The following is a 129,048-nucleotide window of genomic DNA, read 5'->3' on the forward strand; positions in this document are numbered from 1 at the left end:
TCTAATAATTGCAATGCTTCCCCCGTTAGCTCTGGATATTAACCTTTAAACATCATTAAGACTTTAATCTTATGCAAATTAAATTCCATTTTAAGTGTGCCGTCAGCAGCAAGACCTATACCAGCTTTAGCACTTGATTTCTCAGTATTTTATATGGTTTTTAATAGAAAGAAAATTAAATATGTCACTGTTGAAAACACTCTCATGTTAGTAGTATAATAAAATTAAGGTTCTGGGGGGTCGCCTGGTTTATTTTACTCACAAAAGGGTCGCATATTAAAAAAGGTTGAAAAACACCCATTTAAATCATCAGTTTCAAATAAAAAGAAAGCTCTTTGTTGATTTTTCTGGGCATAAAACTACAAATTATTAGGGGCTGGATTTTAAACTCACAACCTTAAAACGTTTCAATTAACGAACACCTAAACAACATATTCTGTTGCTGTTTTAGTGCTACAATATTATGAAAAAGAAATACCAGTTTCTGATATTCTATATTCTGACATCAGAATTCAAAACAAATTTATCAAATTTGACACAAACATCCTATGCATTATGAAGTATTTACATACATTATTTAGTACCTATACATTTTGCACTAAAAAACAACATTTGTTCTTGTCTACAATGAGTACAAAGTCTTACATAAAACAGAAATGAAAGTTGATATAATATTATGTAATGTGAGATTCTACTCTTTAGAATATTCATTTTGTTTCATGGTTCCTTGATAAAATATATTTTATAAACTAAATGTGAAGATCCACATGGCTGGGTGTCAAATTTAAAACGTAATTAGTTAGACAACTAAAAAGCTGTTGGTAACACAGATATTGACAATCGAAATCTAAATTTAGAACATGAAATCACATACATTTGGTGTTACGAGTATTTTTGACACTTAAGACTAACCATAAACTAGAAAACATCTCGCACAAAGAGAATGATTAAAAACAATTAAGTAAAAACTTCATTTTAATAATATTAAATGCACATCACTTGTGCTTTAATAACTAAAAATATTTTTCACACACAGTAAGAAGACTCGAGCATAGGCGGACTTAATAAACTATTCTGATGTGGATTGATCGATTAACACTTTTCACACATCATAAAAATAAATTTTGACTTATGTAGCGGTATGATTGAGATGTTAAAATAAACTATATTAAAAAATCTCAAGTTAAGTAGGCGATTTTTTTTAAAAATAACCTTTGTAATCTTGAAGAAAAAGTTAGTCATTATTTTGATTCATTGGTACATTAAAATACAATTATTAAAATACATTTGCTGTTTTTTTGTAGATCAACATTTAAATGCTAGAAAGATGTTTTTGACCCGAAAAATGGTTTTAAAAACTATTCCAAAAGTGAATGAATAAAATTTTGTTGTAAAGAAATTAGTCAGGATTCTAAATTTATCATTTGGTTTAAGTGATAGGTTGTATGAATATATAGAGGTCACGTTAGGTTAGATAAATACATGTTTTGCAATTTAGTTATTCGTTCAGCATCAGATTAGGTTAGGTAATGTTAAGTTCGATCAATAACATCTTTTGCAAATGAGTTATTTATTTATCAATGTTGAAATATTTCTAGCATCAGTTTGAATCAACAACATATTTTTAAAACAATTTGTATTCATTTATCTATGTTGAAATGTCGCGAACATCAGATATGGTTAGGTTAGGTTTGGCAAAGTAAAATTCAATCTATAAATTATTTTATTACGAGTTATTTGTTTATCTATTGAAATGTTTTAAGCATCAGTTTCCATTAGGCTAGGCTGGATTGTATCAACAATATCTTTTCAAATGAGATATTTTTAAATCTATGGTGAAATGTTTTAAATCTATGGTTAGGTTGGATGAATAATATTTTGCGAATGAGTTATTCGTTCATCTGTGTTGAAATGTTCCTAGCATCGGTTTAGGTTTCAATACAGGCTTTCCCTCTGCGGCTGTAAGCGGCTGTCAATCCTCCATTGCGGTCTGAGACGGCTTCCGTAAGGCCAGGGGCTTGGCGGCAATCTGAGGCTTAAGCGAGCCCCCGGTCAGGGTGAGATCGGCAAACTTGGCGGCTACCCGCTGCGTGTTGCGCGGGGCACAGGGCTCTTCTGGCAGTCAGCACGGAGGGCGGGGGTGATAAGCTTGCTCGCTTCCGAAGACTCCCTCAATAGGTCGTCTTTCGGTATTTCTCTGGATGGCTGGCGCTCGTGGTGTGGTTCGGAATCGGCAGAAGTAGGTTCTCTGAAAAATAAACTCCATGAACAGCAAGAAATTTTGGTCGGCATTCCTGTTTGTTATTTTCAATTGTTTATCAAAACAACAAAATACCACAGAATTATATTGACGCAGGTAAAAGAGTAATTTATACTAACTTGTCTCCATCTCGATTGACCGTCCTCTTCTTAAGAGTATGCTGGTTGTGGGCAAATCTCTCAGCTGCAGTGACAGGAGACGTGCTGCCAGCATCGTCCTCTCCCCCCTCCCCGGGGGCGCGTCCCTCACTGTCCCCCTCGCCGCCACACAGAGGAGCAGCCCCCTCCACCCCGTCCCCTGGAAGATCCATCACTAGGTCGGGCGTGTGTTTCAGCTGGTTCGAGGCTCTGAAAAATAAATAAATATCTATGACCCGCAGAAGACATATTGAGCAAGTAAATTGATTAAAAAAATGGAGTTTGCCTGAAAACTGGAAAATTCCTTCTTCAAACTAAGTTATTCAATGATAACATCATAAATGTTGAATTATGTTACTTTGCTTATATCACAGAATACTCATTTATATAATTACGTTAAATATTTATTGTAGGTGTTTTTACACTAGAATATTTCTCAGTACCTCAAGGACGTTTTACAGGGTGATTCTATGAATATTAATTTTATTTTAACTTAAAGTTTACAAACAATGTTTTGAGTAAGTCCAAATGTTTGAAGACAGGCTGGATTTCCTCCCTTGGGAGTTATTTAGATTCAAATTTGTTGCAACAGAGACCTGTAAATGTCTAGACTTTAATATTACCTACTTAAAATTGTTTTCCCTCTCTGTTGCAACAAATTTAAAGATTAGAATTTATCATTTATATCTCTACAGCAAGGCTACAGTAATGTGAGCGAGTAGTATTGCAGTACAGTACTGCAACTTCTTGAAATAACTCGAAAACTATTACGCATACTAGAATGAGTCCTTGTTACGTAGGTTAAAATATGACAAATAATTAATTTCCAAGGTTTTCTCCCATAGCTATATATTTTTCTTAAAAATTGAGCTCGAATGATTGCAGTCAAATTTTTGCAAAATCTGACGAGCTGTAACTTGAAAACATAAAAAAAAAAATTATGAATTTTCTGTTTTTGTGTATAAAAATAAAATAAATGATTTTAAGTCGATTCAAATCAGTGTTTGATTTTAATATTAGAATCAAAACTATAATCATCATCATCATTCCATGTTCGCTCCCTAGTTGGGGCATATGGTGTCCACAAATAGCCTCTATGCATCTCTATCAGCTGCCAGCTCCTGTGCGTCCTCCCAAGTCAGGTTCTAGCCAAAACTATAATAGCTCTAAGAAACTTGTCAAGGACGAAAATAATCCTTTTTTTTTTTAACAAAAAGGTTTCCAGTATTTTTTAATAACATTTATGTAAACGTACTAAAAAAAATTCAAATGCATTTATGTTTACATCAATTCTTTACAATAATTATATCATGTACTTAAAATAAATCATTCTAAAATACATTTATGTTTATATCAATTGTTTATAATTACTTAAATCATAGAACACTAACTTATTGTGATATTATTAATAGAATAATCACAGTAATTATCTAAAGGTTTATAGATTCATTAATTATTTCACAATACATGTCTATAAATGCTTACTTCAGTTTTTTTTTTTTATATTGTAAATTTCTCCAAAACATAAATAGAAATACCTAAATTCCCTATTACTAAATAACACCTGGCCTTACCCCTAACTATTGGTTTTCCCCATAATTATAATCATTGTAGGTGTTGAAAGAATTATATAACTATACAAGAACCTTCAGTGCATTTAATCTTCACATTCGTTTGAAAATGCCCTAACAAGGCGGAACAATTGTCCGATTTTTTTGTTTTTGTGTTTGAAAATAAAATAAAAGATTTTAAGTAGACTCAAAACAGTGTTTGATTTTAATATTAAAACTTTAATATGAAGTCCTACAGAATAAAAAAAACTCAATAAATTTAACAGTTTTTCTAAAAACATGAAAAAACTGTAAACAGGGTCATAATTTAGGGTGAAGGGGAAAAAAATATTGCCTAAAAATAATAATTTTCTTAATGAAATTTTCTGGTAGGTACTAACCGTTGTTGCCATAACTCCCTGTTGAGAGAAAATGGGACCGCACTATTTTCTCCAGTACTGTGAGATTTCGTATGCGCCTTGTTGGCATCTCCCGACACAGATCCATTGATATCCGCAGCATTAGTGCGAGCCTCTTCACCTTTCTGTTAGAAATACAAACAATACATTGAACTATTATGTATAAAGAAACAACTTACAGGAATAATTACTTATAAAAAATAATATTCTAGTGTTATTCATACAAAATCCAAACAAACTCTGCGTATTCTCAAACAGCAAACTGAATCAGGTAATATTACTGGCAAGTGTTAATATTTCTTCAAGCCGATTAACAGCATTTAATTCAAATTTGGACAAAATCTGAGATAAAAAATTAACCCTTTCCTTAGCAATGTATCCTATAGGATACAAGTGATTTCATTTTTTCTCATGAACTAAAACAAGTAAAACATTAGTCAATCAAACCAAATTATCATATTTTTCATTCTCAACTGCATTATCACAATTCATGATAAACTTTGACTAAAACATAAAAATTAATTGTTTGGGATTCTGAATCCTTTTCAACCATCAAATGAGCGTTAGAATTAGAAGCAAACTTAGGAATCTCCATTGAAGGAGTTACTGAGATATTTGCGAAAAACTTAGAAAAAAGAATTGTGAGATTTCTAATTATGCTTCACCAACTCAATGGAGAATTCTTAGTTTGCGGTGTCAAATAGTATAATTGAAATCTGTTTTTTGCAAGATTTAGAGACGGTTTCGAATTACGCTATTATTCAGATAGGTAGGTTTTACGTATAGTTTATTTTGGCGTCAATAACTCATTTTACGTTTTTGGGGGAGATTTCTAAGTTTGCTTCTAATACCCTCAAATGAGTAAAAAAAAAAATTCATTCAGCCAAGATAAGGGTTAACCTAATTCTTGATAATGTATCGGATCATAACTATAAATTAATAAAAAGCGGAAAATCAAATCAAACTTTGCACAAACAATCACACCAAAAAAATAACAGTGACAAAAATTATAAAATATGTATACAAGTAGAGTCCATTCAAATCTATAATAACCTTAGCTCATGTGTACGGAACAGAAAGTTTTTACTTAGTTCACCGACAAACCGATGGCAAAAACGGGCTTACAAGCAATCAATCGTTTTTACAGGAGAGCAAAAAAGAAGCATAATCATATTTGTAATTAGCTCAATTTAGAAAAGTATTTTATGAAATAATCCCGTTTCGTGCAATTTTTCATTATAAAATGAGCCTGTTTTGGCCGTAACTTTTATTTTTTCCTTGGAATTTAAATGACAAGGAGCCAGATTTTGATATTCTATTTTATAGAACTCATTAAGGAGAAAGATATGGGATATCTTGAAAATTGAAAAAATTAAATGTTTCCGTTTTTGCCGTGTACCCTTTGTAGGCTTTTAAACATTTGAATGCACTGTACATATAAGTAGTAAATATGAGTTTATCATGCGCAATCATGTAGATTCAATCAATTCAAGAAGGCTATAAGTTTAAAATTATCACAATGAAAGAATGGTACATTTGAATTTCATTTTAAATCATATTGTTTTAAAAACGAAATATCTTTTCTATCCTTTATTCACGGCTCTTTTGTAAGTTTATAAGAATATTTTATTTATAAAGGTTAGGTGATTAGTTTCAAGCTTTAAGTGTTTCAGAATGAAATACTGATACCTGTTAATGTAAAATAAAATCTTAACAAAATGTGATGTGTAATTATTATTATTGTAAAAATCAAAAAAAAAGAAAGCCAATTAACAAGTACATATTTTTCATCAGATCATTCAGAGTTTCATCGATGTCAAAAAAAATATTGCATCAGAATTCTATTAAATGGCATTATGTAATATATTTTCATAGCACAATGGAACCTCTATATTTGTCAACCCTCATATTTGTGAAATTCAATAATCTTCACATTTTAATATCAACTTTTCCCTCTAATATTTGTTAGTATTTTCCGTATTCGTCGTCACTCCCAACCAAAATATAAATGCATTTAACAAAAATACTACCTCAGGAAGGTTTTACAGAGCAAACAAAAACAGACAACATTGGATAAGTTCTTTGTTAAATCGGGTGCTCCTGAATCATCGGCAAAACGGACCCCATGATCAGAATTGGAATTACTATTGGCTGTTTTGTTTTAATTGATAGCAACTCGTCTTCTTAACATTGACCTTCCTCCTCTTCCAAACATTTTTTTTTCATTTTCGTACCATTTTTAGGAGTTGGAAACGGGGTAATTGAATTTCAGTTTTTTCCTATGGGACAAAAATGTTGCTATATTCTTTAGACCCCCGGAGCAGGTTAATGTTGAATATAAAGGTTCCACTGTATAAAAATAAATTCCTGATAGTCAATGTGCTCAAGAAATTTATTTTCCAAAGTAAAACTTCGAGTTTCTCAATGTATTTACAGCAATTTCAAAAAGAAATTTAACTATGCTTATCCACCCATCACGTTAATAGTATGTTAGGTTAGTTAAACATGCGTGGTTCAAGAAAATGAGTGATAAATAGGAAAATAAAATAAAATAGAAACCAGGAGAGGACTACCCAATGACTTGTCCCAGTAATTATTACAAAAAATTGGCCACAGGTGATTAGTGCCAGAAAATACCACACAGGTGAATGTGCTTTTCAAATTACCTTCAATTCTCTGATTTTTTATTGAAAATCATTTAATCCAATCCTATAAATGTTCATCATGATAAATCACAGCCAAATTAGTATCGATTAATTTTAAGGATTCCATCTTGTGGTTATTTACTTGATAAAAAATATTAATATTAGTAATTTGATTTTTCTTGGTAGTTTAAGAATCAGTTAAAAAAAATTTGGCTTTTAAATTAGTTTTTTTGTTGTATTTTTAATTAAGCTTTGGGATAGTTGTTATTTTCAAGATTTTAATAAGTCGTATGTACAATTTGTTCAAAATGCAATACATTGTTAAGATTTGAACAGTTGAAGAAGATCGAATGAGAATATGGTAAAGTTGTGATGTTTTTAGTGAAGTGTCAGTAAAAAGTCGGGTAGCTCTCACCTGATTTTCTGGAGATATGACAGCTTGGGAATACTCGGCAAATAATATCCTCGCAACATTAAAAAGCGTGTGGATCCATGGGGTTTTTTAATGATGATAAAAAACTAACCGTGATCACAAAAAATACATACCGCCAATGCATTCTATATAACGATTATTCATATTTTTCATATGTATTTTATTCCACTTGACATGTTTATTTTGTAATAAATTATAATTTTTTTAATGAATCGAATTTGACGCTGCATTCAATAGTAAATGGTCTTGTGGGTGAAATAATTATCCAGAAAAGTATTTAATTGTTTTTGTATCTATGAGAGAAGGCATTGAACAAAATTTGATGAAGAATGGGTGGCAAATAAAAGAAAAATTGTAATGTTTTTAAGATATTGATTAATTTAAAATTACTCTTTATTTTGTAAGGGAAGAGTTTAAGAATTTTTTTCATTTAAAAATACGAATTATCACATCCTAGCAGTTTGTAATTCCATTATTTTTTTAATAAACTGAAGCTAAACAAATGAAAAAGTAAGACAGCTTTCATTTTCGGATGCATATCTATTTTTTATCTGTTTTTGTTTTAAACCCAGCTTACAATTACAGAATACAATTTCATCCGCTTAATGCATTAAAAAATATGTTTTTTTTGTGTCACGTCCGAATCAATGAAAATAAGCTCAACCTATTTGAAGATTCATTTTATTTGTAAAAAGTAATATTGACAAACAATAAGTATTATTAGACACAAATAAAACATTTGTTTAAATTAAAAACAACACAAATACATATAACACATTATATGAAACTACAACACACTTAAGGTTAAATTATTACAAGTAATGGATGCATAAATGGGTGGGAAAACTAAAAAGCCACAAAAAGAAGAGATATTAATTGATAGAAGCACAAAACAAGACAGGCAAAACATAAAAACATTGATTTATGAGTGTATATGAATTGCCTTTAAATAAATAAACTGAAGGATTCAAGTTTTTAAGAAAATTATCACTTTTTCAAACAATTATAAGAATGCTTAAGATATTTTCATACAAAAAATAACAAGGAATATAACTTTGAACTAATTATTAGGCTGCATTGTAGCCGGTACCTTTTTGCTTAAATCACAAACAAACTGAAAATGGATGATAATACATTTATGTTACTTCTTGTAAAGGTTATATAGAGGAAAATATTGTTGAAAGTACATATTGTAACCCCAACTTGTAAAACTCGCAAATCACAAATCACAAATACATAGTCAAAAATGATATTTTGGCGTTTTCTGTTCCAAGACTTCAAATAATCTATATGTTTGTAAAACTTGTATATCCGTACAGTATTGCTTTTTTTTTAATATCGAGAAAAACATAGTTACAATTTGCTACTGAAGTAAAAACTGTTTTTACTCTCCCCTGAAAAAAAGTTAGCTTGGGATTTACAAGTTAGGCCGACAATATTATATTTTAACTTTAATTGAAATATGTTTGCTTACAAGTATGGGAGACATTAAAAAATATTATTTACATTGTGGTACATGTTTCATAAATTAAATTTTATTTTCGTTAGATTTCCAACAAAAAAAATGTAGACTAATTTTTATGAACTTTTAAGAATAAATAAAAATTAAACCAGATTAAAAGCTAAGATTACAGAAAAAAAACTTATACATAGGTACATAATATACATACAATATATATATTATTTAAAACAAATTATATACTATCTTAAATGTATGAAGATTAAAATATATTATTTGTATTTGTCCCTTGTGAAGATAAAATTGTTTGACCTTTTTTGATTAGTTTTGTAACTGCATACTTAAAACAATAAAAGTCTAATATAATATATTTACAATTATTATTTCCTTTCCACACCTAATGGTACATAGGGCACTGCAGTGGTAAACCAACCGCAGCGTATTTTGATCATTTTTGTTACATGAAGGTTAGACGATCAGTCTTACGCTTCAGGTGTCAGTTCTAGGACAATGAAGTATTCTAGTTTAAAACACCTTGATTGATAAATGTTTCATGTGAACCATGTCGCGAATTGAACCCGAGACCTCTTGCATGGTAGGCAAATGCGCTGAACATTTGACAACGAGGCGGACATTTAAAATTCAGGTACCTAATTATTTTTATGTACATTTAACAAAGAAACACAAAACATGAAATTATTAAAAATACAATCAGGTATTATATTTAGAAAATTAAACAAAAATATGGCAGAAGTGCAGTTATGTTTGACAATTTAAAACTAAACTGAAAAACATGGGTATTTAAAAACAAATGAGTACAATTAACCCTCATCTTGGCAGAACTAAAAAGTATTTTTTTACGCATTTGATGGTTGAAAAGGCTTCAGAATCCCAAACAATTTATTTTTTATAAAGTTTATATTTGAAGCACTAACTTTGTGGTTATTCATTATAATAAAATAAATAAAACAACTTTGTTTTTAACCACTAATTTTTATTTTCCACGGACCAGTTTCAAAGCAAACAAGCTTCTTTGTCTTAGTTACGTAAACCTTGACGAAGAAGCTTGTTTGCTTTGAAACCGGTCGGTGGAAAATAAAAATTAGTGGTTAAAAAAAAAGTTGTTTTATTTATTTTATTATAATTTATTTTTTGTTTCGATAACTCAGTCAAGAATGCAAAATATGGTAAAGCAATTTCAACTTAATACTGCTTTAGTTCGTGAGAAAAATGAGATTTTATATGTATCCTATATAATGCATTGCCAAGAAAAGGGGTTAAAAAAACTTTAAAAAATAAGAAAAGTAATTTCATATACATATCCATACAAATAAAGCTTTGAAAATTAAGCCATGCATTTTCTAAACTCATATACCTAGTTTATGATTTTTTTTAATGGGTAATATTTATAAAGCATGCTCTATGGCATTTATATGTTTGTAAATGTTTCCATTGATTGTAAACATACTGTTACTGAGATTTTTTTTACAGTTTGTCATTATTGGGTAAAATTTCCCAAACTTTTATATGTAATTTGATAATAGTAAAAAAAAACATAAATATTGTCTCTTGGCATGATCCTGGTATCAGATTTTTTGGATATTTCAAAAACAATTAATTATTGAATTATAATAGCATTAATAACTATTATGACATAAGTCAGGAGCTGTGGCACAATTGGTTAGCCAGCCAACTATGAAACAAGAATCGCGGGTTCGATTCCCGCCAGTTATAAGGAAAATCCTTATTTTTTTACCCAAATTATTCGGAGTATCGTTGTGTGTTTTTAATAACTTCTTTCTATCCTCACTTTCCCAGCTGCTGACAAGCCTCAAGGCGTAGTTCACGTGAGGACAGGACAATACTGTCTTGTTCCAGCTTCGGGCCTAATGCCCTAGTGTGAACAGAAATTTGGAGGACAAGACAATGGACTGTGACATTGTTCTAGAGATAAATGTGCAGGCTATCTCCGCGGGACATTGGCTTAGCCCCACAACAGAGCGCATTATTGTGTATCCATTTTTGCAGCGTTCTGCATTTGAACTACAGTCGAATTGTCCGCCTATCTGGTCCTGCGCGGTCAAGGCTGTTCATGGAGCTGGCACAGGACAGTGTTGTCCTGTTTATTGGACTTGTATAAACTCTCCTCAAAAAATAAAGGGTCATTCCTTTAAAAAAAAAGTTGCTTAATGCAACATGACAATCGACAATATAATGGTTGTTTCTTTTTAATTTTATTATTACAACAACGTTTCGAGTATGTCCAAATATTTGTAGACAGGCTGGATTTCACTCCCTAGCGAGTTATTAAGAACTAAATTTATTTCAACAGAGACGGAAAATTTTGAAGTTAACTTCACAAAAGTTAACAGATGAACGAGTTGAGTAAATGTGGATACAAAGTGTGTAAAGTGGCCACTTAAACCATCCAATGACAGAGCATAAGCCCTGTAAATGTCTAGACTTTCATATTCCCTTCTCAAAAATGTTTTCCCTGTCTGTTGCAATAAATTTAGATAATTATTACAACTTTGATAAAGGTTTGTACATTTTAATTTTTTTTTTTCTACTCAGCAAAATCTTTAACTTACTTAATGACTATTTATCTACAAATCATGTTTTTCAAAATTTTCAGTAAATCTAAACTTAAGTTATTAATTAAATTTTAGTATTCAACATAGAATAGGATTTATAGTTTTAAATTAATTTATAGAGTAAACAATTTTTAGAAACTGGATTATAAATTAGAACTAACGACACATCTGCACCAAATTAATGTTACTAGTGACTAAAATATTTTCGATTAAGATAAACCATTTTCTATAGTAAATCTGCTGGAAATAAACCCGATGAGACACCAACAGTCTTGCAATTTTTATAAACATACAGATTTAGAAAAATGTCTTGCTATTGAATTCAGTTACAATAATCTTGTAAGATATTCAATATTGTGTAGACGATTTATCAAATAAATAAAGAAACTGTTTTCAAAATTACAATAAAAAAAAAACACAAAAATGGCAGCAATAATTACGATTATCGATTTAACTTACTAACAAGTTGGAATAATGATAGAGACTAACTTCAGACTCTTGTGCTGTGAGTTTTCAGTGGGGAATTGCATTTTTTTCCGACCAACTTGTTGGTATAACGATTAGAGCCTAACTTCAGACTCTCGAGTTGTCAAAAACACGAAAATGGCGGCAATAAATGTTCGCAAAACACATTTAACTGTCTTTGAAATGACAAATTTCGTAACAATAATTCCACTAACGAGCATTTACACGTGGTCGATTCGGGCCCATTCTGTGCCTACTAATTGTGAAAGATACACACGGTGTCTACCAGCGCCAGTGGCGGTCTACCCAGAATGGAAAAATTAAGAATCGGAGCTGTCATTCTGTCGCCAAAACGCAAGGATATACAAAAGAAATAGTTGAGGTGAGTCCTATCTTATCCAATCTTCATTCTTTCCCGACACACTGAAGACACTGCCGTTAGAATATTATTAGTTCATTAAAAACTGAACCAGCAACCCGCCAGTTCATATATTTTCATCTATAATATCATTTATTTATATATGTATATAACATCTATAAAAATTAATACCAATTGAGTTGTTTCAATTTGAGTCAAATTAGATTAGAGCCTACAAAATATCACTGAAAATTCATTGAAATTTTGAGAGAACTTTAAAGGTAATTTTTTTTTATCTTCATCCTCAGCATCATCATCGTTCCACTATCCTGCCCCGCATCTAACGGGATCTAGCGCACCGTCACATAAGTTTTTTGTGCCAACTGAACTTATGGCAGGTGTGGCTCTGCACCTATCAGCAACTAATGGTGCATGGGGCAATGGTTTGGTAGGCCAAATGCAGCGTATCTCAATCATTAGTTTTATTTAAAAAATAATCAGTCTGTTTCAGGTGCCAGTCCAAGGTTAATGGGAAATTACAGTGAAAAAAATTACCTTTTAAATAAGTATTTTACATTGACATTTCCTGCAATCAAATCTGGGACCTCTAGCGCAGTAGGCAAGTGCGCTGAGCACTGAACACGGCAGACAAAAACAGAAATCAAGTGGAGATAAGTCTGTCGCGTAGAGTACTGATTGAATTATTCGCGCCCACCAAGCCTGAGGTCTCGGGCTGGATTTCTGGCAAGGTCAACATGAAATATTGATTTCAACCTCTAAAAGAGTGAGTTTTTGAAGAAAATTTTTGACATCATACAATGTACGTACATACTCCTTTATGCATAAATTATTTGAGACGTAGGTACACGGTACGGCCATACTCGCTTAGAGGTTAAAGGTGGTTCTCAACTGCAATATTAAGTAGCCCCTAGATTTGCGCCTGAAACTTTTCCTAGATAATATAACAGATGATCAAATTACACTGCATTTGATGCATCAATGCACCATCAGGTGTGGATAGGTATGCCAATGATAAAGAATGATAGATGCAGTTAAATGAACACATTAATTAGGCAAATTTTTTCCTCATACGGTTGTCTCTAGCAATACCTCTTGGCGCGGCCAGGTGTGGGGGGGTAGGGTGGGCTGAGGGGAGCGAGCACCCTCTACACTGTCACTGTTGCTGGATGAAACTCGGCGCCGCAAAGAATCGCTGCTCACCGAGCAATGGAGACTGTCTTCATCCCTAAATATATCAAAACAAATCAATAATAGAAATTGATAAATTTTTAAAAAGAGAGATTCCCCAATAAATAAATAAACAAATAAAATATACATTTTCACACCAAAACACATAATTTATCAGTGGCAAGCAGTGATTCTTTTTATAAGTTAGCTACAAAAAACGACCATAAATTTGTAATTATATATAATTATATTATATGTAATATTACAATATTTTGAGTTTGTCTAAATGTTTGTAGACAAAAGACTAGATTTCACCCCCTAGGGAGTCATTAAGACTAACAAATTACAACAGGGATGGAGAACATCTTAGGAAGGATTATGGAAGTCTAGGCATTTACAAGGTTCTTACAATGACCTGTCATTAGCTGGTTTAAGTGGCCATTTTACACCCTGTGTAACATTCATCATTTTCCCTATCTTTGAGCATCCATATTTCTTCAATTCTTCCATCTGTTGATTTTATTGAAGTTAAAGAGCTGAAACCTTTAATGTTGTGAAGAGATTCGTGTGATCGAATTATTTCACATACTAGGCAATGCTTGAAAACAATTTTACAGTTTTAAAGTAAACATAAATGGCTATTTTTACTTTGTGATACAACATCATCTCTCTGCTTCAGCTGTTGAAAAAAGAAGATTATTACCATTAATCTATCAACAATTGCGATATAGCTTACTAGCTTCATATATTCTCCACTATTTTTACACAGCACTTATACAAAACTTTATTAAAAAAAAAACATAATGACATTCAGTAGATTACGATTATTATTATTATTATGATTGAATGTAAGCACGAGCCGATTCCTTCTAGAAATTAATAATGCCAAAAATAACCACGTTAAGCGTCACATGCACTGTGAGATGGCTGCACGAAAGTACTAGCGGTCATATGTCAACTGTACATATCAAAGGAAAATAGTATTTAGGAAATAATGTCGAAATACTATTTTCCAAATAGAGAACTTTAAAATAATATTTGTAATCCACAAGCTTGTTTTAGTATAAAAGAACCACAACTAGGTTTAAGATGTAAAATACAGCATACTTTTAGTATGAAGAAATAATTTGGAATAATTTACTAGTTTCTTCGTTTACTTGGCGCGCTTTACCAATATTTATATTTATTTTTGGGGAAAGATATAAATAGTGGCAGTGATTTATAATAAATATCAATAATTTTACAATAATTATAGTTCCTATAAAACATCATTATCGATAATCAAATATAATGATAAGCGATAATTGCCAATATGGACAATTCACCCCTGTTATTTATATTCATATACATAGTGAAAAATCTACTAAAGAATATTCATTACCTATTACCTACTTTGTGTATTTTATAATGGTTAAATTGCTTTCTGTCCTGGTGTGAAAATTATTGCAAATTTAATATACAGTTTGAAATGATTCATATCATTAATTGTAGTGCTTTCACACTTATAGATTACGCAGACAGGGTATAGTCTAAGCTTATAACCGAGTTACACTGTTTAAACCCGCGCTGTGCCAGCGGGTACCCTGCAAGACATCGGATAGATGTAAAGGCATATCAAAGTCAATACAAACAATAAATAATCACCGATGTCTGACAAATTGTTAGAGAGTTGGTTACTTTATAAAGAATGAGTTCAGACTAACTTGATGTGTATATCAGTATACGAATCCGGAGTATGGGGTGGTTCTCGCCTCCAGCAGTGAGCGGGTCTCTCTCCCGGACCCCCCTCCCAAATTATACCCCCACCAACATCGCCCAGACTCTCCCCACCATCACCCTCTGTAAATAAAATCAGAAAACTTTGTATTTGTACAAGAAATAAATGAAAAACATTCTACACTACCTATTTAGAATATGCAAAGAAAAACAACAATAGATTTAAAAAGGTTGATAAGTTTTTTAAATAGCCGGATAACAGAAAGCAGATAGCCAGATTGAGTAACATTGTTCATTGTAGTTATATATTTTACATAGTGTATTTGATAAATTATATTAACTAAGTTCTTCTTGTAGTTTTACATTCTTTTGTTTATATGCCAGTTTTACATGGCAATACATTTGCCTGTATGGCAGAGTTGGCACACGCGCCGGCGCGCGATCCATCTATTGTCGGTTTTTCATCACAGATCGAGAACAAACAGGCGGAACGATGATGAACGCGTCCCCGCGTCGGTCGAGCTTTTTGTGTGCTTTTGACATTCGCACATTGGCTCGCACAAACAGATACTGAACGCCTCGCCAACATGTGGGCAGTTTAGCGATTTCGTTGCCAGTGTGTAGCCCCTCTTGATGAACTATGATGCGTGCAAACATGCGTTCGTACTGTAATGATATCAAATGAGCTGCAAGAGGAATCCCGAATATCAAAGAAACAAAATTGTGGGCGATTTCAGGGAGCATCAATGCCATGTGCCATTTTAAGGAATCCCAATACTGTCGCTTATTTCATACACAAAATTGTATTCTTTATTCACCAGGGTACAATGCATGCATAATAGTTGGAAGATACATAAAAAATACTAACCATCTTCCGAAGGATAAAGAGATGCTTCCGAGTCTAAGTCGTCAGTACCCACCTCCAGGGGGCTTTCATCCACTTCTCTGTAAAATAAGAAAAAAACACAGACATAGAATCTTCTTGAAAAAGTTTGCACGGAGACAACTGAATTATGTCACTAGATCAATTATTTTTTTAAACACTAAACGAACTCTTAAAACAAACCAACCAGCCAAAAACCAGCTGCCAAATGAAAAAAATGAAGAAAACTTACTGGCCAGGTAATGTCTGGTACTTTTCATAAATAGGTCCACCATCATGTGGGAAGATTTCTTCATGTAGGATAATTATATTCTTTATCAAGTCGTTTATTTGGTTTTGGTATTGAACCTAGAAGAAAAAACCTTAATAAGGTACAGTGCACTTTAATGATTAATATAAAAACTTACTGTCACACACATATAATTCGAAGGTAATGATTTTAATGGACTGTACACACACAAATAAAATCAAATACAGTCTTACCTAATGAGGTAGGTAATTAGAAAATAAAATATTTTGTAAAATTAGGATAAGACAAATGATGTCACTGCGACCTGTGAAGATCTATTGTGAAGGGTCCCTGTGAATAGTTCTCGTCCGGTCTATAAAGACTATTAACATTTTACTATTGCATTCTCATTAGAAATTACTGAAGGAACCCCAAGAAATAAACTAAATTTTTAGACATTGCACCACGGAGGCCGTCAAGTTAAACAAACGTTTTGGAAAAAAAAAAAATCATTAGAGAATAGAAAAATTCAATAAAAAAATTGATACATTTCTCACAGAAGATCATAAAATAAAATAATGTATGATTATTTTGCATTTCTATTCTGTTGAAAAAACTTTTAAGATATCGTAACTTGAATTACCTGGTCTTTATCTTCAGGAACGGGTATAAGTGTGGGTCCGAAGCAAATAGCAAGATTCCAAGGATCCATCATGTTTTCTTCGGAGAACTCTGACAGACTATAAAGAAAAACATCACTGTTTTACTTACATATTAAAATAACGTATTTAATAAATTGTTTTTGTGGACATTTACATCAATAAGAAATATTAAAGATACAATTAAATGGTTCACAATTTATATGTATAACTTACTGATTGAGAAAAGCAAAGAGATATCGCAGAAGCAACATTGTAGAACGCGGCATACCACGTACAAATTCTCGCATCTTTTGTACAAATTCTGGTTTTGACTCCAATTCTGAAATATTCACATACATATATTATTAATAATTACTTTCCTATGGGCCAGTAAAGTGGCTCCATCAACAAAACATTTAAAAAGCATTTATGCTTTGCCGATGTAATTTTTGTTGTTGTTAAAAAAACATAATATATAGTATATGATTGAGCCTTGTAAAAAAATAAATTTGGGATTACAAAAAAATTAAATTGTTTACCACGGCCCCAATTACAATGAGAAGTTAACATTTATCTTAAATTTTAGTTACAAAGTAAAATTAAGTTTTCTGAACGAAAAGCAGAATATGCATTCATTTTTTTTTCTTTTAAACATGTTCAATTATAGGTTATTGATGAAGATACTTTAAATGTTCATGCAAATATACTCATTTTCGTACACAAATATTGACTTTTCTTTATAGACGGTCGAAGAAACTTTGTTACCTTACCATTGTAAGCGGGGCCCAGGTATTTATTATACCCATCGACCAATTAATACATAGAAATGCCCTAGAGAATAAATATTTTCAAAAGTAGTGATAATGTACCCATAGTTTACTGAGTTAGTTTATTTATACCAGGACTGCATTCAATGAGCATTCACAAACTATTCAAAATCGTAGGATTCCCATTTTTGGTATTTAAAAAAGTTTGTATTTTACATTCGTTGTAATATACATTATTTTTTGGAAGATCTCAATCAGATTACAGTATACAAATATGATAACTATTTTTGAAAAACACTGAAGGTGCCAACACAGAAAATTCAATGAGGAACTTCAGCCCTAAGGGAAATTGGATACAAAAAATGTTTTCTTGTAAAAATTAGAGCATTAAATTGTCAGGCAAAGTTTATTGAAAATGTACAAAAAAAAAACTAACTACTTTGAACGACGTCACTAATTCATATGAATCAACCAATGATAAGAGAGATGTGAAAGATATCCGGTTTACTTACTGTAAACGGACCAATTGGCAGAACTGACAGAGAGTAAATGAAAAAGAACCTCTGACATTACATGCGGAGTAATTTCAGAAATACAAAACTTTAAACAATCATAGTGCTGATTATATGATGTTTAAAAATTAGAAAAAAATGTTTTGGTTTAATTTAATAGTCTATCAAAAATAAAATAAAAATTTGAAAACCATTAAACTTCTTCATTGCGAGACTTTTTCTAAAAAAAAAACAAATCAGTTCAGTTTTGGGATGCGCAAAAAGGGACAACGAAACACCGATTTTGCTAGTTTTAGTTAGGCATAATCAGTCCGACGTGTAGTTCTCTTTTTTGCACATTACCGGGGAAGCATTTGCGAGAGGGACAAACAACAATGTTTAAATACCTATTCATCAAAATTGTCAGTCACCGCACATCCTCTTAATAGATAATGGAATGTGTCAACCACTATACAAAGAAGGGGTCTATAAACACTCGATTTTCTTTTTCATAAGTCTTTTTTTCTTCGTCCGTTCCACACACATATTATAGATATATTTAGATTTTTTTTAGACTCACGTGCGAGATCCATGTAGTGTTCAAAGTAAACAATAGGAAACAGTGGTTCTCTCAGCTCTCGCAGGTATAGCTTCAAGACTCCGGCTACTGAGTTGATGTCCGACGCATCGCTCACTGTGGCCAGGGGGTCAGCCCCCCGCTCAAACCATTCCCGTAGCGCCCCGATCTCCACCTGAGACCCTGATACTCGGAATATTCCCTGGTGGTGCAAACCTAAAGCAAAGAGTCGGAATGTATGAATAAGTATTGTGTTCCAAATATGAAAGAGAATTATAAATCTAGTTCAAAAGTTCACATTTACGTGTTTTCTGATGCCTCGTCATTTTCCACCAACTCAATACTCCAGTGTAATTGAAAAGATAAATGTTGACTATATCGCAGTGGAAAGGAAAAAGTTACGTTATATATAAGTTAAAAAAGGCAACTTAAAAGACTTAAGATTAAAGTTATTTTTTTATTATTTTTTAAAAATTATTTTTAAAATCTCGGGACAAGTTAATAACTACAAATTTTGAAAAAATGAGATGTCTTCATAAATGGTATCAAATAATCTTTGCTTAAAAAGTAAATGAAAATATTAAAAATTTTATAAATACAAAAAATAATATTTAACTTGCAGATTAATTTTAGTTCTTGATTTGGGATAAGCTTTTAACTTTAAAGTGCAATATCTGACTAGGTAGTTACCTAGATATTGTTTTGGTGTGATTCTTACATAAATCAAATAAAAATTTAAAATATTAATTATCAAAAAAAATAAAAATTATTGGCTATTCTGTAAAGTTGCTACATGTCGCTTGGTAACTTTTTCCTTTCTGCCGTCGATATTATATTGATAACCAAAAATAAAAAGTATTCACATTAAAATAATTTTGGGGTTCACAGTTATGCCTAGAATAATCATAAGATAGGTAAACACCCCAGTTCTAGAGTGATGATGTAATATAATGCTCAAAATATATTTTTTTATTATTTTTTTTATTCAGATAACAAATAAAAATACAATATTACTACCAAATACAATTTTTACATGAATTAAATACATATATTTACATTAACGTTACCCATTATGTAAAAGAAAAAAAAAAACTTGTGTACATAATGGGGAGTGACGTCTTACAATAGTTTGTTTATTTTATTTTTAATTATTAACATTTTTAAGATAACATATAAATTACAAAAAAAAATATTAAACTGTGTTTTCAATCAGTGCTACACAAAGAAGAATTATTAATGTAACGTTTCACTTATTTCTTAAATTCATTGTATTCCTGACTGTACTTTTTATTTTCTTTGTTCATTTCATTAAAGAAAAATATTCCTCTGTAAGTATAATGATGTTGTGCTGTAGTTGTTTTTGATTTGAGAATTAAGATATTACCACCTGTTCTAAGTCGCGTACTTACGTTTTGTGACCTAAAAACACTACTATTTATTTTGTCTTTATGTGTTTGAAGCAAAAATTATTTTTTTATAACAATTTTATATCTAAATCCTTAATTTTTTTTAATAATTGAACAGTGGGATATATTAAATATTTATTTATTAATTCATGGTATATTCTGACACTCATCCACACCAAATTATGTATAAGGCACTGCGCTGGATTGTTACATGTACCTATTACACACAAAGCTTTTCAATGTAGTAAAAAATGCAGTTATAAAGTAATAGAAGTGTGTGATATTTGATGTCTAAGTGATCTTTATGTCAGAATACGGAATAAAAAACACATTTGATACCTAAAATTAAAAATTTGCAAACCCTAAGACGGCCATTTTGTTTCCAGTGCGCAAGCGATACAAATTATAAATTCCTTTCTCTCCAAGGGATTCGTAAATGGACTCACCATACAAGTTGATAACTCGGATGCAAGATGTCACCACCAGAGGTAAGTCTTGTCCTGTAGCCTCGAGGTACTCCTCCAGCGATCCAGCAAACAGCCGAGGTTGAGATTGGCAAGAACTGCCTCTTCCTATTCGTTTTCTGGGACAAATAACAAACAATAATAATATCAATACTGGAAAATATTTATAGTAGATCATAAATAGATTTTTATAATTGGCTCACAAACTGTTTACCTCTTACGACTGAGTGTACGGTACAAATCTAAGGATAAGGATAATCTAACCCCTGTAAGTTTTTCTTGAATAATGTGTGTGTAAAGAGCCAAATTACACTGGTGCATTTATTTCTATGTGACACCGTGTCTGCCTCTACACTGCCCCCTTGCGTGGAAGATGTCACCCAGTAGAATAGCAACTGTAGACCCATTATCTAGCTATAGTAAAACTTTAAAACGGCAAGGCGTCGTTTATAGCACATATTATGTGAAGGAGGTAGTGTTCAATTTTAATGAATCACATCTGAGACGGTGGTTACTCAAATAAAAAACATTGATTTCAAGCTTGGTATTTAACTACGTTCAATACTGTGAACCGTCTGTCAAAATGTTCAGGAGGGACAAAAAACCTTTTGATTTTGGAAGAAAAATTATAAAAATAAATTTAAATGGGAATTATTTTGTGTTGTTGATCTATACATTAAATATATACATTTACATTTCATATATTTTCAAGAAGTTTTGAAGTACAATTGAATGCTCTAATTTTTGCCGCGCATTAGAAAGCATTTTTATATAGAACACTGAACTTCCTTATTCATAAAAATTAGGAGATTAGAATCATTAAACCATGTCCACTAGCAATGGAGATAGATTCCGGAGAAGGCCAAGGCCCACAACAGGGTGTAGCGCCATTGATGATAATGATAAGAATTTTCCGTTGTAATGTTACATTTACATAATAGATAAATACATACCGGTGCCTCGGCGCTGGATGGTGCTGATTGGCCGTGAGAGCAGGTGGAGCCCCTGCTCGAGCCGCACACCCGATCCTGCCCCTTAAGAAGCCCCCCTTGGACTCCAGGCGAGCTATCCGGCTGCTGCCCAGCAGATATTCACGGAATTTCTACAATTGTCATCATCATTATTATTATTATTTATTTAAACTTTTTAAGTAAATACATAACATCTAAATTTACTGCAACAGAGAAGGGAATATGGAAGTCTAAGCATTTACCCATACATCAGGGTCAGGACCAGAACTTGTGAACTGCTAATTTTGCCTCTTGCGACAAACATAAACATAGCTAAACAATTGTATTCATAATTATTTTTTTGGTCTCCTAAAAAATTGCACTTTTGCAATTATACTCTCATGTCCGCCCATCAAAGATTTGTAAAATTTGTATATTCGCACAGTGTTTCATTATTAAAAAAATACATTTAAAAAAAACCTTTGATACTAAAGTTTTACTCTCCCCTGAACAAAAGTGAGTTTGGGACTTACAAGCAAGGCTAACGAAATACGTATATAAAATTTTATCAGAGCTATTTTTGTGAAGTCCATTTGTTGCTGTATTTGCGGACCGAGACATTTTGAAATTATTGAATAACAAATGTATACAATTTGCTTACCGTGAGATAAAAGTCTTCAGTCTCTTGTCTGTCGGCCCTGGCCTTGAGGGCAACCTGCTCAGGTTGCTTAGGGGCCGGGGGCCCTGCGGACACCGTGCTGCTAGAGCCTATGGCCGACCCCCCGTTCAGCACGGAGCCGCCGCCCCCACTGCCGCTGCAGGATCCGTTCTGCTGCTCTCCGAACATCCAGCTGGTCTCCCAGTCCTTGGCGTCCACCTGATTACAGAGAGAAAATCGAGTATTAAATATACTGCTAGTTGTCATCATTTTATTGAAAAAACTGTGAGAAACGAGGGTGTTAGAAGCAAACTTTAAAGAAAATTAGTTATTGATGCCAAAAACCGTCTCTAAATCTTGCAAAAACAGATTTCAATAATACTACTTGACACCGCAAACTTAGCATTCTCCATTGAGTTGGTGAAGCATAATTAGAAATCTCACATTTCTTTTTTGAAAGTTTTTCGCAAATATCTCAGTAACTCTTTCAATAAAGATTTATAATTTTCGCTTCTAATACCCTCAAGCAGATTCATGGAATTCTAAAACAAGACAAGGACAGTCGAGACTAATAAGCCAGGGACTGAAATTATACAATAAACTACCAGATAAAACTAAACAAAAAAATATTAATATCAACAACAGAGTATGATTAATAAATATATTTTTGTAAAATGAATGTTATAATCCACAAGCGTTAATAAATAAATTTAAAAAATGAGAGGCGGATACAAGCAAACATAAATATCAAAGTGGAGAGATTTTATACCATAGATGCACAAGAGATGATTTATTTTTTAAAAATCCATTATAAATTAATTTAAAGTTTATAAGTTAATTTAAAGAAACAGCTGTAATTGGGTGTTTTTCTCCAAATTGAAAAATGAACACCAAAAATAAAACAAAATGGTAAAGAGGTGTGTAGATTTTCAGTCACTGTTATCAATTATTTATCAATATGTAAGGATGTGATAAAGTGTACATTGGACAAACAGGGCCAAGGGCACACAGTATATAAAAGAATTGACGAACTTAAAGAGAGCGTAAACTTGGGCAGCCTGAAAAATCTGCAATAGCGGTACACTTTATAGACACAGGACATATTTTCGCCTTCGAACCAAAGATTTTACATAAACCTAGAAATTACAGTGTACGAATAATAAAAGAGGCAATTGTAATACACTAATACCCAAATAACATAAACAAAGACGACGGGCTGTAAACTCAACATGGATCCCGGCACTACACGCTACAAAAATAACACGTAATGTGCCTGCTGCCAACTGCGACACGGTATAATTTACTAGTACATAAACACATATTTTTTAACAAAAAAGGTTATACGTCATTCGAAAGAAAATTTTCTGCTCCACAAGATAAGCGTTTGCTTTTACGTTACACATTTTACTTTATTTGATTTCAAAATGGAATGTCAGACAGAAGTGAGCATTTTCGACACCTCCTTCTGTTTGCGTTCTATTGAGGGAATTTATTTTATTTATTTACTTGAGTTAGTTAATATTACATTGTATATTAACTAATATATTTACAATTATAACAAATACTTATTAAATATTTCTTACATAACTACATTATTACAATAAACATAACATTTTATTTTTTTAATCTGTAAGTTTTCTTTCATTCTTCATACTTTCAGGCATCTCATCATACAGTTTTAACCCTTTATACATTAAGCTATTTTGTGATTTTGTTTTTTTCTTAAGTGGTAGTCTTATCCTATTTCTATTTCTTGTCCTATATTTATGTACATTTCTATTTAATATAATTTCACTTATAAAATACTTTGGCATGAGATTATTAAACACTTTATATATAAATACAAATACATTATACAATAGTCTTTTCTTTATTCCTATCCAGTTCAATTGTTTTCTCATTTTTTCAACACTATTATATTTGCTTTTTTTCAGTATAATTCTCATTGCTCTATTTTGTAGTATTTCAAACTTGTTTATGTCTCCCTCGTTAGCTAAATATAATATAGTAGAGCAATAGTCCCAATGAGGGGCAATTATTGTTTTGTTGCCAATGCTGCTCGCAATATTTGCTCAGTGTACGGTGAAGATGATATGAATGAACAGCTCGTCGATGGTTATTGCATTTCTAAGACGGTAGGACGATTTAAGATGGTGGTATACAGTCATGGAACTACACTTTATCTGCTCAGCCTATGAGTTTGGAAGGGGATTTTAATGAATAATATAGTTTAAGCGGTCCTCATCGAAGTCCACTGGTCGTCCAGAACACTCCATGTCTTTGAGGTCAAAATTACCGTATTTGAAACGCAAAAACCATTGACCTTTACCATTTTGTTTTACTTTTTGTGCTCATTTTTATATTTGAAAAAGAACAGATGCAACTTATGTTGTAACACCTAATATTTTTTTAAAGACATGGAAAACTTAGTTAAAGGAATATGAAAATCTAGGAGTTTATGAGGCATATGAGCTCCCATTGGCTGGTATAAGCGATCACTTTACACACAATGTAAAATTTAGCATTCTACCGGTTTGAACATCCGTATTCCATACTGTCTCACTTAATAAAAACCTACAGATGGTTATTAAAGCATCTGTTTTGAACATTTTTCTTTATTATGGTTAAAGTTATCAAAAAGCCTTTTTTTGTTTTCAATAAAATATATTTCGTTTTTTTTTGTTACCATCTGTAGAAGTGTGGTCTCCGCTGTCTCCAGGGTTTTCCAGACCTCGTCGGACTCCGTCCTGAGGTGGCGGACCCTAGCCTCCAGCTGCGCCAGCCGAGCCTCCATCTCTCCCCTCAGCGCTCGGGACACACTGTCTTCGACTCCGTCCTGGCCTATTGTTACTTCACAATCCTGAAAATTGCATCATTCCAGTTGTGGTCATGTGGTAGTGTCACAAACTCCTGCTCAGAGGTCTGATGTATGATCACAAGATTTTTAAAGACCTTGGCAGGAAAAACAAAACATTCTGCTTAGGAAAAATAAGCATTAGTGATAACTCCTGCGCTGGTATTCTGATTGCTCTTACGAGAACAGAGAATGCTTCGCTTGCATGTAATTTACATACTAATTACGCATTAACAAAGCATTCTATACACCCGTGAGAGCATTCTAAATCGCACTCCTGGTATTTATTGTAACTCTTCCAAAAATAAATTTCCTATTGAATTGAAACAATGATTCCAAAGAATCGGAAAAAGAAAAACTGGAAGAGATCCTAAGAATTTAATTCTATTACTAAAGTATTTTTTTTGCAAATAAACCTGCTAAATTTTTTTTCAATAAATGCCATATTTTGGCACTAAAACTGAAAAAATGAGTAAATTTGTATCTTATTGACCTTCTATTACTAAACATTTCAAAGCATTTACAGGAGTCCCACAAGCTCTAATTTAGGTACACTTTTATTTTCTGGAGATCTCTACCTTGGGTGATTGCTGCCTCCTCTAGTCTGATAATAATATACTAGATTGGGAAAGTGGAATAAATCAACTTTTAATATATCCATAATACTCCATAAATATATTATGTTTTATGGAATTTGATATTTTGTTGAATGTTTTTAAATTACTAAAAACCCCTTTACCCACCTACCCATCTATCTAACTCTAGTTGAAAATGGCACCGAAATTGATTGTAATGAAAATTAGAATAAAATAAATACATGTATTTAAAATAAAAATATTATGTCATCTTGAAATGTAAATAAATATAATTTTTTTTCCCCCAAACAATTTTTATCACCTATTTAGTTACATAAGTGGCTTAGTTGGTAAATAAAAAATATATAAATTATCGTGAATTGTAATACATACTTCATCACTCGGTTGCTGTCCTTGGAAAGCCAACTTCTTTGGAATGACAAATGCGGTGTGGTGAGCCTCCAGAAATTTCTGTTTATCCAATCTAGAGTCCAGTGCATTTATACAACCTGGAAAATATGTAATCAAACATTTTAAATATGTCAGAAAATGTAAAAAACTAAAAATAATTTATGTCAAGATACCAAAATAGATTGAATGGTCTAGAGTCTTATTTATTAATTTGCAGACCATTATCCATTTACAAAGGTAAGCCAGACACATTTTATATAAAGTCGAAATTACTAATATAAGAGACAAAACCAAAAACAACAGAGCTTTGACATAACATTCAACGATATCAAGCCAAGATCTGGACGATTTATCGAGTGCTTGTTTAAATCGTGGTAGACTTAAATAAAAAGTCCAAATCTTGTCATGAGTGTACAATATGACAAAAACGGGACATTGGCGCATGCCTGTTTTTGGCCATAGTTGGTTCTATGCTGGTCGAGGAACAGCACTTCATTGTTTGACTTGATTGATTAATCCCTATACAAAACAGTCTAGTTTTAAAAAGGCAACAAAAATAGCTCTTAGAGGTATTTTTGGGCCTTTTCTTTCTCCAATAAAAGCCATAAACATAGCCAGTAAATCAGATAAATCTATATCTATAAGAGACTTTAACGTGTTGGAAAATGATAACAAGCTTTATATTTCTGGGTAATTATGGTGCGTATTACCATTATAAATGCTATAGGTACTATCCCTGAAATACAAAACAAAATTTTAAATGAACTTCTGTAAACTTACTTGAAAGTGCATCAGCTCCTTGCTGCAACGCTCTCGCTCGCCCTTCATCCGCAGATACTTGCATTCTTAGTGCCCTTGATATGCAATTGTGGAAACCGAGATCCATACACTGCAAACGAAAAATACACTTATTGAATACATTGCAGTGCGGTTATAAACACTTCCAAAATTATTCATTTCAATTTACTTACATCAATCAAATCGGAGAGATCATCTACAAAATACTTGTGGATAGTTGTATTAGAAGCTTCTAAACACAGCAAGTATTCATTTCTTGCCTTCAATGCTTTCAATTTGGCATCGGTGTATTTAATTTTCCTCTGAAAAAGAAAAGAGATTTTAGCACTGTAGATTATTGGAACGCGGAAATAATTATATTTAATCTGGTTTAATCCTCGGGATTAGTTTGCAGCAAATACCCACCCCTCCTTCTCCATTTATTTCGGTCCTTGGTGGTACTTTTCAACTCGTTTTAATGTGATGTGCACATAGAGTGATTTGTCACGAGGACTTGTCAAGTGAGGTAACATTATACATGATAAATATAGTAAAGGCAATAAAAAGTATAAATGATAGCAGGACACCAATGCTCTACTCTTCAAGTAGATCGGAAGGTCTGTTGACGATGAGAATAGTCCGCCTTCTCCTGACGAGTTTTCGGTGGTTTCCTCGTCACTAGAGCAAATGCGGACAAGCTCCTAAAATGCATGTATGTAAACTGTATATGTATATATAGTATTTGAAAAAATAAATAAAGCAGTAAAATTAAATTCAATTAAAATCGTCGATTATGAAATTGAATTTTTTTAAAGAGCATCTCGTTTATTTTCAAAAAAAAATTGCTTTTTAGTATGAGCGAAACCGATAGGAAGACCCTAGGTTTTTAAAAAGGTTTTTTTAGGTATGTGGAGGGACCCTACATTCGACGGGGTCGTCATCTATAGTTAGTACCCATCCAAAATGGCATGCAGGAGATTTTTGCGGAGAAATTAATACTATCAACTAAGTAGTTTTTTAAGCGTAGTGGCTTACCTTCTCGACTTCCTTGTCCAGGGTGCGCGCCTTCTTGGAGGCGGGCTTGGGCGGCGCTGGGGCGGGCGCGGCGGCGGGCGCGGGGGCAGGCAGCAGCCGCGCCCTCTGCGCCTCCGCCCCCCTCAGCTTGCCCTCGGCGGCCCGCCACTCGGCGCCGTACTGTTGGAAGGTCTTCATGGCGGCGTGCAGCTCGTGCAGGACGCGGAGAATCTCCTCGTGCGTTTCGTACGCGACCTCGCGACACTGAAAACAAAGTGTTCAAGGATATTTTTCATTCGGGGCTCAATTGTTGCGAACTCCTGAAACATTTAACTTCAAAATTCCGAATCGAGTTACTAGGAGTACTGAGCTGTTTGCAACTACATACGTAATTACTAACAATGCACGACACTACCCGATTACGTTTTAGACAAAAGCATATTTTTAAGAGGAAAGGCGGTCTGACTTTTCTTCATTCAAACGTATTCTTGTATTTTCTCCCTGGATTATGGCACTACTAAGGTAGTGCTTTTTTTACACACTAGATATTTACCATTAGCGTATCTCTATCATTTTGATTTTTTGATAAATTGCTTCTTATGGAAACTAGGACCTTAGAGTAAAGGCTAGGACGAACTAATCTAAAAACCCAAAAAAGCTCCCAGTTTTATCTTGCGTCTTCGGACGTACAGTATAAAAATATTATAAATAATTTTGAAAAACGGAAAAGGTACCGATACAGAAAATTTCGTTCTGATACTCTTTCGAAAAAAAAATCGGTTCAATTTTGGGGTTCGGAAAACGGGACAACGAATTCTCGGTTTTAGTTAGGCATAATCAGTCTGATATGCAGTTGTCTTTTTCGCTCAATATTGGGGAGGCATCTGAGAGAGTGTGACAAAAAAACTATACTCAAATATCTCTATTCATCATATTTCTTATCGTATTTTATATGTTTCTGTTGAAATGATACGCAGTGCGTAGGACTCACCCTGCGATAAACTCGCTGCACGTCCTCCATGACTGTGGCCAGGCGGGCCACGAGGTGTGTGGAATGAAGGTCCGCTAGGGTGGCGTGGTCCCTGGCTAGGGCACGAGCTCCAGCCACAAGTTGTTGGTAACAACTGTAGGAAGAGAACAGCGGCCATTGCTCCCGCCTGGAAAAAGTCAAATGACGAGAAAATTAGTGTTTCAACTGCGTTCAGGACGAAGTCTTCAAACCACAATAATTATTGTAGGGTTATTTTCCAAAGTTGACTATTTCCAAAATATGGAAAGTCGAGTTTTATATCACATTATATAGATTTGGGGACGCAAAACATGTTTTTTTAAATTCTTTATTTGGATAACCAACAGCTGTATTTATCTTATATGTAAAACAAAACAAATTACAAATAAGCCAATTACAGGTTTTCATAAGTAGCATCACAGTAAGTTAAAAAATATTCTCGAACATAAAATTTATTTATTTCACTTTTTACATGACACTTTTTTTTTAATGTGAATACCTCACTGGGCACAACCCTTGTCGAGGCATTCATTTACATGATTGTAATAATTATGGTGTCTGAAAAATATATTTAAAATAATACATATTCATAATTAAATCCACACAGATATACATAAATAATAGTAAGAAAAAAAAAGAAAAAGAAAAAAAAGAAGAAATAAATGAACAGTAATCTAATGTAAATAAAAAAGAAGAGAGAAAACATTACAAATGAATTAAAAAGCAAACGCCGCACGTCATTATAATTATTTGCAAATAAATCTTGATATATGGAGTCGTCTAGTTCCAAAACGCACTAATTTGGGGTGATTTTGTAATTTAAAAATCAGTTATTTTTCAAAAAGATATGGGTATTTCCAATATTCACGTAAAAAAATCCTAAAAACTGACTATTTCCAGAAATTGGTTAGTTTTGGGAAAATTCAAAACAATAAAAAAAAATCCAATATATTTTTTTATTTAAACCAATTGACGGGTTATTGAATAAACCTGTTTGGATTGGTATTTAAACAGTTCATTTATTTGGGGTACAAAAAGTATCTATGCTCAAAACAACACAAGTAACATATCGCACACTGAGTAGAAGACTGTTGTAACTCTAAATTTATCGATTTTGGACACGGTCAAAACGTGAATTTCGTTCTGCATATTTGACTAAAACAGTCGTAATTCTATCACAAATACCTGAGAAGTTATACTAATTACTTCACTTTTCTTTTATTTAATTTTTTTAGTATGCATTTTTATGTATTCTATATTCTACCAAAAATACTTATACTTTCAATTAATCCTGATGTACCTACTACAAATACATTGTATAAAAAAAATACTAAAAAAACTATCATTTTTTCTTACGAAACTGAAGTTTTGCTCTCCTGTAAAATCAGTAATTTTGAGTTACAACAGTCTTCTACTCAATGTGCGATATTGTAAACCGCATAATATAACAAAAAATATAGGTACAAAGAAATAATTATTACCTCAGAGAGACATGAGATAAGAAATTGCATCGGTTAGTTTCATCTTTCGAAAGGGGAGCTAATTATTTATATTTTGTACAACTCTCTTTGCTGTTGGAATACATAAACCGGGCTGTCTTTGGACACTTAAATATCGGTTCCGGAAAAGTTCAAATTTGGAAATAGTCTGTTTTGGAAAAGAACCCTACAATTATGGAAAAAACAGTATATTTTTTGAAACGTGTAGGACTAATACATTTTCTGGCAAAAGTATTCAAACCGCAAACACCAATTGGTCCAACCATTTTGCCAGAATGTGTATAAGACCCACGTCATTGATTAAATAACAAAACCATTCAGGCCGAAATTGTGGTACGAAGTCCTAAACAAAGTCGATTTAGTATTAAACTGAGTTAATAGTGTTATTCTGGAGGCTGGCTCATGAAATATTTGTTTTAAAAGCACCACCCCATACGATTATTCCATACTGTAATACAGATTGAGCTAATGCAAAGTAAATTGATTTTCATCTATCAATAGATAATATAACAAATAAATTGTTGCCCGAATACATGTTCAGTAATGTTTAGCGCAATAACGAAAATCATGGCTGGGAAAGGTGAATGTTTCAGACTCCAAAAAACAAGAATCCGGGCAACTCAGAACAATATGTACCATTAAGGAATTGAGATGTTTAATGAGTTGCCAAAAGAGATTAGGGATGCTGGATATATCGCATCGTTTCGTGGGATGGCGATGGTCTTAGACAGGTAGAGTGTCATCAGAAAGCGTCTGGATTTAATAACCATGTTTTGTTTTCGAAATTATTTTTGTACGTAGGTAAATTGTTTATTAGTTAAGGTTTAATTAGTTGTTCAGTTTTTTTTTGTTGTATAAACTATCTAAAGTAAATAAGACATTACTTTACATTTCTTTATCGTTATATTTACAAGATTAAATTGTTCTTTCTGTTTTATATTTTGGTCAATGATTATGCCTAAATATTTGATACTACTATTTCCAGTTATTTAAAGGCAGTTATCATCATGATGCTGATATCCTTCATTGCATTTTGTATTGTGGATACACATATCCATAGGGGGTTTAACTTGTTCTTTAAATGAGAAAGGGATGTAAAAATATCAAACCATTATTTTATTTATTTTATTTTATTGTATTTTATTTATTTCGAATACCAACAGATGTACAGGTTATTATTTTTTTTAAAACTATATAAAATGTATACATAGTAGGGCCTGCCATCCAATTATATCTATTCACTAAATAATAAATGTAATAAAGCGACGACGGCTTGAAGTTTAAACTATATAAATAATAAATATACTATATGTTAAAATAAGATAAATATGGACAAAACAAGGAGATAGTGGAAAGGAAAAGAAGGAAATTGATAAGGAGTGGTAAAGGATGATCGAAGGAAAGTAAGAGTGGAAAATTGCATTTGATTTAATGATTAAATGAATTATGAATTATTATTATTTTAATTTATTAATATCTATATTTAATTTCATATTTATTTCACCCGATGAAGACTCCCTTATAACAAGAACTGAAGATAAAGGTGACGCGCATTCGAGCTGTGCAGTTTAAACTATTCATGACAAAAGTGCTACTGAGCGACCTTTTTGCATAGCTACATAATATTATTATCTTTGTCTGCGAGTATAAAAAAATACTGACTTGTTCCTCTGTTCCTTATGTCGCAGCTGCAGCCCTTTGGCCAACTTGTCCAGCCCGCGGCTGTAGTCCAACTCAACCTCCGCCCGCCTCCTGAAGAACTCCTGAAGTTCGGCAGCCAACGCCACTTGAGCTTCCACGCGCGCGTCCAGCCATCGCAGCTGCTCGTTGAGCTGAGCGCGAATATCTGGAAGAGAGAGGAAAATGTATTAGAAAATTACGGATCTTTCTGGTGATGGCTAACATGATCTCAAATCAGGGCAGCAGTGCTGATTACGGACATTCTTATCAACTTAAAACCTGAAAAACCGTGTTTTATTTGGTCTCATCATTATCATCTCTAGCTTTAATGTAAGATCCTGTTAATATCCGAGAAACATCTCCCCTCGACCCTGCATCCAATTATTTTTTTCCAGATTCTTATGCCCAAGAATGCTGAATTCTTCTGCACACAATCGATGACCATATTTTATAAATGTATTCGGTCTAGCGCACCAAAACTTCCCAAACAGCATATTTCTTCAAATCTAAGGTCAACGCATAATTTAAACTTACAAAATGAATCCAAATAAAAGTCTAACTTCAGTTACATTTGCTTTTAAATTCTTTAGAGAAACCCGCCAAAAATTTAACATATTGTCTATTTGATTCAAAAAATATATTTTTTTATATTAATATCATAATTACACAATATCACCATCAACTATGCAGCAAATAAGGGCAAAATAAAAAGGAGAGAACGTTTTCCTAATATTTATCGAGTTGCTTTATTATTAGAGATCACAAACACAACTTCATTATTTGTACTACGTATTGTCGTACATTTTCTTATTTTTATATGGCTACTGAATGAAGCTTATTGTAGTTTCACAGCCTATTTCCATTAATTACGTCTTCTGTCCCTTCTGTGTCCGACTGTGCAAAGTGTAAACGCTGCAGATGGGATATAAATTGGATCCCTCGGGCACGCTAAGTACTGCTATTAGGCGCTGTTGGTAAAGGTGCATACACATAATGCACACATAGTTGAGCTGGACGCAAAATGCACTTAAGGAGAGAGCTTCGAATTTATTGCAGTGTGAATTCCCTCGATACTTTACAGGTGCTTGTTTGAATCGCGATAAAAATATATTTATTGAATATCCCGTATTTTTAAAAGGGCATTGAGATGGCAATTTGAATGAATTTTTTGTAAAGATTTATTGGATTTTTTTAGTGTAGATTTAACAACAGGGAGATAAAAACATGCGAAATGAATTTAGAAAAAAAAAAAAAAAAATGCTACTAATACAAGTATGTATTTATTTATTTATTTAAGAAGGTAAACATGAACAGAAAATATAAAAGAAAAAATAATGAAACCCACTAAACTGCGAAACCGGCTTGTCAGCAGGTTTCTTATTTTTACAAAGAAAAAAGTTAAAGAAATTATATCAATTCATCATCATCATCATCATCAGCCGTCTTTTGTCCAATGTTGAACATAGGCCTCCCCCTTTAGTCTCCATATTTCCCTATCCTGAGCCAGCCGCATCCAACCACTTCCTGCAACTCGTCTTATGTCATCAGACCACCTTGTCTGAGGCCTGCCGACACTTCTTCTACCCGTTCTGGGTCGCCATTCCAGGACTTTTTTGGTCCATCTAGAGTCTGTGATTCTGGCTATATGACCAGCCCAGCTCCATTTCTGGTTGGCAGCCCTATGGACCACATCGGTGATCTTTGTTCTCGCTCTAATCCATGTATTGGTTTTTCTGTCTCTCAACGAAATACCCAGCATTCTCCTTTCCATGGCTCTCTGTGTCACTGATAATTTGTGTAAATTTTTTTTCGTGAACACAATAGTTTCACAGCCGTATGTCAGTACAGGGAGAACACAAGCATCAAAAAGTTTCTTCTTTAAGTAATGTGAATACTTCGGAGATTTTAGGATAAATGAGAGCTTACCAAAGGCGGCCCATGCTAAACCTCGCCTTCTTTCTATTTCTACCTCTTGATTATCTTTGCCGAGCTTTATTTCATGTCCTAAGTATATATAACTATCAATCTTTTCAATTAGTTCTCCATTTACTAAGATGTAAAATTTTATCAATGTAAGATTTATATCAATTTAAAAAGTAAAATTATAAACATTATTAAGAACTAAAAGCATACGTATTTTTCACGAACAATATATTTACAAAAATTTAAATAGTTAACAGTTAACATAAAATAATAATCAAAATAAAGCTTTGTTACATATTAGCCATTGAACTATTTTTTTCTTAAAAGTTTTGTAAACATTTTCTTTTAAAATCTGCTTAGGAATCTTATTGAAAATTTTAGGAATTGTATAATGGAGTGTTCTTTGGCCATACTTGTTTAAAAACCTCGGTACTGACAAGCCTTCACGTTGTGCTAGCCATGTATTATGTATATACCTTTTCTGGTAGGTACTATCAAACGGATATCTAGAAACAAATTTGAGCCATAGAATAGAATATACGGACAGGCACCCTTGTTTTTTAAAAAGCTTACCTACCTCTTCCTTATCAGTTCTAGCTGATCTGTTGATTCATTTTAGAGCCGAGTTTTGTAAAAATAGATTTTTTTAATGTTGGTTTTACAAGAAGGGCCCCAACTGGTAATAACATACCTAATAAATAATTCCGTTAATGATTGATAAACAAGTCTTAATGTTTTTATTGGAACAAAATATTTTATTCTAAACATGCTGCCTATACTGCCGTTATAAGAAAGAAGGACGTTTCTATATAAAACAAAAAACGGAGAAAATAAATATTTTGTAACTCGGAGATTGAAAAATTCGCTGTGTGAAAAATACTACAAAAATTAAGTATATTATTATGCGACAGTATGTATTATGGTTTGCCCTAACGGAATATATATATTAATTTCAATAAATTTTACGTTATATATTTAACAATTAACATTTTCAAGTTTTTTTTAGTAAAAAAAAAAATACAAGAAAATATGTTTTACTTCAATGAAAAGACGTTTCTAGCTAGAAACGCCCTTTTTATTTAGTAAGTAAGTAAACGTCTTTCTTTTTAAGTGCTAATATGCCGATTGATTCTATTCTATTAAAACGGAATGAAAGAAAAAATAAGTATTTTAATCAGTCTTTAATAATTATATAAGTCAGAACAGCATTTATATTTAGTAATCTTAAAGACTTTTTGCAGTTTAGTCTCATTTATTAGAGAAAATAATATGGTTGTGGTTATTTTAGGAGGATGTAATTTTTTATTTTTTTTAAAGAAATATTTGCATTCTTATGATTTACCAAATATTTCATTTTTAGGGCCATTTTCAACGAGTTGTAAATAACTCACTATTAGAAAATGGAAACAAAGTTGGAGTAGAGTGGGATTCGAACCACGGACCATTGGTCCGTGAGTCCGAGACACTAGCCACAGGACCACAACCCGATTAATTTAGTAGATGCGTATTTTTTACCTGATTCCGAATATGTATTTAACTCATTTTCAAAAAAAATGTTGGATGCGTCCTTCTTTCTTATGACGGCAGTATAACCGTCCTTAATCTTTTACATATTTTAATAATATGTTTATCCCATTTGAAAAATATATCAATAGTAATGCCCAAATACACAATAAAGGTTCATGGTAGGTAATTAATTAATCCGCCAACGCGATCATTATAACATTACATGCATATACAATAAAATTTGACTTTGAGTATTACGTATTACTAACATCGATTTACACGTTTTGTTTTATTAAAATATTTTAGATAACTATCCTCCCCAGCAATCAAAGTTTTCACTTTTTCATTTAACGCGCAATTGTGTTCAAATCGTTCGCTTCAGTTCGGCTGTCAGATGAAATGATGCAAGATTCTGAGAAAGGGGAAAAGTTTGTTCGTGCCACGGTTGTACTTAACTACTTACGAACTTCAGTTTCTGTAATGGTCAGTTTTATCCAGTCAATTACCCGTGCGATTGTCAGGAAAGAAGTGATATATCGACGTTTAACCATTAAGAACTGTTTTTTATTAAACTCGAATAGAATTTTTGTAATAACCATGCCCAAAATCTCATGTCACATGTGATTTATCACATTTTTGGATTTAAAAAAAAATCATGGTAACATTTCTTCAGACCTTTAGTCAGTTTTAAAATCAATATGGGATGTTTTTTTGGAAAATTTATTCTAGATGTTTGCTATGATTCTATCATCGTACTTTTTGTGGGTGAGATTCATCCGGCTGAATCAACTCACCTATTAGGCAACGCCTGAAAAAAAAAACAATTTTTATACTTCTTCGAAGATAGTTCAAAACATTGTTGAAGTAATTTAATAATGTTTTGAACTAACCACAACAAAAGTCAACAGGTGGAAGAGTTGAGGAAATGTGGATATTCAAAGATAGACAGAATGGTGAATGGTTTCAGTGTGTGAAGTGGCCACTTAAACCAGCCAATGACAGGTAAATTAGCCCTGTAAATTCCTAGACTTCCAGATTCCCTTCTCAAAAATGTTTTCCTACTCTGTTGCAACATTTTTTTTTCTTACTTTATTATTATTACTATTTCAATTTTATTTTTTTGTTTGCAACTTTTAAGTTCCTAATGTTTCTCAATTTTTAAGCTTTTATTTTGATACCTATAATGTAATTAATCAACAGCTTACATCACTGTGGAACATTTATTTCGACTGTTTTAACAATTTTAGTTTCTATATATTCTGGGCTATGTATAGCGTGTGAGCTCGCCAATATATGACAGTAAAAATTTTATTGTCTTTGAATTTCCTAGAGTTTTAACCATCGAAAAAAAAGAAGATGCAAATAAAATCAACAGACAATGGAAATTTGATGTGTATTATTTTAATAGATTGTTTATAACAGAAAAATACATAGAGAAATATGCATTTTTATATTTTGTAATAAAAACAGTCTAGTAAATTCGAATAAATAAAAATACGCTTTATATTAACAATATTAATTAAAATGCAAAAATAACATTGAATACTTGAAAAATAAATATTACTGAGTGTTACAAACATGATTTAAAAAACGGATAGCGATTAAAAATAAAAACTATCTTTAGTTTAATTCTTATAGCGATAAATACATAAACATTATAAAACAGGAGTTATACAAATACAAAAATAATATTGTAAGTAGGCGGCTACCTACACGGTTAAATTTCGAAACACCACGCAATTTCTTATCTCGGCTACGCCATGTAAAATGAAAAAAAATATTTAAATTAATAATTTCATCACGTCATGAAGTCGCCCCTGGGTAGCGCCTGCTAACGTCAATCAACAAAAACATCCTCGTTTTAATTACAATATTTCGGCTACGCCATGAATATCTTTTTTTAAATAATTTCTCACGTCACAAAGTCGTCCCTGGGTAGCGCCTGCTAACGTCAATCAGCAAAAACATCCTCGTTTTAATTACAATATTTCGGCTAGGCCATGAATCTCTTTTTTTAAATAATTTCTCACGTCACAAAGTCGCCCCTGGGTAGCGCCTGCTAACGTCAATCAACAAAAACATCCTCGTTTTTATAACAGTATTTCGGCTACGCCATGAATTTCTTATAAAAAATGTCAAAACGTCACAAAGCCACTCTCTGAGTGTCGCTACTGACATCATTTACAAAAACATAATTATTTGTGCTTTTTTCAGGTACGCAACATTTTTTTTAAATACACCTACCTAACCGATAAAATACTATTAGTAATTAAACCAAGGTGTGCTTTAAAGTTCCGTATGGCCAAATAATATTATTTATTATTAGAATATTATTGACATGTAGTTCAAGCATTGCTGCATTCACGTTGCTTTACTTCTGAGAGCTCAACTGCTATGTTTTTCTATGGTTATGTTAATGTCATCTGTCATGTATTGACGAGCTCACAGGCTATACTTACGCCTATATTCTTATTTTATGTATGGAATAAAAACTGTAGTTTTTTTCCCAATTAAAAAAATAAATTTCAATGCTACTAAACGATTAAACTAATTAATTACCTAAGTAATTTCTCCCGAACACGACGTGAGCGAATCCATAGGTAAAAGTTAGTGATTAATAATGTCAATACTGCACTGCGTATGTAATTTTAACATGCCGCCGTTTGGATTTTTATGATCGTATGAAATGGAAAATAAAAATTATCGACACGTCTGCGTGTTGTACTTTTTCTAGATCACATTGATATCATTTTAGCCGGAAAAGGAAAAGAAGCATCTCTTTTCACACTTTCAACTAATTTCTAACGGGATTGCTTCACTCGATAGCGCAATATGGCAACCGGAATTCTAATCAGAACAGGAAGCGAACAGCATTGCATTGGTAACGCATAGAACCCGTCCTTAATCAGACATAATACCTACTGAGTGTGTACTGTGTACTGTGTACTACACCACAATATACACTTTCTTGTTTTAGAAAATGAAAATAGAAAAATGTGCCAGTTAGAAAATTTTTGGAAGTCCAGTGTTTTTTTATTTGTTAATAGACTATTAAACTAAGCTATTGAATTTAATATTTATGTATAGTATTTTCAGCGCTATGATTTTGTAAAGTTTTGTAATTTTGAAAATACTTCGCGTGCGACGTCTCAAGTTCTCTTCCCCTTCTTCTTGATGAGTTCTGCTGATTCGTCAGTTGACTTACCGTAAACCGGAAACCTATCACAACCTCTCTAATTTAGAAGAACATTTTAAAAATCCTATTTCCCGTAGGGCTCAACTTCCTCATTATCAATTTCCAACCGGGTTGTAGCCCCGTAGTTAGCTGTCGCGGACTCACAGACCAGATACCCGTGGTACGAAACCCACTCTGCCGCAACTTGATTTCCATTTTTTTATTAGTGGGTTATTTGCAACTCGTTTAAAATGGCTACCAAAATTTTAATATTGGGGACTTAAATAAGTACTCGCTGTTTTTGTCCGACGTCTCTCGGCTTCAATTCGTACGGCACCCAATTGCCGTGCTTTTGAATAATTCCTAATGATTTTAAACGTTTGGCAACTGTTGTGTGTTCAACTCCTAATGATTCGCAAAGTTCATTTTGCGTCTGACATGGGTATTCATCGAGTAATGCTTTCAATTATTTGTCTTTCAAACTTTTTCAACGCGCAAGAGCGTTCTTTATCTTCAACATCAAAATAATTCATTTATTTTTATTTTTTATTTATAAATCATATAACACCAAGTATTTTACAATTATAATCCGTTGAATTACATTTCCAGGAGTTACAACAATTCAATTCGGGACATAAATAATATTAGCATTTAGAAAAAAACACATATTGAGAACAACAAAGAAACAAAGCAAGTTTAGCACCTTTATAACTAAATATACAACAACAATATATACGCCTAAAATCTTTTCTTACACAAGCAGAATAAATATACATAAAAAAACGCTTTTCAGAATAAAAAAAAATTGTGAATCCACTAAGGTCATTAATTATTTTTAAAGCGTCGAAACCAATCTCTGCATGTCGTTTCCGATAGAGCACGGTCGCCATAAGGCTTCGCAAGAATTCTATGTCCTCCCAGATGCAGATATTTATTTTGAAATAAGTAATGCAGTAACATTCCCCGAATATACTATTTTTTGACACGAAATTTGACATGTGTAACGTTATGAAAAAATATGTTATTTACACTTCGGCGGAATAACATATACTGTCATTTCAAGTCTAATGGAGGAGATTCGCGATGAAATTGGCTGTAATACTGTCCGGTGTAAAAAAGGCTAAGATAACTGAAGTTGGGAAACAGGGAGAACTTATTCGTGTAATTTTTTTTTTTCAGGCGTTGTCTAGTATGTAGGTGAAATAATTCAATTACATGAATATCACCCGCATAAATAAAGGTTTTAGCTTAGCTCTTTAAATTCACAAACATCAACAGATGAAAGAATTGAAGGAATATAGATGTTCAAATGTGGGCAGAATGGTGAATTTAAACCCGCCATTGACACTTAAACCCGCCATTGACAGGTCATAAGCCATGTAGATGCCTAGACTTCTAAATTACCTTCACTTAAATGTTCTTCATCTCTGTTGTAATATGTTAATTCTTACTTTTAAAATACTCATATATTATGTCCATTTATGTAAATACGTTAGTAGTAGTTGTACAAACTTATAAAAATAACTTTTTAAAAGTACTACTTTCATTTATGTTTTTTTTTCCTTCATTTTGCACTTGAAAAGATAAAAATGGTTAATTGATAACCTTAGATCATAGAATTTAAATTAGATATAACGATAATACACCTAATATGGAAACTTCACTGGTCCATTAGAGTTAAGTCTAACTGTATACACTATAAAACTATGTAATTGTACTGTTTGTTTCCTCAATAAAAGAAAAAAAAGTAATAAAAATTATAAGTAATTCCCTAATAATTTAATGAATTTATTCGATCATCGTGAGTCGTACACAGACGGGGTCAAAGAGCGTCCATAGTTTAGTAAACTCAAAATTAAGCAGAATGTTTGTCTATGAAAAGCCATGTGGTCTAAGGCCAAATTGCAGCGCATAGTAAGCCAAAAGCTATCTCAGTTGGCTGGAACTCTGCTCCAATTTGGCGCCTGATCAAAGTGTACTGGAGTATCCATCGCCATCCATACACTTACTAAATACTCGTATGCACTTCACGGTTAATAATTAATAATAATTATGGATAACTTATAAAGCGCCATTTTCGTAATATAATACCTCAAGGGCGCTTTACAAAGTGATTATATAAATTTTATTTTAGCTTTTTAATCTAAGAAAAATAATGTACTTTGTCACTTTTGTGCACAGTTGTGCAGTTAATTATACATAAACCAACAGAGTTTGTATTCCACCCTCTGTGGAAAACGTAGCCAGTGCAATTCCCGAAGTAGTGGAGTAATATGACTGAATTTAGGTTACAATGTATTTTACTGTTAACTATTAACAATGTCATATATAAGCAAATTACAACAGAGATGGAGAACATTTTAGAGAACGGAATATGGAAGTCTAGGCATTTACAGGGCTTATGACATTCATTGGCTGGTTTAAATGGCCACTTTGCACACTGTGTAAAATAGGAAAAATTGTTATCAGGCGTTGCCTAGTATGTGAAATGATTCGATTAGATAAATCTCTTCACAACAATAAAATTTTCAGCTCTTAAACTTCACTCAAAGCAACAGATGGAAGAATTGAAGAAATATGGGTGATAAACGTAGGCAAAATGTAGGTGAATGTTACACAGTATGTAATGTGGCCACTTAAACCAGCCAATGACAGGTCACAAGCCCTGTTAATGCCTAGACTTCCATATTACCTTCTCCAAAATGTTCTCAATCCCTGTTGTAATTTGTTAATATTAATGACTCCCTATGGGATTAAATCCAGTCTTTTGTCTACAAATATTTGGACAAAGTCAAAATATTGCAACAATACTATATATGGCCATAAGGAAACACCTATACACATTATATGTGAATGTGATGCTTTACATCATAAAAGGAGCCTCATCCTTTGGGGACCACTGGTTAAACCTGAGGGTGTTAAAGAGCTCTCTCGCCCCTTACCTAATAGCCCGATACTTTACGGATCTGGGCTTGGAGGGGGAGATTTAGCAAAATGTAAACTCTCGTCTTCCACACAGCAGCCAGGCTCTTTATAGACCTAGGCTTTGAGGGCGAGAAATATTCACAGGTCTAAATAGCACTGACCCCCCACCTCTAAGAATAATAATATTTGGCCAGAACATAAAATTTCAGGTATCATTATGAATAATATTGAATTATTATTTATTTAATTTTTTAACACGAATTATCTAAGAAGAAGCAATAATCATATCATGAAAATTCATTGAACTATTCCAATTTTCCTAAAGAAAATATGAGTTTACGCTATCCATATAAAATGGCATGGGTATACTATCGTTAAATCTGGGCGCAGGGCCCAGGGCCCATTTTATAATGGGAAGTTAATAAAGATATCTTCAACGGTTTAGTAAATAAAATCGAATTTTCCGCAAATGTAAATGAGGATGTTAAGAAAAAAATATTATATTAATAATTAATTTTGTATACCGATATTAGCTTCAGAGTTATCTTTAATAATCTACTAAGTAAAATTGTAAAAATAGCGAATTGGCGATGAACGAAAGTAAGTCAAAAGTGATGGTATTTGAAAGGGATAGTAAGGTTACTGACTGAATAATAAATGTAAACAACGAATGTCTCGAACAAGTAAAAGAATTTGTGTATCTGGGAAGAATGTTTTCAAGAGATGGAAGAGTAGAAAAAGATGTTGAAAGAAGAGTGAATGCGGGCAACAAAATGAACGGAGCACTGAGCACAGTAATTTATAATAAAATATGTCAATCGAAGCTAAACTGGCAGTGCACAACGGAGTTTTAGTCCCAACACTTATGTATGGAAGTGAAACATGGAACTGGCAGAGGAAGGATGAAAGCCGAGTGAACGCGGTTGAAATGCGATCTCTTAGACGAATGTGTGGGAAATCAATGTATGACAGGGTTACGAATGATGAAATTAGGCGAGAGTGTAAATCTGTGTCAAGTGTAATTGATAAGATTAAGAAAGGGTCTGTGATATAGTTTGGTCACGTAGAACGGATGGACGACGAAAGAATGGTAAAACAAGTATATATGGCGAAAATGAACGGCAACGTGAGACGAGGACGACCAAGGAAGACGTGGCATGATCAGATAAACCAAAATCTTAAGTCTGGTCATGTCAAAAGCAGACAGAACCGAAGGGCATGTATGAAAAGATGTATGAATGTGGAGGAAGCTAGGAATGTATGCCAGGATAGAGGTGTGTGGCGGTCCATTCTCTCTGCCAACTCCTACGGGGAAATGGCGTGATGGTATGAGTAGTAGTTACCGTTTTTGCTAGAATGATCGTCTAAACTTCAGTTTACTCCTGGAGTGACATAAAAAAGATTTGTCACGAGAAGACAGAAAATCTCTGAGTAAAAGTGGTAAGAAAATTAGCCTTTTTATACGATAGTAACGGGCATTAGTTTGTTATGATCGCATGTCAAGTCTACCGATAGCAGGAACAATAACGCACCATCTGACATCTGACGTCCGGCCCATATTTGGACGAGAATAATTTATAACCAGCGGATAAAATCGCCGGCGCCGGTTCACGATGTCTGCTTATCAATGATATAAATCGCCATACATAATAATCTACTGCAAGAAGAACGAGCTATCGCGACTTACAAGGATGTCCCATTCATGACTCTAAAATGGACAGTGGACTTACTTTGTACGATGTAAAAAAAGGCAAACAAACAAGAAATGGACATTTATCTCTTTAAAGACTGCGCTAAAAAATCCTTCTGGAGACGGTGCTGTAACGTCGTGTTACAAAGCAAACGATAGCATATTTTTAAATGCGGGTATTAAAAAACAAAAATTTAACACATATGTATTGTTCTGCATACTTTTTTCCATAATTTATAAAAATAATCGTAAAATTTCGGCCTGTTGTAGCAAAATACGATTTCATTACACAAAAAAGAAACACAAATCAAGTCTAGTATTATTATGGAGACTCGTGTGAGCCAACAAAGGTAAAATCGACTTACTTCGTTCAATATTAAAAAAAGAGAGGAAAAAATCAAGAAATGAACACTTAACTTTTTCAATTACACCGCGATTTTAATTGAACGTAACTCTATTGTTTTCATTGCCTCTTTCTTCGCTGAAATTTGGCATATTGGATGGGAGGCTTTTATTGGATAATGTCATTATTTATCATGACCATTGGTTACGCCACATGTACTTTATGAGTTTAGTGATCAATAATCCAATGTGTCGTGTTATCGCATATCAATATAAATTAGTGCCTTCCTAACCACAGGATCTGATCCTGCTTGCCGCGAGAGAAGTTCCGAATCAATGAAGTGCCAAGAATCCCATTACAAGGTAGGTAATTGCATTAATTTGTATTAGGGTTCAGTGGCGAAGAATGTAAAGATAACGAAAATCTGCGAACCTGTGATTCGAGCGTCCATCAGCTTCTGGCTAGTGGCGCAACCAACTATATTGCAATAACATGAATTTGCAGCAACAACTATAATAACTATAACAGCTCCGATACGTGTGACGTCGTAGGTAGTTATTAGTCCGCATGGTAATCAATATAAAAACGCCCGAGGATCCGAGTTCAATTCCTAACAGCATTGCAACATCGCCAACCAATCAATCTACATATTTTAAAGACAATGTTGGTAACTACTTCTCATTGCCAAGACTCCAACGCCCTCAACATTATAAGGGATTGGATATCCTTGAAGAATCTAGACAGTCATTAAAAAGGAAATTAGAAAAAAAACATCAAATCATGAATTAAAAATGAACGAAAATGTTAATTTCAGATGTCGTATGACTTGGTGGTGAAAATAATAAGCCACCGTATTAAAGTTTTGAAAAAAAGTTGACTGGTTATTAAAACTCATGGCCTCCCCAGAGAATTAAGGCCTCAGGTAGATAAAGCTGCATCTGCGTCGGGTTGCCTGAGAAATGTCATGTAGAGGAATAAAGATATCAGAACAGATAGCAAGATACGCATTTGCAAGCCCTGTGTGAGATCTATCCTCACATATGGCATTGAAGTGAAAGTGGATACTGTCAAGACCAAAAGTATGCTAAGGACAACCGGGAAGACTTTGCGTGATCGTGTCACGACATCCCGAGAGGTCTGAGGTTCGAGATGTTATCAGATGGAGGCGAAAGCGTCGACGTTACTGGTGCCAACATGTACATATAATAAATTCCACGAGAATCCCATACATACCTGAATACTGATGGAAAACGTCCACCGGAGACTCTAAAAGCGTTGAGGAGATGGCTGGAGTTTAGCATCACAAGAGAAAAATCCAGCAACAACAGCTCTTAGTCTACAGAAAGTTGGAGACGAAGTTATCAATAGATACATTTTTTCCATCGTAGTACTTTAATTTATTCAGCTAGGTTCAAGAAACCTTCAGATATACTAAAAAATTCAAAGGAAAAAGGAAAACATTATTAAAAAAAAGTTGGTTGCTAAAATCTTGAAGGATATATTTTGGCAGTAACTTAAAGAACTCGAGGACGTGCTAGCCTGTCTCTTAAACAAGCCTTTACAAATTAAATGAGACTGGCATAAAATTTTGTTCGCTTTTTTTTTACTGGAATATCTTGGTTTGTCTGATCTGGCATCCGCAGATTTAAACTAATCTCGTCTTATGTAACAAATGATCGAAACACGCTGTTCTATGCGGTATTTTATTCGCCTTTACTTACGGGTAAGGGTAAAAAGGAGAGAGTAATAGATAGCATTATTATGCGTTTCTATTTGAGATGATGCCGGAGCAAAATGACAGCGAATTATTCCTACAAATTGGACTGTCACCACTTTTCATGCTCTCCCGTGAATCAGAAGGGTGGAAAAGAGAACCAGAATGGAGATGCACTGATTTAGTGTCCCGATCTGAGGCGACTCACCCCCGGCCAACTAGGGCATGTGTCACGCTAAATGCGAACATGAATCTAGTGATAGCGTGGTATAGAATAATCTCCACAGAGAATAAAGGGTTCAAACGAGTATCACAAAGGATAAAATGTGCCAATTTACGATGTTTTGTGCGAGGTTAGTCGCCTCGCGGGATTTTTGTATTTTTACATAGAGGCATGAGACACAAATTTAAATTTGGGTTGTGGTCCCGTGGCTAGTGTCTCGGACTCACGGCTCAAAGGTCCGTGGTTCGGATCCCACTGTACCCCAACTTGATCTTATTTTCTAATAGTGAGTTATTTGCAACTCGTTGAAAATGGCCCTCAAAATGAAATATTTGTTATTTATTATTATACACGTGAGCGCTGCAAAAATGAATACACGACGGCGTTTATTACAGACGAGTTCATGAAAAATATTATTTATTATATAACAAGATGTACTAGAGTTGTTAAAGATCGAACCGAATAATAAAAAGGCTTTTTTCTGCCTCCATTTTCGGGAGAAAAAATATGCGGGAACGACACGTTCACGGTGGTGGGTGTATCATTGTTTCGCGGAGATAGCATGCTTGTCTATCTCAGTGGCAATGTCTGAAGACAATATTTTGTCCTATAAATTGTTGTTTACACGTGAACAATAGTCGAGTTCTGGGACAAAACAATATTGTACTGTCCACGTATAAACGGCCTTTAAAGGTTTGTAAACTTTTTTGGTGCAACTGCCCCTAAAATAGGATGAAAGAAAGTGGTAGATATACAGTCCATATGTTAAGTAAATAACAGCATTTATCGATACTATTACTGGCCGATTACCGTTATTTTCCATCCTTCCCTTGACCCATCCTTATGGTACCTACCTAACATGAAGATAGAAGAAATTTAAAATTAGAAGATTCGGATGTAGAATAAAAACAAAACAACATTTTTCACTTCACATAAAATCACATAAAAGTGCTTTGATTCGTCGCGCGTCGTCGAAAACATTGTTACATTTAATAATCCATTTCGTCATCCAGTACCCGAAATTGAAGAACATTCACATCATATTAAAGGTAGGTATCCATTCCATGTTCCTATCCTTTCTTCAAATATTTCCCTATCACAAAACTGAATGAAATTCGTTTTCAATTTACAGTCCGCCTTTACCTAGAAGTATTTAAACCCGAACTTGACATCGTTAAAGCTTCTAGAATTTCTCTTTGAGTTTCCTACTCGTATGTAAAAAAAAACTAAGATCAAAGGTTCCCTTAGTTTCTATCTAGCATGGCCAGTTTAGCACTCGAGTTATTTTTTGCAAATAGCAGAGTACTACAGTACCTGACCTCGCCCTGTTCATAATCATCGTCATCGTTACCCTTTTCGCACCTTGATAATTTTTTAATCAAATGCACCTTGATCATTTTTGTAACATGAAGATAAGATAATCAGTTTTACGATTCAGGTGCTAGTCCAGACACTAATATTCTAGTGTAAAAATACCTTTTCAACAAAACATTTCGCGTCAACTATGTCGGGAATCGAACCCGAGACCTCTAGCATTGTAGGCAAACTTGCTGACGTAAGACTAAGGGGTGGACAACAGCTCCGTTATGCAGAAATGTAAATAAATTTAAAACTTTACGATTTAAGTATTTTTTCCACGAAAATAACAAACGAACGCGGATCAGAATCCGAGGTTCGAACTCCGCTCTGTCATAACTTGATTCACATTTTCCGTTAGGGAGTTATTTACAACTCGTCGGAAACTGCCCCCGAAATAGTCAGTTAAATAATGTACATACATAATGTTTAAAAAGGCTTTAACAAATGGAGAATGGAGACGGGTAGAAGTAAAATGGTTTGTGTCATTGCGCCAAACCAATTTTGAACTACTCATATCTAATCCGTTAGAAATGATTATGTAAATGCATAGTTTATTTTCTTAAATACGTTTTGTAATATTCAACATATCTTTAAATAAAATAAAAACACTCACGGGCACTTATAGTCGTGTTAGCTTATACTAACATGTGTCCTATAAGCACGGTGATTTTATATTTTTTGTGCAACTACTATGGTATAGGTATATATGGAATTTGCATGTTAGTGTAACTTGTGTCCTGACGAAGAGACAGGTGCGTTTCGAAACCGGTTGACACAGAAAAGTGAAATGTTTAACCACAAAGGTAATGCTTGAAAATGAATAATAAAGGACCTAAATATTTATGTTTTTTATCAAGCGTTTAATTATTATTACGGATGATTATGGCACAACTTTCGTGAAAATCAACTCGAAGGCGATGTACGTTAATCATACTTATGCGTCTTGCAGCTACAGGTTTATTGAATAACCATTTTCCATTAAGTTTTTCGGATTAAGATTCCACTAATAAACCATTCGGCCTTTCATCGTTATTCTTTCTTGCGTCCTCCCCCATTAAATACATCAGAATTTTATCTCGTAAGAAAACAAACTGATCCTAAACCATGCGTTTGGCTGCCCCAACATCAATATTATAGAAAAACATTAGAAACGTTTGGAAGGGGGACAATCTAAACAGAAGTCAATTGCGACGAACAAAAATAACCGTTACATTAAAAATATCAAGAAAATAATGAGTCTGTAATACTAAAGACATATATATATATATATATATATATATATATATATATATATATATATATGTATTTATCTAACTATGCAAAAATAAAATAAGAATATTAATATAATTTACATTGACAGTCTAAATAGGAAAACTAACTTAGTTCTGTGACAGGGAATCCATTTCTAACAAATACGCTTCTCCGATTTCATCTTCCTTCAATAAATCTTGAACGTATTGTATGCTAATATCCTTATAACACGTGATTATGTACACTCATCATATACACAGCCGTGGTGCAGAAGGGTTTCCGCAAAATTTTAACAGCGTTAGAGCGAAACCGTGTTGTTGGAGATTGTGTTATAGGAGAGTTGCCTGTTATTAACTTTTTTTATGCAAAAGGCCTTTAAGTCATAGATCCAAAGTTAACTTTTGATTCATTAACATGACAACATTGAATTAAGCCCGTGTAATGAAGGTTTTGATTTGACTAAATATTTTGCTTTGTTAAATTTAAAATACAATATGTTTTAAAATATTTTTGTCGGGGGAGAACAAAGCACAAAGATAAAAGCTCAAATTAACCCTTAAATGAAGAATTTTTTGTATCACATTAATGCTTTATATCAAACATCAACTACTCCAGCTGATAAACGTTATTTAACTTCTTCTTCTTTTCCACATCCGCTCCTAAGTGGAGCATGTGCACATCACCAGCTGCCTCCAGGAGACCCTATCGCCAGCCAGCACTCTCGCTTCTTCCCAAGTCAATCCAGCGCCCCTTAATTCCGCCGAATAAAGTCTAAAGATCGTCATTGACGGCCTTCCAGGACGGCGTGATCCCGCAGGTTTAAAGAAGAGACAACTAGGGTTTATATTATTTCTAGAGTATAGTTATTTCTTAGTGTAAACCTGGTATAAGGAAATTTAATAAGTAAGGCCCTATAGTATTTGGCTATTTTAGTGAGGTGCCACGGTTCGCATTCGTAGAGGAGAACGGGTATTTTGCAGGCGTTATCTGATTTTCACTGAGTATCTAAATATTTGATACGAGTATGATAGAAATTTCCACCCGATACATTTAAGGGTTAAGATATTTCTTGTTCGCCAGGAAAAATAAATCACTATGCCGAGGGTGCGGAGCTGTGGGCGTCCGTACATGTACATACTCGTATTGTACGTAGCAGGCAGTAACAAAGAGAAGACGTTAGAAGAATATATAGAATCTGTAAATACACCTTCAGTCGTTAGGGAATGTCTATTCTGGGACTAGCAGTTGAAAATAGAACGAGTTGTTTCTGCTGAACTTCCGTTAGAGGCCAAAATAGTTTTCTCGTTTGACAATATTATGTAAATAACTTAAAAATTTAAATTAAAAATCGGGCTGTGGGCAGTTGTCCCGTGTGTAGTGTCGCGGACTCGCGGACCAGGGCCCCGATTACAATGGGAAGTTAACATTCATCTTCCATTTTATCTACAGAGTAAAATTGAGTTTTCTGTATGAAAATCAGAATATGCATACATTTTTTTCTTCTAAACATCTTCAATTATAGGTTACCGACGAAGGTACTATTCATTTTCACGCAAATATACTCATTTTCGTACACAAATATCGATTTATCTTTGTAGACAGTCGAAAAAAACTCTGTTAACTTCCCATCGTAATCAGGGCCCTGGGCCCTTATTCTGTAGGTAATGAGGAAGTTCAGTGTTTTAAAAAAAAATATGTATCGTATTATCAGCACTATGAGTTTTGTATTTTTAAATTACTTCACGTGTTTCATCTCACAAGTAGATGTGATAGATTACCGTAGGCCGGAAATCTATCACATCTATTTTTACTGTTTCTATTTTTCTAGACTTTCAATTTATAGAACTTTATTAATTTTTTTTTCATTGATTATTTTTTACTTTTTTTATTATTGTATTTTAAATTTGTTTTTGGTAAGATTGTAAGAAATTCCTAGTGGCAATAAACCCACCATTTAACCGTGTATACATTTGTTTTTTGAAATATTTTGTTTTGTATATCAAAGTGTATATATAATGGTTAATACAGATTTAATATTATAATCACTATCACAACTCTCTTATCATTGGTTGATTTGGAAAAACGAGTGACGTCACGAAAGTAGTTCGTTGTATTAAAATTATTTTTAGTTTGTCCCCTCCTTATCCCCCCCTCTTCCCTGTCCAAATCCCGCCCCATTTACAGTTTTTTTTTTAAATATATTTTCTTTACTTTGTACAATTTGTGGAAATCTGTTATTGGTTCTTAGTTTATACACTATATCTATTGTTTACAATAAATATGTATGTAGAACTGTTGGTTTCCCAAATAAAACAAAATAAAATAAAACAGGAAAATAATATTTCTAAAAAGACATGTTTTTATAATGAGTTCGTTGACTCGTATATCGTAGGTTGATAAACATATAATATATTTATAGTAAACATTAAATAATATAATGATAGTTTGTGAATGAAATAGTAAGAAAACCGTGTCAACCAGAGGTCAGAAGATATCAGTAAAATTAATTATGTACGCGAGAGAAAGGAAAACTACGGTAACTCCAAATATTATAAAATTGAGTTATTATTATGTCAAAACCAAAATTTTCGTCCTCTATTACGGGGTAAATATACGTATAACGAATGCTAATCTTGCATCTTTCGTAAGTGGTTAGCGGTAGTTGTTTTCTTGTCGGACCAGCCGTTTACTGGAAATAATGCTTTCAAATGAAAACTGACGACTTGGGCTAGTCGACTCAGCGGCATTGGGGTTACTCGACTCACCTAATTTGGGAACGCTATTTACAACCAATGCATAATCACAATAACTACTAATTGATATAATCTTTACCAACATATTACTACTAACTTTACACACACTGACTTTGTCTACTGGGCCACTTAAACCAGCCAATGACAAGTCATAAGCCCTATAAATGCCTAGACTTCCATATTCCCTTCTCAAAAATGTTTCCCTTCTCTGTTGCAATAAATTTTAATACGAACAACCCCCTAGGAAGAAAATCCAGCCAGTCTGCAAGCATTTGGACATACTCAAAACATTGTTGAATCGAAATATAAATCATGCCTTTTAGTATTTTTTACTTGATTTATCTAACATTATCCTTTTATTTTGGAATGAGTCAACTAATCCAATACTTTAAGTCTAATAGCCCCACACCCGGGGTTGGTCGACCCACCGGACGGAGTTTTCTGTAAACATAATTGCTTCCTAATAGGCAGATGTTTTAAGTTTTTTATTGTATGATCACATAATCAAATCTATATATTACAAAATTCGATTAATATTCCATCGGTAAGAGGCTTTTTTTCCCCCTTTTTTAATCACGAAGTTAAAGTGGGTCCACTAGCGCCGGTCTCCCCTACAATTGTTTACCTTCCATGCAAAAAAAAATGTGGTCAGCGACCGTTATTTTGAAATAAGTTTAATCCCAGACCCACCCAAATCAAAACCCTCCGAACAACATATGATCAGTGCTGCAAGTCAATCGCCAAGCTAAGGCGGCTACCGCAGTAGAATGCCGCAAATTTCAAAAGAGGAGTTTGACGTAAGATAGATCCTATCCTTGTTGTTTATTTATAAATATTCTGAACTTTATAATAAAGATACCAGTCTCGAAGACGTGGCGAAAGCGATGAAACCGACCATTGGTGTTTTTAAATATGCGGATTTAAGTATCGCGCGTCTTTTATTTCTATAATTAATTCAAAATATTAATTTTTGTTTTTTTACTTAGTGTAGATATGAATAATTTGTGTAACAGAAAAAAATACAGTATAAATAACACTTCAAATCTACAAATTTGTATGGCAATAAACTCATAAAAATTAAAACCTATTGTAGATATAAAGGCACAATTTTAACATTTTATTATTTAAAAAAACATTCAACCATATTATCATTACAAAAAATATTTGTATAATTGATAAATAAGATATATTTTTTACTTATTTATTATAAAATGATTTTTTTATCTAAGACAAAAAATGCACTTAGGGGTAAACAAATCTATCTCCATTTTGAAATAAAAACAAATTGGAGCATTAAGATGTATGGCAAAGTTTCCTAAAATTAGACGCAAAAAAATATTTAAAATATTTTAATAAAAACTAATTAATTTAAACGAAGTTACTGATTCATATAAATCTACCAATGATAAGAGAGTTATGTAAAATTTCCGCTTGCTTTCCGTCAATGGACCAACGGAAGAACTAATCGAGAATAAGGGAAGAGAACCTCTGACACGTGAAGTTATTTCAGAAACACAAAACTTTAAAAAATCATAGCGCTTAACATACGATACGATACATAAAATTAAAATAATAAAAAAATGCCTTACTTTAATAGTTAATTAGAAAATTATTGTTTAAAAAAAAAAACACCGAACTTCCTCATTATGGCCCTGGGGTGCTATTCTGAACCACTCTCGCGGCACGAGAAAACAGTTTTTCTCGTGTATTTAGATACAAAATATTTGTATGTAAATATACGAGATAATACAGCCGCGAGCGCGTTTGGAATACCAGCCCTGGTTGTACCTAGAACATCATTCGCCATTTTCCGTGTTGCTCCAAATATTTCTCACAAAAATATTAAAAACAGTTCTGCGGATTCCAGCAAGGACCCAGAACTGAGAGCCATCAAATAAATACGTTCAAGCATTCCATCACGTACATTTCCATTCCCAGAAAGAATAAACTCTATCAGCTGTGTCCGTGACTCAACCCTCTGGGTAATACTTTCTCGGGGGTTCCCGACCCACCCTAACATAGCGCTCTCGTCTCTCCTCCCCTCGCACCCCGCCTACACTAGCGTAGGTGGGGGGATGACGTCATGGGATAAGGGAATATAAAATCTCAAAAGGTGACGAGGGGCCAAACGTAACGAGCTTACAAAGAGAAAATTTTACTTGACTTTTTTGCTCTTACACAGATTAAAAACAATTTTATGAATGGTTGAATGTTCACCAGAGGCGCGGGGATTACCGCGTTTGGCTACAATTCCCGTGTTCGATCCACGAAAACATCAATAATAAATTAAAAAGGGGTTTTACACTACTTAATTTCATATTTTTCCTGGATGTTTAAAATCAGCCAAGGACGAGTCATGAGCCCTGTAAATGTCTAAACTTTTATATTCCCTTCTCTAAAATGTTGTACTATATGTTAATATCATATCAAGTAGTTGCAAGACATGTTGAAATGGTAAAGGTCCTTTATGTTTTTTTTTAGTTAGAAAAGGCGGAAGAAAATGAGATTCAAATATAAATCCACGGAAGCATTTCCTGAGCAATAGAGTTGTTGATGGTTGGAATGAGCTGCCACAAGAGCTTATCTCAATGTTTAGTGTCAATGGGTTCAAAAATGGATTAGATGTTAAAATCGAGTTGTGGTAGAGCGGGATTTGAACCTCGGACCTTCGGACCGCGAGTTTACAATACTACCACGGAACCACGAACCAGTTCTAAAGTTACCCTTCCAATGAATGCTACAAATATACGTCAGTATTTAAATCATCACAGAAACAATGAAATACTGTTCATCGATCAGCATAGAGCAAAATATGACCTTAATTCTCCAATGACCCGTCATTGTCGTATTGTTAACTAAAAACAATACCAGGACTTTTTTGGTTTAAGTTTACAACGATTCAAACGAGCACTAAATAATTAGTCCAGATTTTGTCTTGATGTCCCTTATGTTTGTCAATACTTCTTTCATTCTTTTTAAATATTTTTAACTATTATTATCATGTAATATTCATCCCTATAAATTTTATAAATGGACAATGTCCGTAAATAAATAATATTATTTAAATGCATCACGACGTCTATTTATTTAAAGCATCCATGGAAGAAGATACAAAAACGCGTTTTTAGTGGTTAACTAAAGTAAGATACAATCTAGAATTAAATATAAATCAAACTTAATTCATTCCTTGATTCATAAATCAGTGAAATTTCAAGGTATGTATTACAATATATGCTAAAGTACAATGTAAAGAAAAATACTTTTTAAGTTAAAGCACTCCCTCCAAATACCTAAAAATCGCTTTAAAGACATTGGGACTTCATATCGGTTTCCCTTGAGAAAAAAAGTAAAATACTCACTGAAACATTTTTTTCAAAATATATACCAGTTTCTCAAACAGCTATTAATTTCTAAGCCGATATAAAATGAAGAGGGAGTGTGTCATACAATAAGATTCCGAGGATTTGAACCCTTATTTATTTTTTGCTCCCCTAAGCCGCTGGGCTAACGACCACTCGTAAAATACACACATAGGTTATTAAGCGCTTTATGGCTGCGTATGAAGGAATAAGGAAAACTTCAAATATGAAAGGAAGAGAAATCTTTTCTTGATAAATGTACTGAATTTCGATAGTGTTCAAACCTATAAACCAACCGTAAGCATATTTTTTTAGAACATGTATTTATCTGAGGATAAAAAAATTAATCATAATTCATTAAAAAATCATCTCTCAGTGGTGTGTTTAAGAAGGATACTGTCTTTCTTTAGACATATTGCTAGACGTGAGCAGACAATCTAGAAAAGGCAATAATGTCTGGCCGAGTTGAAGGTAAGAGAAGCCGGGGTAGAATCCCATATAAAGGACTGACCAAATAAAGGTGGCTACGGGACTAAAATTTGATGAGTCAGTACGTCGGCCTGAGGACAGACTGGAGTGGAACAGAATAATCAGAAGTGTTCATGGTGATCACGATCCTCAGCATTGAGGGACCGACTTGGAAGAAGAAGAAAAAAATCATTTATATGGATTGATGACTGTTATGCTGTAATAATAATGGTAAAATATTTCATTGATTTATATAGAACCATTTTTATGAAAAATCACATCAAGGGCGCTTTACAATTGTATACTAAAACCTTGCATTTTATATATCTATATTGCTATCGCTACATCATATTAAACATTCTGATTTTAAAATTGAAGGTATGATAAACGAAAAAAGTGGGATTTTAGTTGATCCGAACTGACTAGGACAGGACTATCGATGATTCGCAGACGTAAAAGCAAAATGAAGTTCAGTTGTTTTTTCAAAGTTTTAAGTCGGAAAAAAAATATGTATCGTATTTTCATAATTAGGATTTTTTTAGAGTTGTGTAATTTTTTTATTACTCTAAGCGTGACGTCGCTAGTTATCTTCGGTGAGTTGTCCTGATTGGTGGGTTGGCTTCCCGGAAACCGGAAATCTATCACAACACTATAATTGGTTGATGTAAAAGAGCTTGTGACGTCATTTAAAGTAGGTAATTTTTATTGAAATCTTTTTTATGATTTTTTCGTACATTTTAGAGAAACTTCGCCGTACAATTAAATTCTGTAATTTTTACCGCGCGTATGAAACATTTTTATATCTTATTTTCCGTAGCACTGAACTTCCTCATTGGTTCCAGGCAGAGAAACCGGCTTCAGAAAAACGATCTTTGAACCTCGTGTTTGGGCTAAGCCGGAGTTCGACAAATTCTTCTCTGATCTAATCAAATGGTGCCCTAAGAGTAGATTTTCTTTGACATGTATTTTCCCTTAAACGGAAGTCCGATAGACATCTCGGTGCCATTTCATGAAGGGATTTAAATACTGTCCAACAAAACTCATATTTTTAGCCAGTGCAAATCTCGAAAATACTGCGAAAAGTGAGAATATTTTTTAACTCTCGTAATTAGCCTTGCTGACGTAATGAATACGGATTGAATATCATCAGTTTGTCAGTTTGTTTTTTGAGAGATTGGTGTATATTCCATAACAGTAATCAGTGTAATGTGATAACTAAAATCAGCGATGACAGGTCATTAGCCCTGTAAATAAACGTCTATATTCCTCACTCAAAAGTGAACGCAGTTATGTAGAAAGCAGCCAGCCATAGAAAAGTGAAACTGAGATAATAGCACCTTGTGAAAACAGTGAATAATCAAATCTACACAAGTTGGAATGTTTTTGACTTTGACAAATGATAAACAATTGATACATTAGTTTTTTTATACTTCAAACATGTATCTAATTACGTATTTTACCAGTTTTAGTAGTAGTTTCAAAGTACCGTAAGATTTTTCTAAAGCTGTGGGTGTTTTCTACAAATTGAGAAATGCCGATTTTGAGATCAACGCTATTTTTATAAGGTGATTTTTACAGTTTTTTTTATTTAAAACGGCATGGCTGTGTTTAACAGAACATAGAATTGACCTTACTGCACCCGATAACACCAATATCTCATTTTTTCAAAATTGAAGACTGGCTGCTTTCTACGTTACTACATTCAGTGTTCTTCATTTCTGTCATTATATATATATAAGTCGAAACTACAACAACAAACCATCACGCCGATTCCCCGTAGAGGTGGTAGGCAGAGAGGGTAGAACACCACATCACTCTGCATCTATATATATATTTATTTCGTATATTTTATTATTTTTCCTTTCCTATATGAACACATCACTGGGCATAGCTCGTGTCGAGGCATCCATTTAAATTCTTTATATATTATGTTCTAGTTACAGTAGTTGGTATCTATAATAATATATGCGTATACATACACACACATAAATTTATGCATAGATGTACACATACATTTATAAATAAATAATAAAAACAATAAAAATAATACTAATAAAAAAATCATAGTAGTAATATAATGCACATGGGTACTGTGCAGATATTGAGCCGAGAAGCATGCCACCGTCGCGGGCCATTTGGCTCCTCTACACCGGCCAGTTCCCAGTCCTTCGACATCCGCACAAATAACTATATACTTATTTGATAATAAAATTAATAAAACAATAATTTGTAGTTCAAATAGACTACTGTTTTGGTGTTTTGGCTTTGCATACAGACCTCGCTTCCTTTTCATTCGTACAAATCTTCCCATGCACGCACGCCGATTATTCCTACTCTTGACATGTCCATCGTCAAGTATTTGAGGGACTTGATTGTGCCATGTCTTTCTCGGTCTTCCTCGTTTTCTGCATCCATCAACATTCGCATCGTACATCCTTTTAGCCGTTATTTCGCTGTTCATTCGCTCTACATGTCCAAACCGACGCAGCACCCCTTTCTTGATTCTGTCGATAATGCTTGTCTCAGCCTTACACAGTTCACGGATCTCAACATTTGTGCGCCTATCATACATCGGTTTAACACACATTCACCTGAGAGATCGCGTTTCGATAGCATTCGTTTTGAATAAATCAAAAGAGAAAATAATTCAAATAAAAATGCGTTCTTATTATTTAATCAAATATTTCGATTTTGGGAACATTTTTCATTAGTCGGCAATAACTGTGCTTGAAAAATGGGAATCAAGTTAGAGCACAACGCGATTCGAACCTAGGATCTCTGATCCGTGAATTCGCGACTCAATCGTCGACGTATCTTCCTTGGTCGCTAACTTCACCTACATTGATAGAGGATTAAGCTCTTTTGCTTCACAAAAATCAACAGATGGAAGAATTCAAAGAGAAATGTGGATGTTTCTTAGAGTAATTACCTAATTAAGTCGCCTATACGGAGAAAAACCATTCTATGCTTATTGACCACGAACTTAGCTACAGATTACAGCAATACAACGGGGCATAGGTACTTGGGTCGAGAATTGCTAGCGCTTACCGAAACCGTCCGTTACACGCTTGCTAAACTTAAAACCAAACCAAAAATTTCGAACACTTTTGTTCTATGCACAAGAGCTTAAGGGCTTCTCTAGAGAATCATTACTCTGAGGGATGTTTAGACATACGATAGAATGGTGTAAATTGATCACTCAAACCAGCCTGTAACGGGTCATAATAGTTGTAAATCAACAATGTTTTGAGTGAGTCCAAATGTTTTGAGTGAGTCCAAATGTTTTGAGTGAGTCCAAATGTTTTAAGTGAGTCCAAATGTTTTGAGTGAGTCCAAATGTTTTGAGTGAGTCCAAATGTTTTGAGTGAGTCCAAATGTTTTGAGTGAGTCCAAATATTTGGAGGCAGGCTGGATTTCGTCCCTAGGGTTTGCTTTAGATCTTAATTTGTTGTAACAGAGAGAAGAAATATTTTTGAGAAGAGAATATGAAAGCTTAGGCATTTACGGGGCTTATGACCTGTCATTGGCTGGTTTAAGTAGCCACTTTACACACTGCGTAACATTCACCATTCTGCCCATGTTTAAACATCCACATTTCCTCAAAAGTTAGGGAGCATGTTACACAGTGTGTAAAGTGGACACTTAAACCACCCAACGACAGGTCATAAGCCCCGTAAATGCCTAGACTTCCATATCCCCCTGTTTTCTGAAAAAATGTTTTCCCTCTCCGTTGTAACACATTTATAGTTGTAAATGTAAATATTTCACAATTTAACTTTCTTAATAAAGTTTCGTTGTTAGTTGATATAAATGACTTAATTGCATGTTCAGTTATTGTGCAGCGTGTCATTCGCCCTCTATACTGACGTTTCTGATCGCATTGAAGTCCCATTCATCATCAGGGTTGATGTGATAGAATATGATAATGAGAATGCCGCAAAATGCTATTCTGAATCGACTCCATGTACTCAGCAATAACTATTCCGACGTTGCTGATATTTTTCACATAAAGTATACAAGTATACTTGATATAAATCAACTCTATTTAATCATTTCAAAGGTGGTGAACAGTAATTTACATTTGATAGATAATAGTGCTTTCTACGTTTACTTTTATATGGGTACTATTGTGTACCATATTTACGTGTTTACCTATTTTTTAAATTTGTTATTATTATTAATATGTTTTAATTATTATTTTTTGAGACAAAAGAATTTTATTGTATTTAATATGCTTATATGTACCTCTTAAATAAAAAATATATAAATTCTTTTCCTTTTAAAACTTTATCTGCGCACATTGTTTAACTATGTTTTTATATCTAAATATGTTCTTTATACAATACTGCTGTGTTATATTTAGTATTTATGTAACATAATACTTTTCAATTAATTTTGAAGTTTTTCGCAATATATTGAAGTGTTTATATTAATTTTAATGTGTATCTTTTTAATGTAAAAGGCACTGCGTGCCGTGTACATTAATAAATAAATAAAAATCAATAAAATGTGTCACAAAATTTCTGCAAACATTTGGACAAACTCAAAATATTGTTATAAAACCAACTGGTCCAAGAAGAAGTTTGAAAATTGTTTTCAGGCGTTGCCTAGTATGGGAAATAATTCGATCAGATGAATCTCTTCACAACAATAAAAGTTTCAGTTATTCAAGTTCACTAAATCAACATCAACAGATGGAAGAATCGAAGAAATATGCATGTTCAAACATAGGCAAAATGGTGAATGTTACACAGTGTGGAAAGTGGCCACTTAAACCAGCCAATGAAAGGTCATAAGCCCCGTAAATGCCTAGATTTCCATATTCCCTTCTCTAAAATGTTAATCACCCCTGTTGTGATTTGTTGATATTACAAAATTGATAAATTTGTACGAAATTTCAGATTGTTTATAAGCTTTGAGCAACCACCACCATCCACTCTCATTAAATTTATTCATGCTTCAACTTTACCAGTCGCAGTCATCAAATATTTTAATGATCCTTGCATTGTACAATGCACAGGCAAACCCTTGAATTAATGTTTTTGAAAAAACCTCCCCTAGGTTCCGAGTTCCTACATGTGTTTCGCATTAAATTTAAACTCTCGTTTGGCGTGTCTAATTAATATCTCGGTAATAATTTAAAATGCCTAAAAGCCCTCTGCAATTTACGCGATATGCTTGGGAGATATGGGTAAATAAAATATTTATATCAATATGGGGCGAGTTAGCGGAGCGTAGTAGCGTAGTAGCGCGCAAAGGGTTGTTTTTATTTATTCATTAAACAATTACATGCGAAAAAATCTGATTTAATCCTTTCTCCGGACATCAGTTAATCGGCCTTTCAAGCCTCGGTTAATTTGAATCTCGGGCACAAATAAATTTCAACATTTCGAGCTTCGAAATGCATTTTTTGTTGCCGGAAAACGTCGTGTTATCTACGAAAATTTACGATTTATTTATCAATAGAGTAAAAAAAAAAAAACATAAATGACCTTTTTGCATAAATGTTTTTGTTAAATGGTATATTTGATTTAAAACAAATAAAAAATATTATAAATATCCTAAAAATATTATGCAATCGCCGTGCGAGCGTGAAGCTTAAATGAGATAATATATTAAGTCAATAACCATACAATTTTTATATCACATATCATCAGATATAACAATAATAACACTGGTCTGCATGAAAATCGACTCTGACACCATTCACGCTGATTCTTTTGTAAAATGATCTTCTGCATCCGAATGTGACCCCCGTTTTCCCTAATAACCCACCGTATTGATTGGGTGGGTGATTCAGCTAATCGACAACCTCACGTCTCTAATTCTTTTCAGTTAAAATAATCCTGTTGAACCATCAAAATGAAATAAATGGCCATAAAATTACTATCGAAAAGTGATAAAAATAGGGGGGGGCTCCTCCAAAATCAGCGGGTGATGAGGAAAAACGGGGGCAATATTCGGATTCAGGAAGTCATTTTACATAAGAACAGCAGGAATGGTGTCAGGATTAGATTATTTTTTGCACCACAACAGGCCAGAAGGCCCAATTACAGTGGTGAATTACATTACAAAACAACCAGGTTTGAGAAAAATTTCATATTATTTTTTGTGTTCTTACCGGGAATCGAACCCGGAACCTTTCATGCGCGAGTCAAGCGTCTAGACCACTACACCACGGAGGCCGCCACTTTACTTTTTTTACTTCTGTTTATTGGCAATCGCGCGCCCAATTTACCTAAGCGGGTATGTTTAAAGATGGAAATGATCAATTATAAACGTAGATAAACGATTAATAAAATTTTTCCATGGAAAAATAAATAGTACAGGTAGATACATCTGTAAAAGTTTTCTACATAAATAATTTTCTATTATTTAGGATCGGCGGGATTGTACAGCTGGTCGTTCGGAAGGTCTTAGTCGTTTTACAATATATTGAATAGGGAAATATTACTTTTTATTACATTTTTAAAGTAATAAGAATCTATAAAATAGTGTCGAGCAAAAAAAAATTTTTTTTTGCTATTAATTAATAGCATAATTTATTTTTCAAAATTTGTAATAATGAATTCCCGCAAAAACAGTCATTGCTTTGGCCACGCCCCAAATACCACTTATGTTCCTGAACACTATTTTTTTTTAGAACATCGTCACGAATCTTAACGTCACAACTATTAATGCCAAACATGTCGCGTCTTTCTAGTGACATATTTTTTTTATATTTCTTTTCTAACGTTATATATGAAAACATTTCTCCACAAAATCCATATTGATTTTGAAAATACAATTTATTATTATAAATTCATTTCTTATATTTTTATCGGTATTCGTAGTATGTGATGTTTTCCTTTTGACAGCAACACGTCAACGTTGTTCGTATGTAAACACGAACATAAAACACTCTGCATATAAAAATATTTCACCATCGAAGGGTGCAATCCAAGGGGGATCAATTATATCAGTCCAGACAGGGGGGTGGTACCTACTATACTGCTCCAATATTCAGGGAGGGATTCTAACTTCAACAAGTCGACCGGGTAAAAGAAAAATGACAAAAAAAACTGCACTACCGCAACGCAGGCGTAAAAGTTAAATCAAATAATAGTTACGCTTTTGTCAGGATTAAAACAATGAGTTGCATCAACTAACCCCATTTAATGCAATCCATTTTGATGCTGACGTATAAATGTATCGCTACCGGATTTTCATTTTAGCCGGAACACGTATTGGCTAGCCAAATACAAAACGGCTCAGCATTGTAGAAGGGTCAATAGAAGATCAGCCATATTGCATTTTGGCTGAATAACCACACGCCACATTGAATAGTATATTTTTTGTTAATTGAATCAGCATTCACTTCGTAACACTTCATTATAAATTATTATGAAATAAAACTTTGTTGTTAGTGTTACACAATTTTTATTATTTTACAAGAACACTACTACAGTTTCGGGAGAGCACTCCTCCCATCGACGGGTGATATAAAACTAATATAATAAACACAGAATATCGTTCACAATGTCATAGAATTTGAACAAAAAATAAACAAATTAATCAGTGAAACTTAAAAATAAAAAAACCCCTAGCTCTAAGTTTCACTGATTAATTTGTTTATTTTTTGTTTAAATTCTATGACATTGTGAACAATATTCTGTGTTTACTATATTAGTTTTATTTCAACCGTTGATGGGAGGAGTGCTCTCCCAAAACTGTAGTAGTGTTCTTGTAAAATAATAAAAATTGTGTAACACTAATAAAAAAGTTTCATTTTCATAATAGTACCTATATTTTTTTCATTAATTTCGGCTGACCGAACGATCAGCCATAATGTTAACTATGTAAAGAAGGTTAGGTGAAGAAATACGTGAAAAGGCCCGATTGCAACTGGATGATGATTCGTGATTTAAATCAGCTGTTATTTTAACTCTTAAAAGACTGTAATAAAAAAAATCACTTGGATACGGCGCTGTAACGTCGTGTTACATTAAGCAAATGACGAAATATTCTGAAGTGCAGACATTTGAAAAAAAAACATTGGGACAAAAATTATAAACATAATTTATGCCTGTTACAGCAGATTAAATTTTAAATCAAAATTACGTCGGTCATTCTAGCGTGAACTCCCGCGCACTGCCAATAAACGACTGATTTGAACGAATGAGAAAACACACACGACTGATGTTTTCCTTGTCTTATGCACATAGTACACGACGTATCTATAGTGCTATCTGGATGCTGTTGTCTCATTCACACAAACACCGCCTACAGAACAGCGTCTTCATCTTCCTTGTTCTATAGTCGTGCTCTTTCTTATACAGTTAAACAGATTCGTCGTTGTATTGGCGACACTTTCATTCACATAATTATACTTCGCATAGCAAGAATAAATATTGTTCGTATTAAAATCCTGTGTGAAAATGTCCATTTGAAGATTACAAAAATTACAACTTCATAATTTTAAAAAACAAAACGGATATATCAAATCTCGTATCCTATGTAGACTCATGTTACATCATAGACACACAAGAATTAATAAAAGTCATTGATTTAACTAACTTGAATTTCAGTTGCAGGTAAAATAATGAAACAAATAAACGATAATTATTGAATAGAACCAAGTCGTGGTCCCGTGGTAAGTGTTGCGGACTCACAGATTAGGAGGCCGAGATTCGAACTCGGTGCCCATTTCATGAGAGTGAGCTGTATAAAACTCGATGGAAATGGCCGCCAAAATTGAAATGTTTGGGTCAATCATAAAAACGCAAAAAAATAAATATTATAAAAATATACGAGAACAGATATTGTATGGCACAGATGTCGTCACGTACTGTGTTGACCTTTTAAAAGATAATGTAATGAGGGTACTGTTAATAAGTTATTATGATTAAAGCGGAAAATATCAAACGGAAAAATGATTAATTACAAATTAACAATGAATTAAAATTTATGAGACAAACAGAAAATGTTTTAATACGAATAATAGTGAAGATGTCAAAATATTTTTCTTAACAAAACATCAGTAAAAAGATGACTAAATATGTATGATAAGTAACTTTTTAAAGCATATTAAGTTATAAATCAATTCATGGTTTACCTCATCGTTCTAATTCTCAAAGCACTCTCTTAATACCCATCCACAATTCGTCTTTCTTCTCTAACTCATATAGTATCCATGCCGCTCGACTGTGGAATCATCTCCCATCCACCATCAAAGATGTTACTACAGTATATCTTCTTTCTACTGACACTTCTTGGTAGAACTGCATTTTAATTATAATAATAAAAATACTTTATAGGCTACCAATATACCAGTCTGACGATGTCGGTCACGACGAAACCCGGTCACTGGTAAAAAAATTATTAAAAAAATATAAATAAAAGTGGAATAAAACTATAAAGTATTTTTATTATTATAATTACAGTATATCTGTTTAAATCACGTCTGAAGAATCATCTCCTTTCTCTTCCTTAATCTCTCCTCCTTTCCTCTTTCCTCTTTTTTCCCTTTTCCCATTTAATAATGGTATTGATTTAGGGTAATTTATACACAAATACATTTATTTATATTTTTACATATCTTTAGCTTTATTTTAATCTTTATTTTCTATTGAATATGTTTTAACTTGTATTATAAAAATGAAACGTTTATTTTATTGGTTGGTTGGTTGGTTGGAAGAAATTGCCATTTGGCAATAAGCCCGCCAATGTATTATGTACAAAAAGTTTAAAAAAATAAAAAATGTATATTACAATGTTTTGAGTATGGCCAAATGCTTGCAGACTGGCTGGCAAAAGTCAACAGATGGAAGAGTTAGGAAATGTGGATGTTCAAACGTAGGCAGAATGGTGAAAGTTACACAGTGTGTAAAGTGGCCACTTAAACCAGCCAACGATAGGTCATAAGCCCTGTAAATGCCTAGACTCCCATATTCCCTTCTCAAAAATGTTTTCTCTTTCTGTTGCAACAAATTAAAAATAAATATGCTCACCGGATTCGTCTCGATGAGATCTACAATCAGGCAAAAATATATATGTCTTCGTTTTATAGGGTTAGAGAATATCAGCCATGTCACTTTATAATAATATGTCTATTTTTATGTAAATAATACAGTGACAGCCAGTCGCATCTATGGTAGAGATATTTACAGAAAAAAACAAATAAAATATGCACATATTGTAGATCCCTTTCTTACACGAATACTTGCATGTAAATTATGATGTTTTTTTTATTTATTTTTTTATTGTTGAGGGCAACGCAATATATCATACGAGTATATCTTAAATGTAGCATAAATAGGAATAAAGTGTCTTTTTATTATCAGACAACAGTACTATGTATCAAACATATTAAAACGAAAATATTTCATGCACCTATTAAATTTTGCACTTGAAAAATACGGTCATTTATGTATAAAGATACTATATTTACTTCAGGGATTCAGAAGTAAAAACACAGAAAGAAGGAAAGTTCAAAAGCAGTTTCTTGCGGATGATTAAAGCAATCGGGGTAGATACAGGAAGTGCTGAGATCCGGTCCTGCTTCGCCCCTCAGACCGGAACCGCCCTCAGGGTCTCTCCTATCCCCTCTGTGACTCACCCCCGGTAGAGGCAGGGTGCGTTACCTACCTTAGACTAAGTATAATATAAAAGACCGAGCAAACTCAACTGCATAAGTGCAAGGGATACAGGCATTTGAAATAAAGATCCACGACATGCCATGGGTAAAACAGAGATAACATGTTTTTCCATTCATTACAGTAAAAAGAAAGCGCATTATAAAAATCCCCACGAGTGTCCTCTAGTCCACCTAGGGTTGATCAACTGATTCCCAAAGTTACAATTAACTGAGACAAAAAATGAAAATTTTCAGCATGCAACAGTTAGCTATTATTACTATCAGTTAATTTTTTAAAAAAAACATCAGTTTGCGTGTATGGTCTATGATGCAGTTAGTATGCAATGTCCGTTAACCCAAGCACACAATGACATACAGTATACATCCCAGTTTTATTTATTTATTTAATTTTACAATACGCCCAAGGGGCATTTACAAAAAATATACAGGAAAGTACAAACATAGTAAGTTATAATTTAAAAGATAAACAAACGCTTTTTTGTATACATGTAGAAACAATAAAAAGCATACTGCCATGCAAAATAAAAAGTGAAACTTTACATAGCAAAAAAGAAAAAAAAAGTATGGATATAAGAAAAGTAATTGAATTAAAAAGCTAATTGTAAATAACTTGTAAAGAATTTAAACAAAAATATGTACATATTTACATATACTTATACGCATATAAAAAAAATGGTACTAACAAATTATTGTGTGTGCAGCGTTCGAGCAATATCGATAATTATAAATACTAGATCTGCACTCCGCACCCACACTCCCCCTGCAAGGAAACTCGTTCGGGAACACACTGAAAACCGAATCCTGAATACAAGTCTGATTGGAAATGGAAATCGCATTTTTTTACTACGTTTTTACCCTTACGAGCTTTACTCACGGCTAGTCTGAAAGCATTGGTTTTAGTTACTGTTAACTATGCAGATACAAATAGGCAAACATCGCAAATAGATTCCAGTCAAAATTGTGTTCGTACATTTTATTTATTTTAAACGTCATTAGTGATTTTTTTACATATTAAATATAATACAATGAGGAAGTTCAGTGCTTTCTTTTTTTTATTACACTATTAAACTATTTTCAAGAGAGGAGTTAAGTACTGGATTTTCCTTAGTGGGAGGGATTTGAGTAGGAAACCCCTTGATGGTTTTCCGAATGTTTGAGTTTACTATTTGCCATATTGATGTGCCATATATTCGGTTTTTTTGCTATTGTTATGTTTTTGATCTTATACCTCTGTTTTGTATTTATTTATTTATTTACATACGAGTATATAAGGTTATTGTACATTATTTGAGACAGTAAGTCCCAACTCCATAGGACTAAAAGAACTGTGTTGAGATGGGACGAGCAATTATATGAAACAGACACATGAGTATATCACCACAAATATAGGATTAGAAACATAAAAAATAATTTTAATTATAATTATCTAAATACATTGAATTTCTTAGTAAAGATACCAGTCTCGAAGGTGTCGCGAAAGCGATGAAACCGGTCACTGGATAATCCAAATTTGTGGATGAAAGTATCACTCGTCTTTTATTTTCTATAATTCATCTGATAAGCCTATGTTAATGTGTCATGTCGGTGAACCAAGTAAACATACAATTTTTAGTTGGGTAAGCGCGCACATTTTAATAATTTATATGAAAACTTTATTAAAGATTTTAATGGACTGTACACGTTGAAAAGCAATTAAAATGTAAAAATAAATGTTACAGAGATTTTAAATAAAGGCTGGGTTAGTTTAATATATTTTTATCATAAAATATACTATTTTAAAGGTATTTTTATATTGTTTATTTTTAAAATAAATAAAAAATTGACCAGCTCTTAAATTAAAATAAATGCTAACCATACCGTTTTTGTAACAGATAAAAACCGTCAGTTGTAGAACGATAAGTCTTAATAATTTATCAGGGTTTCCTGAAATATTGTTTTTTTCTTGTAATTACAAAATTTACTTTTAATGTTTCTTTTTCACTTACAATATAATTATTATTCTTGTAATTATAAAGAGATATTAAAAATATTTAATTGATAACCTTGGATGATCTTGAAAACTTCATTGGACCATTAAAATTAAGTTATTTTTTATGCTCTAAAATTATGTTAATTATACTGTATGTTTTCCTGAATAAAATAAAATAAAAAAAGGTAAATTCAAATAATTAGAATAAACAACAAAAAAAAACTACTTATTTTCAAAGTACATTTATGGACATACCATTTTAAATGACAAAGAAATGACATTTAAAAAATAATTATAAGGTTTAAATTAGTTGTAACACAGAGGTAAAATATTTTTGAGAAGGTAATATGGAAGTCTAGGCATTTACAGGGCTAATGACCTGTCTTTGGCTTGTTTAAGTGGCCACTTCTCACACTGTGTAATATTCACCATTCTGCATATGTTTAATCATCCACATTCCCTTATACGTAAATAATATAAATAATAATACCGGAAATCACAATAATTAGATTGTTATCAAATTGTTTAATAATTATTTTGTATTCAAATTATTTAACTTTTGGTCTGCTTATATGATATAAGAATTTAATAAAATCTTTTGTATAAAATAAAGTGAATGTATCCAACCCTTTTGGCGTAACTTTCCGCCCTCTTTAGTTGGAAGGATATTTCGAATTCTATTTAAGGATTATGAATAATTTATCATTCCAGCTCTTGAAGCTCGCTCGATCCTTTCTCGTGTTTTTCTTATTGGATCCTTTTGTGAAGCAGAGTCAAGTGTAGAGAAAAGCTTAGGGATAAAGCCACAAAAGAATATCTAATTACACACTCGCCGAAGAACGGGGATATTTAAATTTATTTTTGAACGAATGCAACTTTGAGTAAAAAACACACTTGATTACTCAGTGATTTTAAGACCACTCTTGAAATTATTTTTATCGCCGCTCAAGTCGCTTTTGTGTTTTCTTTTGTGATAATAAATACTTGTGTGAATCTTCCTGTGAATTAAAAAAATTATGTAACAAGTAAATTTTAAGAAGAAAGACTATAATATAAATGACGCGTTGCGCTGTTGCGCATAAAACAATTTAATTTAAGTTAAATCTCATGTGCATATATCAGTGGTATATTATTAATATATATGAACATATATAGGTAAAATGCCAAACTGTTTCCAAAGTTATTTATTCATTAATTAATTCATAAATTCGATACTGTAGAAGGAAATCTACAAAACATCACACTTGTAATATACAAAATTAAATAATATGTATAAACTGAATAGTTCTAAAAGCACACGATTTTTCAGGGCCAAACCACGAAACTTCAGAGGAACATTCCTCGTGGTAAGCTTTTTAAAGAATCTTTATAAAATTTTTGGAAGTCATTTAAAAAAAAACCCATACAGGTCCAAAGCCCTGAAAATATCTAGACTTTCATGTTTCCTTCTCGAAAATATTTTCCCCTTCGTTTGCAAAAAAAAATCACGTTTTTATTTTTATTTTAAATAGCCAACGAAAGTAAAATATAAATTTAAATTCGTTAAGTAGCGACATACAACAATGTACGTTTAAGTTAGCGCCGGGTGCTGACGGTGCGTCAACTTCTGACTAAGAAAACTTTAGGATTATTCATCCCGTCCACACAGAAGCGCTCACTCGCAAAGCAGTCAAGCTCAATAACCAATAATGTCCAACAGGGCGGAAACGGGCGGAAAAAGATTTGGCGAGCGGAAAAACATCGCGGAATCGTTGAATTTTAACACACGCTAGAAATTTTAATGACCGGAGAAAGGTTAGAGTTTGGCCGATATATTTTTTAATGCATAAGTATTCCTTAATATTTAAAGCATTAACTTTGTGGTCAAACATTTAACTGAATATTTTAAATATTGATATTGAGTTGCCAACAGTAATTCCTGTCCACAGTCCTATCAACAGTTATGAAAATAATACTAATAATGATAATAAATGGAGAAGAATTCTTTTTGTAAATACTATATCCACAAACGTATCCAAAATTACACCAAATAATATCAAACCTGATTTTTATACAAATAACAATATTGGTAAATTATTGCTTAGTAATAAAGATGAAAACAGTTTATTAAATAATTCAGGTGTTTACCAATTAAAATGCAATTCTTGTCCTTCAGCTTACGTTGGAAGAACATTAAGAAATTTTGATATTCATGTTAAAGAACATATGAAATTGTCTTCACAATAATATTTCTCCGAATTCGCAAATCACCTAATCAGTTAAAATCATGACTAATATTCAGCTCTTTAACTTCGCAAACATCAACAGATGAAAGAATTAAAGGAATATAGATGTTTGAATATGGGCAGAATGGTGAATGTTACACAGTGTGTAAAGTGGCCACTTAAACCAGCCATTGACAGGTCATAAGCCCTGTAGATGCCTAGATTTCTATATTACCTTCTCTTAAATGTTCTTCATATCTGTTGTAATATATAAATAATATACAGGAGTTAAAATCTTACATCCAAATAATAAAGGGTTAGATGTAAATAATATGGAAATATTTCACATATGGAAAGCTTTAAAAAATAATGTTCCTTTGATCAATAATCAAACAATCTTTCAATATAGTCCTTTATACGATGTTCCAATGTAATGGTCACCCTAAACCTACTAAGCTCACCCCATCCCTCCATCCCTCCATCCCCTCTACCTTTTTTCAACTATTCCTCAAACAACATAGAATATTTTCATATATAATCAGTGCATGTTTGTCCTAATCAGTGCATGTGCTTATTGAAATGCATGTCATGTTGGTTTTATATTTTTTTATTTAATTTCCCGTGGGGCTAAAGTTCCTTATTATTAACACAAATATATAATTAATAATAAAATTAACAAAAGGTTTAAAAAGGAAGGAAACGGAGGAAATGGAGGAAAATTTCACATGGGTGCGTTAGAGAAAGCTTCGCCACACCACGTGTTATGTGAACATAACAAAAAATTCCCATTGGCAAGTAGACTGTAAACAGATTTTCCCGATATATGGTCTGAATTTGGAGTTACCGTATTTACTTTGCGTATAACACGGCAAACGTGAATACGTACCGGCTACATATCAAAATACACACACGCAATAAAACGTATTCGACATAATCCGCCCAAATACATGTAAATTGTTTTAGCGAAACGTGAATTGATATAAAATTGTGCGTTTGCGAACCGTATTCTCTTACTCCCCCCTACGAGAGCGAATCGCGCAAACTTCACAAGGGCCCAAAACATCAAAATGCCGAGTTTTGAGAACAGGTGTCTCAGAAGAATCTTGGGTGCGCGGTGGTTTGACGTTGTGAGGATAAAGAAATATAAAAACGGACCCAGCAAACTCCGGTGACAACTGCCATCAGGTGGAAGTGGTACGTTTTATTTTTTTATTTATTTCACATACTACTTTTTTTTTCTATATGAACACCTCACTGGGCATACCCCGTGTCGAGACATATATTTACATTATTTTTATATTATGTTCTTGTTACTGTAGTTGGTATCTATAACAATAAATATGCATAGAAATTCGGCTGGGCCATATACTGCGGATGCTTCCTGGGTTGGTACTCTTTTCTACCCCTAGAGAGTGATTAATTTGAATATTTTTTTATTTTTTTTAACTGACGAGACTATGCTCCACATAATGGTCACACTGATGATTAAACGTCAAAAAATATGAACACGTGAAATCAAACCTGACGATTTTCATTTTGAACATTATTGCGACCTTAAGCATACCCCAAAACACTTAATTAAGTTGAATTGACCGAACCGTATTCGATTTTTTATTTATTAAAAAAAATAAAAAAAATATTTGCATTCTTATGATTTACCCAAATAAATAAAAAAGAGTTGTAAATAACTCACTATTTGAAAATGGGAATCAATTTAGGGTAAAGTGGGATTCGAACCACGGACCTTTGATCCGTGAGACCGAGAAGCTAGCCACAGGACCAGAACCCGATTCAAATTATTTTATTTCCGTTTTTGCAGCAGTTTTATACACCATTTGACGTTTAAACCATCGGTGTGGCCATTGTGTGAAGCAAAGTCTCGTCACTTAATAAAAAATCAATTCTTTAAATTAATCACTCTCTTGGAGAAGAGAAGATCCAGAATAGAACCCCTGAAAGCCTTAACCTCGCTTGCCTACTTTACTTTACTTACTTTACCTACTTTAAATCGTTTCCTTACTTTTTAAATATAAGGCCTTTAGTACAAACATAGTATATGTATATAACATGATTTGTAAAATTCGATAGAAAGAAAAAAGTTATTAAGAGTTAAACTATTGATAGACTTTATTTTTATTTTTTTGATTAAGTATGAATATGTACAGCGTCTTTGAAGTGATTATTTACGAAAACGGCACTACAAAAATTGTCAAAATTTGTATTTGTTTATTATCAGGTTCTCGGCGTCTTGGACGTCCGCTGCTGACTGTTCGTCGGCAGTTCACGTCAGAACTACGGGACACGAACCTGACTTGGGAGGATGCCCAGGAGCTGGCAGCTGACAGAGATGCCTGGAGACTCACTAGGAGACCATGTGCTCCAACTAGGGAATGGAATAATGATGTTTGCGAAACGTGACACTCACATCACGAACAAAATGGAGATCCAAAATATGCTACAACATTTTGATGAAATCGATATACTTCTTTTTCTTTTCCCAAAAATCTAGTAAAAATCGTAAATTGGTAAGAAAAAAATCAATATAAACCACCCTAAAGGTGAGTTCTCGCAAAAATGGCGTTTCGCTCATTGAAAACACTTCAGAATATAATCTTAGGGAAAATTTTTAGCCCTTAATCATATTATAAATTTATCCCCCCTCCCCACTGAGAAAGTGCAGTTTTAGTATTTTTTGTTCAATTTTTTAATAGGTAATCTTTACAATTCTAACGTCTTCCTACAGAACCATCGCTCATTTAGATGATATATAGGTACACCTTCTGCCTAAATCACATTTAAATAAGCCCATATCCAATCTCCGCGTAGAGATCCAAGGGTTACCTAACATATTTGTTCACCACGCAAGAAATCATGATCGAGTTCTATTTCTGGGATGGTTAAGATGAAATATTTATTTTGAAGAAAGGTATTTATTATTACACAAGAATATTTCATAAGTTAGTTTTTTTTCATAGATTTGAAATCTTTATATTGGATTAGTTTCCAGTTTTACGAGAAAAATAAAAAATCCAGAACAGAGGGTAGTTTTTTTAAACTCTCATTCCTCGGTATATTTTTAGAGCTGTCAATAATACATACCTCCTTACATTCTTTATGCAGATAAAGTAACACGACGGAAGCTAATGTAGGGTGAAGTTTTAATAAAATGTAGATGAAATTCTTCGTTCAATTCGGGAACTTACCTGTGGAAAAAGAAAAAAAAGGAATTAGTTTTATGTTAGGTGCATAACTAAATAGTAAATGAACATTGGTTTTCATTTAAAGACTTGAATCTGTGAGATCAGATCTATTAACGATCGTTCAGCGAGTCAACTACTATGCACACTAAGAGAGGATTGTATTATATTCGCAATGACATAACTTTACTATTTAGAATAAATATTAATAGTTGAATTCGACTAAGTAGATTTACCGACTGTTTAATTGTTGTAAATTGTAATATTAAACATTTAACATTAAACAAAAGTATATGCAAAATAAATACGTTTTTAAGGACGCATTAAGAGCACTTATTTAAAATGAAATCAAAATTATTTAAAAATACATGAATTTACTGTGCAAAAGAAATTTACCTATTATTCACGTTGTATTGAAGAATCGATCGACGCAATGAGTGTTTTTTCAAAAGGCATTAAGAAATATATTTAAATGTTTTTTTACGTTTCCTCATTTATTTTACGTCAAAGAATTGTCTTAAACATAAAAAAATATTAACATAATGTATGTGTTGTATATGAAGAGTAAAATTATTTAGAAGACAGAATATAGTAAAAAGTTATAGAACAGTAAAAAATATGCATAATATATAAAAGTTCAATAAAAAACCATTGAATTAAATTTAGACAAAACATACTCGCAATCATCTTCAACACCCTCTTTCCCTTTCCGCTCCTAATGGTATATGGGGCACTTCATCGGTACATCAACCGCGGCTTATCTTGATCATTTTTGTTACAAGAAAATAAGATAATCAGTCTTAGGCTTCAGGCATCAGTCCAGAGACTATGAAATATTCTAGTGTAAAAATGCCGATTTTAATCAATATTTCATGTCAACCATGTCGGGAATCGAACCCGAGACCTCTTGCATGGTAGGTAAACGCGCTGACCACTACACCACTATAATGTTGTTTGTTAACATTAAAAAAAAAACTTGTTTATATTTTTTTACGGCACAGACTCAAATTCTGAACGGACATTAATTTATTTTTCATCCGAGACGAAAATTAGCAGTGACTTTGAACGTAATTACGGCTTACATATTTTAGAGATGGACGGAGTTATGCAGCAGTTAACCAACAAGTGTGACGAAAAATCTAAGAAAATGACAAAAGGTAAAAATAAAAATTTAAGTAAGTTCAGTATTTTATTAGTTTTAACCTAATAAAATACTATTATGCCATTTAATCCTGTATCAAAAGTAATGTCTCAGAACTGCCTTATTTACAAAGGAATACGGTTATTTGAGGAAATGCCAGAAAGCATAAAAAATGAAAAAAAGTGTAAATATATTTCAAATGAAATGTAAAGAGTATATATATAAAATATACTAGGTTATATTTATTTAAAATAGTGAACATACATAGGATAATATAAGTGTACATATAAAAGAACAGTTTAAATATTATAAATTAGGATAGTAAGTGAACAATAGCAATAAATAATGTTAGAATAAGTATAGATGTAAATATTGTTTTGTAAATATATATTATACTTGTTTGTAAAAAAAATAATACATTTTAGGAGATTAGCATAACAGTAGATTATGCAAAAAATGAATTATGATGATTAACAAAAAAAATATGAAAATAATATGCTCCTGGGGACCACAGATAGTTATACACCACCACCGCGATAATTTATTTTTTCTGGATTGGCCCCTACAGCGTACGATTGATCATCTTACCACCTTCATGCAACAGATGATCGAGATACGCTGCATTTTGTATATCAATGCTAGAGTTGCAAGGCGGTAAAATTACCTCGGTATTTTACGGGAACTTTACCTGATTTTAGTGAAATACGGTATTTTTCGGTATTTTACGGTAATTTTTAGTAAAAAACAAATTTGTCGTTCTTATTTTTATTTTTCGAAGATATAACAAATACGAGTAACTTTGTTTTAGGACACGTTACATGACAGTGAAAACCAGGTTCAGATCCACCTAGTGGTTGTCGAGATTTATTATGAGTATGGAACGTTCAAGATCACTCGGTATGTACGGTGTATCTTGGAAAGTGTTGGTCCAAAGAAAAGAAAAAAAATTACGATTTTTTAGTAAATTTTATTTTCTCCGACTTTCATATTTTTTAATCATAAAATCTATAGGGACGTAATTACAAGCAAAAAAACTTCTTTTTTTTTAAATCGCGGCATGAGCGGTGGTCGTTCAAGGTCACAAACTTAAGGTTTTACTAAGAACCCTATGTTCACCGATCCTGTTATGTTTCAAAACATAATAACCTTTTTTTATAAAAAAAAAAGTAGATGCCGAATGACCTTGGACGTCTCATATTCATAATAAATCTCGACAACCACTCGGTGAATCTAAACCTGGTTTTCACTGTCGTGTAACGTGTCCCTAAAACAAAGCCACTCGTATTTGTTATATCTTCGAATAATAAAAATTAGTACGTCATATTCGTTTTTTACCGAAAGTTACCGTAAAAAACCGTAAAAAACGGTATTTTACCGCTTCTTTTGGTAAAATTACGTAATTTTACATCCATACGCTTAACGCACGCTTCTTTCATTATTTCGGCAATGGGGCATAGTGATAATGATGATGTTGATGATTTATTTTATTGGGTGGTTGACAGAAAATGCCATTTAAATAAAAGCCCGTTCGTTAAACATAAAACAAATAAAATGTATAAAAAGTCAAATTTAAAAAAAAATGAGGGCTGATTGACTTTTGCTTAACGCCGTTTAGTGTTTCTTGTAAACCGTCACTCGAAGTGCGTGATAGGCACATACCTAGGTATTATCCGTAGGTACCGCCCACTTCATTGCACCACTCAAACGTTTGCAAATGTCGAAAAAAGACAACAATACGAATCTCGAATATTTCATTTGACAACACAGAAATAACACAAAGGCTTTTGATTCGTTTATTTTTATTAATTTTTGCGGTCAACGACCCGACGAAAAATTATACAAATATTAATGTTACATACAATACACGGGACATTAATAATACAATGCCATTTTATTTATTTATTCATTTCAATGACCAGGTGGATGAAGGTTTTTTTTTTTTAATTTTTCATTACATACACTTTAAATCCCGACAAACTGCGAACGCAGTTAACAATTTTTTTTTTATACTATGAAGTCCTTTTTAGGAAGCGAAATATGATTTTAAAAATGAAATTGATTTTACAGTTTATTTTGCAAATGATCTGTTAAGAACGGTTCTTTTACAAAGTTTACTATTTCCAAAATATGGAAAATCGAGTTATACATCACATCATATCAAATTCCGATATACAGCGTGTATGGTAAGCCCTATCACAACCGAAACCACATGATCGGTATAAGCAAGATGACCTATTAGCATAATAAAAATAAATTAGAAGCGTCTCAAAATTAAAAAAAAAACAAATAATTGCTTATATCTGCAGAGCGCAGAGCTAGCTACCCCCTCGGCATTCCTGTTTTCTCCACTGCAGAAGTAAACAACTATTCGGTTTAAATAGGTTTTTTTTGTTGTTACATACATCAATATGTCTTCTTTCTCCTACCGATCATCATGGTTTTGGGTGTGACAAAGTTTGCCATACATAAAATATTTTCACATTTAAAAAAAAAACTGTCTACTCAAAGAAATTAGGAAGTTGAGTGTTTTTTTATATTTTTTAAATTTATTCATATTTTTTGCTTTCAAACTATAATTAATAATAAAAATAATGTGACCCCACTGGGGTTTGCCGTGCCGAGGACACTTAACAATACATTTTTTTTTAATTACATTTGAGAATAAACAAAGAAGACTAACTTAAAAAAACGAAGATAATTAACAAATATTCAGACAGTTTTAAAAACCAAGGTACATCTATATTATTTATATTACAAAACACACAATGAAAATAAGAAAAACCTACCATAAGTATGGTATGGGCAATTTGGTAATAGACTATCAAATTAAGCCAATATTTTTTTATTTTCATGGATCGTATTAGCATCGCTACGATTATTCCAAATTTCATATTTTTTTTAATTACTCTACGCGTGACGTCACTAGTTCTCTTTACTGAGTTGTTCTGATTGGTGCGTTGGCCTCTCGGAAACCGTAAATCTATCACAACACTCTATCATTGGTTGATTCGGAAGAAATAGTGAAATCGTTCAAAGTAACACAGTAAATAGTAGTAGTCTTTATTAAAATATTTTTTATTATTTTTTTCATACATTTCAAAGAAACATCGCCCTACAATCAAATGCTCTAATATTTACAGAGTCTAAGAAAACATTTTTGTATCTAATATCCAGTAGCACTGAACTTCCACTGAAACATTTAAAACAGAATAACATTTTTTTTTTTAATACACCTTCAAACTTCAAACCTTCTTTAGTAAAAATACTGTATCTACATCTTACCATTTTTTACTTCAAACAGTAAAGTTAACAAAAATACCGATTTTTAAAAAAGCCCAAATTTGGAAGTGGTCAGTTTTAGAAAAGAACCCTACAATGAGGAACTTCAGCCCTACGGGAAATTGGATACAAAAATGTTTTCTTGCGCGCGGTAAAAATTAGAGCATTAAATTGTACGGCAAAGTTTCTTGAAAATGTGCGAAAAAAATTATAAAAAATATTTTAACAAAAACGCACTACTTTTTTTGTCGTCACTGGTTCATATGAACCAACCAATGTACCAATGATGTGAGAGCTGTGAAGGATATCCGGTTGGCTTACCGTAAACGAACCAATGGGAAGAACTAACAGAGAACAACCTCTGACGTCACAAGCGGAGTTATTTCAGAAATACAAAAAATTTTAAAAATCATAGCGCTGATAACACGTTACGCATTTTTTTTTTGCTTAGTTTAACATTTTTTTTTTTTTTAAAAACACTGAACTTCCTCATTGTTGTTTTCTTCAATACTAAAATAATATAAAATTACAATTAATAATAAATGTGCGCTTTTCGCAGCTGCTTAAAATAGATAAACAACATTTTTGTTGTGTTGAAAGTAACGAGATTCTTAGCCCTTAGAGCTGTCAGTTCCTGCCCTTGGGACGGGATAGGGATGGATTTCCCTCCCCTCTCCATCCTACACGAGACGCATCCATCATCTATCCATCTCCCTGGAAGAAAATTCCCCAACTACGGAAACTGCCTCCGGACAGGGGGAAGTTAGGGCAGACAATACACAGAAATAAAAGGGAGATAAAGATCTTAGGAGATTAAGCCTCAATCGAAAAGGACGTGACAAGTGATAATTTGAACCAAATATAACATTAAGGGATGTAAGAGTTTAGTTATAATCCCGGTGTTTACGTTTACACGTAGCATCGACGCACATCAATAAAAAAACAAACCTAAGAAAATACATGTATTAGTCGGCCTCATGGTGTGGTGGTCAGTGCGTTTGCACAGCACGCAAGAGGTCTCGGGTACGATTCCCGCCATGGTTGACGTGAAACATTTACTTAATAAGATGTTTTTACACTTTGATATTTCATAATCCCTGAACTAAGAGAGCTCTTCCAACCTCTATGACAACATGGACTATCTTTTCGTTCTAGTAACGAGAGAGCCCTTTTAATAGACTTTCATCGCTCTTATTTTCTTGCCTCCTCTTTCACAGTAGTAGCTGATCGATTGTGGAATAATCTACCCACTAATGTTAGAGACGCCCCTTCTTTATTTACATTTAAGTCAAGGTTGAAATGTCACTCTCTAAATATTTAAGTTGTTCCTTTATCCTTCTTCTTTCCTTCCCATTCCCTCTTCTCTCTTTACAGTATAGTGTTAATTTATATAGACAATTTCTTCCTACCTACCCAAACCGTTCAGTTTGAGAAAATTACAAGCACACGGACATATTGAATCTTACGATTTTATACAAAATTAAAATATATATAAATAATATATAAATAATATAAATAATATATATATTTAAATATATATTTTTTAAATTTTGTATAAAATCGTAAGATTCAATATGTCCATGTGCTTGTAATTTTCTCAAACTGAACGGTTTGGGTAAGTAGGAAGAAATTGCCTTAAGGCAATATGCCCGCCCTGATATGTATATAGACTGTATATGTATATAAAGTGTTAAATAAATAAACTAAGTACTGAAGCGCAACACTGATCATCTTACCTTCATGTAACAAAAAATGATCAAGATAAGATGCGATTGTCGTACCAATGCAGTTTCCTATGCACCATTAGATGCGGAAAGGGAAATGATAAGGCCAAAACAACGTAACCGTCAAAAACAATAATTTACAAGAGAATATTGTTTCATAACAAACCATCATGCCATTTCCCCGTAATCGCAGGCAGAGAGGACAGAACGCCATATCACACTCTCTTTGCATACATACCTCGCTTCTTGTACATTCATACATCTTACCATGCGCGTTCGCCGATTATTCCGACTTTTGACATGTCCATCTTCAAGTATTTATTGGATTTGGTCATGCCAAGAATATTTTGACTTCTTAATTATTAAGGAATATACAGACTTCCGGTGAAAACATTTTTTTCATTTTAGATTTTTTGTCACTTTTAATATTTACATTTATACTTAACAATATAATTTTAACTTTTTGTAATTACAAATCTGCGCTTTAATATTAGACATGAATGACTATGTTTTCTTTAATGAAAAATAAAAGAAACAAAATTTAATTTAATTATTAGTAATATAAAAACATTTTTTCATTTTGTGGTTTGACATTTTACAATTATTTATTTACAAATTTGTATAAACCACTTTAACTTATGAGTTTTACATTGACCGGTTTTGGGGTTACTTTCTCATCATAAAGACGTAAGCTCTTTTTCGTAATTGTAAACGATATTTTTTTTTTAAATAAAAACATTTCATAGTAAATTTTAAAAAAAAGAAAATGGAGGCTAGATTTCGTACCGTCCGCGTCCATGCGCTTTGTAGCTGCTAAACGTGATGCAATCCAGCTTCATTATGTTCTTAAAATCGATCATTGTGAAAAACAACCTATGAAAATGAGCACAACTTTCGGTCAACGAGGGTTGGTCTACTTCTCCATCAAAGTGTACAACCTGCTTCCATTGTCCATAAGGACAATTAGTAAATATTGTAACTATAAAAACGCCATTAAGAATGGATAATGGCGGTGGGATGCGCACAAATTTATGAGTGAATTAAGCCAAATAGGTAGAGATATGTTTTTAGTTATAGTTTTTTTATTTGTGAGTTTTATGTGTTTTTATTATGTATTTGATATTATGGTTTAATATGTTTAATAAGGCATATTTTTAAATTATATAAAATGTCTCCCACGGCACGGGACACCCCATTATCTTTAATGTAAAAAATGAAAAAAAAGATTTTAAAAATATCGTATTTTGACATATAAACCAGACGCCAAAATGAGATATGTTTGGCGAATCATATTTAGCCATTTACTCGTAGAACAAAAAACAAGCTATGTTTGACATACCATATTTAGTCATCTTTCAACAGACGTGACAAACCATCTTTAGAAATAGAGAAATGTTTGACAAAACAAGATTTGACTAATCATATTTTACCATCTAAAAAAAAAGACGGCAAAACATGACATATCATAAATTGTCAACTGTTACTCCATTTCTAAAGACAGTATGTCACGTCAGTTGTCAGGGAATGTTTGTTATTAAGTGAAATATCTCAATTAGCCTTCTTTGGAAATAGAACAATAGACATATTATAAAGTGACACGGCTAATATTCCCTAACACTACTAAACGAAGACATACCATATTTTGCCAGATTGCAGATCTCATCGAGACGAATCCGGTAATATATAACTCAATATGGCTAAAAAAGTGACATATCATACTTCGTCATCTTTCCGCTGATACATGACTCCAATGAATCAAAAGTTATATAAAAACCACTAAATATTCGTCAACTGTTTTATAAAATAAAAATAATAAATACCATCAGAAATGCGATGGAAAAAACTGCGGAATGGGAGCATTTTAACAGCGAAGTTAGTCACCGTTCCCGTATGATAAAGCTCCTTGAAATAAAAATATTACCGAAACTTTTCTCGGAAATTGCGGAAAACATCGTTCTGATACAAACACCAGATAGTTATGTACTGAAGATTCGCGTAGCAGGCCAGAGCCTCGGAACATGTGGCATTTAGCAATGTTAGCGCTGAATCACACTCGGCTATTTCAAGATCACACATTAACATACATCACCCGATTAACACACAGCTTTATGTCAATAAACGGCGAAATTAGATGGATTAGTGATGGAAATAATTCAATAAATCGCAATCGGTTATTTATTGATTGATTTATTTTTTATACGGCCAAAGCCAAATACAACAGATGTATGAAGAAGCATAATATGTACAAGAAACTGAACAAAAGGAATATAAAAGTATGTAGCAAAGACAAACGGGGGCAATAAAATAATGGTATACAATATATTAATAAACACGATCAACATATATATAAGACTTCGAGCTAAACCATTCCAATCCGATTCGTTCATAATGATTTAATTCTCATTTTACTCAACTTTAATTGTCTTCCCTTTTGTAAGGAATACACGTATAAAACATTGTAAAATTCTAGATGGACACATTTTCTGATTGATTCCAGTGGGGAAAAAATACGTATAAAAACGGCGACAAGAGATTTGTGACAAATTAATCAATTTACTATAATATTTTTACGGATATTTACTTCTAAAAGAAAATGTCCCAAAAATTGAAATATTTAGGTTAATCATGAACACGCGAATATTTTATTTTTATTAAGGTAAAATACACATATACTATATAGGTATGTCAATTTTCTCTTTTTTTCACTATATAAACTATTTCATTGACGATATGTACAGTTTGTAATGTTTCATGGTTTAAATAAAATACGAGTAAGTTAAGTTTATTAAATTTGATGATAACTTAATTACAAAATGCGTTCTAATTTATGTATGATATCTGCAATTTGCATCAATACTATAGGAACAAGAGCCAAATCGACTTACAAAAAGTTAATCTGAATATAACGACTAAAAAATATAGCAAAATTATTCGATTATTCGATTACCCAAATAGTTGAGTCCTTCGACTTTAACGTCCGATTTTTCACTTCACTAAATTGGATAATTTCATGTTGCAATCTAATAATTTTGAATGTAAACAAATTAAAGTGCCGTATTAAACAAGATCGATTAATAAAAATAAACATTTAAATCAAAAACGTTAAATTTATATTACAAATGAAAATTTGGCATTTGTAATTGAATGGTACAAGGCAAAAACAGGCTCATCGACAAATAATGAAAATTTTATTTGAGTAATCAGTTCATATTTGATAACACATTGGTATTTATTTCATGTAAAATATATTTTTATGTACAATCACAGTAAAAAAACTAATGAAAAGGTCTATTTCAAAACAGAAAAAAAAAACTTTCTTGAACCTACAAAAACTAGCTCATTCCTGCAATTATCGCATTTTTTCCTGTTATTTTGCTAGCCATGACCACATATTTTTATCATATATTTTTTTGGGCAAAGAGACATATTTTGTTAGTTTTTACAAACCATCACGCCGTTTCCCCGTAGGGGTAGGCAGAGAGGATAGAACGCCATAACACTCTATCTTGGCATACAGACCTCGCTTCCTCTACATTCATACATCTTCTTATGCACGCACGCCGATTATTCCTACTTTTGACATGTCCATCTTCAAGTATTTGATGGACTTGATCGTGCCATGTCTTTCTCGGTCTTCAAAATATTTAATTCCATTGAACTCAATCAGGAGAAAAAAGGAAGGGATTTATATCTCAAAAATCGTGAAAATGGAATAAGCAATTTTTTCGCACTGTCCCTTTCAATTGGTTTGAAAACATTACGGCGAAATATTGCGGCGGATTTCTGAAAATTCCCAAAGCAACTTTCATGTAACTGTTGTTTCTAATTATATTTCAATCCAAGCCACAAACGTCCGAAACAAATAATAATAATGTGTTCGTCGTGGCCTTTAGTACCTTATACGTACCGGTATACGTAGGGTTACCAACCCTCCCAGAATTACGGGATTCTCCGAAAATTAGGCTATATTTTTTTTAATCTCCTGACTCCCGGAATGCAGCTAAAATCTCCCGGAATCTTTTCCTGCATGATGATATCTATTTGCTGCTAAAAGTTCAAGCTGCCACTAGCGAAACAAAGGGGGTATTATTAATGTATTTATTTAATTGTAAAGATGAATGTGAAACAAGAAAAATATTGTTATCTATCAATATCAATAGCAAATGCCACAGTTTTACACATTTTTAGCGAAGTATATTAACCTCAGAGTAATAAGGCGCTGGTTGCTTAAATATATTCAATTTCGCTCTATTGCACAGAACAAAAGCGTTGCAAATTTTCGGTTAGCGACAACTTCACTTTGCTGGCGGTTATTATTGTTTGGTTGTTTGATTTGACAACAGACGCGAAACGGATGATTTCGTTGCTGTGCTTGGCTTTGCTCAGAAATTACGTGGAAATTTACTTATTATAAAAGAATTATAGAAATTTAAATTGGAATAACCCTGCTACGATACATATATAATGCATACCTTTTAAAGAAATAGGTATGGTTAAAATAACTAATGCAAATTAAAATCGATCAGGCAATTCTCTACCTAAGTACGGCCCGTTGTTTTGCTGCAAACTTTTGTTGATTCCGTGATTGAAAATCTAGTATCAATTTTTGTGCGTATAGGCAGCTCTATATGCGGTAGCGCGTTATTGCTCTGAGATAATAACTTTTGTGGAAAAGGTCGTTTTGATTCGGCGCGCAGTGCAAAATTTTTAAAGAAAACATACCTACTTGTGACATTGCTTTTTTACTAACAGAATTTTTCAAAATTATTCTAAAGAAAATCTTACTCGATTTGAGTTTTTTTTTAATTTGCCTCCCGGATTTTCGGTCGTTTGGATTGGCAACCCTGGGTATACGGATTGTAAATCGCAACTCGGCTGTAAAATTCACGTTTCTCATTCGGTAGCACTGGATTACAAGCAGTTACTTGTTTACGAGACTTAAAGTTCAAAGTAGATTAGGTTCAAGAGTAATAATTACGACTGCGTCGATAGCTCGCAGCTACGATTTGGTGAGAGGCGCAACCAAGGCACAACTCATAGAAACAGTCAATGATTTATGCAAAAGGTGCTAGCAGCGATTTAAAACCAATCAAAATTAATCACTGAACATACCACTTTTTCTCTGCTGCATTGACAAGTTTTAATACTTTTAAACTACTTTTAATTACTTATATTGTATATGTATGTATTTAAAATAAATATGTTGCTGCTCTTACTAAAATGTGTCGTTAATTTCCAAGTAGTTTTTTAAATTGACTTAAATTATCGTCTTATATTTCATTTAAAGATTCTTCTCATCGTTTCTTTAAATCCCATAAAATATGTATGTTAACAATATTTTAATTTTGTCCAAATTTTTGTAGACAAGGACTGGATTTTACTCCCTGAGGAGCTGTTTATATTAACATATTACAGATGAAAGAATTGAAGGAATATAGATGTTCGAATATGGACAGGATGGCGAATGTTACACAGTGTGTAAAGTGGCCACTTAAACCAGCCATTGACAGGCCAGATGCCTAGACTTCTATATTACCTTCTCTTAAATGTTCTTCATCTCTGTTGTAATATGTACATATGTATGTGTATATTTATGTTGTTCCTTTGAGAAAATGTTTTTTTTTTACATCTGAGCATGTTTTTCCTTCTTTATTTTAATTCTTACCTTTTAATTACTTTTACAAAAAAAAAACTTTATTTTCAATATTATTTCCATTTGTAAATACTAACTACAAACTTTTAAATGACTTTTTTTAACTTAATTTAAATTTTAAACAACTTCCACTAATGTTTTTTTTCCTTCTCTTTTTTATATAATTATTATACAATATGGAAACTTCACTAGTCTATTACAGTTTAGTCTAACAGTGTAAAATATAAAACTATGTAACTGTACTTTCCCGAAAAAGAAAATAAAATAAAAGAATAAATAAATCAAAATACCACACGATTGAAAATAATTAATAATTGCTTCTAATTACGAGAATCACGTACCATTCTGACATTTTTAATGCTATTAAAAACTAACACGATAAATAACTATAAAGACAAATAACAGACCGTCATTTGTACCGGTTTGAATACAACCATTTTTTTTAATGAAAAATAATGGATAACATCATGCGACACATTCCAATCATAACTTTCATAGAACTGACCAAACTGGTGTTTTTTTCAGGAAGTCAAAAGTTTAGAGATACTAAATCGCCGTCTTGTATCGGTCACGAATCATTTGGTTCAAGTGCCAAACGAACTCGTAATGATTGATCGCGGGGAAGAAAAAACTAGTCTGAGATGATCGAACCCGATTAGCTTTAAAATCACGAGATCATTAGATATAACCAATAATTAAAAATTATACCGAATTTATTATTAGTAAAACTTTATTTAAAAATCAGCTGGGTACTTAATTGATTGTGAGTTGTGAGCATATTATCCAGTAGGCTACAAGATAACCGAGAGATATCTATAAATAAATGTACACACACCTACTATTAGAGATAGACCGAAACAAGATTTTTCTGCCCAAGCCGAAACCGAATTTCAGCGTCTGTTCTAGTTTCGGCAGAAAACCAAATTGAAACTTGAGAGTATTAGAAGCAAACATAGTAATCTGTACAAAAAACCAGAAATTAGTTATTGATGCCCAAATGAACTATGCATTAAAAATATAGCTACATAAATAATAGCGTAATTAAAAACCGTCTCTAAATCTTGCAAAAACAGACTTATTTTAATTTTAATTTTACTTCTTAACACCGCAAACGTAGCGTTCTCCATTGAGTTAGAAATCACACAATTCTTTTTTAAAGGTTTTTCGCAAATATCTCGGTAACTCTTCCAAATATCTCCTTATTGTTTTTATTTATATTTTATTTTTACTTTTTATGTTTATTCATTTAAATTTGTTTAAAGTCTCTTATTATTATAAGTATTTACGCGTATGTTTAATTTTTCAATTATAAATTGTATATTCTCTAATTTATATTTGTCCGTCAATTTTTTTATTATTATCGGAATATTTTCGAATTTATATTTATGCTTCAATTTTTATTATTATCGGTATGTTTTCCAATTTATATTTATGTTTGATTTTTTAATTACTAATGCTATATTTTATAATTTGTACAATGCTTCAATTTTTATTATTATCGATATGCTCTCTTATTTATAATAATTATGTCTCATTTCTTAACTATTAATGGTATATTTTCTAATTTATATTATGATTCAATTTTTATTATTATTACCTGCATTCTAATTTTAATTTACATTTAATTTTTTTGATGTTATTATTATTTGTTGAATTTATTAAGAATTATTTCATGAAAGAAAAAACACACATGTAAAAATAAAGGTCCTTCTTAGGTGTTTAGACACAGGAATTTCTTAGCTAGTCGGGACCCGAAACAAAGAAACTCAGTACATTTTAAAACTGTGAAATACATAAATAAATAAATTGATATTTCTTAGTTTGCTTCTAATCACTTATTTGAATTAGTTAAATTCTCTTTTTTTTCTTTTAAAAAAATTAGAAAATTATTTTCAGGCGATGTCTAGTATGTGAAATAATTCGATCAGATGAATCTCTTCACAACAATGAAGGTTCCAGCTCTTTAACTTAACTAAAATCAACGATGGAAGAATTGAAGAAATATGGGTGTTCAAACAAAGGCAAAATGGTGAATGTTACACAGAGTGTAAAGTGGCCACTTAAACCAGCCAATGACAAGTAATAAGCCCTGTAAATTTCTAGACTGACATATTCCCTTCTCTAAAATGTTCTCCATCCCTGTTTTAATTTGTTAATCAAATGACTGCCTAGGGAGTCAAATCCAGTGTTGGTTTAACTGGTGTCCTGACGAAGAGACGGGTGCGTCTCGAAATCGGTAGACATAGAAAAGTCGGTAAGTGGTTATATACAAATATTTAATAACATTTAGTAAAATATTTGACCACAAAGTTAATACTTTAGATATTAATAATAGTATATTTATTTATTGTGAGCGTTTTTTGGTTCGTTGATATGTTATACGTTATACACGTAACTTATATTTATTTATTCATTCAAAATTAAATATTTATGAGCTTTATTAAGGCTTTTTGGGCTATGCCCGTATCAAGCCACAATAAATAACAATAAAAATACATAGTAAAATTAAATAGATCAAATTATTATGAGATAAAATAACAATCTAGAAAAAAAAGGTAAATGTAATAAATAATCAAATTCAAAAGAATACAATGCAAAAAAGATAATCAGAAATAATTTTTAAAATATAAATTATACAAATTAAGAATCACACATAATCAAATCTACAAAATAGTGGTATCAATAAAATCAACAAAATAATAGTAAAATATAGAAGTATTAAAAAAAAAACAAAATAAGAGTATCATTTAAATCAACAGAAAAAGAATATATATATAAAAGCATACTTGAAATGATAATTGAGATATGTATTCTAGAAACTCACTCAATACTATAGTAAGAAATATAAGAAATAGGAGCAATAAATCATATGCCAAATAATAGTACGTACTATATGTTACAGTTCTTAAATGTACGCTATGGGAACATTTACTTATTAACTATAAAGGTTTTAAAAAAATTATTAAAGATCTTAAAACTCGACAAATTAACTAAAAATCTACACTATACTATGAAGAGAGAATTCCACATCATCCACAAGTGAGTACCTAAGGTGGTTGGTCGGTTGGAGTGGGTACGCAGTAAGTATTGAATAAGCACTGTTGGGATGTAACGCGTTTAGGCGGGAGACTAATCCGTCTGGCAGGGCGGGAATCGATAGGCGGGTAGGGGTAGGGAACGGCGGTGGGGGCAGAGAGGAGGGAGTGGCTGGAGCGGATTAACAATTTGGTACAGCCATTCTTTATAAACAATGAATCTGACCAAATAAGATGGAACGGAACGTATCTCGATAATAAATAGGCAGGATAGACGATCAACAACTCATCGAACAAATCGATTATAAACCATTATTATCTAAATCGTAATGATTTTATTTATTCATCAATATTCACGGCACGTAGTGCCTTTTACTTTACAAAAAATACATATTGTTTAGAAATAAACACTTTAAATATTATATAGTAGATAAACGAGGAAAAAGGTATATATTCATTCAATGAACACGCTTACATATTGTGAAAAAAATAAAAAGTCATAAGGTATAAGGAATAAAACAAAATCAATAAAAGGAATATAAAAATTTAAAAGTACGAAAAATGTTTCAAAAAAAGATAATACAATCCTATAAAAAAAGGTTTCAACTAAAGTATTTTAATATATTTTTTTTAAGTATTACCGAAGGCAAAATTTTAAGTAGAAATTAAGGAAAATGTCACAAAAATGTATGTGATTTCAAAAACTTGTATTTTTTTTCAAAAACAAAAAATTAAAATTTGTACGCGGCCACTTTTATGTTAAATTTATTATCTTCAAATTATAACACTAAATTTTTGTTCAATACTTAGTCTTTATTGAGATCCCAGATACCTAAGTTTAGTCTAAATTTAAATGGCGTAATCTACCGGTCTAAAAGTTATTATATTTTAGTTACATAAAACTTTTAAGTATATTTTTCAACAGAAATACCTTTGAAAAATATTGTTTTTATCTAATTAATGTTTTTTTTATTATTGCGCGATTTAAAAAAACATTCGTTTTAAAATGGCAAAATCGGATGATTTCCTAATTTGCGTTCGTTTTACAAGACTACAGCCTTAATCTTTGATCATAATTATATAAAACAAAATAAATAGAAAATTACAAAATCTATGTTTAGGAAAAAAAAATAATTTAAAAGTTAAAAATAAGAATCCAATAAACATATAATATATGTTCACAAAAATACACAAAAATTTGAAAAAAAGTATAGAGAAAGTAATTAAAATATAGATAAAAATTATTTGGTTTAGTTTTATTATTTCTTTTATTGGTAGTACTGGTTCAGACAGTCTCGAAGATACCTACTTAGGCGAAGGCGCTCGTAAGTTGTCAATTTTTATTGTTATTTGATCAAAATCACTAATTATGCAGTTCTATCAAGAAATATCTGCAAAGAACATCATTATCATAAAATTCGGTATTTCAAAAAAATTACCAAACCCTTTCGATAGCGGTAAAAACGAGTGTCGATAACATGATACCGACGAGGATAACTTTATGTTTTCGATGTTCCTGATAATTCTGAGTTGATTTAGACGATAAGAACTTTTGAATTACATTGATTTCCATTTTTGGAATAGTTCTTCAAAATTCGTTAAAAATGGTTGCGAAATTAAAATATTCAAGAAAATCGTGGTAGCAAGAAATTTTAATAAATTTTATGGGTATTTTAAACTGTACAACCACCATGAAGTGTTTTTAGCGAAAACAGAGCAACATATTCACTGGATTTTATGGCATATTTTTTAAATTTAAAAGACATTCATATATGTAATAAAGCTTATAAATTGTTTAAAATATATTTCATGTTCAGAATTTTATAGTATAGGTATTAATGAAATTTTAAAAAATACTGTTATTCGTCAAAGAGCATGTAAAATGAATGTATGAGTACTATATTTTGTTTACGGAACTTAATTGTATTAAATAGTTCTTGGTATAAAAGCACGTTAATTAAAAAAAAAATTTACTGAATTCTATTGTACCTACATATATGTAAATATAAAAAAAGTACTTTGTAAAAAAAATTGTAAAATGTATTCCTCGGAACGGGATTCTCCAGTGAGGAATACATTATAACAAAAAAATGTATATTGTTATCAATTAAATACTTAAAATAATAATAAATAAAAAAATTTACATACCTCAGGCCCCGATTACAATGGGAAGTTAACATTTATCTTTAATTTTATCTACGAAGTAAAATTAACTTTTCTGTATTAAAAGCAGAATATGAATACATTTTTTTTCTTTTCAACGTGTTTAATTATAGGTAACCGATGAAGATACTTTAAATGTTCATGCAAATAAACTCATTTTCGTACACAAATATCATTTTTTCTTTATACACAGTCGAAGATAACTCTGTTAACTTCCCATTGTAATCGGGGTCCAGGGCCTCTATTAAAAGGGGAAGTTAACAGAGTTATCTTCAATTACCTTTAAAGGAAAACGAATTTTCCGAAATAAAATACGTATATTGGTAAGGAAATTATAAGTATGATCGTAGGAAACCTGTAATTGAACATGTTTAAAAATAATTTTGATTGTATTTAAGTATTAGATTTTTCACAGAGAAAGTTAACACAGTTATCTTTAATTGTGAATAAAATAAAACTGAATTTTCTATACCAAAAAATAAATATTCATTTAAATTGTGTTCATTTACAGGATACCCAACGAACATACTTAAAATGTGCACATACGGTATGTACATTTTCGAACATAAAAATCGTTGTTACTTTATAGACAATTAAAGATAACTCAGTTTAATAACTTACCATTGTAATCGGGGCCCCCACAGAGAATATATTCAGAACACCAAAGCATAAAAAAACACTATTTAAAATAGGTAATATTACTTAATTTTATAGGGGGTCCGTAAGGCATGCGTCCTAGCAATTAAACCACAGGGGCCCTCCATGATTTCCTGCAGTTATTATCAACGTTTATTTGATGTTTGAACTACGGTTCCATATTTATACTAGTAGCCTTCTTTAGTATAGGTAGGGGATCGAAAATATTGAATTTAATCTTCAATCACTTTATATTATTAAACCAATCAACTTTAATAAACACACAAAAGTCATAGAATTCGTCACTGCGGTTGCCACCCCTGCGAGGGTGGATTTCTCGCGGTTGCCGTGGAAACCGAGTTCACTACACCACTGCACAACACACATACACGCACAAACCCACGCGGAGTATGGCAGAGGGGGGAATCAACAAGTTAGGCTAGTAACGATCATCTCAAGGAAGGAGTTAAGATGACGGATGAGAGAGACTAGATGATAGGGAAAGAAGGAAGTTGATGTGGAAAAACGTTTGATATGGAGAATAGAAATCAAAATACAAAAACAGTGGATGAGTTCTACAATATTCGGAGCGTAAGGAGGTTTGAACATAGTCAGAATGAGGAAGTTCAGTACTACGGGAAATCGGATTTAAAAGTGTTTTCATCCAAGCGGAAAAACTAGACCACTCAATTATCAGCACTCATTAACGGCGAAGTATCTCGAAAACGATTTTTTAATTATTTTTTTAAAAAAAAGGAATAACTCGCTAAGCTTCTATTTTAGAGGCTTGTCAGCAGGTGGGAAAGAGGGGATATGGAAGGAGGTAGTGAAAAATTCACCAATTGAGAAAAAAATATTTAATGGATTTTTTTCTTGCAACTGGCGGGAATCGAGCCCGCGACGCCAGTTTCACAGTCGGGTGTCTAACCAACTGCGCCACGACGCCTGTCGTGCCCTGTCGTGACGAATGAAAAAAAAAATATATATTTTAGAAAAACGAACTACAGTAGAACTCCAATTATCCGAATCAATTGGGACCGGACACCATTCGGATAGTAGGAATAAAAACCACGACTGGTTGATGTAAAATATAGTTGTAATTTTTTGTATGGAGGAATAAGCTGAAGTAATTGGCTAGTTTCATCGTTCACTGAGAACGGGCTGGGGCGTTGGGCGAACTTTATATATATTTTTTTGTACAAAGATATAAACGGTGGTGGTGATTGATAATAAGTAATAATAATTTATCTTTTTAATTCCCATAAACATAGTTACAATAAAACATTATTATAGAAAGTCGAATATAATGGTAAGCTGAGCATAATCGCTTATTTGGACGATTCGCCCCTGCCATTAAAACATACCTTAAAAAGCCTGTCAAATGCGGAAAACGAGCGTCATATGGTAACCCAAACCCATAAATAAGAGAGCAATATTGAATCAAAAACACTGCTCAGAGTTCTGGTTCTATTTCACACACATAACTGTTTCTTTATCCGCTTTATGTTTTTTAATTTAACATTACCATCATTTCCTAACGGCGCATAGGGCACTGCATTGGTACACCAATCGCAGCGCATCTTGATCGTTTTTTGTAACATGAAGATAACATGATCAGTCTTACGCTTCAGGACCAGTACATGGACTATGAAATAATTCGGTGTGATAACACACTTCAAAATAAATATTTCAAATCAACCGTATCGGGAATCGAACCCGAGACTTCTTTTTGTTTGGTATGCAAACGCGCTGACCATTACACCACGAGGCCGACAATTATTTTTAAATTACAAGTATTATAATATGGTAACATGAAACCATTTCCTGTTAATTAAGCGATTCGTGTGTAGATAAATGTGCAGAAAAAAACTTGTTTGATAAAATATATTCGTACCTAATTGATGATTTAAATATGGTTACGAAGGTGGACCAAAGATTGGCTGTAGTGTCCAAAACAAATGGTGCTAATTCCATAATATGAAACTGGACTAATTGATTCATAATTAAAAACTACCCACGAGATATGGAGTTGGACCAGTGGCGGTACTTGGTTGCTTGAAAATCAAATTTGATATTTTTTTAACAAAAAAAGATAACTTTCTGAGAAAGAAAAATATGGAAGTCTAGGCATTTACACAGATGACCTATAATTTATCTGTTTATTTAAATGTTTTGACAACATACCGAGGTACGTTGTTTCATATCCCGACTGGGTAAGAAACATCCTATGTTTAGGCAGGACCTTTAAAAACAATTAAAATCAAAAACCAACAAGAGTGACACAGGAGGCATAAATTTGTATTGACCACACATTTGTTAAAACAATTACACCAATGTATCTGCTGTGCTTCGCACCTCTATTACTGATCATTACTAATCTTTATTTTTGTGTATGTGAATTAATTTCAGTTTATTTTATTACATCTTATATGTTCTTATTTTCTTAAAAAAAGGAAAAAAAAGTAGTCTCTTATGTTTAACTCAATTATATTTCTTTAACTTATTCTTTATTTTTATCTTTCACTAAACTTAATCTTTATTATTACTCAAATTGATTTTACACACTTATTTCATATAATTTATGAAAGATGGTGGAGTTCTATAATTGAGGATATATATAAAGAATGTAAGTAATGCTTACATAAAAAATGTATGTATTTTATGTATCCTTGTTGAACTTCCAAATAAATAAAATAATTTTTAAAAATAACATCACTGCAGTTGGTATATAAACCACAGTTCACTACCCAAAAAAGTCGATAACACGTCAAACTACAATTTTTAGTTCCAGAAATTTCGTAAGATTATCGTATTTTTATATATTTTTTAATGTTTTATTAATTTTCTTAAGACATCTGTATTATATATATAAATAAATGAAAATGCTGTATTTTATATATATAAATAAAACATAAATATGTCTACCTCAGAACAGGTATTTACTATACCTATTGAGAATAGACAGAGCCTAATATGTTTACTTATGTTTTAATTTTGCTATTTGTATATTTTTTACCGTCTTCACTGTTTTGCCAACAGCATAATATATTAATACTGAGCTTTGCTATATAAACGTCGATTTTCAGCTACGGAACAGAACTGAATAATAATAATATTAAAAATTAAAACATAAACAAATTACAAAACATACCAATAAATAAAATAATAAACATACATTACAAAATTAAATTAAATACATAATAACTAAATACAATCAAAAATAAACTAGACAAAATCTGTGTTAGTAAGGCAAACGGGGATGCTTTAATACATATATTCGTTGACTTAACTCCATTTACCTTATCAACACAGAAATATCAAAAATATTTGAGCATCTCCAAATGTTTGTAGACGGGCTATTTCGATCTAAATTGCTGGAACAAATTTAGATCTCAATAACTCCCTAGGGGGGAAATCCAGCCATTTTGCAAACATTTGGACATACTCAAACATTGTTGATAAAACTAACTGGTACAAGAAGAAGTATAAAAATGGGAAAATTGTTTTCATGTGTTGCCTAGTAGTTGAATTGGTTCAGCCGAATGAATTCCATCCAAACGATAGAGATTTTAAGCTCTTTACTTCATAAAAGTCAACAGATGGAAGAGTTGAGGAAATGTGGATGTTTAAACATAGGCAGAATGTTATAAAGTGTGTTAAGTGACCACTTAAGCCAATGACAGGTCATAAGCCCTGTAAATACCTAGACTTCCATATTCCCTTCTCAAAAATGTTTTCCATGTCTGTAGCAACAAAAATAGGATAAAATATTATCTCAAAGAAACAAATCACAGGATATTAACCAATAACTTAAACTCCTTTAAAATAAAATAAATAATAGGTCTTTTAATATTTTTCTGGGAATAATGTAATACGTATTTTTTTATTTTTCAATATTTTCGTGTAATAAAAGTTTTGTACTAACATGAATAATTATTTAAATAAATATTTGTCAGCGACATTTGAGAACTGACAAAAATCGAACATATTGGAAGCAGCTCATTTCATAGTTCGATTAGCAAGGTCTTTGAGCAATAATTGTAAAGCGCCCTTGAGGTGATTTTTCACAAAAATAGCGCTATATAAATCAGCCAAATGTATTATTATAATTTGAAATGACTCATACTCCTACTACTATCATCACGCCATTTCTCTGTAGGGGTAGGCAGAGAGAATGAACCGCCACACACGTCTATCCTGGCATACATTTCGAGCTTCTTCTACATTCATACATCTTGTCATACACGCCCTTCGGTTTTACCATGACCAGACTTAAGATTTTGGTTTATATGATCATGCCACGTCTTCCTTGGTCGCCCTTGTCTCACGTTAACGTTAATTTTCGCCATATGTACTTGTTTTATCATTCTTTCGTCATCCATTCGTTCTAAATAGCCAAACCATCTCAGAGACCCTTTCTTTATCATATCAACTATATCTGACTCAAATTTCTCGCCTGATTTCATCATTCGTAACCCTGACGTACATTGCTTTCCCACACATTTGTCTTAGAGATGGCATTTCGACCGCGTTTACTCGGCTTTCACCCTTCCTCTGCCAGTTCCATGTTTCAGTTGCATACATAAATGCTGGAACTAAAACTCCGCTGTGCACTGCCAGTTTACATGTCTTCATTAGCAATTACTGTTCTTAGTGCGCCGTTCATTTTGTTGCCCGCATTCACTCTCCTTTCAACATCTTTACTCTTCCATCTCATGAAAACATGCTTCCCAGATACACACATTTGAAATGACGAGCGTTTCTATAGGCACCTCATGGTAACCCTGGATACGCCACTGGTTCGGACTTCGAACGTAATCACAGTACGTGGGGATGCTATGCGGAGTATGCAAGATGGTGGGTGTTGGATATTTTAACGAGTGTGGCAAAATTTTGCGGAATGGACTATGCTATGAATGCGCAGTGTCATTTTGACGGTGGTCAGTCATTATTTCTTAAGGAAAGACGGTGTCAAATTGTTTAATTTATGACATATGGAGTTTCTACGCAACCCGTCAAAACAGTCATACACAAAACATTCTGGGATGGGATCCATCAATCATAAATTGGACGTTGTTCTGCCGAGAGTCCAGCGTAAAAATATGAAATTGACGAAAACAACTTACAAAACTTCAAATATACCTTCCATATTCCCTTCTCTAAAATGTTATCTGTCCATGTTGTAACTTTTAAATCTTAAATATGCCTGTTTATAATAATGCAGCGCAAATAGTTACATAGAAAAAATACTAAAGAATATTAATTACTTAAATTCATTTCAACAGAGAGGGAAAACATTTTTGAGAGCGGAATATGGGAGTCTAGGCATTTAAATGCTGTAAATGCCTAGACTCCCATATTCCATTCTCAAAAATGTTTTCCCTCTCTGTTGAAATGAAGTTAAATATGAACGACTCCTTAGGGAGGAAATCCAGCCAGTCTGCAAGCATTTGGACATAACCAAACATTGTTGAATATGAATTACCTTTAATTTGACAGATTTATATGGATAACTTACATAGAGATACACTTTGATTCCAAGGTGATTCTTTGAATAATACTGATTTTGTATTATGGATAACTTGTATAGCGCATCCGAGATTCTAATTGACCGATGCCCGAAGAGCTGATAAACAAAGGCCCGTAGAACCGATTTAATGAGGCCAAGAAGACAGATTCATCCAATTTACCATAGTAACAGTTTCTTATAATTTTATATGAAATTTTATTTAAAAAATTGTATGAAATAGATTTCAGGAATACATACTGTCTAACTAAGAGAAACTTTTTTTAAGTTTAATTTATGGCAAAAATAATTAATTTACCAAAGAAAACCAATAAAAGCACAAATCGACGACTTTTGAATAATAAATTATACACTATCTTATTTATAAATTTATTATTATATTTTTTTATTTTTTATTTTGTTTATTAAGAAAAACAACAGCAATACAAAAAAAATATACACAACATTGTAAAAAAAACATAAAATAAAGCTAAATCAGTTTTCCACATAAATACAATTATAAAAATCCAGTTCAGATATAATTCATAGAAGTGCATGTGTGCGAGTTTTTTTTTGTGTGAGGATGTGTGTGTAAAAAAAGTGGAGTGTGGTTTAGGTAGGTATGTGAATATGTGTGTGATTGTATATGGGTGTGAGGGTAGGTTTAGGGACAGGGTAAGTGTGTATTTGATATGAGTGAATAGAAACAATTTAAATTTATAATGTAAAAATATTATTTTTTTTTATAACGAAACATAATTTTTTTCAAATAATAGTTTTTTAATTTTGGTTTTAAAAGTGAGTTTACTGCAGTTAAATATCTCTATGTTATTGAAAAATAAATTATGATCACTCTTGACATATCTATCTTCAAGTTGTTGATGGACTTGATCGTGCCATGTCTTTCTCGGTCTTCCTCGTTTTCTGCACACATCAACATTCGCATAGTAGATCCGTTGAGCCGTTCTTTCGCTGTCCATTTGCTCTACATGTCCAAACTAACGCAGCACCCCTTTCTTGATTCTGTCGATAATGCATGTCTCGGCCTTACACAGTTCACGGATCTCATTGGCTGAACAAATCATCTTACGCACAAGCTCTAAGAGATTTTCAAGAGTACTTACATTAGTACACTTGAAAAAAGGCATATGCCTACATAAATGAAAAGACATTTTATCTTACATTTTATAGATGAGTGTATGTAATTTGAAGCATCTTGAAGCATCGACATAATACACTATACCTATAGATCTACATTTTCCGCCTTTAAAGGGGGGCCAGCGTAGTGGGTATTTATGTATTTTAAAGAAACAAACAGTCGACAATGATTTAATAACATTTTTAAAAAAATACAGTTTAAAGACAGACCAGCAAAGTTTCTAAATAAAAATCATACATATTATTAAATTGTGTTACAACAAAAGGATGTGTTTATGTGTATTTGTATGAGAGTAAGTGTCAGTAGCGAGCGGTGAGTTTTTAAATTGGTAAGCTACGAAAATTCAGATGTAATGTCCATAGCGCTAGTATGGCATATAAAAAACAAGTCTATTTTATATTTGATAAATAATCATTATATATTTGATAAATGATAAACAATAAAAGAAAATAGTTTCAGTAAAAATATTTTCTTGATTAATTGATTGATTTGGTGTTTATTTTGTAGAACTCCATATTTAAACTTAAAATATTAGAAAACAAACACTGATTTGAGTCTACAGTGTTCAGTAGACTCAAATCAGTGTTTGATTTCTAATATTATAAGTTGAAAAATATTTTCTAATGTAGCACAAACATTTGATTTAAAGAATACTATTTAAAAAAACATAATTTCAAAAAAATGGAACCCCCTAAGGATTCGAGCCTTCGTCATTAGGATGCAACGACCCATCCACGTAGCTATCACGTGTTTTAGGTCGAGCGCCGAAAAAGTCATTAATAAAACTGGATAATTTATTAGCGTACCGGTGCATCTTTGGTTAAGTCTGACTATTATAACTTGTCTTAAAATAAAACACTATTTCTTAATAAATGAGATAAAAACTAAATAATTTAAAAGTATTCCTTACCGAGTAAGATAGTTCACCAAACAAAACATAAATTACGTTTTAAGAATCATTGTTTCATCGACTTTTATATCACATTATTATTCACAAAACGACATAAGTTATACATTTTATAATTCTTCATATATATTTATTCTTAACACTATACACTAGTAAAGTTTTTATCATAACTCTAACTGAATTTTTAAAGTTTAAATGGATACTGAAGAATAACCTACAATATTCAACTGTCATCATATGCACAAAAACGAATTACAATTCAAAAACAATTAGCGAATCTTTGTTTTTTAAAACCCACGAAAGGATTTATACTATATTATGGATTAAAATATCAATTCGTTTCGATTAAAATATCAAAATATTAATTTATTTTAAAGCAAATTTACTTTCAAACCACTGAAACATAGGTATGATTAATTACTTACTTATTATTGTAACTTCCGTGTTAAGACATACAAAATATATTCGTTATCTCTTTCTCACACATAACGAGTGCGTATATTGTCACCTCCCTTCGTAAGTCAAATTGATGTATTTTAAAGAATACTAGCCCTAATGACAAAGTATTTAAAGACTAAATTGCATTAATGAAAGCTGTAAGATTTTACTGTATTCACAAGTGTAATTTTTCGAACAAGATTGTAAAATTTTAGGTTTAAAGACAAATTTGAATTAGTGTATTTAAGTCAGCCGAGTAATATCGTGTAATCCAGAAGTAATAATTAAGGCCAATAGTGGCGCAACTGGTCGCTGTATGGAATAAAGGAATATGATATAAATTTACTTACCCAAGAAAAGTAATATCTTTTTTTGGTAAGGTGTTTTTTCATAATAATACTGTAACATAAAACATTACTTTCGATGTCAAAAAAATATGGTAAGCTGCATGTAATCGATTAAAAGGAGCATTCGCCCCTGGTAAGTGTAGATGTGTGTTTATGTGTATTAGTTTGGGAGTAAGTTTTCAGGAGTGAGCATCATTAAATAGTAAGTGGGATCGTATCGCAGCCAGAAATAATAAGTCTAAATTTATTTTTTAAATAAATTATGGGGTATGTGAAATATATCAATAGATGAAAAAAAAACATTATAGTTAGAGCAAGAACGATAGAGGAAAGAGTGTTGGGTATTTCTACCCTTCCCGCCGATAAGCTCTAGTAGGATGCGCGATTAGACCTATCTTTCCCACATAGTGTGTTAAGTAATAATAATGTACGAGTATATATATATAAATCGATAAATTCCATTGTGTATCGTTAAAATTTTGCATACAATATTACACAGTGTAAGAGCAATGTGTAAAATTTCGCATTGTTAATGCCAAAGCTGAGCGGTCATAGGTACATTTTAAGAAAATACCTCAAATACGATTTTAGTTAGATAATCGTGCCAAGTGTTCGTAATGCCATGCCATCGTAAAGACGTGCATACATTCTAACCGAAATCGCTATTTTGGTTCCTTTAGAAACTATTCAGTAGATATAATGTAAAATGTACACAATTACAAATTTCTATTGTCCTATGGCGAGCGTATGCCGGATCGCCTGATATTTGTGGGTCCCGCCGTGAATACGGTTCTTGGTCCCAGGTGAACGTCTCGCCTCTCGCCGTTGTCAACACAAAGGTAATAATTATCACGGTCTGGTAGGGATGTGCATAACCGATCGAGGAAATGTTCGAATAGATAACCGCTTAACTGAACTACAATGAGGAATTCCACTGTTTTCTAATTATTTGTTTTCTATTAGCGTACTATTTAACTAAGCAAAAATTTATGTTTATTTTTTTTTTTGTGCGTTATTTACAAAGATATGATTTTTTAAAGTTACATTTATCAAATACCGCGCCAAATGACTGTAATCAGTGTGTCACTTTTCTGTAGTGACGTCATGAAACGGTTGGCGTTCTTAAGCTAGGGTTTCCTAGGACAGCGGTGCCCGTATCTTAACGGCCGTAGTGAACGGTGATGCGGTGGACAGCCGTCGGTCGTAGTGGTGACTAGAGAGTGGTTTTATTTTTTAACGGTGTTATCAACACCATTTTTATAGGAAACCACTCTCTAGTCACCGTTACGACGGCTGTCAATCGCATTTATGTTCACTACGGCCGTTAAAATACGGGCACCGCTGTCCTAGGAAACCCGAGCTTTACTTTCACTGACCGCGGTAAGTTGTATTTCTCCACCCAATAACAAAACTGACAAGAATCTATGGAATATTGCTTTGATTACTTCATTTAGTTGATCGTAATTTGCTCATTTCTATGTTATGGTTGTTTTTACGAACGTTTCGATTTAGAAAAACCTAGAAAGTTGACATAATCTCTGGTTGAAATGTCAAATTATACAAATTATACCATTTTTATATGGTCAAAACGTTCCTTACAAGGTGCGGGGGCTTTAAAGCGGAAACCGGAAATACTACACGTAGATATAAGGAGTAACGTCATTATTTACGATTTTAAAATGAATACTATTTATAACATTTTAAATTTATTTTTGCGTGCGTTTAAAAGATATTTCATCCTACTCCAAATTTTTTAAATATTCACGTGTACACGAAAACATTTTTAAAATTTCATTCCGGGTCGGGCTGGAATTCCTCATTGAACGTAGTTATGCAGAAAGCAGCCAGCCATAGAAATGTGAAAAGACTTAATAATCAAGTCTACACAACAGTTGGAATGTTTTTGACTTTAACATATGATAAACAATGAAAACATTAGTTTTTTTTTTTTATATGACAAACATGTATTTAACCAGTTTCAATGATTTTTAAAGAACGGTAAGATTTTTGTAATGCTGTGGGGGTTTTTGGCAAATTGAAAAATGCTGTTTTTGTAATCGACACCATTTTCAAAGTCTGATTAATGCAGTAGTTTGTATGAAAGCGGTCTGGCTGTTTTTAGCAGAACATAGAATTGACCTTATTGCACCTGATAACATTAATATCTAATTATTTCAAAATCGTGGACTGGCTGTTTTCTGCATAAATACGTTCAATTGAACGTAGTTATACATAAAGCAGCCAGTCATAGTAAAGTGAAACTGAGATAATAGCCATTTTGTGAAAAAGAGTGAATTATAAAATCTACACAACAATTGGAATGTTTTTGACTTTAACAAACGATAAACAATGAATGCATAAGTTTTTTTTTATATATTACAATTAAGAATCTTATTTTTTTTTTTTTTAGTAAAAATAAATATTTGCGTTCTTATGATTTACCCAAATATTTCGTTTTTAGGGCCATTTTCAACGAGTTGTAAATAACACACTATTAGAAAATGGGAATCAAGTTGGGGTAGAGTGGGATTCGAACCACGGACCATTGATCTGTGAGTCCGAGACACTAGCCACAGCACCACAACCCGACTCATAATTTATAATTTAGTTTGAGCAGTTTTTATGATTTTTAAAGTACTATAAGATTTTTCTAGTGATGTAGGTGTTTTCTGCAAGTTGAGAAATGCCGTTTTTGTGATCGACACCTTTTTCCGAAGAGAAGATGATTAATATGGTTTTTTGTATGAAAGCGGTCTGGCTGTTTTTAGCAGAACATAGAATTGACCTTACTGCACCCGATAACATCAATATCTAATTTTTCCAAAATGGTGGACTAGCTGCTTTCTGCATAACTACGTTCAATTATGTATCCCCAGCGAATGGCTTTTCTATATAAAACATTCCGAAAGATCTAGGTGATAATTATGTTTAGTGGTGTTGTGTTTTGAAATCATAACACGCAACTACTTAATCGTGTCATGTCGCAATTCATTGCTTGAAATTAAAGAATTACCTTAATATTGAGCTCCAAAGAAAATAATACTCATGTACTACTACATGATTTTTGAATAACAGTAAAATAATAGGTAAGTACCTAATTGTTTAATCATCATTCAATTTCCGCACCCGGAAACCATTTGGTAAACCAAATGCAGCGCATTTCAATCATCTTTTGGCAGTCCTTAACCCTGGGCGAGTGTTGTTGAATCGATGTCTGCTCTCAGGTACAAATCCTGAATAAGAAAATCGAATGGAGATAAGTCCGTCTTGTTGTGCAGTGGTTGACGCGTTCGCCTACCATTCTTGAGGCGGTAGGTTCGATTCCTGACAGAGTAAAAGTGAAATATTGATTTTAAAGGTGGTTCCACACAGTAATGCTTCCTAGTTCCTGAAGCGTAAGACTAATCACTCACCTTCACGATGATCGGACAAGACTGCATTTGGTTTGCCGATGCAATGCTCTGTACACCACCGGGTACGGAAAAGGGGGTGATGATGATTTCTTTTTTTCAAATAAGGGTTGCATAAAATAATATTTTTATTATTAAAGGTATACCCATCTATGTTATTTGTAGTATTGCAACTGGTTTTAAATATTTTATTGTAATGGACTGGAAATTAACGTTTAAATTTAAGTAATACACTTGTTAGAACTAATAAAACGAATTACTTCCTAATATTTGTATAAATGTAATAATAGTCGGCCTCGTGGTGTAATGGTCAGCGCGTTTGCCTACCACGTGAGAGGTCTCGGGTTCGATTCCCAAAATGGTTGATACGAAATATTAATTTAAAATGGTGTTTACACACCAGAATATTTTATAGTCCCTGGACTGGTACCTGAAGCGTAAGACTGATCATCTTACATTCCTGTAACAAAAATGATCAAGTATGCGATTGGTGTACCAATGCAGTGCCCTATGCACCATTAGGTGAAGAAAGGTAATGATGATGAATAAAAATATAATTTGTAGTATACTGATGATATGTTGTATGATATGTTTATGTGTGCATGCATGTGTATGTGTGTTTATAAATACATTATAAGCGCCCCGACTCAACGCGGATTTTCTAGCGAGTCGAGACAAGTTCACAGGCAAGGGTCGTTCCTGATTGTGTCACCTTAAACTGGGTCTCCATCCCTAATAAATGTATGTACAATGTTATTAAAAAATAAAAATAAATAAATTATGATCAAAACAATTATTTGTGACGATGGATAATCTATATAAAAGATATGTTTTTTTTTGCACTACTATTTGGTTAATTACGGTGTACAGAATACCAAGTGTTGAAAATCACATATCATGAGGAAAAGTTATTAAATAACCGAATAATACGGTAATCGAATTAATTTCGTGACACGGCTAATGTATGGGATATATGCCGGCCGCATCTAGAGCGCAGACTACAGTGCGAGTCCGAGAACAAACAGGCGCATCCAGTAATGTCCGCGCGTGGCGTCCGCACAATGGGCCATCAGCTAAAATACTCGAGCGTGAAATTGGCAATATTAAAACAGATCGTTTGATTAATGCGACCGAACGGATGGCTGGATGGTATTTGCCGAGCCATTTGTGCTTCCTGGTAACTACCGTGCCTTATACACCTACTGTGTCTACATAATATGTAAACGCATGAACAGACCATGCACAATGAACGTTTTGTTCGAGTTACGCTTTGTTTAGTTTAACCATACCCTTTGCTCAAAAAACCCCTAATATTTGTCACGTTTTTACCGTAAATTTTTACCGTGATTTTAATGAGTGTCTATTTTACTCACAGTTTTAGTTTAGCTAATAGAAATATTAATTTATTATTTACAACATTCACAAACAAACAAACCATCACGCCGTTTCTCCGTAAGGGTAGGCAGAGAGGATAGAACGCCATATCACTCTATATTTGCTACAGATCTCACTTCCTCTACATTTATAAATCCTCACATGGACGCGCGCCGATTATTCCGACTTTTGACATGTACATCTTCAAATATTCGTTGTTGGTCATGCCATATCTTTCTCGGTCGTCCTCTATTTTTGCATCCATCAACATTCACATCGTAAATCTTTTTAGTCGTCTTTTCGCTGTCCATTCGCTCTACATGACCAAACCAACGCGGAGCTCCTTTCTTGATTTTCTCGACAGTGCTTATTTCAGCCTTACATAATGTACGGATCTCGACAAATCGCATTTCGACAGCATTCAACCTACTTTCGTCCCTGTTTTCCAATTCTTTGCTTCGCTCCCATACATTAGGGTCGGCATCAGGATTCCATTGTAAAGTGCTAATTTTGCCTCTTGGGACATTCATTTATTTACAGCATTCAAATTACTGAAATTTCTTTGTGGAAGTTCATTATAATTTATATAAATGACAAGTTGACCCTTCATAGGACACCTAGAACATAAATATACCATCAGGGTTAAGATTACTATTTTCTAATATTTCGTATTAATAAGAAGTCTTACGTCACAAGAGTATTGTAATTTTCAATTTCAATTTATTTATTTTTATAAACGTTTATGTACATTACAAAATATTTCAATGCACACATAAAACGAAAAAATTAATTCTAAAATTTAAATATACAAAAATGGTATAATAAAAATACTCAGCAATTATAGAGAAAGAATTCTATCCTCTCTGAACTTTTTTTCACTAATATAAAATATGTCAATATCCGAAGAGATACGGTTGAGTAAAGACATTGTTCTTCCTACTGGCATTACCATCGGCAGGTTGGTTCTGCAAGCAGAAAGATAAAACAGCTTAAGCTGTCTATGTCTAAGGTAGTCATTAGGAACATAAAGAAAAATACTCTCTGTTACACCTATGTTGATCGTAATACCTCGGATCAATCGGAAAAAATACATAAGCAAGTATGCATTTCTTCTTTTCTCCAAACTACTGTAGCCAAGCAACAAAGTAATAACATACAATGATAGATCAGTCTTTTACTTATCTTTTTCAACAAAAAATATATAGATTATCTAACAAAAAAATCTATTTCACTGTGTTTACAAGACGTAAATTAACACAAAATATGTGTCCTTTAAAGGGTTACTTGATTTTTATTATTATTATTTGCACCTCAACAGGTCAGGGGGCTCAATTACAGTGTTGAACTTAGGGCCGGTTGCATCGACAAAAGTTATGTTAAAGTCAGGGCTAAAGTCAAATAAAAGTTACGTTTATGTCAAAATGCGTTGCATCAAAAAAAGTTGACTAAATATTAACAAAAAAAGTGCCAGGGGACCGTTTAAAGTTAAGTTTAAAGTTGAATGCGATCTGCCATCTGTCAAAAAAGCGTCGTGAGTGCGGAAATCTATTGATCGATCTGTGAAAAGTTGCACAAAATGTCAATTTTATCTAATTTTTCGTCTTCCGATGACGTATTTATTATCGAGTATATTCTAAACCGAAGAAAAAAACTGAACGGACCATTTTTTGTGGGAAGAGTCCGACTTTATCGCAAGATTTCGAATGTCAAAAAAGTGAAGAACTAATAATTATTTGAATTTTTAATAGTTAATTATTTTTCAAAACACAGGACTTGATCATCAGCAGCGTGGTGTAAAATAAATCTAAATCATCACTGTATTGAAATGCTGTTTATTTATTTTTAAATAGAGCTAGATTGAGCTCAGCTAACTCTTTCTGGGCATTTAAGGCTGCCATAGTTGCCCGAAAAATGTCATTTTTTTGCTCTATTTCTAGAGTAAAAAGTTCTTCATTTTGTTTTAGCTTTTGCTCATTTATTTTTTTATCTAGAACAAAAAGGACGATGTCCCTTTTGTTTTTTTCTTCTCCGAATGCGCAGTGTTGCTTTGCCCTTTCGCACACACTGAAAATTGGAACGAAATTTAAACGTTTGTGCCCAAAGACGCGTCGCGGGGCATGCGTATTGCTACATGTAAATAAAAAAGTACATGCTTGCGCAAAAATCCCAACAATTTTTAGGGTGAAACATGAACTTTTACAGTGGCAACATTCTTAACTTCAACTTAACTAAAATATTGTTGATGCAACGGAATTTTTCAGTTACCAGATTTTGAGCCTTAACTAAGTTTAAATATTTAACTTTAAACTAAATTTATACCAACTTTGATACAACCGGCCCTTAGAGATTAGAGTATATAGAGGTGTTAAATTACAGCACTGAACATCCAAGCTTGAGAAAAATCAAAATTCTTAAAATTTCTGTATTCTCATCTGGGACCACCCGGACCTCCCGTGTGTGAGTCAAGCGTCCAACCACTACACCACGGGGGCCGCCAATAGTTTAATAGACCAACAACCAGTTTCTTCACTTTCGCGACATTGTCAGACTGGTATGGTTTTAGATATATATAGGCTGTGAAATTTAAGTATGTAAGGTGCGGAGGTATTTTGTAAAAGTAGTCGAGGGCGTTTTCTTCAATGCATTTTTAGGAAAAAAATATTATAATGCAAACAACGATTACCTAAAATTCAGATTTAAATTTTGAGTACTTACTTACTCTTGTACTCTACATACCATTTTTTCATTTCCCATAAAGGTTCGTTTTCTTCTCCGTACAGATCAAAACCTAATTAAATATAACTCGGCTGAACTAATGTGTTTTGGTATATAACATAGCGAAAACGTTATAGTTACATTTTTACATTTTGAAGATAGGTTTCTCAATTAGGAAAATAATTCAAATATCGAGGATTTGAAACTATGTAACGGCGGAATTATACAGCGTTATCTTATAATATGAGCTAAACGAATTTTAATTTTTAAAAAAACGGGACATAGTTAAAAGCATACCAAATTTTAAAACTAAGCGAATTTAAATATGCATACTAAACAGCGGTAATAAAATATTTAAATGCAAAATTAATGCTCAGAATACTACCGTTACCGACCAAAAATGTAATATACCGCGACCTACTTTCCGGAATGGAAAAAATACTTTTTTTTTAATGCAAAATATCAATATCCCTTTTCGGAATTGAATACGAACGAACGCATTATTATTTTAGTTGCGAATTGGATGCATCGTTCCGTTATCTGTGGCTGCTGATGCCACAACTGGAAATTTATTTTTAACAGGTGAAAAAAGAAAAATAAAGCGGCGGGCCGCGACATTTGCATCACAAGCGGAAACGTATTTACAAGACCGCTATTAAACATTGGTTTTATTTTGGAAGTTCCGTTTAAGTTCGGGTTAAGTTTTAAATTATCGCTGACGAAATTCGAATGTCAATATCAAATGTTAATTTTAAAGAGAAACTAACAGCAGAGCCAATAAATGCGACCAGTTGAAATGTTCAAAAAATAAAAATGGATTTAATCTACGGCGAACCTTCGTGTTATATACCGTTATTTAGTTATTTACACCATAAAAAGACGTTTTTATTGAAATAACATCAAACGGGCATTATTTACTGAACATTTCATTTATTTATAATACTTTAATAAACCTGCAATAATAAATGCGTAAACAGATTTATATTTATTTATTTATTCTTTTTTATTTATTCATATTTTTTTCCATTATAAACTATGATTAATAATAAAAATAATGTGACCTCACTGACCTCCCGTACCGAGGACACTTACCAATATACTTTTTTTTTTGTTTTTGTTTTTTTTTTATTATTTTTTTTTTATTTGAAAATTTATTTATAAACCCTAACGGATTATTACATTCATTTTACGTAAAATAATATTTACATTTTTCATTCATACTCTGTTGTTCAAAATAATATTTTTTACATCTTTTGAAAAGTTTGTCCGAGTATTTTGTTTAGTTTAGTCTGGTAGTTTATTGTATAATTTCAGTCCCTGGTTCATTAGTCTTGATTGTCCTTGTCTTGTTTTAGAAAGTTGTATATGGTATTTGTCTGATATTCTCGTATTATGTCCATGTTGATTACAATTTTTTACAAGTTTTAGTTCTTCGTCTACAATTACATGAGTGGCTAATTTATGGATAAATTTTAATGATTCTAGTTAAAAGAGTTCAGTTATATTTAATTGCTTAGTTTGTTTAAAAAGTTCTCTAGTTGCAGTTAAATAGTTACATTTGAGAATAAACAAAGAAGACTTAATAAACAGAGATAATTAACAAAATGTTCAGACAGTTACGACCACATATCGGCGATAGAATTTAACATATTAAAAAAAATAAACATTCTTTGATTTAAACAACAAAGTAAAAAAAATCATATTACACCTAAAGGCCACATAAACTTGACACACTAGGAATTCTCGAAATTAATAGATTAAAAACTAAACCCGACGTAGAATTACTTAATGAACAGATAATACACGTGCATTCTCCATTACTATACCCATTGTAATATATTTACTAATGACTTTTTACCCTTTGTTTTTCAGAACTCATAATTGACAAAAATCACATTCACGAAGGATGGGACACTAAAAATAATATATAAACAATACTAAAACTCATTAAAATAGCATTATATCAACTCATTAGTTAACCCGAAAAAAATGTTAATGATCCTAAAGATATAAATAATTTGATTTGATTTACTTTCATATAATTTTGAATTCTCTATTCTTACCTCTGTTTTTTATAAATACATTGAACTCCTTAATAAAGATACCAGTCTCGGAGATGTCGCAAAAGCGATGGTCACTGGATATTCCGAATTTGTGGATTAATGTATCACTCGTCTTTTATTTCCATAACAAATAAATAAGAACCGGCTGACGAATTGTACGCTTACAATTCAGCAGGACTTTTATATAAGATTATTGTGTGAATATTTTTTGAAGATATCTTTTAAAACGTTAACAAATGCAATTTGAAATTAATAAAATAAATAAAAAACAATACTAAAATAAAATAAAAACTAAATAACAAGATATATCGCATGAATCCCTTTAATCATTCAATCTAAAATTGATTCTCTTTTAAAATAGAGAAATTGATTGGCAGCGGCGAAGTAGAGAACATATTTAAATCATCAATGTGTTGACTTACAATATTATAAATGATGATGACTGATACCCGTATGCAGAGACAAAACTTAAGGTAAGGAAAGTACATTCTAATTTCAAATGCAGAGAATAACCCGAAGGTGAAGACAATAGAATGTCCTTTCCTCACCTTAAGGTTTGTCTCTGCATACGGGTATGAGAAACAAAAAATATGTTTAGTCGGTCTATGAAGGACAAGAAAATTTTAAAAACTTGACAGTTAAGACCAAATAAAATTTTAAAAACACATAAATATATTAGGCTCAAGAGAGACGTATGCTGAAGATCTGGCTTTCGCAACTTGATTTTCTACAGTGAGTTTTTGATTTGAAAAAAAAAAAATTGGACCATTTAGCTTTTAATTTTCTATCTTGTACATAATTTCAAACAACAAACTAACAAACTAACCATCACGCCGTTTCCCCGTAGGGCTAGACAGAGAGGATAGCACGCCATATCACTCTATCTTGGCATACAGACCTCGCTTCCTCTACATTCATACATATTCTCATGCACGCACGCCGATTATTCCTACTTTTGACATGGACATCTTCAAGTATTTGATAGACTTGATCGTGCCATGTCTTTTTTGGTCTTCCTCGTTTTCTTCATCCATCAACATTCGTATCGTAGATCCTTTTAGCCGTTATTTCGCTGTCCATTCGCTCTACATGTCTAAACCAACGCAGCACCCCTTTCTTGATTCTGTCGATAATGCATGTCTCAGCCTTACACACTTCACGGATCTCGACATTTGTGCACCTATAACATACCATTGTGTCTTTCTACTTTCCTTTATAAAAAAATCCTATCTATAAATATGTCCTTAAAAATGACCATTGGGCGTATACAAGTGTTCTTTAAACCCTGTCACATCCGAAACCACGATGATCAGTATGAGCAAGAAGACATATTGGCACATTAACATAAATTTTTAAACGACTAAAATCTTAAAAAATAAAATATTAAAAAAAACAAATGGTTGCATACGTCTGCAGGGGATAAACGAGGAGGGGGAGGGGGGAGTCTGGTACATTGTCAATCGCACGGCCGCGCCTCCCTCGCTTCTCCAGTGCAGAAGTAAGCAACCATTTGTTTTTTTTAATATTTTTTTTTTTAATTTTCTTTGTTCTAAATATGTTTTTAATTTTGCTTATATGTCATCTTGCCCATACTGATCATCGTGGTATCGGATGAGACGGGTTTGAAGAACACCCCGAATATAAATAAATAAATAAAATATCTTTTTTATAAGCACCTACTGACGAATTGCAGTTATGTAATGTATAGGACGTGATTAATAGTATATTTAAAAAAAATAGCCAAATAAATTTACACATTTTTTTCATTTGAAAAGGGCTAAGAGGTCACTTATTTTATTTTCTATTGTTAACATTTGATTATAATGCAACATTAACACTTATGTATTAATAATAACAAAACTACGGATGAGAAGAATGGTTTTGAAGTTATTAAAAATAATTACAAAAATGATGGTGGCATTTCAATGAAAGGTCAACAACAAAAATATCTGTTGATATTTTTGCCACCTAAGCATTAGTAACGGAAATACGTTTTTTTTTGTTTTTTTACTGTTACCCTCTTGTTATATTTGAGGATTGATTTTGATGAAGAGGATCGTTAACATTGACCATTTAACATTAGGTACACATTACCCCCGGGGTAATTCTCTATGACCGCCCTGGGCCAATCTGCAGATCGCAGATGCTAACACTTACGTGGCCATCAATCAACCCGCTACACCCCAGTGTGCGAGGTAATTAAGACCAGATATAATTAATTACACGTGTCTTTGCTTTGGTCAGGAAGGGGAGAGTCGCCCTCTGGCGCAAGAAACGAGACGCAATTACCACAACTAATTAAATTAAATGAAGCTGGAGAATTTCTGTCAGTTTTCACCAGACTTTTACGGGATAATATTTAAACAGTTAGTTATGTCGACGAAAAACATACAAGTGCGTTCGAATGTTTAATGACCTATGTTAATGTGTTGGTAAAAAAAAGCGAATGCATCTAGATTCCCCTTTCTAAAAATGGTTTTCCATCTCTGTCGTAATATGTTGATCATTTACATAATTATTTGTAAGAGAACTGAGCCCGTATTACAATGGGAAGTTGGCAGTAATATTTATTTTATCTATAAAGTAAAATTAAGTTTTCTGTGTAAAAATAAAATATTTATGCAATTTTTTTTCTCAAAATGTTCAACTACAGGTAATCGACGAAGACACTGTAAATTTTCACATTATACACATTTCTGGAAAAAAATAGATTTTGCTTTATAGACGCTATATAGTTCTGTTAACTACCCTTCTGGTCGAACAATAAGGAGAGATCTCGGCAAAACGTTTGAACGAGATTTTCCCAGGGAATGAATTATGTTAAACCCAAAACCCGGACGAATTTTGCTCAGAGACACCTCAACTTTATCGCACCGAGTGTTTAATATTTTAGAAAAGCTTGTTAAGCTCTCAAGGACAAAATGCATTTTCAAAGAAGAGTTTCAGGACTGGATTTTAGGGGGAGATATTTGAGTGAGAAACTTTTTGATGGTTTTTCAAATACTTGAGGAATTTTATTTCAAATTTATTTTGTCATGTACGAGTACCTACTTTAAATGTTCTTTTTTGATTTTTTTGTTGTGTTTTTTTTACATGTTGATATGTCATATATTTTTTAACGATGTTTTTTTTCCGTAAAATATACATTTATAGAGATATTGGTTGTAAATTATTATACATACATATATTCGTCCCAACTCCACACAGGACTTCGGTTCCATGGAGTTGAAATTTATGTCTCAATTAAATGTAACATAAATTAATTTTATTTATATATATTTTTACATTTTTGTATTCTTTTTTTATACAGAATAATGTTCCCTAACTGGGATGAAAATTCTAAGTATCTTCGTCGGTAACCGGTAATTGAACATGTTTAGAATAAAAAATTGTAAACATATTATATTTTTCATGCAGAAAACTTAATTTTACTTTGTAGATAAACTTAAAGATATATTTTATTTTCCCATCATAATCGAGGCCCTGGTCATTTCTCGTATCGATTTACAAGACGATTGGATAGCTGACATAACGTTATTTGCCCGAACAAAGAGTAAAGTAAGAAAGAAAGGAAAATGTCGGTGCATTAGCAAAGCTCTCAGGTTGTCCCGTTTAGAAATAAAAGTGTTTGATAAACGTGGTGTAGAAGCGTACTCAAGAGTGCGGTCGAACTAGATCAAGAAACGGTCAATTCCATAGTAAACGAGAGACGGTAAATACCTCGGCATTATGAGAACGCGCATCTTCTGCACGATTGTAGATTCTAGGCTACTCGGAACGTGACCGAATTAAACCTTAACACAAAGAAAAATATCTCCTCAAAGACGAAGATGAGAATAGCGAAGTCTACATTCGTAATCTGCGCGTACCTGAATCTCGCACTACAGAGTATGGTTTGAGGTCTCCACTGTACCTTGCTTACAGTGAATACAACGGGCTACATGAGTGCTATGGACCGTCAAAATAATATATATATGTCGCCGCCAAAAAGTTAAGTCAGCCACTCAACTGGGCGACTAGGCTGTTCATTAAATAAATGAATAAAATCGAATGCCTAACGAACGCTTAGCCAAAATTTAGAAATCATTCCCTTTCCGCACCTTATGGCGCATGGGGCACTGCATTGGTAAACCAATCATAGCGTATCTTGATTTTTTTTTTAACATGAAGGTAAGATGATCAGTCTTACGCTGTCGACAGCAACGTTTAACGAAAGGGCTGGCCGTCTCTTAGCCTCTTTAATTTCAGTACAACAATAATATGTGATAATTGTTTTATTTTTTAATTTATTTTGTTAGATGAAGTTAGGTTAGGTTAGGTTAGAATAGGTTGAGTTAAAAATATTTTTAAAAAATAATTTCTTAATCTTATCTTAACTTAATAAGTTAATTTTAAAAAACCTTCTTATTATTAAACCTCATTCAACCTACCCTAACCTAACCCATCCTTACCTAACCCGGTGGCTTTTGGTTCAACCGTTTCCAAAGGGCTTGTTTTCAACCACCTTATAAGTTGAACGTTGAGTTATCTTAATTCAACCAACGAACGGCCTAGCCATTCAATTGAATGACATCATTTAATGATTTAACCATTTGGCGGCGACATAAATATTTTATTGAGAGTCTTGAACAATACTATTTGAGGCGGCACGGCATGTGGAAGGCGATATTTTATTATAAGCGTTTAGTTTGCTATCCATTATTTTTCTATACGTATGTAAATGTCGAAATTATGTTTGTTATTTATAATCAATGGTATTGTAATATTTCGTTTGTAATAATATTTCAGTGTTATGTATTGTATTGTTTTTCCTTTTATGTTACTATGTTCAGTCCCGAATTGAGCTGTATAAAACTCCTGATAGTAGGTACATTTTTTTTGTTTAGTTTACGAAATCATCTAGAAATTTACATGGCGTCGTTTGCTAGTTCAAATAATCACATCCCCTACACGCAGTGCAATTTTTAACATTCTTCATATATAATGTTCGAACCTCACTTCTTTTCCAATTCGTGAATTTTTTAATTTTAACGAAATAAAAGTTGCCGGGAATAGAGAGAACGGTGCATTAAAGTCTACCTTGGCAAATAAACGTTTAAGGCAGGAGGCGAAATTAACCGTTCGACCCTTATGTATGGGATTGGAAAATCAAGGGTGAAAGTAGGTTGAATGCTGTCGGAAGGTGATCTCTCACGCCAATGTGTGGTAAAACTACGTACGATAGATGCACACATGTCGATATCCGTGCGTTATGCGAGGCTGAGATAAGCATTATCGAAAAAATCAAGAAAGGAGTTCCGCGCGTTAGTTTGGGCATGTATAGCGACTGGTCGGCGTAAGAACGGGTAAAAGATTTACGATGCGAATGTTGATGGACGCAGAAACCGAAAAAGACATTGCATGACCGAATCCAGCAAATACTTGAAGATTGACAAGTCAAAAGTCGAAATAATCGGCGCGCATGCATTAAAAGATGAATGAAGGTAGAGAAAGCGAGGTCTGTATGCGAAGATAAAGTGATATGGCGTGCTATCTTCTCTGCCTACCCTAACGGGGAAATCGCGTGATAGTTTCGTTTCTGTTTGAATAGTAAGCTTACTAGCTTCCTTATTTATTTTCCAGAGAAAACACGATTGAAAAGATTTCTATCGAAATATGTAATAAAAACTCTAGTCCATAAATGGATTGCTAAAAAGACTAGACAGGAAGCTGAGGAATATGTTTCATATATCAGAATATAATTTTAATTTCTTGAAAATCCTGTCTCATTTTATGAATGTAGGTATGTTTCAGAATCTTTTTTCATATTTCTTTCGACTTTTTATACAACAATCGATGTGAAAGTATGTACTATTATGTATAAAAAAATAATACACTGACACTCCAGAACGTGCCTGTGGGCCAGTGAAGTGGCTACATCCATAAATAAAAAGGAAATTATATCGAATTATTGTTTACACATTTTCTTTTGTAAACTATGTATTTGTATTGTATATTGGATTAAAAAATAAAATAAATAAATTTCTCAAGTCTAAACTAAATGTTTCTCTAAATTTGTTGTAACAGAGATAATTCACCGATCCATACTCAAAACATTGTTGAATTAACTAACAGGTAAAATAAGAATTATAGAAAGTGAAATTTTTTTAGGCGTTGCCTAGTACGTGAATTGGTTCAGCCGAATGAATCTCACCCACATGATAAAGGTCTCAGCTCTTTTACTTTACAAAAGTCAACAGGTGGAAGAGTTGAGGCAGAATTGTGAATATTACACAGTGTGTAAAGTGACCTCTTAAACCAGCCAATGACACCAGTCATAAGCCTTGTAAATGCATAGAATTCCATATTCCCTTCTCAAAAATGTTTTTCCTCTCTGTTGTCAGATCTGAATAACTCCCTTGGGAAGAAATCCAGCCTGTCTGCATACATTTGGACATACTTAAAACATTGTTAAAAGTTTCTCAATTACGTCATTCTGGTTCTAAGAGATCGATACACAAACAGTAAAACTGCGTTTATCCGCACTCTAGTTTTTCAGATTTCAAAATATAGAGATCGTTATCCGGAAATAAAAAATAAAGGAGATTTTATAATAAAAATAATTTAAAAAAGCTCAGTCAAAGCACTAAACTTTTCTGGGTATGTTTAAATTTTTAATGTGATTCCAATTCGCTGTATTGTTTCAACAGCAATATTAAAGTGATCTTAGAGTAAATTTTGCGTTTTCTGTACAAACATTGCCTTTATTTAATGGTAAATTTCATTATCCGGTTTTCTGCATATTCGGATAACGTCTGGCACTCATTTACCCGGATAATTGGAGTGCATTGTAATACAATGTACGATTTTCCGTATTCGATATTATAAAAACGGAACTTTATATCAACTTTGTAAGCACGGAACACTTCAATATTGCCCTTAATTGTTGTAAATGGTAATAAAAGTTGATTTACAAGATGTTAACAATATGAAATCAACGTCAGCATAAAGGCATTGTGTGACGAATTTAAATTGACATTAAAAGGACCCTTGCGAAGAACGGAAAATACATACATTATGTATGCAAATGGATACAATGTAAAAAGGTGGAAAACATTTTTAAAAAAAAAACTAAATAGATGATTCGGTTTCTATGTCCGTTACAAAGAACACAGCAAGAAAGCGAAAGAGATAAAATATTTGGGGATTATAATAGATTCTAGATTGACTTTTTCCCAGAATACAAGATATGTGACAAATAAGATAGCACGGAAGGTTTCTCTTGAATCAGAAGATATATAACTGCAGATTCGTGCAGGATGATTTATAACTCCATAATTGTGCCTCATATAAATTATTGTAGTAGTATTTTGTTTTTAGCAACTGAAGGGGAAAAAAATAAACTTACTGTTCTGCAGAATGCTATGAGAGTAATTTTGAAAAAAAATAAATACACCAGAATAAAGTTGATGCTGAAACAAGCAAAAATTATGACAGTACGTCAACTAATATATTTTAATGTAATGTTTTTTGTTCACAAAATGATTAATGGTTATACCTCAAAAGAGTTGACTCAAAAGGTTTTTTGTAATCAATGTGAACATGTATATAAAACAAGAAATAAACATGAAGTAAGACTACTATTTCGTAGGAAAACAAGTACACAGAACTCATTGATGCACCGAGCTGTACAGTTATATTATAAGGAAATACCATTGGAAATAAGAGAGCAAAAAAATATCATTTCATTTAAATGTCAATTAAAAAAAACACGTGTTTAGCAGATAAATTTTAAAAAGTAATCTTATTCGTGTTAGCTTTATAGAAGTTTTCTTTTTAAGTGTACGTATACCGTTTGAAAAATGTTAATATTTAGTATATGTTTTAATAATAATTAAATATAAGTTAATATTAGGACATTCATTTATTATGTTTGTACTATTTAAAGAGAAAATAAAAAAAAAACAAAAAAAAAAAAAACGTAAGTGTTATTAAAGTTTCATTTCAAATTATTTTCAATTATATACCTATTATTTTTTAAACTATTAATTATTAAGATTGTAGTAAATGGAGATAGTTTGAAACAGGTCAAAGAATTTGTATATCTGGGTAGTATGTTTACTAGAGATGGAAATATGGACAAGGATATTGAAAGGAGGGTTAGTGCCGGTAACAGAGTTAATGGTGCCTTAAAGTCTGTCGTAGCAAATAAGTGTCTATCGCAAGAGGCTAAATTAGCAGTTCATAATGGAGTTCTGGTACCAACCCTAATGTATGGAAGCGAAGCATGGAGTTGGAAAAAAAGGGACGAAAGTAGACTGAATGCTGTTGAAATTCGATCCCTCAGGCGAATGTGCGGAAAAACAATGCATGATAGGTGCCCTAATGTCGAAATTAGAGCAGAATGCAAGGCTGAGTTAAGCATTATCGACAAAATTAAGAAAGGTCTTTTGCGATAGTTCGGTCATGTGGAGCGAATGAATGATGAAAGAACGGCTAAAAAGATTTATGATGCGAATGTGTCTGGTTGTAGAAGTCGAGGAAGGCCGAGAAAGACATGGCATGATCAAGTACAACAAATTCTTGAAAGTGGTCATGTGAAAAGTCGGAATAATCGACGTGCGTGCATGAGAAGATGTATGAATGTGAAGGAAGCAAAGGAAGTGTGCCAGGACAGAGTGGTGTGGCGTTCTATCCTCTCTGCCTACCCCTCTGGGGAAATGGCGTGATGGTTAGTTAGTTAGTTAGTTAGTTTATTTTTTAATGCGTATTATTTTCCCCGAACAAAGGTACAATCGTTTTCATGTAAATATATAGTTTTTAAATATATATCACAAACATTGCAGCTTAATGTGCTAGAAGCAACTGGTCACGGTCCTGTGGCAGTGGCGAGCCATGATTTATTTTCCAGGTAATCTACAAAAAATGTTCATTAATTTGTACCTAGATAAAAATAATACGTAAGTAATATAATTATAATTGCCTATTTAGAAAATCATCTCAAACAACAATTATTATTAACCACGCGATATATGTACGTAGCTTTATTCTACACCGTTGTAATACAAAACTTGTACAAAAGTTTACTAACAATATTTTGAGTTTGTCCAAATTTTTGTAAACAAGGACTGGATTCAACTCCCTGGGAAGCTGTTTATTAACATATTACAACAGAGATGAAGAACATGTAAGAGAAGGTAATATAAAGGTCTAGGAATCTACAGGGCTTATGACCTGTCAATGGCTGGTTTAAGTGGCCACTTTACACACTGTGTAACATTCACCATTCTGCCTGTATTTGAACATCTATATTCCTTATATATTCCCTATATTCTTAAATGTTCTTCATCTCTGTTGTAGTATGTTGATATAAACAGCTGCCCAGGGAGTTGAATCCAGTCCTTGTCTACAAAAATTTGGACAAACTCAAAATATTGTTGATAAATTACCTGATCCATGAAGAAGTATAGAAATTGAAAAAATAACATTTTCAGGCGTCGCCTAGTATGTAGGTGAAATAATTCAATTAGATGAATCTCACCCGCATAAATAAAGGTTTCAGCTCTTTAACTTCACAAACATCAACATATGAAATAATTGAGGGAATATAGATGTTCAAATATAGGCAGAATGATGAATGTTACACAGTGTGTAAAGTGGCCACTTAAACCAGCCATTGACAGGTCATAAGCCCTGTAGATGCCTAGACATCTATATTACCTTATCTTAAATGTTCTTCATCTCTGTTGTAATATGTTAAGAGAAGTTTATTAACAAATACCACAATGACATTCAGCACTAACTGTCAACGCCGAGCACTGGCCGATTCCTTTTGAAATGAATAATGCCAAAAACGGCCACTGTGTACGCCGCATGTCCTATGTGATACATAATATGTCAACGGTATTCTATCAAAGAAAAATAGTCCTTCGGAAATAATGTTCGAAATACTAGTTTCCAAATAGAGAATCTTCAAATACTATTTGTAATCCGCAAGCTTGTTTTAGTACTACAAAAGCAGACTTGGGTTAAAGATGTAAAATGTAGCGCACTTTTTTGTATGGAGCATTAAGCTGAGGTAATCGGCTAGTTTCATCGTTCACTAACAACGGGCTGGGCGCTGGGCGTATTTCACAAATATTATTTTGTGGGAAAATATAAACGGTGGTAATGATTTATAATAAATAACAATTATTTTATTTATTTTCGCATACACATATTTACTATAAAACATTATTATCGAAAGTCAAATATAATGGTAAGCTGTGCATAATCGCTTATTTTGACGATTCGCCCCTGTCGCGTGGGTAGTGTCGTGGCCTCCGGTTCAAGATGTGCGCGGTTTGAATCCGCTATACTACAATTTGTTACCCATTTTCCAACACGGTTATTAACAGCTAAAAGCATATGGTCCCAAATTTTAAATATTTGGGTAAATTATAAGAACGCAATCATTTATTTTTAAACAAATAAAGGCGCATAATCAATAAAATAGACGCGGTACAAACTCATAATAGATGGCATTTAAATTCGCAGGTAAGTCCATCTCTTTCCAACATAACTATGTGCCTTGGGTCTAAGGGCCAATTCCGTAAATCACATTACCGGAGAGTAATTTTACAGCTATTTCTATTTTGTAGCGTAATAATAAACTGTTTGAGGTGTTTAAAATTATTTTAATAAAAAAACACTACGACACATGTATGTGTACATAAAAAGGTTAAAAAAAGTATATTCGCTCTATAAAAAGTTGTCAAGAAAAAAAAATCTAACATTGGCTATTTTAGACCTAAGCCACAGAAATATTTGCATGTATATTCGGCGACCTCCGTAGTGCAATAGCTGAGATACTTGACCCACGCACGGAAGGTTCCAGGTTCGATTCCCAGTGAGAACACAAAAATGAAATGTAATTTTTCTCGAAAATTGGTTTTCTGTGCTGCAATTCACCACTGTAATGAGAAACTTCAGCCCCACGGGAAATTTGAAAAAGTAAATGTTTTCATGCGCGCGGTAAAAATTGGAGCATTAATTTGTATGGCAAAGTTTTCTGAAAATGTACGAAAAGAACAATAAAAAACATTTTAATAAAAACAGACTACTTTAAAAGACGAATTCATATGAATCAACCTATGATATAAGAGCTACGGAAGATTTACGGTTGGTTTGCCATGAATGGACCAATGGGAAGAACTGAATAAGAATAAGCGGAAAAGAACCTCCGACGTCACAAGCGGGGTTATTCCAGAAATACAAAACTTTAAAAAATCGTAGCGCGATATATAAAAATTGAAAAAAAAAACGCTTAGTTTAAATAGTCTTTAAGCAAATAAAAAAACAAAAAAAAACACTGAACTTCCTCATTAATAATAATAATAATAATATTTGGCTGATTTATATAGCGCCATTTTAGTAAAAAAATCACCTCAAGGGCGCTTTACAATTTTATATCTAAGATAAAGTGATATATTATGTTTACAGATTTAGAATTGAGGGTATGATAGTCTAAAGAAGTGGGATTTTAGTTGGGATCTGAACTGACTGGGACTGTCGATGATTCGTAAGTTTGAAGGCAATTGGTTCCAGGCAGAGGGGCCGGCGGCGGCAAAAGCACGATCTCCAAATCTAGTGTTTGGGGAGCGCCGGATTTCGACAAGTTTTCTTCTTCCTGAATTCCTCTTCATTGGGTTTCATAGCCTGGTGTGGTTCAATAAAAAAAACAAACGAAAGTAGGTGAATAGGTATTTCTTTTTTTTTCAAATTATTAAGAGCAACGCAATATTTACTATATCTAAGACGGAACTAGTGTAAGTATAACGTGACTGTTAATTATACGTCCGTGGCTAGAAGAATGAACATCGTAAGGACACGACGCAGATACGAACAATAACGACATTAGTTCATCACTCGAAATTTGAGCAAATGACAATCTATTTTAGTCATTACATTCGTAGTGGTCAATTGCCGCGAGTATAAAATACTGACCGTGAAATCATACAAGATAGATAAGCGTAAACAGGCAGTAAAACAATAATTAGTATTCTCGCGGCAGGTGTGAAATCGCTGTTCAGGATGGAGATAAGTATGTAGGAATATTATTAAATTTACTGCGGACATGTTGTTTATGGCAGCCAAGTCTCCAGAAACTGGAAGTAGGGGAGCATTAGAGAGAGTGGGTATGGGAGTGCCTGCCCGGGCGCGACAATATTAACAACGCCGGGCAGCCCATAGAAAACGCAGAACAACGCATGGTCTATTCCGCTCTCCACTGTTTACACACGCGTTTATTTATTTATTTAACTTTTTGTACATAATGTTATTTGAACATTGGCGGGCTTATTGCCAAATGTCAATTTCTTCCAACCAACCAATAAAATAAAAGTTTTATTTTTATAATTCAAGTCACAGAACATATTCAATAGAAAAAAAAAATAAAAAGCTGAAGATATATAAAAATAGAAATAAACGTATTTGTTTATAAATTACCTTAAATCGAAACTATTACTCAATGGGAAAAAGGAAAAAAGAGGAAAGAGGAAAAAGAAAAGGAGGAGAGATTAAGGAAGAGAAAGGAGATGTTTCTTCAGACGTGATTTAAACAGAGATAATGTAGTAACATCTTTGATGGTGGATGGGAGATGATTCCGCGTTACTTAAAACGCGTTATTTAAATTCAGAATCAGTTGCTTTTCCGCGTCTAAATTCACTAAAAAAATTGTACACATATTTTAATCATTAATTCAATGAGATTTAAAAAATGTAAATCTTATAATAAAAATAATATTTGGTTGATTTATACAGCGCCATTTTCGTGAAAAATCACCTCAAGGGCGCTTTACAATTGTATACTAAAACTTACATTCTAACTAATCTAAAGTGACAAATTATATTTTCTGATTTAAAATTGAGGGTATGATAAACTAAAGAAGTGAGATTTTAGTTGGGGTCTGAACTGACTTAATTTTTTTAACACTTTATAAACATATACATTTTATATATATAAACAAGGGCGGGCATATTGCCTTACGGAAATTTCTTTCTACCTACCCAAACCGTTCAGATTGAGAAAATAAGAATTATATGGACATATTCTAGGTATTAATACAGAACCTTATAATTTTAAACAAATTTTGAAACATAAATAATCTAAAAATCTATATTATACAATGATGGCATGAGGGAGGACGGGGTTGAAAGTAAAGAAGGAGAAAGGAAAAACTAAAATATATTATACTGAAATAATTCTTTTGCTATTGATTTGCATAGTTCAAACTATGCCAAATACTCACTTGTTCCACGGCTCCACATGTTAGCGAACAGACATGGAAACTTTGATTTATTATTTTATAAAATGTACTAAGTGTTATACTTGTTTTACTGTTTATGCTATAATACATCGCCTCGGTTACTTGGTTACTTTTTATATTTAAACCTTTCATTTATTGTAAATTTGCTGCATACCTATGTTACAATTTCTTATTTATTTTTTCTTTATTATTTCCTTAATTTTTGCTGATTTTATTTCGTCTATCTATATTTTCTATACTGTGTTCAGGTGTTTTGTTTCATTATAATTGTTTTTCAATATTATTTCATACTTTGTCAAAGGCGAAATAAATAAATAATAAATAAGTAATATACAAAATGTGAGTCAGTAGAACCAGAAGGCAAAAGTAATAGCAACGCTTGCACTTATTACTTAAGCTAGAGATAAACACCAAGAAACAGATTTACAGCACGCGATCCACGCCTCCAGCAATTGAATTTTCTAATTATGTTAGTGGGAAAAATATGATTCAAAATTACTGACGACTGCAAACCTCCGGGGCCTTGCTAAAAAACAATTCGCAAAAACAAAAAGGTTGGTATCATTTAGATAATCTCCTATTTCCTCTTCAAGTTTTTATTCCCAGGACTAATTTGCAACTAGCCCCCGCAACTGCCTTCCGTGGATTTCGGTCCTCAGCGGCTCCTTTGAACGAGCCATATGATATGCAATTGATAACAGCTTCAATCTCGACAAGGTACTTCTCAGCGGGTCGCCTTTTATGTTTCCCTGCCATATTTTGTTCAAATAAAAACTTACTAATAGAATACCGAGTTCCAAATACCTGGGAGTATATGTTACAGAATGGCATCTTTCAAAACGAGCTGGGAGTGCGGCTAGGATTATCAGCACCGTATTCAACAGTATGAAGGCTGTTTGGGAATCGGATATTTACTCGGTAAAAACCGAATACCGCCTTTATAACGCGTGCATAATACCCACTCTCTTCTACAGATGCGAATTGTGGCACCTCGCTAGAGCCCAAATCAGCAAAATACCGAATTTTGAGAATAAACTTCTCAGAAGAATCTTGGTTGTGCGGTTTGTGGTTTGACTTTGTAAATAATAAATAAATAAGATAACGGACTCAGCAAACTCCGGTGACAACTGTTTTCAAGCAGAGACGATACTATTGACTGCCCCCTGTCAACCTTAACTACACTTGCCTACTTTACGAGGCATCAGGTTCTCGACGACCTGGACGTCCGCTGCTAACTGTTCGTTGGCAGTTCATGTTAGAACTACGGAACGCGAACCAGACTTGCAAGGATGAAGAGAAGCTGGCGACTAACAGAAAAAGAAAAAAAAAAGGAAACCATAAATTTATGTCAAATAAAATCTACTTTTAATATTATTAACCCTGCGCTAACAATGGGGAATTTGATGTTTTTTTTTAAATATTTGTTTATATTGGTTGATTCGGAAAAATTACTGACGTCGTCATGCAAATAAGCTCGCTTTTATTATTTTTTTATACATTTTTAAGAAACTGCACCTGCAATTTAATGTTCTAATTTTTACTGCGCGTAAGAATACATTTTTCATAACCAATTTCCCGTAGGGCTGAACTTCCTCATTCTCCAGCAGATTACACACAGAAGCGGCAGCCGACAGTTATCTGAAAGCTGTTCCAACCAGGGACTAGGGAGCGCACATGGAATGATGATGATCGTCAAAAGATCAGAGATGTCACTTAAATTTAAGTGCAACCTTTTTATTTAAAGACACCTACCGCGAATGGTGGCAAAAACGTCACGAAAAAACAGAGAATCCGTTATATTTTTCATTTATTCAATACTGTGTTGTTTACGTGACATCAATACGGGTCTTCCGGTTGGATCCCAAACATTTAGAACAGAAACCTGATACATGTCCACTACGAAAATATCCCAAAGACCAAAATTGAAAAAGGAAAATTTGGAATTTGATTTGAAGGTTGTTTGTGAGTGACTATTGATCATAATATTTTACTTATGAAAAACCAGACGATGACAGTAGGTACATTTGTCAGTCACAGAGAGCAGTTCAAAAAAACTTCAGAGCAAAAAAGCTAATCGCTTTGAAAATCATGAGCGACTGTCACCGTCTGCCATCAGCTTGCATCCAAATGTTTCCTTAATACGAGTAGGTATGTTTTAGGTGTTAAAAATATCCACTAAATTAAACTCACAAGTTTATACTATATATGTATTATTGCAATGTAAATACGGGGATGTTGTAATGGGACTATGTAGAATTACCCGTAGTAAAGAAAGGAAGTAAAAAAAGAGGAAAAAGGCAAGATTTTCTTTGTCCGTATCGGAGTGTGCACGTTTGCCTATCATTTCTTTGGTCGACGTAAAATACTAAAATATTTAGCTAAATTTATTGCAACAGAGAAGGAAAACTTTTTAAGAGGAATATGATAGTCAAGGCATTTACAAGGCTTGTGATCTATCATTGTTCGAGGAATTCGATATATTAGATATTAGACACTTATATATATCTAGAATAATTATGTTTGTGAAAGCAAATTATTCCACCAAATTCCAAAAGGAACACTCCCACAGTACTAAAAGTCAAACTAAAGAATGGGTCATGGGGTCTACCACAAACTCTGAATTCGGGCAAAGAAATTTCAGGTTTCTGGGCACCAAAATATTCAATATTTTACCCGAACATTACAAAACCATGACCCGAATTCAATTAAATAAATTTGTAAAAATATGGTTACTGGATTTAGGTGGAGAAAAATCGGAAAACTTGCTCAAAAATATTCTAAAATAATAAATGGTATATTTAAATATTGTATTACTCAATAGTAAATTAACTAGTAGGTAGGCAGGTTGTACCTAGTTAGGCAGACTAGACATAATCCAGAGAAATCTATAACGTAAGTATGTATGTAGTAGATAAAGAAATTGTATTTTTTTGTTAATAAACCATAATTATTATTAATATTTTTATTGGCTGGTTTAAATGCCGGTTTAAGTGACAGGTCACATGCCCTTTAAATGTCTAGACTTCCATATTCTCTTTTCAAATTTATTTTACATATATTTACGGACATATTCAAAACGTTGTTATTTTGCCACCTGATTATTTATTTTTATTTTGTGACTTTTATTTTATTTATTTATATATTTTTCCCACCGCAATATTTTACAGTGGGCTAAGTTTTGTGAAGTAAATATTCAGATACGCTGTTTTTGATGTTTCAATGCAGTGGCCTATGGGCCATTGGGCGCGGATAAGAAGATAATTAAGGTTTGTTATAGCAAGAAGAAATGCTAAAAATTAACGTGGACCCTTCATACAAAGTATCAAACTTGCAATGAAAATGACAATTATTGGAGCATCGGTGTTCAGTACAATTGCGAATGTTATAAAAATAATTTTGAAATTTCGTATAAACAAACAGGATAAGCATCTTTCACTCAGTAACAGAGTAACTTATTTATTTATTTATTTACTTACATAAGGTTGTACATTATTGTAGACAATAAGTCCCAACTCCGTGGGACTAAAAGTCCTGTGTTGAGATGGGACGAGCAATTATATGACACAGAAACATGAGTATATCACCACAAATATAGGATTAGAAACATAAAAAATAATTATAAAAAATATTTTTAAAAACATATATATGGCACATCAATATGGTAAACAGTAAACTCAAGCATTTGGAAAATCATCAAGAAGTTTCACACTCAAATCCCTCCCACTAAGGAAAATCCAGTCCTTAACTCCTTTCTTGGAAATAATTTTTGTCCTTGAGAGCTTAATACGTTCTTCCAAAATATTGAACACTCTCGGTGCGATAAATGAGAGATGTCTCTGAGCAAAAGTCGTACGGGTTTTGGGTATGACATAATTCATGCTCTAGGAAAACCTCGTACGGACATTCTGCTGAGACCTCTCCCTATTGTTTGACCGGAAGTATGTAAGTGCTTCTTTTAGGTACAGTTGTCTCATATCCAGCACCTTCGTGTATTGTAACAGCTGTTCTGACGGGTATGTTGGAGGGCGCCGGAACATTATTCTCAATGATAATGTCTGTGAAATTATGAGCGGCTTGGAAATGGATGCCGCACAACCCCCCCAGCCGGCCATTCCATAGGTTTCCGTGGATTGAAACAGAGCTAAGTACACACTTCTGGGAGTGTCGATATCCAGAATATCTCTAAGAGAGCAGAATAGATGGCACAGCTTTATTAACCTAGAGTTCAGTGACTGGACCTGAGCCTCACATCGCAAATTCCTATCAATGATAACACCAAGGTATTTTATGGAATCTACCCGTTGCAGAAGTTAGTGTGTTTTATAACAGTAAATTCCTAGATTTAGCGTATTGCTTGGTAGTGAATTATTATTTATACAAAATGTCAGATATTAAATGTTATCGATATAAAGTGTAAGAAGATTATCATCAAGCCATTGCTTAACAATGTTTATACCAAAGTTTGCTTTCTGAAAGACAGAGTTCCAGTCAATAGCCTCAAATAACAAAACCGTGTCGTCGGCAAACGAAATATTTTTTCCGGAATTATTTATTTTGCAAAGAGAGTTTATGTAGACTAAAAATAACTCACACAATCTACATAATAATTTATGTACGAGTAGATTTATAATAAGTGAATTAAAGCGCTAAAAAAATAGAAAGGAAACAATAAGCCTGTCGGTTTAATTAAAAAAAACAATAATCATATAAAACAAATATATTTTTGTACTGAATGGCCTTATGCAATATTGAAACTGAAACCGAACTTCACAGTCTCGAAGTAGAAGTTAAAATATACATGGCGAGCAAGCCTGTTGCGGTTGGCCGGGCGGGCGTTTGTATGCACTATTTATTATTTACGACTCTAAAACTCATTATGCACTGAAGGGCCCATAGGTAAATGCATGGCGTGTAATTGAGTGGAATTACACACAAAAAAGAGACGCCGAAGAACTGGATTGAGGTACGGCTCCAAGGTATCGATTACAGGTAAGTACTTCTAATCGGAATACAAACTTTTTGACCGCTAACCATGTCGCAACAAATTTTAAACAAAAATAGACTAGTCAAACGTGAAAGGAAACAATTTTAATAAAACATTTAAATTATGTTTAAAGCATCAACTTTGTGGTCAAACAATTTAACTAATGTCAGTAAATATTAGTATCTAACCACTACCCGACTTTTTTAGTCTACCGGTTTCGAGACGTACCCGTCTCTTCGTCAGGACACTCACTACACCAACATTTAATATAAGATTAAATATTTTTTTAATTAAGCTTAGTGCGTGTCTAGACATGGTGGTGTTTGCATGTCTATAAATCTGCATGTGATTTATGCATTTTTGGAAATCATCATCATCATTACCTTTCCACACCTAATGGTACATAGGGCACTGCATTGGTACACCAATCGCAGCGTATCTTGATCATTTTTGTTACATGAAGGTAAGATGGTGAGTCTTACGCTTCAGGTACCAGTCCAAGGACTATGAAATAGTCTAGTGTGAAAACACCCTTTTAAATCAATATTTTATATTAAATATTGGTGTAGTGAGTGTCCTGACGAAGAGACGGGTACGTTTTGAAACCGGTAGACTAAAAAAGTCGGTAAGTGGTTATAAACTAATATTTACTAACATGAGTTAAAACAATTTAACTTTAAAAAACGTTGTTTTCAGTGGACGGTGTTTTTCGAATATTATTATTATGGTTGGATAATTTATATAACACCCTTTTTGGGAAAATCATCACCCGTCTTGCAGCTACAGAGCGCATGGACGGTTGGGATTGTTCCTCGTTTCAAATTAAGATCTATTTCAATGATAACAGATAGGAGGTTTATTACAGTACGTTATGTGCTACAGAGCGCATGGACGACAAGAAATCTCATCCATCAAATCAAATCAAATCATTTTTTAATTTTAAAATGAAGTCGTACTAATGAAATTTCAAAAAGTAAAATTTAAAAAAGGAGTAAGATTACATCACGTCATAAAGCTACTGAGCGCATGGACGGTTGGAATTTTAGGCCCCATTTACAAATTGAGACATTTTATAGTTGATAACATTTGGAAGCTTGATTAATCATTGTCGTTTAGCTACAAAGCGCATGGACGAGTGGAATTTTAGCAACCTAAAATGATATCAATAAATTTATAAAAAATAAACATAAACATAGAGCAGAGTAGTAATTTTTCAAGTGTTCGTTCTAAGAAGTAAGCAATAACAAACTAAATAAATAAAGCACTGTTTTAGCATTATGGTAAACAAAATGAAAATTAGTGTCGGAAGAGTAGATTTTGTAGATAGCGGCTAGATACCGCCGCCACGTGGCCTACAGGCTGCTTGATACCCACAATAAATATCTAATGCATAGTTTTTTAAAACAAACAACACAAACAAACCATCACGCCGTTTCACCGTAAGGGTAGGCAGAGGGGATAGAACGCCATATTACTCTGTCTTTGCATACATACCTCGCTTCCTCTACATTCATACATCTTCTCATGCACGCACGCCGATTATACCTACTCTTGGTGGACTTGATCGTGCCATGTCTTTTTCGGTCTTCCTCGTTTCCTGCATCCATCAACATTCGCACCGTTGATCCTTTTAGCCGTTCTTTCGCTGTCCATTCGCTCTACATGTCCAAACCAACGCAGCGCCCCTTTCTTGATTCTGTCAATAATGCATGTCCCTGCCTCATACAGTTCACGGATCTCAACATTTGTGCACCTATCATACATCGTTTTACCACACCTAAGGGATCGCATTTCGACAGCATTTAACCTACTTTTATCATTATTTTCCAACTCTTATGTATGGGAGCAAAGTATGGAATTGGAAAATATATATTTTTCATGATACATAATTATCTAGTACTCATAAAAAACGTTAGATATAATAATTGGGGCGAAATTTGTGACTAAAAATATACGTTGCTAAAAAGTTTTGGATATTTGGATATTAATATTGTGTTCAAGGCCCTTAATCATTAATTTTATTGTATAACTACTAACTACAACTTACCAGACGATGAGTGGAGAAAATGGATAAAACTTCGGTATTGTTCAGTTTGTAGAAAAATGTTGAAACTTACCTGTGAACAAAAACAAATATAAATTAGTCAAAAGTGACCAAGAAGAAAATATTTTTAACATACTATAACAGACATGAAGAACATCTCAAAAAAGCGAATGTAGAAGTCTACGCATCCACAGGTCTTATGACATGTCATTGACTGGTTTAAGTTGCCACTTTACACACTGTGTAACATTCACCGTTTTACCTATATTTAAACATCTAAATTCCTTTGATTCTTCATCTGTTGACGTTTGTGAAGTTAAAGAGTTGTTTTTTAAGAGATAATTTTAAGAAAGATATTTTAAAGAATAATTTATGTTAAA

The 129,048-nt window shown here is 32.8% G+C and overlaps 1 protein-coding gene and 2 long non-coding RNA genes across 3 annotated transcripts; 1 reads left to right on the top strand and 2 right to left on the bottom strand.

Moving 5' to 3' along the window:
* Positions 1–342: 342 nt before the first annotated feature.
* Positions 343–80,933, bottom strand: LOC148272351 (SLIT-ROBO Rho GTPase-activating protein 1-like). The gene is made up of 21 exons (XM_088240152.1): positions 80,769–80,933; positions 32,092–32,275; positions 28,913–29,078; positions 27,943–28,185; positions 27,102–27,230; positions 26,911–27,019; positions 26,113–26,228; positions 24,977–25,150; positions 22,294–22,509; positions 21,636–21,784; positions 20,665–20,801; positions 18,816–19,028; positions 17,212–17,317; positions 16,980–17,076; positions 16,340–16,455; positions 16,093–16,169; positions 15,212–15,347; positions 13,431–13,566; positions 4,349–4,491; positions 2,380–2,607; positions 343–2,248 (listed from the first exon to the last, which is right to left on the bottom strand). Exons 1-21 carry the CDS (start codon positions 80,806–80,808, stop codon positions 2,080–2,082), a joined length of 3,084 nt encoding a protein of 1,027 aa, XP_088096278.1. The 5' UTR covers positions 80,809–80,933; the 3' UTR covers positions 343–2,079.
* LOC148272352 (uncharacterized) lies at positions 10,028–11,636 on the top strand. Its single transcript, XR_015824862.1, has 2 exons — positions 10,028–10,673; positions 10,953–11,636. It is a non-coding gene; the product is annotated as an uncharacterized LOC148272352 (long non-coding RNA).
* Positions 80,934–99,740: 18,807 nt separating the features above from the next.
* On the bottom strand, positions 99,741–100,974 carry LOC148272353 (uncharacterized). Its single transcript, XR_015824863.1, has 2 exons — positions 100,159–100,974; positions 99,741–99,919 (listed from the first exon to the last, which is right to left on the bottom strand). It is a non-coding gene; the product is annotated as an uncharacterized LOC148272353 (long non-coding RNA).
* Positions 100,975–129,048: the final 28,074 nt, after the last annotated feature.

This window comes from Micrasema longulum, unplaced genomic scaffold (genome assembly GCF_059751315.1).
Source record: "Micrasema longulum isolate JH-2025_06_02 unplaced genomic scaffold, ASM5975131v1 h1tg002365l, whole genome shotgun sequence".
Classification (NCBI taxonomy): domain Eukaryota; kingdom Metazoa; phylum Arthropoda; class Insecta; order Trichoptera; family Brachycentridae; genus Micrasema; species Micrasema longulum.

Bases quoted from the DNA above. Each gene is read 5' to 3' on its own strand.
- LOC148272351 (XM_088240152.1), bottom strand. From the start codon at position 80,808: ATGCTCCCATTCCGCAGTTTTTTCCATCGCATTTCTGATG. The intron at 29,079-32,091 runs GTCAGTATTTTT...GACTTTTTCCAG, and splicing joins CATAAGGAACAGAGGAACAA to GCGGGAGCAATGGCCGCTGT. The intron at 26,229-26,910 runs GTAAGTTTACAG...CATATTTTCCAG, and splicing joins AGGAGCTGATGCACTTTCAA to GTTGTATAAATGCACTGGAC.